The 144,179-nt window shown below is 44.2% G+C and overlaps 1 protein-coding gene across 1 annotated transcript; it reads left to right on the top strand.

The window, feature by feature from the left end:
- Positions 1-5,476: 5,476 nt before the first annotated feature.
- FZD3 (frizzled class receptor 3) lies at positions 5,477-89,546 on the top strand. Its single transcript, XM_065400621.1, has 7 exons — positions 5,477-5,512; positions 11,557-12,082; positions 46,880-47,076; positions 50,783-51,800; positions 86,222-86,370; positions 88,298-88,531; positions 89,333-89,546. The coding sequence occupies exons 2-7, from the start codon at positions 11,894-11,896 to the stop codon at positions 89,544-89,546; spliced, it is 2,001 nt and encodes a 666-aa protein (XP_065256693.1). The 5' UTR covers positions 5,477-5,512; positions 11,557-11,893.
- The last annotated feature ends 54,633 nt before the right edge of the window (positions 89,547-144,179 follow it).

The following is a 144,179-nucleotide window of genomic DNA, read 5'->3' on the forward strand; positions in this document are numbered from 1 at the left end:
ATGGTTATTGGGTGCCTGTTCTGTAAATACTTCAGTATGTTTATTTTAAAGCTTTCATGATGGCAGGATGATTTAGGACTTCTGGAACAAAAGAAAAGCTAACTCTGATACAGTATCAGCAAACACCTTTGTATAACACTTTGCCAATACAAACACACTCTAATGATCACAAGAAAAACCTTACGGAAAATCCAATCCTGCAGTGTATCCAGTCAAGATTCCCTTCTTTGCTTCTGAAAATGCGACAGGATCAGCCCCAGCAGATCACCCTTTCCTTGTATTTTTCTATTTCTTTACAAATATGATGGAAGCAGAGGAGTGAAGAGAACCGGTAAAACATACACACTTCCTGTCCTCGCTATCTTTTGCTGCAATATGGTTTAATAGCTAGATCAGGAGACTCTCTGACAGGACACCTAGTTAGGGTGACCAGATGTCCCGATTTTATAGGGACAGTCCTGATATTTGGGGCTTTGTCTTATATAGGCGCCTATTATCCCCCACCGCCTGTCCCGATTTTTCACACTTGCTGTCTGGTCACCCTACTCCTAGTTCCTGGTTTCTTTTTAGTGGGGAGTTTCTTAAAGCAGTTATTGTAACTAGATGACAGGTTGCAAAGTCAAGCACTCCAAAGTTAAGAAATGCCAGAATTAAGGTTGTCTGTGTAACCTTAATTTGGCTTCCTTGTGCATTGCACTGATATAGTTTTAACCTACATGATAACATCATATTTTTTCTACAGCAACCTGGCCTCATCCAGTGCATGGGAAGGACAGTGCTTACAATAACACTGCAGGCTGGTGAAGCAGTTCAGTACAAAACAAAAAACAAACAAAAAAACAGGGTCAGGCAGTCATGTTCCTGTTCTGAGAGAGAAGTTAGTATCAAAGCATCAAAACAAAAACAAAAATAATCCCAACCTTGGTTTCACAGATGACAGCCTTCTTCCTACACAGGCTCTTCTTTCATAGAATCATAGAATATTAGGGTTGGAAGAGACCTCAGGAGATCATCTAGTCGAATCCCCTGCTCAAAGCAGTACCAACACCAACTAAATCATCCGAGCCAGGGCTTTGTCAAGCCGGGCCTTAAAAACCTCTAAAGATGGAGATTCCACCATCTCCCTAGGTAACCCATTCCAGTGCTTCAGCACCCTCCTAGTGAAACAGTGTTTCCTAATATCCAATCTAGACCTCCCCCACTGCAACTTGAGACCATTGCTTCTTGTTCTGTCATCTGCCACCACTGAGAACAGTCTAACTCCATCCTCTTTGGAACCCCCCTTCAGGTAGTTGAAAGCTGCTATCAAATCTTCCCCCACTCTTCTCTTCTGTAGACAAAATAACCCCAGTTCCCTCAGCCTCTCCTCATAAGTCATGTGACCCAGCCCCCTAATCATTTTCATTGCCCTCCGCTAGACTCTTTCCAATCTGTCCACATCCCTTCTGTAGTGGGGGGGACCAACTGTGGCCTCACCAGTGCCGAATAGAGGGAAATAATCACTTCCCTCGATCTGCTGGCAATGCTCCTACTAATACAGCCCAATATACCGTTGGCCTTCTTGGCAACAAGGGCACACTGCTGATTCATATCCAGCTTCTCGTCCACTGTAATCCCCAGGTCCTTTTCTGTAGAACTGCCGCTTAGCCAGTTGGTCCTCAGCCTGTAGTGGTGCATGGGATTCTTCCTTCCTAAGTGCAGGACTCTGCACTTGTCCTTGTTGAACCTCATCAGATTTCTTTTGGCCCAATCCTCCAATTTGTCTGGGTCACTCTGGACCCTATCCCTACCCTCCAGCATATCTACTTCTCCCCCCAGTTTAGTGTCATCTGCGAACTTGCTGAGGGTGCAATTCATCCCATCATCCAGATCATTAATAAAGACGTTAAACAAAACCGACCCCAGGACCAACCCCTGGGGCACTCCGCTTGATACTGGCTGCCAACTAGACATCGAGCAGTTGATCACTACCTGTTCAGCCTGACAATCTAGCCAGCTTTCTATCCACCTTATAGTCCATTCATCCAATCCATACTTCTTTAACTTGCCAGCAAGAATACTGTGGGAAACCGTATTAAAAGCTTTGCTAAAGTCAAGATATATTACATCCACTGCTTTCCCCATATCCACAAAGCCAGTTATCTCATCATAGAAGGCAATCAGGTTGGTCATGCATGACTTGCCCTTGGTGAATCCATGTTGACTGTTCCTGATCACCTTCCTCTTCTCCAAGTGCTTCAAAATGGATTCCTTGAGGACCTGCTCCATGATTTTGCTGGGGACTGAAGTGAGGCTGACCGGTCTGTAGTTCCCCAGGTTCTCTTTCTTCCCTTTTTAAAATATGGGCACTATATTTGCCTTTTTCCAATCGTCCGGGACTTCCCCCGATCGCCATGAATTTTCAAAGATGATGGCCAATGGCTCTGCAATCACATCAGCCAACTCCCTAAGCACCCTTTTTGGTTCCTTAAACAGCTGCTTTTATGATCCCTCCCTTAAGTACCTGTGTAAACCTCAGTTGGGAATGCCTCATCACACAGGGAGAAGGTAGTATTAATTGAAAGCAAACAGAGCCCTGCAAAGCAACAGATAATTATCTTAAACCTCCATAGTGCATCATCTGCACCAACCACAATCACCTCCTAGCATTACAAGCACTGCACTTTCATTCCCCCGATCCAATTCCCATTAAAGATAACAAAGACTTTCTTTTATTTCAATAGGAGCTGGGTCAAACCCTTTGTTTTAAAAAATAATTTGATTGCATTTAAGAAAGATTAATGCTATGTATGATCAGATCATATTAACTAAGGCATTAAACTCATTTCCTTTAGCTATGTTAATCTAGGCTTAACCCTCTGGAATACCATTCCCGGGCCTTCGCCTTCTGCAAATCATAGTCAGAGTAAGTCTTGCAAAGGCACTGTTTTATTAAGCCTTCCTGGCTCATCAGAGACTCATGTACCCAGAGGTTTAAAAACACATGTTACATAGAAATAATCTAACGACCATAATCCACGTGATGGTATAAGTGTGACTTTTACCTGGAATGAACTAACCAAACTCTAAGGCTTAGAAAAAAAGAGAGGACTGCTTGTAAATGATCATCCTGGGAGTCAACAGTAGTTAATTCACATATACTGTCCTCTGTGGATTTCAAGTGTTGCAAACCATAGTAATAGAAAGGTGAGCCACAGAGATTAGAGTATATAGACCAAAAAGAACAAAGTATATGAGAAAAGCAACAAAGAGTCCTATGGCACCTTATAGACTAACTAAGTATATGAGATTCAACATGAGAAACTGCAAGAGGATTGATCTGGGGAAAAATCATTTGAAACAGAGAGAGAAACCTAGAAAGCAGTTGAGTGGATGGGCAGCAAAATAAGTACAAGTTCGGTCTTCTTGCTGCTGCATCTCATTGCAAGGTGCTGTGTCCCACTAAGTGACCCCTCTGCCAACAACTACCCTATGGCATTGACACCCTTCAGTACTCCAGAGTTGACACCCTCACATCCCCAGTGGTCTCAATACCTGTGAGAGCCCCATGCCCAATATTATCAATACCCCCTTCCACTCCAGGCACTGATACCCTCCTCAGGGCACTGATATTCCCAGTTCTACTCCCCACAGCATTGATCATCTTCGTGCTTCCTGGTTGAAATGATCCCCCCAGGGCCTCCATGACATCAGTCCCTCCCACATCCTCTACCTGTGACCCACAGCTTTAATGCCCCCAAACAGGGTACACTGATATCTCCTGAGCCTCCACAGCAGTGATACCCCCCACCCCGTGCTCCCTGCACTGTGGGGCTTTGATACCTCCAGGGCTCCCTGCACCCTGTGGCATTAATAGCCCTGCAGCCCTCTTCCCTCCCCCCTGCATAACCTTTGGCAGTGAAACTCCCCTGTTGCCCCCTGTGCTCTGCAGCATCAGTAGTCCCGCATACAGCCCCATAGAGTCGATACTCCCTACTGCCCTGCAGTATCTATATCCCCTTTGCTTCCCACAGCATTGATAGCCCCTAGTGCCGCCCTCGGCATCAATTCCTCCCAAGTCTCCTGCTGTGGCCTGTGCCATGGATACCCCAGTGCTCCCCACACCCCATGAAACCAATACTCCCTATTATTCCTGCAGTATCAATACCCCTCAGTGCCCCTGGTACCCTATAGCATTGATACCCCCTGTGCCCTTCACAGTCTCTAACTCCCACAGCTCCCCATTGCCTTGGGGTATCTATAACCCCCACCAATGCCCCATGGCACTGATCCTCTCCAGGGTCCATCTTGGGCCTTGCAGCACTGAAAGCCCTATGCTCTTCATGGCATCAAAACCATCAGCTCTCCTGCATTCTGCCAGCCTCCAGTGCCCCTGTGCTTTATGACATCAATTCCCTCCAGTACTCCCCCTTTCACCCTGCAGCACTGATATCCCCCTCCCCCATGCACCCACAGCATTGCCCATTCCCAGTGCTCCTTGGACCCTGACATCCCCCAGTACCCCTGCACTGTATATTTCCAGTTCTCGCCCTGCACCCCATGGAACTGATATGCCCCCCAATGGCCCCTGTGGTTCTATACATTCCCAGAGTTCCCCTGCAACTAATATCCCCCTGAAGCACTGATATCCCCCAGTGCTCCCCCTGCCCCCCTCTGGCACCAGTATCCCCACAGCATCCTGCAGCAGTGATATCCCCCAATACGCGCCCCCAGCATTGCCCATACCTAGTGCCCCCCTCTGCCCTGTGGTACCAATATCTCCCAATGCCCTCCATCCATAACTCCCTGTGCCCCCATGTCCGGCATCATGAAGAATTCCCAGTGTCCCCTGCACCCCTGGTGCGCCCCATGCCCTGCGATAGCCATCCCCCACCCCCAGCTGGTAATCCAAGGGCTGCCCTATGGCATCAGTCCTCGCCCTCCCCAGAAACCCCGCCCCCCGTGTCTCGGGAATCGATACCCCAGTGCCCCTGACCGCCATGGAGGCGATACCCCGAGCGCCCCCGCCCGTGATATCGATACCCCCTATCGCCTCCCGTCGCCACGATGCCCCTGACGGGGATACGCCCCTCCCCCACGCTCTCACCTGGCCTCCTGTGCTCCGGAGCCTCGCCCCCCTCTACGGCCCCCCCGTCTCCTCTTCTCCCGGCAAGTTTATTCCCTTTGCCATGGAAACAGTTTCTAGCGCCCCGGGAGTAGCAGCCAATCAGGGCCGAGCCGCGGCGTGCCGGCTTTTCTACCTAGCAACCAGCTGGCTGGTTCTGATTCGCTGCTCTCCGGGGCGGTCCGAAGGGGCGGGGCAGGGAGTGACGGAGCGAGAGGCGGAGCCCGCGTGCTACAGGGGGCGGGGCTGGCAGGAGGCCCCGGGGGGGGGGGGGGGAGGTGCTGGGGCTGGCGCTGCCGTGGGGGTCTGGGAGGCGCGGCCGTTACCTTCCTCACCTCCTCGCGCTGCGCCGCCGCCAGCTCGGGGGGGCGGGAGAAGCGAGGCCGGAGAGGCAGGGCGGGTGCTGAGGTAAGTGCGGTAGCCTGGGCCTCGGTGTGGGGGTGGGTGGGCGACCCTCTCTCTTTCCGTTGGAGCTGCCGCCTCAGGGTGGAGGGGATCCGCCGAGGTGAGAGCTCACAAACTACCCCCATGCAGAGAGGACGGGGGGAGGGGAGGAAACCCCTATAGAGGGGAGGGAGGGACAGCACCCCAATGTAGGAGGGCGCTGGGGGGGGAGACCCCAGTGCAGGAGAGGGCTGAGCTGAGAAATGACTGGGTCAGAAGCTCCCCCCACCCCCAAAATCCCGTGGGAGTGACGGAAAAGAAGAGGGCGAACCCCTCTTTCTGCAGGCTGCATGCGTGTGATGGAGAGGTGCTCCCCTTCCCCCCACTCCCCACCTGGACCTGCAATGGAGGGCGGTGGGAAGACTATGCGGGGGGGGGGGTATTGTGTGGCTCCCCCCTCCCTTAATCTGTGCTTGAAATGGAGTGTGTGGGGAAAATATAGTTTTGTCCCCCCCTCCTTCCTCCCCCCTCTCTGTCTGCCACGAGACTTGAGGGGAAGAATTGGGGGGGGGGGAGAGAATACTGTACAGTGTGGTTCTCCTCTCCCCCTCTGTCTGTAACTACAGTGGGGAAAGATGCGTCTCCCCAGTGTAATTGAAATGGGGGGAGATGTGGTGTGGTTTCCCCCTTAATCTGTAACTGAAATGGAGTGGGAGAAAACTGCAGTGTGGTTTCTTGCCCTCTGACTGTAATTGAAGTGGAATGTGGGGAGTGTCCCCTGCCCCATTCCCCCTGTATCTGGAATTGGGGGGGGGGCTGAAGTTGCTGTCTTGTTCCCCAACATCTATACTTGAAATGGTGTGTGTGTGAGGGGGTGGGGGGAATACAGTTTGTCCTCTATCAGTAATCAGAATGGAGTGAGGAGTACTTTGTGTTTCTCCTCCTGTAATTGGAGTGGTGGGGATAAGTCACATACTGAAAATATCACCCTTGCACCCCTCTTTGGGATTGCTCTCCATGAGCGCATCCATCTGTGTGATCTTCCCATTCCTATGTTTGCTTTTCATCTATTTTAGTATTAATTGTGAAACTTATTTGCTAATAAGACTTTTACGCTTAAGAGTTGGTACCTGCCCTGTAGGATTTGCCATTTACGATGTATAATACTGTAACTAAGCCTTTTTGTATGTGCTTATAATTAGTATGTGCTTATAATTAGTCTTCTAAAGTCCATAACTAACTGGCTGACTAGTTACTTCCTGATCCTCTTGCTTGCAGTTTGTCTTTAGTGTCCCAAGGTAGGTGGGTTGGTGTCTCCTGATGTGATCACTAAAATAGTTCAGTGTGTGTGCATATATATTGTGTGTGTTTTATAGGCCTGATAAAGAACCAAAAAAGGTAGTGAGGTCAGAAATATTGCCACCAGGAAATTAAAAATTGTACATTATGGCATGTTCCTGTCTACACCAAAGAATATATCAACTGTATTTCTAACTCTTGATTCTAGTTTAAAAATGGTTAGCATTCATAGTTGGAATACAGTCACATACTTGGCTTTTCATATTGCAGTTCTCCTATTCTCTGCATTTTAGTTTTACTTAGGCATTTTCCTTGTAAAGGGTATGGATGGTTCAGGTTATAGGCTACAAAACCTATTACCTATCTTCTCTAGCTTTTGCTTCAGATTCAACCTACGGTTCTGGCCTTGCAAATAGTTTCTCTGAGTTTTGTATTACTGTCTAGCACCATAGGATCTGTGGGAGTTCTTCATAAAACAAATAGCAATAACAAAATCCCTAAAGGATTTAATGCAATTGTAACACCAACAGACCCCGGTCATGGGCAGGCAGGATCGAACCTGGGACCTCTGGAGCTTAGTGCATGAGCCTCTACTGCATGAGCTAAAAGCCATGTTACTAGTGCTTGGGTTGCTACTTTCTCATTCATTTCGCCCACGAGTGAGAGGTTGGAGAGTTCTTCAGGGTCAAGTGATGTTTTTTTGAGGACTGAGCTGACTATTGCATTTTTCAGAAAGTTTGGTAGGTGTGCAACTGTTGAAGGCATTAACAATTTCTATTAGTAGAGGGAATGGTTTTCAGCAATCATGAGAGGTATAGATCCATTTCACTGGTGTGGCAGTGGCTCTCTATTTTCAGGGCTTTTTCATACCATCACATTTGCTGGAGCTCCTCAAAGTCAGTGTGGCTGGGTGGGTAATACGATCTGGTCAAAGGTCTAGAATCGTGAATGGTGTGGAAAAAATGAATAGAAAGAAGTGTTATTTACCCTTTCCCACAATACAAAAATCAGCAGTCACCAGATGAATTTGATAGGCAGCAGGTTTACTAAAAACAAGACATGCATCTGACGAAGTGGGTATTCACCCACGAAAGCTCATGCTCCAATACATCTGTTAGTCTATAAGGTGCCACAGGACTCTTTGTTGCTTTTTACAAACAAGAAGTACTCTTTCATATAATAAGAACATAAGAACGGCCATATTGGTCAGACCAAAGGTCCATCTAGCCCAGTATCCTGTCTTCTGACAGTGGCCAATGCCAGATGCCCCAGAAGGAATGAACAGGACAAGTAATCGTCAAGTGAATCACCCCCTGTTGCCCAATGCTCAATTAACCCGTGGAACTTATTGCCATGGGATGTTTTGATGGCCAAAAGTACAACTGGTCTAAAAAAAGAATTAGATAAATTCATGGAGGAGAGGCCCATCAATGGCTGTTAGTCAAGATTGGGAGGGATGTTACCCCATGTTCAGGGTGATCCTAAACCTCTGATTGCCAGCAGCTGAGAGGGGAAGACAACAGTGAATCTCTCCAAAATTGCCCTGTTCTATACACTCCCCCTGAAATTCTGGTACTGACCATGGTTGGAGACAGGATGCTGGGCAAGATGTACCATTGGTCTGACCCAGTATGGCAGTTCATATGTTATAAAACTTTCTTTCTGTTTATTCCATGTGTATTTAATCATATCAGCATAATACTCTGACCGCTCTTCACAGCAGTCCATGTCTGGTTCTGAGGTCTGGGTTATTTTCACTATGCAGAATAGCTTTGTGGTCCATGATTCTGTTACTTAAACTGTGGGGGTGTAGAAGGCTCTTTAGGCTTCCTTTACTGTGACAGTGTAGTTCTGTTAGAATTGTTGGTGGACAGATGTGGAATATTTCTTGTGCCATTGAAATTCAGAGTCTTTACCTGTGTGCTTCATCTGCTCTAGTTAATCTTCAAAACACAGTATTCTTTTCAGTCAGTGTGGGAGGAATGGGCAGGGTGAGGACAAGGTCAGTTATTTTAAAATGATATTTTTACTATTACCATCTTGTCTTTTTTCCTGTTTGCATTTTTGTAGTTTCAATTGCCACAGTCTCAAACAGTTAGAGGTAAAACTACTGCCTTCTTCATCTTAAAGCTTGAAATACACTCTCTACCCCGATATAACGCAACCCGATATAACACAAATTTGGATATAACGTGGTAAAGCAGTGCTCCGGGGGGGCAGGGCAGCGCGTTCCAGCGGATCAAAGCAAGTTTGATATAACGCAGTTTCACCTAGAACGCGGTAAGATTCTTTGTCTCCCGAGGACAGCGTTATATCGGGGTAGAGGTGTACATACATTTACTTGATATTTATTTTTTCTCACTTGTAAAATGAGCATATTGGAAGCTTTTAAGCGCGTGTACACAAATCCATAGCTTTAAATTTAACTATATTCATATAATGTCAATCAAATACCTCCACATCCCCAGCACTCACCCACTTTCTAATATCTTTAGGTGAAAGACTAAGAGACTTAATTTTTGCCTTTCTAATGCTCTTACACTCCACCCAAACAAAAATTAATGTAAACCCCCTCTTGGTTGCAAACCTGTTATGTTTGTCAGTTCTTCTGTTCTTCTCTGAAATATTAATGTGGCACTTGAGGTTCTATTGGAAGTCTTGTTTGAACCAACAGTTATCTGGGTGATGGCCTACATTGAATCTTTTGTAAATAACAATTTGGTTAGAGGTTTGAGTTCTGTGCTTTAGGTTTCCATTTCTAACACTCTTCCAGAATAAAGTGGTAGTGAGAACAGGGGCCCTCTAGACCTGTCTTGTAGTCCTGTAGTTCTCCTACTTCATTTTTTTTTTCCACTTTGGCCCCCATTCTCAAGGCTCAAACCATATTGGATCAGACTTCTCCACTTCTGACCCTTTTACATTGTGAAGGGAGAGAAATAGCCCCGGGGAATAACGGCTGCATAAAGGGGTTCCCCAGCCAGTGTAAAACTGCCAGAACATCCATACACTATTTCTTTCACAGCTCTCAGCCTCAAGATATTTTGGGGACAGGGATGGGTGGAGTATGTTGTGCTCTGACTTATTTTCAGCTGTTGCAGTGGTTCCTAGAGAGTAAGCAACATGGTGCACTCAAAGCAAAAAGGAGATGTGGAAGGACCTGGGTACCATTGCAGAGCAGGGCCTGATTGGGAGAAGCCTGAGCTCTCTGGGTAGCCTGAGGTATATAGGAGCTCGCTCTTTATGCTGAGGTACTCAGTTAACCAAGGAAGCAGCACTGGGAGAACCCTTTAAAGTGCTGATATTTCAAGGCAGAAGCTTTTGACTCCCTGCTCATGCCTCCCTAGTCAAACACACACTAGTCCCAGTCACATATATCACCGTGTCGTCTTTTCTGCTCCCACACTTTGGTGGAGGTGAGGTAGGGTGAGTGGGGCTATAGGCTTTTCAAGAGACTAGTTAGGATGTGGTAACTATGTAAGAGAATGAAGTCATGTTGGGAGGCCCTGGCTGGGGGGAATCCAGTGCCTCTGTGCCTAGGCATCAGTGCTTGAAGTAGTTCCCTGATGCTGCTGCCTTGGTTCCCAGGCCTATTGAGGCAGCAGCACTATTGTGTCATTTGATATGCTGATGCCTCAGAGCAGAGGCTCTTGCCTAGTTTGACGCTGCCTAATGTGCTGGTTAGCAGAGGCAGTGGTGCTAGGGGAGCTGTTCAAGTGCCAATACTCCTCTACTTTCTCATCTACTTGTTCTCTTCTAAAGCTCCTGTCTCTTCCAGGACCCTTTCACTAGGTCTGTTTTTTATATTCCAGCTCATCTGCCCAGCCTGCCTAAAGGTTTACCAAGAGAATAGGCAGAGCACAACTGATGCGTCAGAGACAGGCCAGTATAATCTGAAAACAAAAGTAGCTGATTTGAGCAATCCTGCAACAGCTAATTTTGGCATAGTTCAATTAGAATTATTCAAGATAATCTCTCCCCCTCCCTCCCCCCCAAAAAAAATTAGCCTGTTTATCACTGTATATGTTTGTGAATTGTTTAGAGAAACAAAAAAGCAAAACTTCAGAATTAAAAACTTTAAATGTTCAATCTGTGAACATGTGTAAATATTCCACTAAATATAATTGCACAGAAAACTTAGTTGTAATTCTTCAAAGGGCAGTTCCAAATGTGGAGGCTAAGTTCAGTTGCAGGTGGGAGCTCCGCCTCTGAGCAACAGTAGCAAGGTCAGTGGAGATATTCTTCCATAGCCCTAGCTGCGGCTACGTTGGAGGTTAGGTTAGCATAGCTGCGTTCTCAGGGGTGTGGATTTTTCACATGCCTGCGTGCTGTAGCTGTGTGGATGCAAGTTTTAAGTATAGACCAGGCCTTAATGTGTCTTTGGAAATATTTAGGATTCATCACATAGAAACACTGTCGCTTCCATTTTCCCTCCTTCCCTATAGGAAGAGAGAGCTATTTTTGGAGCATGCATCTGATGAAGTGGGTTCTAGCCCATGAAAGCTTATGCCCAAATAAATTCGTTAGTCTCTAAGGTGCCACAAGGACTCCTCGTTGTTTTAGCCCTTTCTGCTCAGAGAGAGACTGAAAAATCAGAACTGAAAATTGATTCTGGGTCTCTTGATTTAATTACTTGGCTTCAACACTTACAAATAAATTACCTTAAATATTTATTGTGCTAATATTGTTCTATATTAATTAACTACATTTTAAATTTTGAAGTTAACTATAGTGGTTTTACTGGGTTTTTTTGTTTGTTTGTTTTGTTTTAGGCTGCTTAATAAAAGAAGAACATAGCTCAGCTGCTGTTTCAACAGGATGGGTTCTATCGTGTGGGAATGTGGTTAATCAACTTGACACATTAACCTAATACAGCCTACATAATGTGAAAAGAAAAGACAAGATGTCCCATCTGTCTCAAGTCTTCTGTCAGACTGAGTGCATAAGACTGTATCAGCACAAATAGTATTTCAGTTTTTGAAGAATCTTAACAAACAAGCAGCAAAAATACTGGCATTAAAGCCAAACCTTCAGTACATGTATATCTGAAAGTGTACATTGAATAATCTGACAGGCCTCCGTGACTGGCTCCCATTCATATGTGGAAGGATGGCTACTTGCTTGATGTTCTGCTGTCTTTTGTTCTTGGAAGTTTTGGTGGGGCATACAAGTGGACACAGTTTATTTTCTTGTGAGCCCATCATCTTGAGGATGTGCCAAGACCTGCCTTACAATACCACCTTTATGCCTAATCTTCTGAATCATTATGACCAGCAAACTGCAGCATTAGCAATGGAGGTAAGAATTAATCTGCTTTCTTTCAAAAGTATGTATTTGGTAGGCCTTTAATTGACCATGGGATTATTTTTGGCAGTTGGGAATTAAGGAGAAGGATGGTTATATAAAGGATATTTATAATAAAGTTTCAGTATTTTGCCTATTGTCTTATTGTTTGAAAAGTGTAAGGCGCCCAGATGCTATTTGCCTTACAAATCATTCCATAAAATATACCGTTAAGAATTACTACAAATGTGTAACCACATTGTTCATATATACATGAACAATAAGTACAACTGTTTGTGTTCAAAAGTACTCAAGGGTTCAAGCTTTAAATATTTTTGGCTGATGGAGAATGCATATTTGGAATAATATGTCAGCAAAAGTTAGCTTAAAGCACTTTTCAAGAAACTAATTTATACAGTAATGCTAAACAACCAATGGAGGACTTAGTTCTAAAAAATATGTCCTTCTGATGTTTTGTGGTTGGATGGAAGAATATTTTTGCCTCCTTAGTTCTTACAGATTGTATTGTCTTTGTGTCCCACTAGTCTGATGGAAAAATATATGCATGTGCTTTCCCAGGTTACAAGAATATCTGCTGGCAAACCATTCCTTTAAGCTGCTTCTGTTCAGGCAGGGAATTGGTGAACTTAAACTTTCTTTGTTATTGTAATGGTACCTTACTACTCTTTTTATCTATAGAATAAATCCAGATAAGACTAGTTCAGTTATCCTTGATTTCCGTTTTCCCACCACCACATTTTGTTGGACTACTGTACACCATTCACTTTATTCATTTATAGTATAATAATTCCCAATAATATGTCTGAACTGTTCTTGAATATCTCTTGCAATGGTGCTTCAGTCACCTACTTGGGAGTCTTTTCCACTGGCCTCTTGTTTGTATACTAGGAATCTTTGTCCTTCCATTTACAGTGTCTGAGTAATTCCTTTTTGTAGAGCTTGGCTGTGATTTGATTAAAGCAGTGGGAGTTTGAATGCTCAGCAGCTCTCAAGATTTGGCTTTCCAATGCTACTGTGAAGGAATTGCGCACACCAGGGGTTCTCAACCCTTTTCTTTCTGGGACCCCTCAACATGCTATAAAAACTCCAGGGCCTGGTGGGGAGGGGGGACTTGGGGCTCTGGGCCAGGGGTGGGACCCTTGGACACAGGTGTAGTTTGATTTCTATATGGGAAGGGGGGGGGGCGCAGGGTCGGCAGGGCTCAGGCTAGCTGTGCACAGCAGGGTCCAGGGAGGGAGCACTGCCACCACCCCCTGACTCACCTCAGCGGGCCACCCACCTGCCTCGGGCTGTGTGCTGGTAGCTGCTTTCTGAGGGCTCTACTGGAGCCAGGTCCCCACCTGGGTAGCTCTGACCTGCTACGTGAGCAGTCAAAGGGGGCTGGGAGCTGAGGAGCAGCTGCAACCCCAGGCACCAGCAGCAGATGGGAATGCCATGGCTGCCCAGTCCGTGGCACCACCAGCCAGAGGAGCAGCCGCTCCACACTGCCTGGCTCCGGTTTCCTGCCTAGGATCTGGCCAGAGGGTGGGGCCTGAGGGGAGCTGAGGGAGAAGAGGTGGGGGGCTGTGGAGCTGCCCCCAGGACTGCCCCACTCTGGAGAAGGCACTTCAGTTTTGGGGGGCAACACCCTCATGCCCCCTCAACTCTGCTCATGGGCTTAGGGCTTCTGCCCACATTGGGGCTTCAGCCCCGCTGCTTGCAGCTTCGGGGGGGAGAGGGAGAAGGAGCTCGGGATTTCATCTCCCTGCTGCCCCGACTTGAGGGGGGAGAGGGAAGCTCAGGGTTTCAGCCCCATGAGTGAGGGGTGCCAGGGCTCGGGGTTTCAGTGGTGGGGTCCCACGGACCGCCGGTTGAGAACTGCTTGCGCACATGATCATGTGTCTTCTTCCTATATCCTAGAAATATAGTTTCCATGTTCTTGTATAGTTTTTGTTCCCTTTCTTTTCATATCTCTAGCTCTCCTATGTCCTTTCTAAATGATGGGATCATGAGTTCTGTGTGTGATGGACACAGGTAATGTTAATGCTTTAATCTGTAACATGGAATTTTATTCCATATTTTTGCCTCTATAAATGTACAGTTGTATGACTGTAGTATGGGCACTGTGGATAAGGGTTTGTTTGTCCCTTATGCATTCTCCCCATTTCTCCCATGAGATAACATCAATACCAGATTGTCGCTTTGCCCAGTTACCAGCTGTTCAAACAACAAACTATATTGATGCTGACTAAGATTAGGCTACTGTTTTGTCTTCATAGCTGGTGATATGTTAAGGAAACATGTTTAGTAACATGGGTTTCCTTAAAGAAATCACATGTTTGGCAATGAGTTGAGGTGTTGATGACATATGACAAGACAGTTGCACGTATAATATAGCATAGTACTTGATAAAGAATACTAAAGGTGGTTGAGAGGTGTTTGAAATGAAATAATTACTAATTGCCCATCTTTGCTCAATGTGATAACCTTGCAAATGAAAATAGGTTGAATTAAAATAGCATTTTCATTTCCAAAATGTTTTTAAAATTTATATTATGTACTGTAAAACAAATACAATAAAGAAAAAAAAACTCCTCGAAAAGGATACTCAGAAAGCGATAATACCAACACAAATCTCTATTGTAGAGTAAAAAATAGAGAACATTAAGCTGAATGCAGCTTTTCCATCATTCTACTCCACAAAACTACCAGTACCAACTTCTTACCTTCTGATCAAATTCTGAGCCAATAAATAAGGAATTTCAGTCTTTGAGGTCAAAATCTTACATAAGGCTTTAGAATATTTTAGGTCTTTCTTCCTCTTTTTGTGAAGGTGTGGATGAGGATCTGGCTTGGGTGGTTTAGTTATCCGGACGATTTGAAATGGAGTATACTTTATTTACCTAATTAAACAGGGTACTTAACTTGTGTGGCATTAGGTAGGAAACAAAACTGAGTCTCTGAGGGAGAGATTCTCTTTCTCTTGAAGAGGAAAAAATCCCTACTTAGACAAAAACAACAAGGAGTCTGGTGGCACCTTAAAGACTAACAGATTTTGATCTTTAAGGTGCCACCAGACTCCTTGTTGTTTTTGTAGATACAGACTAACACTGCTACCCCCTGATACTTGACCCTACTTAGACAGTTGTTGTTCCAACAGATTCCTTTTAGAAATTGTGTACACAAAAGGGTTCTATCTAGTACATAGGGCCAAGTTCTGCTCTGTTACACAGTGAAACTCCAGAGTGACTCCACAGAAGTCAGTGGAGTTATATTAGTGCAAATCAAGAGTAAATGAGAGCAGAATTTACTTGTAGTCTGAAATCTCTTAAAAATTATTTTCAGATTTAGGCTCATTAGAAAAACTTGTTTTGTAAACTGGCCAGAGTAGAGACTTTTCCACAAAGAGTTTAGACCAAGGATTTCCTCATTTTGGTTTAGCTGAAGAGTTTTTATTTCAGATCCAGGAAGCTGAACAGTCTGAACTTGAACATTGTCTACATTTGAAAAACTGCACTAGTCTATCAACATCAGTGCAGTTACAGTGATGTAAATTTCTTTTAGCAGTTGTCTGTCACAAAAGTTACAGGGATTAATTTAAAAGTTGAAACAGTTTAGCTAAATCAATTTGTGTGAACTCTTATATTAATTTTAAACTGGCTATTTGAAGTGCAAGCTAAACTGATATAGGCAGGCTTAAACTTTATATAAGTGTTGTACACAAGTTATACTGGTTTTAACTAAATGGGTATAAAATGACACTTTTAATTGGGACAACTTTATGGGGAGAGCAGATCTTATGTAAACAGGGCTTTGGAGTTTCTGGTGATAAATACAGCCTTCTGGTAGGGCTAAAGCAGTTTCTCAGAGCCTCCTTGCTCCATACCTCTTTGTACTTGGAAGCAGATACAAGAAAACACTTCATCCTTCACTCTGAGCCTCCTAAGCTGATTTCCCTTCCTGTTCATATAGCAGCTTTTGAGCCCAGGTGGGAATCCTGTCTTCTGACCCAGCAGACTGAATACCATCTTCAGAGTGGGACAGCCCCTGTCTGGTTCCCTTTTGAAGAGAGTTAATGCATTCCCTGTCTGTTCTGCTGTGATGTATGTATACCTAATCAGTGCTCTCATCCAATTTTTAAAAAAAGTCGTCCATTTAAGTAGTGATCTTATTGAAAGCACACTATGCCTCTGTTCCATGATCCGCACTGGTTACCACAGTGGCAGCCACATGGAACAAAGTGAAAAAGTGGGTCAGTCTCCCATGCTGGCTCTTCTGTGGAACTCCAACGTAGTACTCTTTCTTGCCTAGTAGACTTAGTCTGTAGAATAGTAGGAGTTGTGTATGTTTTATTTATTCCCTATTAAACCTAGCAGAAATTTAACATCTGCACTTAGCAAGAAGGAATTACTTGCTTTTTGTATTTAGCCTTAAAAAAAATTACAGGAACGATATTCTAGTAAAAATATGAGGATATTCCAATATTTGAATTAATAGTTTTCAACCAAATAAGAGTATCTGCAGCAGGTATTTATAGATCTCTCCTTTCTTGAAAACTTCTTCACCTCTGACTGATTTTGCGGCTCTGTTCAGTGTTCTGCAGTGCTGTAACTGATCTTATGTATTTTTATGGAGGAGTTTTCCATAGGATCTTCTTTAACACCTCTACATCTGATCTTCCTAGCATGTGAAAATCTCAGGATGCCCCAAACAAAATGAAAACTCAAATCTTGGAATCTGGCAGTCACTACAACTGCCAGATATACAATTTTGGAAACTATTAGTGAGACTTTGTAGGATTCTATGAATTACAAAGGGAAAGGAGAAATGTAGGGCTGGAAGGGCCCTTGAAAGGTCAACTTTTCCAGCTCCTGTGCTGAGGCAGGACCAAGTATACCTAGATCATCCCTGACACAGATGTCTGTCTAACCTTTTTAAAAACTCCCATGATCAGGATTCCACAACTTCCCTTGGTAGCCGATTCCAGTGCTTAACTGTCCTTCGTTAGAAAGGTTTTCCTAATGTCTAATCTAAATCTCCCTGGCTGCAGACTAAGCCCATTATTACTACTTCTCCATGTTCACTGAATGTAGGACAATTGACCAATCCTCTTTTTATAACAGCCCTTAATATGTTTGAAGGCTATTGTCATGTCCTGCCCTTAGACTTCTTTTCTCAAGGCTTATCATAGGTTTCTTTAACCTTTCATCAAAGGTCAGGTTTTCTAAACCTGTTATCATTTTTGTAGCTCTCCTCTCTACTCAGTTTAGCCACATCTTTCTTAAAGTGTTGTGCCGAGAATTGAACACAGTACTCTAGATGAAATCTCACCAGTGTCAAGTAGAGCAGGACAGTTAATGTCTGTGTCTTTTGTTCAATCCTCTTATTAATACATCTGAGAATATTAGCCTTTTTTTTGGTTTGTTTGTTTTTTTTGCAACTGCATCATATTGTTGATTTGTTCAATTGGTGATCCACTATAACTCCCAGGTCCTTCTTAGGCAGTACTACCACCTAGTCAGTTATTTCCCATTTTGTACTTGCGCATTTGATATTCATGTTTTTGTTTCCTATGTGTAATACTCTGCACATGTCTTTACTGAATTTCATCTTGGTGACTTCAGACTAATTCTCTAATGTGTCAAGGTTACTTTGACTTCTAATCCTGTCCTCCCCAAGTGCTTGCAACCCCTTCCAGCTTGGTGTCACCTGCAAATTTTATATGCACACTTTGCACTCCATTATCCAAATAATTAATTAAAACATTGTATGGTATCAGACCCAGGACAGGCCCCTGTGGGATCCCACTGGATACATCTCTCTTCCCCCTACCCCCAGGTTTGACAACAAAGTATTGATGATTACTTTGTGTACAGTCTTTCAATCAGTTTTGCACCAACTGTGATGCTTCCTGGAGTACCCAGGTTTGAGGCACCTTGCTACCACCTGCCCTTAGTGGGAGGAAGTCTGTGCCTGCCAAGAGTCAGTTCCCTGACTCCACCAGCTACAAGCAACACAAGTACTCCCTCTCAGCCCATACAGGCTCCGTTGTCCGTCTGCAGGTAAGAAATAGGCACACTCCAACCCCTAAGCACTCCAGTCGTCCCCCTGGAGTGTCCAGCCCTTGTTCTACTGGACACACAGAATTCACAGATCTGCTGCTCCTAAAGGAACAGTATGCCAGCTTAGCAGTTTCACCTCCACATCACTGCTCCACTCAATTCGTAGTGCTTAGATTTGTGTATAATGAAAATAAGTGTTTAATAAAGAACAGAAATTCAAGAAGAAACCAGTAGAATTAATGGAAACGGTTACATATAAAATCATAACACTTTCTAGATCCTGAACTTAACTAACTAGACTTCTCCAGTTTCATAAAGGATAACTTGCCCAGAGTTGTTTTTTCTACCAGCATTAAACAGCCAGACCAGCTGCAATCCTCTGTTCATAAAACAATCTAGTTGGCAGATTGCAGGTACAGAGCTACACCTAGGTGACAGATATAGTTCAAACTATCCATTGTCTTCACTTGTAAACAGGGTATCCCTTGCTGTTTGTCTTTTCCTGGATGGAATCTCCCCTGAGCAGTCACTTGATTAGCATTTTGTTCAGACTGTAAATAGGCATTCATTGTGAAGTATTCAATACTCAGTATACATATAACCAGATGAGCAAATAAAGAAATTTCTTTCAGGCAGGAGATGATTCTCCTCTTCTGATGACCAGAATCAACTTAAACATTAAAAGCATAACTTCTCTGTGTATACTTACACATTTTGCAGTGACGATCGGTGTGACACAAGCTTTCTGTAGCAATCTTCCATGGCACCCTTTAACAAACTATGGAAACCAGATCCAAAGGATCTTGTGCCATTTGCCGGTGGGCACCAAGTGGTCCCTGAGTCACATCCACCTTCAAGTAATTTCCTCTAGACTACATTTCCCTGGCTTGCTTATGAGAATGTCATGTGGGACTATGTCAAAAGCCTTACTAAGATTAGGGGTATACCATGTCTACAACTTCCCCTCCTATCCACTAGGCAAGTAACCCTGTCAAAGAAGGAAATTAGGCTGGTTTGGCATGATTCATTCTTGATGAATCCATGTTAGCTATCACCTATCCTCTAATGCTTACAAATTGATTGTTTAATAATTTGTTCCAGTGTCTTTGCAGGCGTCAAAGTTAGGCTGACTAGTCATAGATTCTTCAGGTCCAATTTGTTCCTCTTTTTAAAAGATGGGTACTGTGTTTGCCCTTCTCTTGTCTTGTACTAAATTGTAAACTTTTAAGCAAAAGAAAATAGAAACAGCTGTCATTTCATTTGTTAAAAATACACTGTGCTCTCCTTTTCATATACTGTACTGCATATGCTTGATTTAAATTAAATTAAAATAAAAAATGTTAAGTTCTTCCAATGAAGTTTCCTTATTTATATGCTTTGTAACTCAAAGTATTAACTACTGTCATTTCAGTTCCATTCCTTTAGTAGCCTTTTTCATAACCATAAAGTGAAGATAATCCACGTTTTCATGATGGGTGCCGTCTCTCTATTTGCATCATCAAATCACCTTGACTCAACAAAGAAAAATGGAAATATTACACATAGGATACTGAATGAAAGCTTAAGAATGGGAACTGTAATCGGATCCACCCCCCTTATTTACTCTCGGGAAAGATAAAGCTTTAGGCTTCCTACTGTGCTCCCTCAATAAGGCCTGTTCAATCTGGAAGGCAGTGGGGGGAGGATTTCATTCATTCAAGGGGTTAGAAGGTCATTGGGTCCTTGAGGATCTCTTAGCTGAATTGGTTCTTTTGACTGCTGACAAATGCCAGTTATTCCAGTAAAATGTCAGCCCAAATCCACTGTTAAATATTTGACCATGCTGAAAGATGTTACATCTCTTCTCTCTTAAATGGAGCAATGGGAGATTGAATAGAATTTTCTAAATTTGTATACAGTGAATAGTTTAATAATTTGCAATATTAAGAAAAATCATTCTATTTGTGGGGCACTGGATTATGCACCTAAATGGCAAACACTTTTCAAAGCACATTTAAACTAATAATAATGAATAATAACCCTCTGATGTGCTGCTCTGGATTAAATCATATTGGTCACATTGAGCTGTCCAAATTGTTGAGTGTAGCTACTAGGAGCTGTCCAGCACTGATCAGTACTAATTATTCATGCACAAATTTATAAATAAGTGTGTGCCATTTTAGGAGGGTTAATATTTTTTATATATTTAAGGCTTTTTGCGTGTGTTAATGCAGAAAAGGTGTCTCTGTACACAATCTGTAGATCTTTTTCTCATTTGTAGCAGTTTCTGTAAGTGAAATTCTGGCAACGGATCCATGTTTTAAGGCAGGTGTTGTAAAACTTTTTCCTAATGTGGCTCAGACTAGCATAATATATCCTGGATAATCACCATACGTGATAACATGGACCATCTCATTCTCATTTGGAAAGGTGTTATCTTACGGCAATTACAGCAGGTGCTCACACATAAAAGTGACTGTAGCAAAATATTTACTATAATTTAGCTATCTTTTAATGCAATTTAGTATCTGTAGACAAGGATAGTCAAATCCATGCAACCTGCCTGTGTTCTGTGAACTACCAGTGATCCATTCATCCTCACTGGTCTCCATCCTTATCCCTGAATCTATCAAGCTGAATCTACACGGGTCGGCAACCTTTCAGAAGTGCTGTGCCGAGTCTTCATTTATTCACTCTAATTTAAGGTTTCGTGTAACAGTAATACATTTTAACGTTTTTAGAAGGTCTCTATAAGTCTATAATGTATAACTAAACCATTGTTTTTATGTAAAGTAAATAAGGTTTTTAAAATGTTTAAGAAGCTTCATTTACAATTAAATTAAAATGCAGAACCCCCCCGGACCGGTGGCCAGGACCCAGGCAGTGTGAGTGCCACTGAAAATCAGCTCTCGTGCCGCCTTTGGCACGTGTGCCATAGGTTGCCTACCCCTGATCTACAACCTTCAGTTCACATATTACACCATCTGTAATATGACATGTACACATATATATTTAATTAAATTTAGGGGCATTTAATCTAAAGTTGCCCACAGGTTTCTAGTGCCATTCCAGAATGTGCAGAATGGCTAGCCTTAAAACTCTGAAAACCAGGATATACAAAGTTAAGGTACAGCCCATCCTTCCAGCACAACCTTAACTCAGCTCTCATTTGAGCAATGCCCCCAACATACCGGTAACACATTAGCACTCTACCTTCACAGATGCACAGAGCACATAAGTACTGTAGGACAAAGTCTAACATCTTTTCTTTGCTAAGACAAAACTTGAATGTAAGGCATAGCAAACAGGAGCCAGGCATGCTCAAACACTAAGTCTACTCCACACAAATCATCCCAGATGTGCTAAATATGATCACCCCTCTGAGGATTCTTTCTGAGATGCTGCCTTCACTTATTCCCCACTAAGCCCTGGAGACTACTGTCATATGGCAGCAGAGTTCTGACAGTCTCCTTGGCAAGAAGACACCCTCCTCCACCTCTGGCAACCTACAATGTTCAGTGCTGAAATGAGCTCAAATCTACATCAGGGTATACATGCACCTATTTATATTGCAGTCATAGCTCTACCAAGCTATTGTACTAATCTTGCTACCTTTCAATACAATGACACCTAACAGTGCACGCAGAAAAATGCTAACATTCAAATGTGTGGAGTGGAACACAACACAATGTTATGTTCTTAGTCCTTCCTCAATCTACTTATTGTAGATTCATACCCTTTTTTATAGGGACCATTAAATCGTCTTGTCTGACCTCCTGCCTAATGTAGGCCTGAGAATTTCATCCAGTTACTTCTGGATTGACCCTGGTAAATTCTGATTGACTAAAGCAACTTCCCATAAGACATCCATTTTTGATGTGAAGACAAGAGATGAAGAACCTCTTCTCTTGTTAGTTTTGTTAACCTGTGCCACCACTATTACTGAACCATTTCTAGTGGCTATTGCCACACCTGCAATGCAACCTGAATTCTGCCCTGCTTGGAGCTGGCATGTACCTTAACTTTGCATTTATTGTTTTTCAGACGTTAAAGTTTAGCTGCTGTCTGCATTCTGGATGGGCAAGAGTGGAAAACCGTAGTTCTGTATTAATGAAGCTTTTGGGTACTTAACTTCCTTGGTATTATTAAAAGTAATCTCTCAGCATCTCCAGGTACCACATCCCAGCTCTCCCCTCCACTGCCTCTGATTCCTGGGCAAGAATTACCCCAGCCACAGCATGAACTGGCTGTATATTTATGCCTTCGCTGTGCCTGCATCATCTCCTGGCTCCCTGCTCTCCCTGGTTCTGGGGGTCAATTCTGCCCTTTCCCTTCTTCCTTTTGTGTGATGCCCATCCTCCACCGTGTTATAACCCTGAGATATGGGGCTGTGAACAGGAAGGATCTTCCCCTACCCCCCTCTACCCTTCCCTCGGCCAGGACAAGGGGGGGGGGGGGACATGGGGCTGACAGGCTCCCATCCTTATTCCCATTAATTTCTCTCCACCTCATAATTCCCACTCCTCTGTTCCCGAGTTCCCCCCCATCCCTAGACCCCCCCAGCACTGCTCCATCACTTCTTTCCATGTTTCCCCTCACCACTTTGACTTCCATATTTCCTGCTCTTCACCAGAAAAGTTTTAAGACTCTGAAAATGTTATGAGCATCTATTCCATATTGGGGAAGCTGTGTATAAGAAACTCCTTGACCTGATGACTGAGCGACTTGCTTGCCTTTGATCACACTCAGTTCCATTGTTCTGGAAACATGATACATTATCTTTCCTGTGTACTAGTCTTCCCTCTGTTAATCAATGCAACTTTCCTTGACAATACTTTTAAAGTAAAATCTGAGTTTACATATGGTGTTTTGAGCACTTCAAAATATCGCTCTTAAACCAGGTATTTTGGTCTCCGGGCAAAACTTCCAAAAGGAGCCCCTGCACAATGGCATCAGAAAGCAAGGAATGTGTACAAGGCACATTATCTGGAAACTATCAAGGGTAGGGCTTGAACCTACAGTGCAGTGTAGAACTCAAGTTCAATGACCACACTCTGACAATAGCCTGCCTGGGAACCTTCTTGCTTCAACAGAGCCACTCTTGAGTCAGCATGTGGATTATAGAACATCTAGAATAGGTTTTTGTTGTGTTTTTTAAAACAGTTAGCAACACTCATCCTATTTTAAGTTTAAAGATCAAGACAGAAAATACAAAATGAAAACCCAGTTATGTGGCTGGATTCCTAAATAAGGAGCAAAGAGGAAAGAGGTGGACTGTTGCAACTGAAAAGCTTCTGTAGGTTGTGGTAGGCCACAAACAGAGTAAAATCCAGGCATAGATTTAAACTGTAATATGTGGGCAAAAGGCAGCTATTATGCTGCTGCATGCTATCTTTTGCCTGTTTGAGAGAGGGGTTTGTAATTCAGGCAGACTGGTAAATAGCGATACATAGAAGAAGATGGAAGCAGTGAAGGACAAGAGGTTATTACTGAGGTGGTGACATAGGAGCCTACCCAGAACTGAAATACTAAACCTGATGGAACTAGAGCACTCTATAATTCAAGGAGGACTTAACGTGAAATTCTATGGCTAGAGTGGTTTAACAACCACAGGAAAAGTGGAGGTTACCTTGCATTGTGAGATGGATGGAATCTCAATTTAATACGAGCAGTTACAGTAAGTTACATAGAGAGCCATGATCTGAGGATACCGGTATAATTCAGGGAAACGGGGGTATCTAAAGCCAGAATTTTCAGGGCTGCAAGGTGGGGAGGAGCAATCCTCTGTCTTGTAGGTTATCACAGCACCTAACAATCTGAAAATGTAAATGACAAATCTTTAGTTTGTCTCCAACTACAAAACCGGGCAGGTATTTGTTAAATGGCCTTGGTTTCCTTCTCCTGACCAATCAGCATTCTTCATCCCACTGAAATGCAATAGATAGTCTTTTTCTTAAAAACGTATTGTGTTCTGGTCTCTTGGACCCTCAAGTTGGGAGGGTAAAGTTCTGCATAAATTCTTCTTGCACAACTGTGATACAAAATCTTCAAAATACACACAATAAGAGGCATTGTAGAAAAGTTCATTTTTTTTTTTTTTAAATAACTGCACTATTGTCTACAAATGAAGGAAGAATGGAAAACATACTCCTTCTGGCATGTTTGTGCCTTCCCATATACAAAGAAGGGGACAGAATTCTGCATTAAGATTTAACTGGAAATATGGAAACAGAATTTGGGTCTTAATGGATATAAGATCTTTTGGACTACAATTTACTATAAGCACATGAAGATCATTGGTTTTATTTAAGAATGCAATTTAAAATAGATCTGCATCTTAATCAACCTCTATTCACAATAGGCTTATTTTCAGGGTCATGGATGGAAGCAGATGGGTCGGCACTGAGGCTAATTCTGCAGCATCTGGCAGAGGCTTAAAGAAAGAGAAATTATTGGGAAAGGTGGAACACATACACTAACTTATTACAAATAGTCAGATGACCGCTTAACATAAAATATAGTCAAATTGTGCCAGTCATGGCCTATCTACCAACTGGTATCTCTGAAGCAATAAAAAAAAAATCATGATGTCTTATATGTCTTGCAATGTTCCCAATGCCATAAAGGATGGTGATCCTACCATACTTAGTCTTATTTCCCCGGTCCCTCCCCACACTACACTCACAGCTTTTCCCTATCAGGAGAGAAATCTTTATTTTAGTTGAGAGTAATATCAAAGTCAACAGTTTGAATCTGTCTTTAAAAAAAATCAAATTGCTTTCACTTCTAGAGAGTGCAGGGGGATAACTCGGTGGGTTGCAGTCTCCCTTCCTGAACACTTGTGGAAAAACCTTGCTTTGGTGAGTTTGTAAATTTTTTTTTGTCTTGCAGCATCAGCTACACATACATGATGTTGTCTTTAGATTGTTGGTATGCTAAGAGCAATAGTAAAATTTAAAGCTGCTATGAAGACTGGAAGTCTCCCAATGGTCTTAGAGAAAAATCTCTAGCTCACTTAAAAATGTGGATGAATATCTGAGAGATTGCATTCTCTCATTCAATAAAAGGCCTGCATGGGGCAATAGTATAGAATTCGTTTTACAAGTTTCTTGATGCTGCAGTTAGTATTGTAACTGCCCGGTCTTTCCTACTTTGTTAACGAGATGATCAGTACGTTCCAGACTTACTCCAAAGATTATATTTTTTACTAAACTTTTTTTTAGTAACACAAAATGGAATGTTCTGCAGTGCTTCAGATTTTATTTTCTAGATGAAAAATAAACTTGGCTATTTCCCTTTTTTGTCTGAAGAGAATTTAGACCTTGAGATTAGAGAAATTCCAGTTTCTCCAACAAGAGGACTTGTACATATGTTTTTTCATAGTTTACTAGAATTGAGGAGGACTGTTTTAAAACAAAACCCAGAAGCTATCAATATAAATAATACAGAACTTGTTTGTGTTTAGGTTATTTTAAAACCTTATTTAGAGGGATTTTTGTCATTAATAGAAAAGTTTTCTTTGCTCAGTTTTTGACTCTTTTTTTAGTTTACAAATTCCACTAATTACCGTACTAGACATTTTTCATGACAGCCGCCCCAAGAAAATGTGCATAAATTGACCTACCTAACCGACTCCTGAGTATTCTCCCATTTTGCATTATAATCCACTGCAGGTTACAGTCATTATGCTGACTAGACAATCTGTGTCTTATCTCTAACAATATGTGGAATTTAGATGGGATTTTTATCAAGTTTTTCACACTAGATTAGAACTGGATTTCTTATGTTTTGGTTCCCCCCCTTTACTCTTATGATGTCCAAGTATCAGATTCTGTCCACCCTTCTTTCCCGTCAAGTCCCAGCTATTTTTAGTCCCAGCTACTGTAAGACCTTGCCCTTTTCCGTACATATCCTCCTGGCAATTGAGATTATCTAGAGTTCTCAGGTTTATTCTGTCAGCAGGTCATTTGTAGTGGAGGATCTCTGACTCCTGAAACTCTCTTCACTTGGTATTTTACTGGAGCCTGAATTGGTTGTCCTTCAAGGTATTGTGTAAAGTCCATGTTTACCTAGGCCTTTCCCTGGATGTGGCTTGGCTATGCAATTATGATTTGCTTGCTTCTAAATACTTTTTATAGTTTCAGAACTTTTTCCTGTTCAGTGAGAGAATTTCATAGATTCTTAAAGTGCAGGTGAGAGATCTCTTAGGTTGTCATTGTTGTTAGCACAATGATGCTTCTAGGTGCGACCACAACATAATGACTAAGTGCTGTACAAACAGAAAATGACAGATCCTGCCCCAAAGAGCTTATGGTCTAAAACGGATTCTCAAACTTCATTGCACCATGACCCCTCTTCTGACAACAAAAATTACTACATGACCCCAGGAGGGGGGATCGAAACCTGAGCCCTGCTGCCCTGGAGAGGGGTGGGGGGGGAAGCAAAGCCAAAACCCGAGTCCTGCTCTCTGGGTGGGTGGGAGGGGCAAAGCCCATGGGCTTCAGCCCCATGCAGGGGGCCTGTAACCTGAGCCCTGCCATCCAGAGCTGAACTCTCCGGCTTCAGCTTTGGCCCCGGGTGGCAGGGCTCAGGCTTCGGCCCTGGACCCCAGCAAGTCTAACGCCAGCACTGGCGACTCAATTAAAAAGGGGTCGCGATCCACTTTGAGGTCCCGACCCACAGTTTGAGAACTGCTGGTCTAACATGATCCACAACTGGTGAATGATAAAGAAATAGCTTGGATGAAGGAGACAGGGTTACAAATAAGAATTGCCTTCATCTTAGCCAGTCAGAAGTAATTACAACTTGCCATCTATCTTGCCATTGTCAGGTTGTAGTTTACTGTATGCACCATCAAAGAGGCGAGTTTTGATGGACTTTAAGGCAGACAAGATGGTCTGCTGGTGGCTTTATGGATTTTGGTTTTGAACAAATTTTGTGAGTGCTCTTGTGTGGCTGCAAAATTACTCTAATCTATGGCAGCATCAGGAAAATGGTTTTGAGACAGGAGTGCATAGTTAAGTACCTTATTAAAATGCTGAGGATCATGCTCAAGTTCTTGTCTCAGACACGCTTATTCTTCACCTATGCATCCCCTCAAATCCCACCCTCACAGCTCCTCTTTTGTACCCTGCCCACTTTCAAGAAAGGAAATGAGTGTGTAGGGGACTTGTAACTCTACTCATTGAGGAGACTATGCCTAACTCCTATCTTCCTTGCAAACCAAATATAGCACCTACATGCATGGGCATGCAGCCTCCTATTTGGGGGATCCTGTGTGACACCTGTGCTAGATTCTTTGAGGTACTGAATACCCTCTACTCAGCCACTGAAAATGAAAGAACTCTGAGCAGTGCGCAATCCTTTGCAGGGTTGAACCCTTAGCCTCTTGGAATGCCACACTTTCTATCTATAAAATAAGTTATTGTTATTTATCTATTAAAAAGTGAATTTTAACAACTACATAAGACGTGAACTTGGGAGGGGTTGGGCAAATGTTTCACCAAAACAAGTTACAAGAAAGATGTGATATAATTAAGTGTTTTTATATAGAAGATCTACATGATCATTACACTGATCACATTTTAACATACCATATATGAACCCAGCCAGCCAAATTACTCCAAGAGCAGCAGCAATAAGGATAAAAGAAAAAACTGGACCCTTGATCTTATGTTCCAAATTAGTTGTTCAGACTCAATCTTTATTTTAATAGGATTCTCCTTAAGGCAGTCTATTCCTATGTATGGCCCAATTCTGCAATGTTCTGAGCTCCTCTTGAGATACTAAACACCCTCGGCTCCCACTGAAGTCAATGGAAGCAGAGTGCTGAGCATAACACAGGCCCATAGGATACTGAGATTTGTTGGGTCTTATTCTCCACTCTTACACCAGTTTCGTATTGGTATAACTGTAGTTAACACCTTAAAAATATGTTGACATAAAACTGATATAGTAAAGTGTATATTCGGGCCGATAAGGTTTTTAAATCGTGTTCAAAAACATTATTAAAAAAAAATTCCCAGAGTGAAGCTTGAAGTAAATGTGTGTGTTTTAATGTTTGTGTATTTAATAGCACCTTCCACATCTTGTTTCCCATAATGAGAATTTGGCCATGATACTCCTACCACTTTCTCTGTTCTGCAGAGCTCAGTTCCTATGGTTACCCAGCCCTTTGTGGTGTGACAAAGGTTGGCATTCTGATTCTCATGAGCCAAATTCTGCCCTTTGACTCTCCCCTTTTCACACCCCTTGCTAAGCTTGGCCTGTTGCTAGGCTTGAAGGCCTGACCGCAAGGGGGTTCCCATGGTAACAGGAATGAATCTAAAAGGAAGGAAAGAGTGAATAGAGGCACAAAGGCCTGGTTAATTTGAATTTGAACAAGGAAGGAAGGCTTCTTGTAGTTCATCTTTGTGTATTGAAAGAACCTGAAATTTATCTTTTTTAAAAGTTGCTTTTCAATTTGTAAACTTGTTTATATTCCCTGTTATTTGATTTATAGAACAAAAGTTGTCATGTGTGAGGCATTGAGCAACAAAAAAACATCTTTCTCTTTAAATTCAAGGACAGGATTCTGATCAAGTACGTTTTCTTTTTTCCCCATAGACCCAAAACAAGATTTGATTTGTATCATCTTTCTGCACCATTATATGCATATATGGCTTTTGATTCAATATTAGTTTACATTTGTTTTTGTTTGAGATGCTTTCAATATAAATTTTTGTGCAGCCTTTTTCTTAAAAAAAAAAAAAAAAAAAAAAAAAGTCTGCTTTTGTTGTTTTTATGAAGTGGTACACATCAATAGTTCAGAATCTGTAGAAACTTACAAGTAAGGTCCCATGTAGTTGGATCCCTTCTGGTGCAGAATCATTTCCTGCTGTACATGTAGTGTTTTTTGTCTAATCTAGACATGTGTAACTCTGTAATATAATTGCATGGAAAAAAGGCAACAACTGGATTTTGGTCTCAAGCTTCTGAGGGTTTATTGTAAACAATTATGAAAAATATGTTTTTAAAAATTATGAAATATCAATTGCCTTTGAGACTTATTAGCTGCATATGTTATGGAGATGTAGGTTAACTATTCAATAGTTAAAGTTTTTGTTGAGATTTGTATTTAAAGCAGGACTAAAATCTGGTATGTTCTGAGCATGTTTTTAACCATGTTGCAAAACTAGTTGGTGATAGACTTTTTTTTTTTTTAGTCTAAAGAAAACAAGCATTATTTAATCTAAAAGTGTGTAAACCAGAATAGCCTTTGGCCTTAAGACTTTTCTCTTTGAATAGCAGCCACTTTTTTCAGTTTATATATTTGTTTAGTACACTGAAGACCTTCTCAGTCTTAACATTTCTGCTGTATCTCTACTTGCTGAGGCAAAGAGGCCTATTATAGGGAATGGCTTCTCTAATTGTTCAGTAATTAAATACTTTAAACAGAATTAAAATTTTTATTAAAGTTAATGTTACTAAACTTGATCTTAGCGCTGAGGAATGTGTATCCTGGTGGATTCCATTTCTTTTAGAAGTAGAAAGTAACCATTTCAATTAAATGGGCTCCGTTTTCAGCTAGGACATTTAGGCTGACTTGCAGGGAGTAACAGTCTGCAAAATTCCTTCTGACTAGAGACTAAGGATTAAAATGTTCAAAACTGCCATCTCTTAGGCATTCCTGAAAATTTCATCCAGTGTCCTTGCCTGTACAGCACCTGTCACACAATAGGCATTACTTACATAATAGCAAGATTTGAAATGTTGATCCACAGATTCAGATTGCCAGATCAGTTGTCTTTATTTTGGATTCCATGCTTATGGAAGCAACCAGTCATATTGTATTCTACTATTGTAAGTAGTGATTCTGTGCCAGCTACGCTACTCAGCATAACCTCTGTTATTACATGCTCGGCACATATGGACGTGCAATGTTTTGTTGGAACATAAGCCCTTTGGGACAGGACTGGGCCATCTTATGAGTTCTGTTCAGGGAACAGCATATTGCCAACACTCAATACAATAGTGACAATGACTTGTACTCCCTTGTTTTTTGCTATTGATATAATTCTCCTTCGTCTTTCACCTGAAGCTGCAAGCTTTAATTTGAGCAACAATAGTAAAACAGTTTTTGTCCTTTTGAGGCTTTTATGTCCGAAAACTGCGAGGAAAACCTTTATATTTAATCACTGTTAAAATAGCAGGGGCATTTAAAATAATGTGATGATAACGGCCAGTCAGTCTTGTTTAGCCTACTGGAGGATAGTATACTGTGTATGGAGTCCCTTAGTGGACATTGGAGGAATCCGTTCATTATATAGTTTCCCAACCTTTCAAGGTAAATGTACTAGTTTACTTGAGTACCAGTATGTGCCCACTTCCTCCCTTGTGTGTGTTTTTTCTCTTTTTCACCAACAGAAGTTGGTTGAATAAAAGATATTACCTCATGTAACGACGCTGCCTTTGGTGGGACACAACTGAGAGTACCAATTCAGGACAAATTGCTTAGAGCAGGACAGTCACAGCCCAAGGCTGGGGTCCTTTGCACACATGGCCGGCTCCAGGCACCAGCCCACCAAGCACATGCTTGGGGCGGCACCTTGGGGCGGGGCAGCGCTCGGATTCTTATTTATTTATTTATTTATTTATTTTGGTTTGTAGGGGCAGCGCTGGAGGGTTTTTTTGCTTGCGCGGCGTTCGGGGGGGTGGGGCTTCGGGTGGCGCAGCGCTCGGATGGGGGGGCGGGGGCTTGGCGCGGCGCTCGGAGGGGGGCGGGGGCTGGCTTCGGGCAGCGTGGCGTTTGGAGGGGGCGGGGCTTCGGCCGGCGCTGGAGGGGCGGGGGCTTCCATGGCGCTCGGGGGCAGGGCTTTGGGCGTGTGGTGCTGGGGGGGGCGGCGATTTCGGCTGCGTGGCGCTGGGGGGGGGGGTTCAGCGGCACGGCGCTCATGGGGGGGGTACAGCGGGACGGCGCTCTTCTTTTTTGCCTGGGGCGGCAAAAAAGTTAGAGCTGGCCCTGTTTGCACACCAAACCAGTCAAACAGAGAGGACTTCGGTCTCACCCCACTGGCTAACCATAAGTCATACAAGCAATTCCCTTAGACACTCCAGTTTCCCAGTATCACCACCAATGCCACTCATTATGGGGACGAATGGTTATGAAAACCAATACCCCAGTAAAAGAAAAAAGGTTCTCCCGATCCCAAAGGACCAAGCCCCGGACCCAGGTCAATATACCAGTCAGATCTTACCCACAAATCACGCTGTTGCCAATCCTTTAGAATCTAAAATATAAAGGTTTATTCATAAAAGAAAGAAATATAGATGAGAGCTAAAAATGGTTAAATGGAATCAATTACATACAATAATGGCAAAGTTCTTGGTTCAGGCTTGTAGCAGTGATGGAATAAACTGAAGGATTGAAGACAAGATGGAGGAGATGCAGCAGCCTTTTATAATCTCTTGCCATGTGGCCTCTGCTTTCTTTGTTCCAGATACAAGCTATCCAGCACAAGGCATGGAAAAACCTTAGAGTTCTGTCCATAGGCATGTCCCTGCATGCCTTGCTGAGTCACAAAGTGTATCTGCCTTCTCTCAATGGGGCAGTTGTATAGCTGATGGTCCTTAATGGGCCATCAAGCAGGCTAGACAGTGCTGATGCCAAATTGTCTGGGGTGTCACCCAGAAACATAGCACAAGTTTGAAATAGAGACCGTATAGAGCCAATACTTTAAATACAAAAATGATATATGCATACAGATAGTATAATCATAACCAGCAAATCATAACCTTGTCATAGACACCTCACATGACAACCTTTGTACAATATTTGCTGCAAATATATAACAGTGGTTGCAACAACGATCTATACGGTCACAGTTTGTCAATAACGTCATACCTCACCCACTGTCTCTCTAATATCCTGGGACCGACACAGCTACAATACCGTGCATACAAAAATGAGCTAAGCTACTTACAGAAATAAATATAGTCCTTGTACCAAAGTCCTTACAATCTAAATTTAATATGACACAAATGGTCATAGTTAGTAATATTACTGAGCTACTCAATAAGGCTTGTACACATATTGTTTCATGAAGCATGCATGGGCTGCTTGCAAAGCTAGGATTAGGGGATGCGCTGGTTCCATTGTGAATTAGATCATAGCAGACAGCAATGGTGCACTGGACTCAGGCCAAGGGTTATTTTGAAGGACCAGTTCATCTCTTGTTAGTTAATAGACTCCCATTTTTCTTTAGTGGCAATGGAATTATTCCCTAAAGTAGGGTGGGAGAGCCCAGCGCAGGCATTTGTAAAAGCCTGAAGTACCAGTAGTACTCGATGGTTCCAGTACTCAAAAGTTTGCTCTTTAAAGGGTCTCTGGTGGAAAAGTGGTGTTGGAAGTTGAGTAGAATTTAGTGGATTTAAAGATTCTCAATTGCAAAGGATGAATATAGTTATAGCCTAAAGATTCAGTGAATGACCACTTGATTTTAAAATATTTGCTCAAAATGGAAAATTAATTGCTACCAGTAGCATTCCAGTTGTAGAAAACAAAGTTGCTGACTCTTGTGATATTTGTTGTTTTAAAGCCCCAGCCCCTGCAGTCAGATTGATTAGGTTGCTTAATTTTAATGTTGTCAACTGGACAGTATAAAGGTCACCAAAAGCATTGTGCCTCCATGATGTTCTGTCCTGAACCAAATTTGGTGCATTATGGGGTAGGATGCTTGTGAGGGACAGATGTCTGGAAGGTGGCAGACATCGGGTTTTAGGTCTTCCCACGGGTGCCAGGGGAACATGGGTTTCTTCCATCCTGTTTTCATTGGGTCAATGAGTTACAGTCTATGGTTTCAAAGGATGAAAGAGTTGTGGTAATCTGTCAGCGCTGAATGCCTTTTAGGGCTAACCCACGTTGACCCTTGGGGTCTCTGCATCTGTTTTGTAGCTCTGGGCCTGAGAGAGTCCAAACAGCAAAAAAGAGAGAGATTTTTCTTGTCATCTATCCTTATTTCCTTCCAGAATTCAAGCTGATGGGACAAGCCCTTTTTGTATGTAGCTTGTTCATGGGTGTGCTGGGGCAAGTAGCAAAGTCTTTGTATTGTGATGTCCCACAATGTCCGATTTAGTTTTGATAGTTCTTCCTGATGGGCGAGAGGTAATTCCTTTAATAGGAATTTAGCATTTTGCACTAGTAAAGTTTTTTTTATCTTGTTTTGAGTTGTAGTTCAGAACAAACATTTTAAAGTATTACCTTATAGCATGGGATACAGACATAAGCAGGGTTAATACATGCAGCAACTTACAAGCACTTCATAAAGTCTGAACACGTTGTTATAAGTCCAATACCCATCTTAACTATACTAACACACAGGTGAGCTGGACTGGTTTCCAGCAATGAATTTCAGTGCTCAGCTAAGGCCTAAAGTTTGGCCTGGTTTGCCAGGACTACTCACCTTAAATGTCTAAGTTCACAACTGATCCATCTACTTTCACCCTTGTATTAATTGTTCCTTAATTATGTGCATTGAGACTGCTGCAAATCATAACTTTGAATTCATTAGGCCAAATTCACCACTGACTTAAGTAGGAATAAAAGTGTTGAAGTCAATAAATTTAGCCCTTTAATTTCTGTGTGTTTATATATATGTTAACCATAAAGTAGCTATTTGAAAACTCCTTATGTTCTAAACTGTGGTGATTCATACTTTTTGTATACAGCTTGAAATATTGCATATTAGGCAATTTGAATTTGAAATACAGTATACTAGTGTGTTAGCCTTCAAGGTGAATCACTTCTTGTGTGATTGGTACTGCGTAAATCATCTTTATCCTGTCACTAATAAAAATGAAAAGCTTTGGAAATCAAATATTTTCAAGTTTATTTCTTCCCTAACAACTTAACCAGGGGCTTGAAAAATTTACCTAACAGCATCTAGCTCGTTTTTTCTCTTGGTTGCCAAACTGAAATACATTGATTCCCCCTTCTGGCCCATCTCCTGCTTTCTAGGCATTCCTTGGTCCTGAAGACTTTGTCCTGTTGGCTGAACTGTGCCCCAGTTTAATGCCAGCCTCCCCCTTCCTCACCACACTTCTCCCTCCCACGCAAATGCCAAATAAGCCATGCTTCTTCCTTCCTCAACGTAGAATTTATTTATTTTATTTATTACTGGGCATCCTCCAAAAATAAACCAGCTTATGCTACTCACCCCTCTCTTCCCTCAAGTCCATAAAATCCTCTGCTGGGTGGCAAAAGTGGAGTACATGCTCTCTTCTGTGGTGGGTAGTGTTGGTGGATGGCTGTGATATGCAGAACTGTGTGCTGGGTGGTTTCAGAGGTGATACCACCTCTTCCTCCAGGGATTGAGGATAACCGCCTTTGCTCCAATCGCCCCAGTACTCAACTTCTGTAGCAGATCCCATCTCCCAACCAACAGTCACTGCATGCTAATTTGATATTAATTGGATGCATTTTTTTTTTCCTCTTCTCCCTCTGGTACTTGAGGAATTCTCATGAGCCCATTACAGCATGGGTGTAGAGTGAGAAGAGGAGTCTCAGCTGGCTGATCAGAACTCTAACATTTATCTTAGCAAATGAAAATCGTTACCATGACAACACATTGGCATTCATCAGCTCCTAAAACATAAAGACCCTATTTAGTAGAAGTGCAAATTTAAAAGATGAACCACTACCCTTTTCAGTACCTCTAATCAGGACTGAAGAATTAAAAATTAAGTGAGAAAGCCGTTCTGTTGTGAACAGATGGCTTTTCTTTATAGTCCTATAGGCACAAATTAAACATACATTTGCTGCCTTTTGACCACTTTGATCTTTACACTTTCTTTTCAAAACTAAGAAATTGTGCTGTACACAACTGTCTGCAAAAATTCCCCATATGTTAGAGCACCCGTTTATTCTGAGGCTGCTGCCATGTATTGTGAGGTGCCATCACTCCTCTCAGGAAATTGTGGGAGTTTGGGGGCAAATTCCCATAAATCCCTTTGTTCCATCCCATAATCTACTTCTTTTTGCACCATTTTTCTTTCTCGCTGTCATCTCACTACCAGCTACATGGATGCCATACTAATTAGCAGAGCTGTCCTGTCTGTTTTAAATACAGGGCAGGGCACTTTTTGGTGTTTGCGCAACCAAAGTGGTAGTACTGAGTATGACTGCAAGAGAGAGACTCCAGCTGATAGGGTTAGAAGCAGCCGAAGCAGGGACTGGTGCACTGGTGGGAGGGAGTAAAATAGTGCCCAGCTGGGCTCACCCATTCTGGACCCAGAACTGTGCAGGGAAGACGCTCACTCAGGGGGCACTTGGATCCAGATGGTGCCTCCCCCTCTCCCACCCTGTGGACTTGAGAGAAAACTGCAGAGTGGAGCCATCCAGACCCTCCAGCTGGTAGTGGCAGAAGCAGACAAAACGGGCCTTTTGGCCCTTTGGATATTCAGAGAACTTTCTACAGTTTTGACTGGACCATTTCTGCCCTGTTGCTCGTTGGCTGTTTGCTCCCCCTCTTCTTCCCTCATAGTCTCTTCACCTCACTTTTACTCCATACCTGCCCCTGTTATCCTCTTCTACTCTGTCCTGTCGTCCTCATCACCTTTCCCTCCCTTAGGTAACCCCTTCTCCCCTCCCCCCCCAAAATTGTGGAACTAACATGACATTTTCTGTCATCACGTGGTTCGCTGTGCTTTTATGTTGTACTCTTTCCCCACCCTGTGTCTGTCTGGTCTATCATCGACTGTAAGCTTTCTGAGGCACGGACTGTCTACTACTGTTTATATAGTGCCTTGCACAATGGGGCGCCATTTTTGGTTAGCCCTTAGGCACTACCATAATAAATAAGAGAATGAACAACCAGAATACCTGAGGTATTTGTTGACCAACTGTACAGGGTGGAGCAGTGGTTTGGGGCCCATTCTACGAGCATCAAGTGATAGGTCTGGATTGTGATGCAGGTCTGGGAAAACCAACAGCACCTCCAGAGCTTTTGGATGCAAAAGGACACTTTCCTGGAATTGTGTGATGAGCTCACCCCAGCACTGTAGTGCACAGATAACAAAGTGAGAGCTGCTCTTACAGTGGAAAACTGGTAGCAATCACTGTCTGGAAATTTGCAACTCTAGATTACCTCCAATCAGGGGCAATCAGTTGGGGGCTGGAAAATCGCTACCATGGAGGCAGTCATCATCCAGGTGTGCACGGCAATTAAGCATGTTCTGCTCCTCAGGGTTGTCATGAAAAATGACAACTAGGAAATAATAGATGGATTTGATGCAATGGGCTTCCCTAACTGTGGTGAGGTGATAGAGGAGATGCATATTCCAATATTGGTCCCCCTGATCTTTCCTCTGAGTATGTAAACAGAAAGGGGTGGTTATGCAAGTGTTGGTGGATTACTGTATATGATTTACTGACATCAGTGAAAGTCCACGGTACTCACATTTTTAGGAATACAGGACTTTTTGGAAAGTTGAAAGAAGGGACATACTTCCCAGACTATCCTATTGACATTAATGGGATTGCAATGCCAATTGTGATTCTCAAGAGTCCTTTGTTTCCCAGGCTCATGAAGCCGTATACTGAGCATCTGGACAGAAGTAAGGACAGATTTAACTATTGTCTGAGCTGGTGCAGGATGGTTGGGAAGTGTGCTTCTGGAAGATGGAAGGAGATATCTCAGGATGAGTGTAGACCTCAGTGAGGAAAATATTCCGTTTATTGATGCATATTGTCTATTGCATAACATCTGCAAGGCCGGGGGGAGGGGGCATGCTTTTGCCAGAATGGAGGGATGAGGTGGACAAGCTGTCTGCTGACTTTGAGCAGCCTGACACAAGATCAATTACTAGTGCCACCACGGGTGCTGTGTGATTGAGGGGAACTTTAGAAGCACACTTTGGCAGGATGCACTAGCCACACAGTTGTTACTTTTGTGTTGGTGCATATACAGTCATTGGTTTATCGATGAGGTTTTTTATCAGTGTGGACATTGCTTTGGGGGATTTTCATATCTGTTGGGAGGCAAAGAAAATCTGGGGTTTCACGAAGCAACTTTTTTAAAGCATCATTTACAATTTTTTTTTTTAAAAGAAGTGCAAGGTGAGGTCATACAGCTGCATCACAATGAGCAGCAGGGGTGTGTGTGTGTGTGTGTGTGTGTATATATATATATATATATAGTGGTTTTCATCATTGTTCCATGGTGTAGAATGCCAGGGATACTGCTCTTGGGAGGATTGGAGTTCTGGGGCCCTTGGGGCAGGGGGAAGTCAAGGGGTGAATGGCACCAGCCAAAAGGAATTGTTCTCCAGGATGTGTAGTGGCTGCTGGGTTGCTGACCGTGTAGGTGTTTTGATCAACTAGGGGCTCTAGCATCTGGGTCTGTTTCAAGAGCATCCTGATGTCTTTGGACACTCATTGGTCCTTCTGTGGTTTGAAGCAAGGAAATTTCTGGTGTTATGTTTGGTTGGTTGGTTGTTGTTGTTGTTTTTGGGGGGGGGGGGGGAGGACTGTTGCCTAGTACTGCCATTTCATGCTCTTGAAATAAAGCTGCCAGTTCAAAACATTGCCTGTGGCCATGTGTGGCTGCCATTTTGAGAGGGGGAGTTGGGGGAATGGAAAGGAGGGAAGCCCTTTTTCAGGGGCAAACTATGGCTAGCACTACTGGGGCAGTCCTACTAAATTACACCTACCTGAGACCCTTTTAGCAGTGTTTACTTGGCTTTATGGGTCCTGCTGTGTCTGAAAGAGCACCTGGTTCTTCATCACAGCAGCATCTGCATCCCTGTTCTAAGCAATATCTTTGGTTGCCAGTTCCGGATTGCCCTCCAACACAAGATGTCTGCATGCTTTGGCAGGAAAGTGGTGGGGTCCTGACTAATTATGGTATTCAGCTGTTCATAATAGGTATATTTCTTGGGGACAACAGACTAGAGATTATACTCCTTTGTTTTCTGGAAAGCCAGCTGCAGCCTGACACTGTCCATGCTGTACCCATGGGCCTCTATGCCCTTTAAAATTTCTTGGTATATATCTTCATTCCTGCAGGAATACTGCAGCTGTGCTTGCACACCTTTCTCCCTCATACAGGTCAAGGAAATCAAGAACCTATCTCTTAGACCATGTAGCAGCACGAGGGTGAGCTCAAGCCATACTGGGTAGGTGAGCATGCAAGATGGGCTAGCAGGAAAACAGGCATTGCCAAAACACACTGGGGATTTTAAATGGGGAGGGCAAAGGAGGGGCTTTTGTTCGCTGTGGCTATGTGTAGGCTGTTGTATGTTTACATTAGAATGCTACAGAAGTGAAAGGGACTCTTTCATCACTAGAGTAAACCCACCTCTCTGAGAGGTGGTAGCTAGGTTGACAGAAGTGGTGTCTACACTGGGGTTCAAAAAAAAACTAGATAAATTCATGTTGGATAGGTCCATCAATGGCAATTAACCAGAATGGGTAGGGATGGAGTCCCTAGCCTCTGTTTGCCAGAAACTGGGAATGAGCGTCAGGGGATGGATCACTTGATCATTACCCGTTCTGTTCTGTTCATTCCCTCTGGGGAACCTGGTATTGGCCACTGTTGGAAGACAGGATATTGAGCTAGATGGACCTTTGGTCTGATCCAGTACGGCGGTTCTTATGTTCTTATGTTCAGGTCAGCTTAATTACATTACACAGGGCTTGAATTTTTTCACCGACCTAACTTTGTGGTGTAGACAAGACGGCACATTTTTAAAAACCCCTGGCAGAGAGTCTGAGTCTGGATCTCTAGACTCAGGCTTGTGCTACCATGTTAAAAGTAGCGGTGTAGACATTACCACAAAGGATGGAGTCTGGGGAGAGGGGTGGGCTTCACCAACCAAGCTCCAGCCCAAGTCGCAGTGTCTACACTGCTGCTTTTAGCACCATAGTGTGAGTCTGTAGACCCAGCCTCTGAAGGCTTCACTGGCAATAAATGAGGGTTTTGTCAGAAGGATTCAAACCTGAGAGTGGAGGCTTGCAAGGCCGTGTTAGGTGTTTCGTTTCAGCACGACTACTACACCCTTGCTTCCTCTGAGCTGTGACTTGGATTACAAACAAATGGAGAAGAGGAGGGCTGCCAAAATGTCATTCCTCTTGTCTGTCTAATTTGGAGGAGGCACAGGAGGTTACATTCACATACCAGTTTTTCTTGCTGTAGTAGTAACATACTGACATAATTAGACTTGCTGTAATTCTTCTTTGAGTGATGGCACATGTCCATTCCACTTCAGATGTGTGCCCCCACAGCACCAGAGTCAGATTTTTTCCCCCCCTTGGCGGTACCTGTCAGGTGGTAAATGCACCTTCTGTTGCCTCCTGCTGCTCCATGATGGTATAAGGGGCGGAGTTGCCACAGATCCCTCTGTTCCTTTTTACTACCTATGTCCATAGTTGGAGAGCTTTACCTTGCTTCTGCAAGTTTCTCCCCTTATAGGTGTTAGGGACTGAGACATGGGTAGTCAGGCTTAGTGGCTGGAGCAGGAGACAGAAGCTGGGAATTGGAGCCAAGGTCAGAGCCAGAGTCTGAAGCTGAATGCCAGGGTTGAGAGTCAGAGGTAGAATCAAATTCAGAGATTTGAGTCAAGTATCAGAGCTGGCATCTGAGTCAGAGAACAGGTGCAGGGATCAGGATCATGGCTGGAAAGCAGGGCTCAGGAGTCAGGCAAGAAAGCAGGGTCCTATGTAGCAGGACCAGTTGCATGGACAACTTCCTATGCCCCCTTTCTAGCTCAAATAGAACAGCCAGATTGATGGATGGGGCCAGGCGCTCCTCCAATCAGGGCTGCTATGGGTAGTGCCTCTCTTAGGGTTAGGGTTCCATTATCCACTGAGCCTGCCAGTCCCTGGCAACTCACTGGATGGCATCGGGGATACAGTGATTGCCTGGAGACCCCAGGACCTGGGTTCAGGACCCATGGATCCTCTCACTAGGGCATTTATCTTCTCTTTCTGTAAATAATTTGTGGTATTTGTTAGTTAGATTAGTATAGGTTTCCTTTATTTCTTGAAGTGTTGGTTCCCTCTTATTTACAGGTGCTGACACCTGATACTGAGTTATGCCTTATCTCAGTGTTTAAGCCTTGTGCCAGCTGCAAGAAATCTATGCCGGTGAGTGACACTCATTCCGCCTTCTTTAAGTGCCTTGGAGAGGGTCACATTAGAGATTACTGCCAGATTTGCAAGGATTCCAAGCCCCAGACAAAAAAGTACAGAGAGATGGCACAACACCAACATGAACATAAGAATGGCCATACTGGGTCAGATCAGTATCCTGTTTTCCAATAGTGCTTGGTGCCAGATGCTACAGAGGGAGCGAACAGAGCAGGGCGATTTATCGAGTGATCTATCCCCTGTTGTCCAGTCCCAATTTATAGCATGTTTCTAACATGGTCAGGTGACTCATGGTCATCCTCGGAGCCTGAGGTAGGCTCATATGCCCCTCCTGAGACACATAACAGCACTCTCATTCTCCTTCAAGGAAATTTGGTTATTGGTACCCACCAGATGGACAGAGATAAGGACCCTTGGAGCAGTCATGGCCAGAGTCCTATGCTGTACCCGTGGCCTTACTGGAACCCATGGGACATGCCTCCTATTTCCAGATCCTCCCTGGTTCCTAAGACTTCTAGATCTTTGGACAGGATGTATGAGTTCACATGAGGTGATCGAGGAGGTTGTCTTCACTTCAGTACCAGTGTCAGTATCAAACAAACCTCCAACAATTGCAAGTTTAGAAACCTCCACCCACTAGACTGCAGGAGGATCAGCTTCCATCTCCTTTGCATTCTTCCTCATTATCACCTGATGGGACTGTAGCTCCTTGGGATACTTCATCTGCCCAAGATGACTACAGGGCTTACTAAGATCTTTTAAAGAGAATAGCTGCATCTCACAATATCCCTGGTGAGGTGTTCCAGGAGAGTTCTCAAACTTGTGGACATTCTGGATTTAGCAGCACCTCCTAGATTGGCTCTGCCGATCAGTGATGCCATACTAGAGCCTACCAAATCCTTGTGACAAAAGCTGTCCTTTCTGTTTATAACAGCTAAGAGAACTGAGAGGGTATCAGTCCCTTCTCAAGGCTATGAACATTTTTATACCCGTTCTTCACAAAGTTACTTAGTTGTCTTGACAGTCAATGAAAGAGCATGTCAGGGTTGCCCCCCTTTTACTCTCAAAGGACAAGGATGCAAAAAAAGTACATATTTGGTAGAAAAATCTATTCCACATCTGGTCTACAATTTTGCATTGCTAACCAACAAGCATTATTGGCCAGATACAATTTCTCCTTCTGGGATAATGTGCTGAAATTCTTAGACAAGTTGCCAGAGGATGCCAGATAGGAATTCCAGGTTCTGTTAAATGAGGGCAAGCTCATGACTCTCACCTTTCTGCAAGCATCCTTAGATGGGCAGTTTGGTGGCTAGAGCCATGGCATCTGCGATACCTATGTGCAGATGTTCATGGCTTCAATCCTTGGGTCTTCCACAGAAGGTCCAGCAGACAATCCCTATGTTCTTCTTATATCAGACGGATGAGATACTCCATGCCTTTCCATAAAACACAGCAATTCCTCCCTCAGTTTCTGCAGATACTTGCCTTTCCTACTGAGACAGCCTGACCAATCTACGAGATGAGGCAAAAATCACCTCCTCCTTAGTTTTCTTCTTTGGTGGGTTCCTCCAGACAATCATGAAATCCCACGCAGTCTGTTTGACTACCTTGTTGAGGACAGAGTACCAGATCATGATGATCCAGTTTTTGCATCCCCAATTATATCTCACTTTCTATGTGCTTGGTTCCATATTACCACAGATCAGTGGGTCCTAAGTACTGTGGAACAGGAATGTACCTTGCAATTTATTTCCATTCCTCCTCCCAACCCCCTTCCCTGTCCCTCTTCAGGGACCACTCTCCTGAGGATGTCCTCTTCTGAGAAGTATAGATTCTTCTCCATTTGGGCACTATAGAAGAAGTTCCCTCCTCTTCAGTGAGGGAAGGTTTTCTATTCACACTACTTCCAGTTTCCAAAGGCAAAAGGAAGTCTCAGATTCATCCTGGACTTGCACAATTTGAGCAAATATATAAGAAAATACAGTTTCACATAGTCACCCTAGCCTCCATTATCCCCTCCTTTGATCCCAGCAACTGGTACACTGCCCTTGACTTGAATTATGCGTATTTCCATGTGGCAATCCATCAAAGCCATAAGAGATTCCTAAGATTTCTGGTGAACGACATCCTTTGTCAGTTTACAGTCCAACCCTTCAGCCTGTCTCCTGTCCTGTGGGTTTTTGTAAAATGCATGGAAGTGATAGCTGCATTCCTAAGGAAAGCAGGGGTATAAGTATTTCCTTACTCGGACACCTGTCTGATACAAGGTCAATCCAAGCTCCAAATAGAAGTCAGTTTATCCAGGATCTGAGCCCTCTTCAGTGTGATAGGTCTGTTGATTAATGAGAACAAGTCAATCTTCTCCCCTGTTCAGAGAACAGAATTGGTGGGGGTGATTCTGAATTCTACCACAGCCAGAGCATTCCTACCTTGAGTCAGATTCCAGACAATGTTTAACATTTCCACATATCTTAAAGCCCATCTGCTTATAACATTAAGAAGCTGCCTCACACTACTGGGGCACATGGCCTCCCACATGTATAAGGTTTGGCATGACAGATCTCATTTGAGGATGTTACAGGGTTGGTTAAAGTCCGCACTCACCCTGGTTTGTCACTCATTTGACATGCTGATTCCAGTTCCTGCAGGAGTACTAGCCTCACTGGACTGGTTGATGGATCCGGCCAACTTATATATGGTAGTTGCATTCGACCCACTCTTACCCAGTTGACTCTGGTTATGGACGTGTCTTTTCTAAGTTAGGGAGCTCATCTAGGAAATCTACCAACTCTGTCTGTGGCCTCATCAAGATTTGGCTCTCCACATAAATGTGTGAGAGTTGTATGTCATTCATCTGTCCTGTTGGGCTTTTCTCCCTCACGTCATGGGAGAAACTCTGCGAGACCTCAGACAACACTAGGGCAATGTTCTGTGTGAATAGGTGGGGAGGGGCCAGATCAGACCATCTCTGCCAAGAGGCAGAACATCTTTGGGAGTTTTGTATCACCAATGTAATTCATTTAAAAGCCTCCCACCTTTCTGGTATTCAGAACAGCTGGGAGATTGCCTGAGCAGATCGTTGAGCCGGGATCATGAATGGTCTCTCAGGTGGGATATCATGAGATTCATTTTTCAAAGCTAGGGGCGTCCCTCATATAGACTTGTTTGCTACTTGTTTCAACAGAAAATGCCAACTTTCTTATTCCAGGGCAAGTCTCAATCAGGAATCTGACGGACGCTTACCTACTGTCTGGGAAAGACAGACTGCTGTATCCCTACCCTCCCATTCCACTCCTTGTCGGTGTTGTTCAAAATCACGCAAGATCACGTTTGCATGACTCTCATAGCACCCCCAGTGGCCTTGCCAACATTGGTTCTCCAGTTTGCTGAGCTTATCAGCTAGGGCTTCTTTGATACTACCTTCAGAACCTGATCTGATCTCCCAGGACCACAGCTGTCTGCTACATCCCACAACTCTCCATTTTACGGATTGGTTTACATCATGGTTAATGCCTCAGGAGATGGAGTTTTAGGGAAATATACAAAACATACTTCTGAATAGTAGAAAGCCATCTACGAGATACACTTACCTGTTAAAATGGAAACGATTCTCCTTAGTCAAAGCCAAAGGTTGTTCCATCAATCCTGACCTCTATCCAACAAGTTTGGGATTGTTTGTTCCATCTGAAACAACAAGGACTATTGATTACTTCCATCAGCATTTTCCGGGCAGCTATCTTTGCTTTTTACCCACCAATTGTGAGCCATTCAGTGTTTTCTAATCTTATATCTGTCAGATTTCTTAAGGGTCTGTTATTGGTTATATCCCCGTATCATGGTTCCCATTTCTCCCTGGAACTTTAAATCTGGTGCTAACTAAGTTAATGGGTCCACCTTTTGAACCAATGGCTGCTTGCTCTTTGCTGTATCTCTCTATGATAGTAGTGTTTTTGGTAGCTATTACCTCCTTGAGAAGGGTGGCGGAGTTATGAGCGTTGGTAGTTGATCCTTATTACAGTTTTTTATAAAGAAAAAGTATACTTACATCTGCATCTGAAATTTCCGACTAAAGTAGTATCAGAGTTCCACCTCAATTAAGCCATATACTTGCCAACTTTTTCCTAAGCCCAATTCTCATAAGGATGAGGAGAGACTACATACCTTGGATATTAGGAGGGCATTGGCTTTTTACTGTGACAGAACTAGGTCTTTTAGATTGTCATCACAGCTGTTTGTGTCAGCTGTAGACAGGATGAAAAGCCTTCTAGTCTCGACACAGAGGATTTCATCCTACATTTCATTCTGCATACATCGGTGCTATGACATTGCCAATGTATGATCTCCAAGATCTTAAGCAGTTTTTGCAGCTTTTTTTGGCTCAAGTACCTATATCAGACATTTGTAGAGCTGAAACTTGGTCATTGGTGCATATCTCACTATTGCAGAGATGATGCCAAGTTTGGACAAGTGATTCTTCAGTTATTGTTGAGGTAGATTCCAAAACCCACCTCCTGATTGAACTGCTTGTTAGGCACCTGAAGGGAAATGGACATGTGCAATTAGTCAAAGGAAAAAAAAGGTTGTTAAGCTGTTTTGTAAATTTTGTTCTTCAAGATACGTTGCATATGTCCATGCCATGACCCACCCTTTTCCCCCTCTATCGGAGTTGGTCTGGTAAGAAAGAACTGAGGTGGGTCTGGGGCAGCTGTGCCTTTCATACCATCATGCATGAGAACAAGGCAACTGGGCGCATGCAATGCCATGATGGAGATTTTTTCCTAGTGGTACCCAACTCTAGTGCACTCGGTATGCACACACTTGAATGGATGTGTGCAAAACATCTTGAAGAACAATAGTCACAGTACAGGTTAGTAGCAGTGTCCAAAGGTCCTATCGGTCCACATAGTGCTAGGTGCTGTACAAACATAATTAGATATGGTCTCTGTCCTGAAGAGCTCGGCATCTAATTAAAGACCAGCCATAAGTGAGCCTAAAAACAGCTGAAAAAAATGAAGATGGAAGTAATTAAATCATATAGTAACACAGGTTAATAACATTTGCAGCTTTGGTTCTGAATCCATTTAAAGTCTTTTAATAAGCCATAACCCCCTAGTTTCCCATAGTTATTTCTGTTCCTTCCAGCTTCCCAGGAGAAAAAGATGTGAGGTCCACTGCCTGTTATTTTTGTAGCCAAGAAAGCAAATAACTTGTCAGGTTTTCAACTTTTCACCTCTGAAATCCACTTTGACAGCCTTGTGTTGGGTTAATTGTGATAGATTTCCTTTCAGTGCTGTAGTTAAGCATTGCTGTCAGTCAGTATTACTTGTGCCTGTCATGAGGTGATACATGAAATGAAACATTGTTGGTTTTGCCCCCTACTTTGTCTTATTTTTACCCTCGAGCTCTGATTTCATGGCCTTACCACTTATTAATGCTTTCTCTCCCAAAGAAACTCAAATACTTGGCTGGTCAGTAATTGTGACACATCTAACATGGCTTCACAATAACTAGATTTACTTTTTGCAGGTTAAAGGAAGTTAGCCTTTCGTATCCACTGGTGAATTTATAGGAATGACCGTGACTTCAAGTCATGTTCAGCCCAGTTCCCATCTAGGGATACAGTTGTGATGACAGCTGAAATTTCAGCTGCCTGGCCTGGAGTGTGCATAGTTGGTTGGGTAAGATGAATGGGAAAAATAGAATACAAAGTATCCTACCTGTGTACTTTGCAAAAGCAATAAAAATGCAGAGTCCAGCTCTGCTAAACAAAGACTAAGGGAAGGAAGTGAGGACATGAGGATGATTATATCCGAGATCATCAGCTTTTGACTAGGAAGAATGTCTTTAAAATCACAGTATAAAACCATGTAATGTTTCCTTACCCCAAAAGGCAACCTGCATTGTTCAGCACTCTTGAAGGTGGGTGGGACATTACTAGTAGAATTTAACCTGGGGGATCCTAGTAAGTAGGCAGCTGTGGTGGATCTGTACTTTATAGACAAGCAAAAAAAGAAAGCAGGGTGGTTTTTTTTGTGTTTTGTTTTAGTTTTTTGTTTTTGGAGGGGAGGAATGTTAATTTCTTAGGCTAGGTACACACTACCCGCCCGATTCGGTGGGTAGAGATCGATCTTCTGGGATCGATTTATCGCATCTCATCTGGACGCGATAAATCGATCCCAGAAGCGCTCCCCCGTCGACTGCGGAACTCCTGCTCGCCGAGAGGAGGAAGCTTGCCTGCGCCGCGTGGACCCGCAGTAAGTAAACTTAGTTCGATCTAGGAAACGTCAACTTCAGCTACGTTATTCTCGTAGCTGAAGTTGCGTTTCCTAGATCGATCCCCCGCCCCAGTGTGGACCAGGCCTTAGAAGAGCAGTGGTAGACACTTAGATACTGTTGTGTGGCATGGGGTCTCTTTCTCTTTTTCTTTCTTTCTTTCTTTTTTTTTTTAAATACTTATATTTGCGTTAAGTGAAGCATGGCATATGAGCATTGTTATGATGTTCCCAACTTCTTCCATAAGGCAGCTCTTGGTTGGGAGAATGATGGAAAAGGCTGGAATGATTCATAAGACAAAGTATGGCTTACTGCTGATGTTTTTCACAAAAGTGCAGTCTGCCGCTATTTAATTATTCTTTTCTTTTCTAGCCGTTTCATCCTATGGTTAATCTGGAATGCTCCAGGGATTTTCGACCATTTCTATGTGCCCTATATGCTCCAGTCTGTATGGAGTATGGACGTGTCACTCTCCCATGTCGCAGGCTTTGTCAACGTGCATACAGCGAATGTTCCAAACTCATGGAGATGTTTGGCGTCTCTTGGCCAGAGGATATGGAATGCAGCAGGTTAGCAAATCTGTTTTTTCAGAACCACCATCTAAAAAAATTTAAAGTGTTCCAGGATGTTTTAAAATGTCTCTATTCCAGTCCAGCAACATGTTTTCCACTGCAAACAATAACCCTATTTTTCCTTCCTTTGTTTAGTGTATCAGCTTGTTTCCTGGGAAGGAAACTACTTTAATATTTCTCTCATTTCCCCACACACGCCCACATGCCGAAAATATCTATATGTGATTAGGGTAAATTAAGTGTGATATTTTAAAAGGAATTGGTATGCCAGTTCCATTTTATTTTCTTCCCCCACACTGTTTTGACCAGTGCACCAGTCTGGTTAAAGCTGTACTAGATAGCCATAGCTGACATTTTATACCTTTTAAACCAGTCTTGTAAAATTGTACTCAACTGAAGTGAGTACATTTTAGTCTTTTGTGTTTAACGGGAGAGGTAAAATGTCACTTAAAAAAATACTTATTTCAAAAACCAAGCACCCCCGGAGAGAATGCAAACAAAACATTTCTGTTTTACTTTAAGGAGGTAGCTTTGTGGCACATTGAGCAGATGATGATCACAGTCTGGTTCAGAGCATATGCATGCTGTGTGTAGTTTAGGATTACCATACGTCTGGATTTCCTCGGACATGTCTGGCTTTTTGGTCCTCAAATCCCCGACCGGGGGGAATTTCCAAAAAGCCGATCATGTCCGGGAAAATAGGGAGGCATAAGCCAGGGTCCGCCCGGCCCTAGCACGACCCGCCGGGTCCGCAGCGCAGCCCAGCCGCCCTGGCTACATTGTAGCGAGCTCAGGCAGGGGGAGGGGGGGCGCAGCCGCAGAAGGCGGCGGAGGGGCCGCTGCTGCCCCCGCAGCCGGGCGGACCGCGCGTCCCAGCCGAGCCTGCAGGACCACAGGGAGGCCGGGCCCAGCCAGCTCGGAACCCGGCGCCGCGGGAGCTGTTTCCAGCGGGGACAGACAGGCCGGGGAACGTGCTTGGCGGCAGCAGGAAGGAGGCTGCGGGGCAGGGAGTGCGGCGTGTGCCAGGGCTGCAGGGACCTGCGCCGCCCCGGTCGCCGCTGAGCGTCCGAAGCCCCCGCCAGGCAGAGGCTGCCGGGGGAGCAGGGCAGGTGGGGGGCGCAGAGGCTGCAGGGGCAGGGCAGGCGGGGGGCGCAGAGGCTGCAGGGGCGGGGGGGGGTGCAGGGGCTGCAGGGTGAGTGGGGAGCAGGGGTCACAGAGGCTGCAGGGCAAGGGGGGATGCAGAGGCTGCAGGGCGAGTGGGGAGCGGGGGTCACAGAGGCTGCAGGGGCGGGGGAGTGCAGAGGCTGCAGGGCAAGTGGGGAACAGGGAAGCACTTAGCAACCCCCAACCAAGATCAGAGCGGGAGGGAGGAGGGGGAATGCGGGTTGCTCAGAGGAGGGGGCAGAGTTGGCGCAGGGACTTTGGGGAAGGGGTTGGAATGGGGGCGGGGTTGGGGCGGGGCCAGGGGTGGGGAAGGGGCAGAGTTGGGGCAGGGCCAGGGCCCCCGTGGAGTGTCCTCATTTTTCAGTGTTGAAATATGGTAACCCTAGTGTAGCTGAAACTTGCCTCCTTCCTGATTTTTTATTTTTATTGGTCACTCCAGTGACTATAATGAAACATGGGCACAGATAAGAGGAAATGGTCCCTGAATGGAGTGGAAAGGGAGCCGACCTTAGAGATCTGTAGATCTGTGTTGAGGTTAAAATTAAGGCAGACTAGAGTTTGCTTTTTTTGCCAAAGCATTGGTACTGTACTGTAAGGGCTCCCTTGTGCTGATGAGAATCCAGGGGAGACTTTGAGAACCTAATGGCAAAGACTGCCCCAATTCCAGACTCTGGAGAGGGTTCTAGTTCCTCCAAGTCATCCTATTCCTCAGGTCCCCATCCCAAGAATATGGGCATCCATTCCCTATCTGCTGTGTCCAGTAAGTCCCACGCACTCCGTCTGCTTTCACTTATGGCATTAGGGAAGAGAGCTCAGTGTCAACATTCCAGAAATCCAATGGCAACTCTTGTTCGAACTACTTTTTAACAGCATGTAACCTTTTTCTCTGTAATTCCTCTATCCTTTAGTTTGTTTAAAAGTGGTATTGGTCTAAGATGGAGTCCTACTGAGCATTCTTTGCCAGTTTCAAGTATATGTAAAAGTTGGGGGGGAAGGGGGATTTGTGGGGAGGGAGACTTTTTTTGTTAGTGACTCATTCCTAATTTTCCAAAAGACTGTTTTTTAAACTTAGATCTTGCCTAATCTAACTTTCCCATTATCCCTACTACTATTACAACTGCAATAGTACTGTAGACAGTGTTGTCAGTGCCAAGCATTCAAAAGTCATGAATCAGACCCTCAAACTGTGAGGTTTTTTTAATTGTTGTCTTCCAGTTTTTGAACCAACCCACAATGTGTGTCTCTCTCTCTCTCAGGTTCAAAATGGAACCTTAAGCACATAAAAATTGGACCTCCTTGCTGGCTGCTCAAAGGAGGACTCCACTTACTCTCTCCTAGCCTCTGGGGTTGGAAGCTGCTATTCTATTAGCCTTCCCTCTTCCTTTTGAGCTCTCCTCAGCCCCCACCCTCATTCTCCTCTTGTACCTCTTCAGTGTCCCTCCTGCTTTTCATGTTCTTGTGTTCTACCCTGTTTTTCCCCTGAACCCCCTCAACCTTTTTCCCTACACATCAATATTTCCATTGCACTATGCATTACCCTGACCTATCCCACGCTCTCCTGTGCCTGGCTCTTCACATTCCAGTATCTCCACTCAGTCTCTTCTTGCTAACCATGTTTGCCTTCTGCCTCTCTTTGGCTTTTCTACTGCTCCTGGCAATTCCTTGTCTCCTCAGTGTCTGTCTAGATACCTAACCATAGTGGCTTTAGTCTTATTGAAAATGGTGAGAGTTGGTGACCATATTACTAGACAGCCTTACTCCCAGAGAGTCTACCGTTTACTTGCAGAGAGACTCATCAAATGGCAACTGTCTTGCCTGGTATCCACCTCATTGAAAGAAATGGAAGGTGTACACCTTGGATAAGGGAACTTTCATGAGAGAAGGCAAGAATGGGGCAATCAAGTGACAGATTTAAAGAGTTACAAGACTTGCAATAAAATTGACTTGCAACACTGGGTAGAGAAAAGAATATACTTTTTGTTTTTAAGAAAGGTGTATAGCTGCCAGTAGTACTTAGCTGCTACCAGATGCAAAACTAAAGCTCTGCCTTAACTACGGTGCTGCAGGCACACTACCATACTACTTTGCTTGGCAACTTTTTTAAAATTTAAAACATGAAATGTATAATCTTGTTTTATGGCAAATTAAAGCAGTCATTTTTACGAACACTGTAAACTGTTCATGATGAGAGACTTGGCATTTTGTGTGTCTACAGCACTAAGCACCCTGACAGAGCTTAAGTCCCAATTCAGCAAAGCATTTATGTACATGCTAAGCATGTGAGTAGCCCTGTTGAGTCACCTCTGTGAGACTACTCAGGCTGAAATTTAAGCATCTACTTAAATGCTGTGCTGAATCAGGCTGTACCCAGTAATAGAGAGGGAGAATCAAATTATGTCCATATGATTACCTTTTTTGTGTAGATTTTTAGTTTTCCATCCAGTTGTTTTCTAAAGCTAGAGACATAAAGCAGAACAGGATATCTAGAGTATGGGTAAATATACATATATAATTCCCATAATTTTTTTTTTTTTTTTAGATTCCCGGACTGTGATGAGCCTTACCCTCGTCTCGTAGACCTCAATTTAGCTGGAGAGCCCACAGAAGAGGCCCCAATGGCAGTGCAGAGGGACTATGGCTTTTGGTGTCCCCGGGAGTTGAAAATAGACCCTGATCTGGGTTATTCTTTCCTGAGGGTACGAGACTGTTCCCCTCCTTGTCCAAATATGTACTTTAGGCGTGAAGAGCTCTCCTTTGCCCGATATTTCATCGGAGTGATTTCCATCGTCTGCCTTTCTGCTACCTTGTTTACTTTTTTAACTTTTCTGATTGATGTCACAAGATTCCGCTATCCAGAAAGACCCATTATATTTTATGCTGTCTGTTACATGATGGTGTCATTAATTTTCTTCATTGGCTTTTTGCTTGAGGACCGAGTAGCGTGCAATGCATCTAGCCCTGCACAGTACAAGGCTTCCACAGTGACACAGGGCTCGCATAACAAAGCTTGCACCATGCTTTTCATGGTGCTGTATTTCTTTACCATGGCTGGCAGTGTTTGGTGGGTCATTCTTACCATCACATGGTTCTTGGCAGCTGTGCCAAAGTGGGGCAGTGAAGCAATTGAGAAGAAAGCATTGCTCTTCCATGCCAGTGCATGGGGCATTCCAGGAACTCTAACCATCATCCTTTTAGCAATGAATAAAATTGAAGGTGACAATATTAGTGGCGTGTGTTTTGTTGGCCTCTATGATGTGGATGCATTACGATATTTTGTTCTTGCCCCCCTCTGCCTGTATGTTGTGGTTGGAGTTTCTCTGCTGCTAGCTGGCATTATCTCCCTCAATCGGGTTCGCATTGAAATCCCATTAGAAAAAGAGAACCAGGACAAGCTGGTGAAGTTCATGATCCGGATTGGCGTGTTCAGTGTTCTGTACCTCGTTCCACTCTTGGTTGTAATTGGCTGCTATTTCTATGAGCAGGCTTTCCGAGGTGTGTGGGAGACAACATGGATACAAGAACGCTGCAGAGAATATCACATCCCATGCCCATATCAGGTGAGGAAATTGATACGCGATATTCAGGAATGCAAAGAAATGAGAAGGGAGGGGATTCTGTAGGTATTTAACTATCTATTGCTGAAAAGCAGCTGCTGCTCCTGGTGGGGAGGGTTTTTGCCATTATTTATGTTCTGTTAATCAATGCATTTGATTAATCTTCAAAAAGGCTGTTACAGGACAATTCTGTGGATGCAGCAAATGTGCAGTGCACCTTTTTGACAGAGCCTTGAAGAATTCTGACCTTTTTGTTATAGTCAATGGGATTTATAATGCTTTTCTCTTAGTTTCTTGGTTTTTTTGTTTGTTTTTATTTATGGCACCCACAAGAGGACAAAGGAAGGAGCCCTTTTATACCAATTCCAAGAGCGGGGTCATGGGGCTTGTCTTTTGAAGGGGGAATTAAGTGTTTGTTTCAAGCCTTGCCCTAAAGGGAGGTCTAATGTGCAACTGAATTTCATCAATGGTCTGCTTGTTAACAATTTCTAAGGGTTTTGTGGTCTTCTGTAGCTGTACCTAATGAAGTGATTCTCAAGTGGGGTACGCGTATCCCTGGGGGTATGCAGGGGGTCTTCCAGGGGGTACGTTAACTCATCTAGATATTTGCCTAGTTTCACAATGGGCTACATAAAAAGCACTAGCAAAGTCCGTACAAACTAAAATTTCATACAGACAATGATTTGTTTATACTGCTCTAAATATTATACACAGAAATGTAAGTGCAATATGTATATTCCAATTGATTTATAATTATATGATAAAGAGAAAGTAAGCAACTTTTCAGTAATAGTGTGCTGTAACACTTTTTTGTATTTTTATATCCGATTTTGTAAGCCAGTAGCTTTTAACTGAGGTGAAACTTGGGGGTACGCAAGACAAATCAGACTCCTGAAAGAGGTACAGTAGTCTGGAAAGGTTGAGAGCCACTGTTTTAGACCACAGATTTCCATGTCACTTTCAGGAAACCCATATATGTTTCAAAAACAATTGTGTAAAATCTTATCTGAAATAACTGTACAGAAAGTCAGAGTTTGTAGTTCATCAGGTTTATTTTTAAAGAACAGGTTTGGCTTGTCATTGTTTGATACAGTTACCATGAAAGCAAATACCATAGAGAATACTAGATGCCAGACTGTCCACTGTTACACCAGTTTGGTGGTGGTCTAATTAGATTTAGAAAGAAGAGGAAAATCGGGCACTGAGAGAGTAGTTGATCAGATGAAGCCTAGTTTCTTTTATTGTGCTAAAGTGGTTGTGGCAAAACATTGAGTTTCTAAAGCATTCATAATGTTAGTTGCTAGAGCATGATCTCTATTTTGCATCTCAATGGAAAGCATTTCACAATACTTTATTTGAAGGGGGTTATATAACAACATGAGATCCATTAGGTGTCTGTACTTACACTAGTATAAATACCATGTCAGTGTTCAGCTCCAAAGCAGTTGAAAAAACCATCTGGGTCATCAAAGTTCATGTTTTAGTGCCATAAAAATATCACTTAAAGGTTTGGAATACTTTGTATGGCTTGGTGATATTCCTTTATTACCTGTAACCCTTTATTGTTTTCTCTTACATACTCAAAAAGTAATAGCAAAAAAAAAAAAAAATCAGTACATCAGAAGCAGGAAGCCTACTAAAAAAAACAGTGGGGCCACTGGACGATTGAGATGCTAAGGGAGCACTCAAGCGAGATAAAGCCATTGGAAGGGCCCTTGATAGATCATCTAGTCCAACCCCCTGTGTTGAGGCAGGACCAAGTATACCAAGACTCTCTCTTGCAGGTGTTTGACTAAACTGTTGTTAAACCTCCAATGACCGGGATTCCACAACCTCCCTTGAAAACATATATCAGTGCTTAACTGTCATTATAGTTCAAAAGGTTTTCCTAATATATAACCTAAATCTCCCTTGCTGCAGATTAAGCCCATTACTTCTTGTCCTACCTTCAATGAACACGGAGAACAATTGATCCCTGTCCTCTTTATAACCGTGCTTAACATATTTGAAGACTGATATCCAGTCTCCCCTCAGGCTTCTTTTCTCAAGGCTCAACATGCCCAATTTCTTTAACCTTTCCTCATAGGTCAGGTTTTCTAAACTTTTAATCATTACTGTTGCTCTCCTCTGGACTTTCTCCATTTGATCCACGTTTTTCCTAAATTGTGGCACCCCCAGTTTGGACACAGTACTCCAGCTGAGGTCTCCCTAGTGCTGAGTAGAGTGAGACAATTACCTCCTGTGTCTTGCATAGGACATTCCTGTTAATACATCTCAGGGCTTGTCTTCACTACCCGCCTGGATTGGCGGGTAGAAATCGATCTCTCGGGGATCGAATTATCGCGTCTCGTCGGGACGCGACAATTGATCCCCGAATCGACGCGCGTACTCCACCAGCGCAGGTAGGAGTAAGCGCCGTCGACGGGGGAGCCGCGGCAGTCAATTTGCCGCCGTCCTCACAGCAGGGTAAGTCGGCTCGGATACGTCGAATTCAGCTATGCTATTCGCATAGCTGAATTTGCGTATCTTAAATCGATTCCCCCCCCCCCCCCCCCAGTGTAGACCTAGCCTCAGAATACTAGCCTTTTTTGCAACTGCATCACATTGACTCATACTCTGTCTGTGATCCACTGTAATTCCCAGACCCTCTTCGGCAGTACTAGCACAATTACAAAATGGGGGGAAACTGGCTATCTGGAATTGATTTTTTTTTTTTTTTTCCCTTTAAGTGAAGTATTGAAGGACATAAATCCACACCATGTAGAGGTCAAAGCATAGGGGTTTATTACACACAGCGCTGGCGGAGTGTCACCTGGCTTATTAGGCTCAGAGACACTGTCAATCAATTGATTACAATGAAATATATAGATTTTCCATGGGCGGGGGAAAGTGACGGGGTAGGCAGTTCCACACCCCGGGATAGGTTTTGCAGCAAGACAAGATAGCACATTAGCCAATGGTTAAAAGGTTACATAATGTCTCCGCCCATGGTCTCAAGTTAGCAAGTTAACATTTAATTAATACTTTGATAAAATGTTATTAGTATAAAATATATATGTTGAATTCTGATTTGGGGTCCATAGGAATGGAGCAGCTCCTTTGATTGTCCAACAGGTACATTCCTAGGGGTTATAGCAAAGAAACAATGAAAGGATATGATAATACAGATTGTCTCCTTTATGTCTTAAGGCAGGGCATTGGTCCCTGGGAAGGGAGGTGGAAGGATGCCATATCTTATACTGACGTGCCAATTTTCATAAACTCAAGGTTGGATCTGTGGGAAGAACGTTCCCTACAGAAGAGACTGACACAATAGGAACAGGGATCCTTTGTTCAATCTGAAACATTGGGTGAAACATAATTATTCAGTTATTGCTTCAACATCTGGCATTTCTACTGACCAAGCATATCTTAGCAAAGGCAATGTTATCTTGTTTACCCCAGCTTTCTCTTAGCTAATCACTATTTGCTAGGCCTCTAGTCTCCAGACCAAACTCTGGACTTTGGGTCTGGAAAAGAGCTGGCACAATCCATATACCAGGTTGTTATATAAAATGCGCATGGATTTTAACCCTTCAAGTATTTTGCACTTGTCTATTGAATTTCATCTTGTTGACTTCAGACCAATTCTCCAATTTGTCAACATTGTTTTGAATTCTAATCCTATCCTCCAAAGTGCTTACAGTCCCTCCCAGCTTATCTGCAAATTTGATAAGCATGCTCTCTGCTCCATTGTCCAGCTCATTAATGAAAACATTGAATAGTACTGGACTCAGGACAGACCCTTGCGGTACCCCACTAGATGAGACCTCGCAGTTTGATGATAAACCATTGATAACTACTCTTTACAGTACAGTCTTTCAGCCTTTTGTGCACTGACTTTATAGTCCTATTCTAGACCACATTTCCCTAGTTTGCATGTTTCTATGTTAGTCCTTCTCCAGTCCTCTGGGACCTCACCCGTCCATGAATTCTCAAAGATAATTGCTAACTGTTCTGAGATTGCTTCATCTAGTTCCTTAAGTATCCTCGGGTGAATTTCATCAGGCCCTGCTGAACTGAATATATCTAACTTATCTAAATATTCTTGAAGCTGTTCTTTCCCCATTTTGGCTCTGTAATGTATAACATTGGATGGGATATTGCTTACTCGGAATTCATGGAGTATTTTAAAAATGGAAATGTGTAGCATCTTAATGAGAAATCCTGGTTAGTGGAATAATGTCAGCATGTGGTAAAAATGCTACTCAAATCTCCAGCAAACCGTTAACATTATAATAGCTCAGCAGGAGTTGTTATATTGTCAATGGAAGAACAATAATGGTTTTATTAACCTCAAATTGGGTCGAAGGACCTGTAGACCCTGTGGAATATTAGAAGGGTTTTTCTTTTAACCCTTGAAACTTTTTCTTAAGCTAAACATGCTTCCCCACTTAAGCTATCCAGGCCCCTAATTAGAACAGATTTACAAAATAGCAATCAATTGATTTATCCTTGGATGGTCAAAGCTATTGAGAAACAGAATAAGGTTTGGGGCCAATTTTAAGATTTTTAGTATGTTTTGATAGTCTTACATATCTCTCTTTAAATAATCTTTAAAATGTTTGAATTGTAGAGGCTCTATTTTGTGGGGGAGGGAGGAATTTCCTGAGCCAAATCCTGAGGTCCTCACTCAGTCCTTACTCAGGCAACACTGAATGATTTCAGTTATTTATGCCTAAATAAGGACTTCAGGGTTTTGTCCCATTAAGAGTAAACTGTGTTACAGTTAAGAGAGTAGCACTTAAGCCCATGGCATAATGGCTTGCTAAAATGTTGACAAGGTTTCTATAGAATTACATTATTTTATTCCAACTAAAGAATAGGAATAAGAGATGTAGGAGATGTGGCTGGGGTATTCCTGTCTGCCGCAACAGCCTATAAGGGCCATCACAGCCAGGATTCTAATAAAGGCAAGCCCTCAGGGTGCTCTAACCTACATGAGGGGCTGACCAAGCCTGGCAAGCCCCAGGTCAGAGACACAATCACCTTTATGCTGTCACTTTGAACCTTGCATTGAGTGTAGTTCAGGCTCTGGAATGAATTGGTTCATATAATCTTTATAATCAGTGCTTGTTTTTGAGAGCAGCAGTACATTTTCCTGAGGAATGTGAGCATGTGTAGTAATCTGTTACGTTCTTTTGTGAATTGTTTGGTTCTATCCTTTGTCCTCCCAGGTATTAGTATAAAAGTATTTTAGGTCACATTGTGCTGTTTCAGCCTGTCTGAATTGCAATTAAGAACCCACATACGAACACACTTCAGAGGAGATTTGCTGGAAGTTGGATGGAGGGCAACATTTCAGATTGTGAATTCTCACTATGGAAACAAAAAATAATAATTTCAATCTATGGCTTGTTAGCAACAGAGACAATCTCTAATGTAATTGAAGAGGATTTACTTGCATTTTACTTATGTGACAACTTTTTTTTTTAAAGTGGTATGGAGAAAGGATTCAGATTGTTACTTAGATAGGTTTTAAATATCCTTAAAGCATATTTTTTTGGGAAATATATTAAATTCATGGGTTTTACATTAAATGGATGGGGTAGGAGTGAATTATTCCTACCAACTTTTACAATCCCCCTTTAATATACAGTTAGAAAATCTCAAGATCCCTGAGTACAGCATATATTTTTAAATGTGAGGTGGGAAAAAATAATTGATCTGTTACAAGAAATTATTAGTTTAGTGGCCTCTCATATTTAGGATTCTAGTCACAATAATTTGATCCGATCTAGTAATTCTGCTTCCAGTCAATAGCATTTCTCTATGAATTGTAATCTAAAATTGCTTTAAACTAAAGTTACTTTTATTAACCTTTCCCGTCTACATCTACAGGTATTTTTAGACTTAAGGATATATCAGTGTTTTTGTTTACCTAAATTTCAGACGTCTCTTATTTTCAATATATTAATGCAATTTTTAAAAAAAAATACCCTTATTTAGCTGTCTTTAAACTACAAAATTCTAGTTGAGCCAAAAACCTCAACTGTGTATTGTTTTTTTGTAAGGCGGTCTCCCCATCTATCATGGAGGGAGGCCACGCCCCCTCGCTACGATGCCTCTGGAGTGACTCAGTTCAGGGGGGAATGAGCCAACAGTTAGTAGGTCCAAGGCTGCAGTCCAGGCAGAGCAGCAATGAGTCTATCGGCCCGGCCCTCGAGCACGGTGGGACACCAACAGTGAAGGGGCTCTGGCCTTCAGTCAGGGCAGAGCAACACAACAGCTAGGGTGATCGGTTCTCTGGCAGGGCAGACAGCAAAACCATCCGGCGTCCTAGCTCTGGTGGACCACAGACCAACGCAGGCCTCTTGGCCTAAAGGTGGGAGGCTGCCATGTACCAGGGGTAGGGTGGCAGGGGGTAGGGCAATACAGGCCCACCTGACTTCACTGCATCCCAGCCCAGAGCCGTAACAGTGGCGGAGTGTTCCACCACTAGGTCAACGAGGAATCAAGCCGCAACATGCTGGCCAGCTGGCAATCAGTAATGCAGCCGAACCCTATTCGGCTTCCCTGGTCTCCTTCCTACACTCCCGTTCAGGAGGTACCTGGGTTCCGGGTTTGTCGTTTGTCTTGCCGGGGTACATGGCTAATGGTAGCCCCAACAGCTCCTCGGTGTCTCCAGGGCCTGGCAGCTATCTGGGGGGAGGCCACGCTCCCTCGCTACAGTTTGACAGTTTTGGCTCATCAATAGCTAATGCCTGGCTTTGTACATTTTGTTTTAAAAGGTTTATTCATAAAAGATGATAATTTCAAAAGCAGGGAGGGGCTGGGTAAGGGTGATTAGTGCTTCATTTCCCACCTCCAGTCTCATGATGATTGTTTTCCTTAAAGCCCCAGCTCCTGGAGTCAAGTGGATGTGATAATTTCAGCCTTCATTCTTAAAGAAAAAGTACGTTTCTAGCCCTCATGGCTATGGAGAAAGCTTCAAAATGTGATCTCAGTGTACCGTAAAGGCTCAAAAACCAGAAGGCAAATAAAAACCACCAAATCTATTATTTTTACATAAACTCGTGATTTTAAAGCCAATCTCATGATTTTTGGTGAGCCTGACTCATGATTTTTGAGGGTTGGGAAAACTGCATCTCCTCCTGCTTTCCTGAGCAAACAGAAGGAAGTTAACACAGAAGGTATACAAATATTCCCCTAGAGTCCCTTCAACACTGGGGATCCCTCTTGAAGAGGGAATCCGATGAGCAGGTGACAGGGTAGAACAGGGGTGGATAAACTACGGCCCACTGGCCATGGCGGGCCCATCAGAACTTTTAATCTGGCCCTCGAGCTCCCGCTGGGGAGTGGGGTGCGGGGTTTGCCCCACTCCAGCGGGGGGGGGGGGAGACCCTCAGGGGTGCAGGTGTAAGCCACACACCACCTGGATGTGGTCTTCTGTCCCATCTAGTGGCACTGAGACCACTTAGAGTTAAATGAGTCTGCTCTACAGCCTTAGCTAACAGCCTGTTGGCTTTTAGCTCACGCGGTAGATGCTCATGCACTAAGCTCCAGAGGCCCCAGGTTCGATCTCGCCCACCGACGACCGGGGTCTGTCGGTGTTATAGAGGTTCCGGGCGGCGCTTACCTCAAGCAGCTCCCGGAAGCAGCGGCATGTCCTCCCTCCAGCTCCTAAGCGTAGGGGCAGCCATGGGGCTCTGCACGCTGCCCCTGCCCCAAGCACCGCCCCTGCATCTCCTATTGGCCTGGAACTGTGGCCAATGGGAGCTGCCGGGGTGGCGCCTGCAGACGGGACAGTGCACAGAGCCACCAGGCTGGTGCCACGCCTCTGCATAGTTGCTGTAGGGGAGGACACGCCACTGCTTCCAGGAGCTGCTTGAGGTAAGTGCTGCCTGGAGCCTGCACCCTTGAGCCCTGGTGCCCAAACCCTCTGCCTCAGCCGTGATCCCCCTCCGAACCCCTCAGTCCCAGCTCAGAGCACCATCCTGCACCCCAAACCGCTCATCCCCAGCCCTGCCTCAGAGCATGCTCTCCCAGCCGGATCCCTGACCCCAACCTCCAATTTCATGAGCATTCATGGCCCACCATACAATTTCTCTACCAGATGTGGCCCTCAGGCCAAAAAGTTTTCCCACCCCTGTGGTAGAGTAATGGGGCCCAGAGCCAGGAATAACACCAAGGAGTCCTGAATCCATCATCTGCTGTACCCATTAGAACTGTATATGACACATCCCATGCTGCATTGATGCTAATGGGAGTTTTGCCTAAGTTTAAGGGTAACGGCTACAAGATTTAGCTCTAATTCTGCAAGTATGTTTTTTTTTGTTTTTTTTTGTTTTGGTTTTTTTTTTTGCCATAGAAAATTAACAGGTAAAGGTGAATTATTCCTTGGAAATCGCAGGCTATAAAAGCAAATACAAATATTGTATATGAGTGTTACCCTTGATTTTTTTTTTTTTTTTTTTTTAACTTTCAGGTGGAAGTTTGAATTGAAATGCAATTTTTAATTTGTAACAATGTAGTTGAATCACCCTAAGAAATAGTTTTGCAACAGACTTTCTCTTCCCGTGGCTGCAGTGAAGTGTAACCCCACTTGACACTACTTTATTTTCATGCACAAGTGCTTTAGAACAATTGCACTTGCAGACCAAAGAGGAGAAGAAAACAGGAGGCATGTAAACATCTTGCCGAAACCAGTGACAAGAAGTAATTGTTTGAATGTTGAATCCTCTGCCTTGTGGGATGCAGAATAAGTTGGGATGGTGTTTTCACCTTGTTTCTTTGAAGAAATATACAATATTTGCAGAGTGTTCCATAAATCACAGGAGTTGCCAATATTTTTTTTTAAAAATACAGTTGTTTTGACTATCTGTGTTACCATAGCTTTTTAAAGAACGGGGGGAAGGGAGTTAACTTGAATACAGAAAAGAAGCTTTGTTAAGAAATGTAGCATCAGGTTGATTTCTAAAACATTTAATGTCATTGGTGTATGGAACAGCGATTGTATAAATGTATAAATCTAGGTTTTCCTTTTAAAAAACAAGGTATTATTTAGAACTCCTCACAGTAGAGGTAATGGATTTGCTTAAATCTGCCCTAAGAAGCTGATGCTTGTTAAATGTAATTATCCTATTCTCAAAGAAGGCTCCATTTAAAAGGGAAAACCACAATCTAAGGCTTTGTCTACACTGGACTTCTGTCGGTAAAACTTCTGTCGTTCGGGGATGTGGAAAAAAAACCACACACTCAAAGTTTTACCGATGACGAGCGCCGGTGTGAACAGCACTTTGTCAGTGGGAGAGCTCTCCTGTCGACAAAGCTACTGCCTCTCGTTCGGGGGGGGGGGGGGTTTGTCGGCGCAGCTGTGTCGCTAAAAGGTGGCAGTATAGACATAGCCTGAGTCTTTCTGGAGCTCAGTTTACTCAGAGGTCGTTCAGCAAGTCTGAATATCAAAATAGACTTCTTTTGTACCCCTCATCAACTAAGTTAATCAAAATGAAGTCAACACAGAAGATATTGCACCACTTCATAGAGGTGAATCAATTCATTTCTCGTATCTACTTCAGATTTTAAGAAAAGCAGTTCATTCAAACTAATTGCCCAGATAGCTCACTTGTAGCTCCAACAATATCAGTTATCCTGTCTCTATGTTGCACTTCTAAGGGGTATTCTACACTAGAAGTGCTACCGTGGCGCAGCTGCACTACGTCTGGTGAAGACTATGCCAACAGGAGAGAGCTCTCCTGTCAGCATAATAAGTCGACCTCCACAAGAGGTCTCCCACCTACATAGTGCTGTCCACACCGGTGCTTAGGTCGGTGTAACTTATGTTGTTCGGGGGTGGCTTAGTCACACTTCTGAGTGACATAAGTAGTAGTGTACACCAAGCCCTAGTCACTCTTGGGATATAAATGAAGAGGACACTACATGTTCTCACATCACCTCCGCATGCAGATGTCTTGCAGTATATTAAGAATACAGACGGAAGGCAGTCATTCATGCAGTCTGACAAATTTGTGGCAGAGAATTTTTGAAGATCTATAAGAGGTCCTTTTTCTTCCACTATAGTATCCAGACTATTTGATCTGTATATGTGTAATTTTTCCAAATATTTTCCTACCTTCTCTTGTTAATTATTTTAACAGGGTTATCTTTCCTTCTTATTTGTTGAATGTTTTGTACACTAGTTCTTGTCAAAGAAAGACTATAAAAGGAACTCGGTATCTCACCTATTTTAAGTCTCAATTTCATCTCCTTCCTCATTTATTAATATGCCTACTCTCTCCCTGAACTACTACTACTTACGCTGATATATTTTTATGGAAGCTCTTTATTCCCACTCACCACTTCAGCTATCATTAACGAATTCTTCTTTCCTCCATTATTTGAAGCTCAGATTCATAGACTTTAAGGTCAGAAGGGAACCATCATGATCATCTCATCTGACCTCTCCTGCACATTGCAGGCCACAGAACCTCATTCCCCCACTCCTGAAATAGGCCCCTAACCACTAGCTGAGTTACTGAAGTCCTCAAATCATTATTTAAAGACTTCAAGTTACAGAGAATTCACCATTTATACTAATTTAAACCTGCAAGTGACCCATGCCCCATGCTGCAGAGGAAGGCAAAAAAACCTCAGCGTGTCTGCCAATCTGATCTGGGGGGAAATTCCTTCCTGACCCCAAATATGGCTGTGGGCGTGGTAAATGTTTAGCAGCTGCTGTGCTGCTGCCACTGTATGGCTCAAGTAGCAGGCCGCAGGAGACACAATTGTTTGGAGAAGGCTTATTGGGTCCAGCTGAGCTTGCTGGGTTGCTTAATGACCTCGCTGGGAGCCAGGTGTGGTCCTAACAGTTGGAACATAAGGTGACACAGGACTTAAGTCCTCCTGCAAGATTGGTCCAAGTTTTTAGCAGACATATTCTGGATTTGCCACCGTCTTGGTAAACTTCCAGTTCCCAATCTGGGAATGGCAGAGGTATATGGATAATAATGCTTCAGATATCAGAGGGGTAGCTGTGTTAGTCTGGATCTGTAAAAAGCAGAGAGTCCTGTGGCACCTTTAAGACTAACAGATGTATTGGAGCATAAGCTTTCGTGGGTGAAAGCTTATGCTCCAATACATCTGTTAATGCTTCAGATGCTTGTTCTGTCCAAAGTCCGCTTTGCTGATAGCTTAGTTACAGCAGCAGAGTGCTCCACATTCTGACACAGATCCCTCCAGTTTGATTTAACAGGGCTTGGGCAGTCATGCTTAGTGGTCAGTGCAGTGGTGATCAGAGGCCAGGAACAGCACTGAAGGTCAGAGACAGAGTTGGAAATCAGAAGACAGAGCTGAGATCATGAGTCAGAGAGTGAGAAGAACATAAGAATGGCCCTACTGGGTCAGACCAAAGGTCTATCTTGCCCAGTATCCCATCTTCCAACAGTGGCCAATGGTGCTTTAGACGGAATGGACAGAACAGATAATTGAGTGATCCATCCCTTGTCACCCACTCCCAGTTTCTGGCAAACAGAGGTTAGGGACACCATCCCTGCCCATCCTGGCTAATAGCCATTGATGGATCTATCCTCTATGTACTTATCTAGTTCTTGTTTGTACCCTGTTATAGTCTTGGCCTTCACAAAATCCTCTGGCAAAGAGTTCCACATGTCGGCTGTGCATTGTGCAAAAAAAACCTTCCTTTTGTTTGTTTTAAATCTACTGCCTATTAATTTCATTTGGTGCCCCTAGTTCTTGTGTTTATGAGAAGGAGAAAATAACACTTCCTTTATTACTTTCTCCACACCAGTCATGATTTTATAGACCTCTATCATATCCCCCCTTAGTAATCTCTTTTCTAAGCTGAAAAGTCCCAGTCTTATTAATCTCTCCTGTTCCATACCCCTAATCATTTTTTTGCCCTTTTCTGAACCTTTTCTAATTCTAATATATCTTTTTTGAGATGGGGTGACCCCATCTGCACGCAGTATTCAAAATGTGGGTGTACCGTGGGTTTATATAGAGGCAATATATTTTCTGTCTTATTATCTATCCCTTTCTTAATGATTCCCAACATTGTTAGCTTTTTTTGACTGCCGCTGCACATTGAGTGGATGTTTTCAGAGAATTATCCACAATGACTCCAAGATCTTTCTTGAGTGGTAACAGCTAATTTAGACCCCATCATTTTATATATATAGTTAGGATTATGTTTTCCAATGTGCTTACTTTGCATTTATCAACATGGAATTTCATCTGCCATTTTGTTGTCCAGTCACCCAGTTTTGTGAGATCCCTTTGTAACTCTTTTCAGTCCGCTTTGGACTTAACTATCTTGAGTAGTTTTGTCATCTGCAAATTTTGCCACCTCACTGTTTACCCCTTTTTCCAGATAAATTTCTGAATATGTTGAATAGTATTGGTCCCATACTGACCCCTGGGCAACACCACTACTTACCTCTCTCCATTCTGAAAACTGACCATTTATTCCTACCTTTTGTTTCCTATCTTTTAACTAACAAACCAGCAGAGAGGCAGGTTTGTTGCCATCGCTGGCGGGGGAGTTCACCTGGTTGCAGCCACTTCCCGAATTCCTCCTCAGTTTAACGAGGGTGCCTGGACCAATCAAGGGACACAAAGGAAGCTGTCAGTCCAGCCTTCTGAGGAGGTACTTACTGTGGTATCGCCACAGGGTCTATTGATGATGCGTACAACCCTATCACGGCTGCTGGGTAGTGGAGATGTCCGCCATCCCACAGACCTGGGTTCTAGTCCCTGCAGAACCTCACACAGTTCTCCACCCTTGATTTGAGGTGATTGTTTTGTGGAAGGCAAGACCCAACATAGGAAAGAGGTACGCTGTCTTTTTTCCAGAACAAAAGTACTGTTTTGCCATATGAGTTAAATACACCTAATAAGCAAAGATCAATTGTAGCTGCAAGGTGTAACTAGGGCGCATAAAAATGATGGTTTAAAATATATATAATGTTGATTTGTTTAGTTTAAATAAGAAATTTTATTTACGTGTTGCTAATTCTTTACCTTCTTCCCATTTGACAGTTTTAAAATGCTAATGGGTGTTTTGTACTTGCTTGTTGAGTTTCCTTATTGTTAAAGAATTTCAGATTTTATATGGAGATTTTTTTTCTAACAACTCTTATTGTTAAAATGCTCATCTGTGCTGAAAGAGGCATGTCCTGGGCCTCTTTAACCTCTTTACTGTGAAATAACACAAACTCAAACACAAAACTGATAAGCAAGTAGCTTGTGCTATATTTGCAATGAATATCACTTCCACAAATCAAGAAAGCTAACCAGGCAATATTCCTCCATCAGGGTTTGCAGTTCAAAGTCACTGTCTATCATAGTTGAATAAAAAATAATTAGTTCATTATAAAATTTAATCTAAAGTTGCAATAGGGTTAGCACAATTTTTAAATGAAGCTTTGTAAAACTAAACTTGATTTAAATCTGAGATTTAAATCAATGATTTGTCACTCCAGCCTGGCTATATCTGAAAGAATATCTTTAGACCTGCAGTTCTCTTATATACAGTGTTGCCAGCTGTGGAGAATGATGGGAAAATATTTTTTATAAATATGTGCACCTCAGTTCACCTATGGATTTTATCCTGCTGTGGCAGCATAAAGTTAAATCAAAGGAGGAAACCAATAGGAAATGAAACAATGGTAAATATAAATGATCAGAGTCCTATTATAGGGTCCTTGGGGAAACAATCGGAAAGCTGCTAATTGGGAAATACCCCGAGCTTGGCTCCAAGTAGACTGGCAAAGTTTACTCTTCACAGGCCAAAGCTAGGATCAAAGGGGATGCGAGAACCTTAAAGATGCTAGGAAGCAGTTGTCAGCACTGGCTGGAAGTTAGTCTCTTACAGAGCGGCAGAGCGAGCTGCACCAGTGCTGTCTGCTTCTCCCATCCCAGAAATAGAAGTAACTGAGCTGAATGAAACTTACTGAAGCTTGCAAGGAAAGATTAAGGTTTACATAAGGGGAAATAGGCATATAGACCTTTATTGTTTTTACCCTTTACTCTGCCCGCTGCATACTTTTTGGGTGAACAAATAATGTTTTGATTTGAAGCTGGTTTTGAGTCACTTTAATCAGCTTGCTGATTACAGTCCCCAAAGAAAAAGGGCTTATAGGTACCAAACAATTGGGACTATAGTGTTAATGTGGTTGGGAAATGGGGGCTGCCCCCCAGAAATCCAGTCCAAGATGGGCTGTACTGCAGGGTTCCTCCCTTTGAAGGAGGTGCAGGAAATTACAACTGTCCACAAAGGCATGGACTTGAGCAGGACTAAAAGGGGTGTAAAGTGCATCTTGTCCTGTAACCATTACACCAACTCACCAATTTTATCACAAGTCTCACAATATTTGGTGTTTTCCATAAAATCCCATCTCTCAGTCACGTGTCTGTGAGAATCTTACTTTCATTTTTTAAGCGTATAGTCCTCATGGTGATGGAGCAAAGCTTGAAAACATGACCTGAGTGCATTTTAAAGGCTCAGAAGCCAGAAGGCAAAGAAAAAGAACCTAAAATGTATTTTAATATAATTTTTGAACACTTGAAGTTGACTGTGTACAGCTGAAAAGAAACTTGGAAGGCAAAGGACTACATGGTATGAACATGCAATAGGCTGCTCCCTCTTCATACAAACATTATAGCTCTAGCTCTTTTCCCCAGATAGATGGCCAAGGAGGTAAATACATTTATTTGAATAGCGAGGGAAAGTTTAACCTATCCCAGGAAAAAGCATTTTTCTCTGGGGGCCAATTAGTAGAGGTGGGGCCAGCTTGAGCTGCATAAGTAGGGCCACAAGAAAAGGCAGGTCCAAACTCTCAACTAGGATATTCAAAGTCAAATTATTTTTCTGTTAGTTAATGGTTGACTTTCATCTAAAGGAACCAGTTGACACTAGCGCCTGATGTGTGGCAGAATCCTAGCATGATGTCTCTAGTTACAAACAGTGGCTAGCACAGGAAAAATGGGTTGCCCTGATTGAATGTCGTCTTCTGTTCCAAGCTGTTTCCATGAACTAAAATATTTCCTTATAACCAAGTTGGGTTGTGAGACGACAATTCCATTGATGAGCATTATGTTCTTTTAGAAAGTCTTTGCTGCAGTGAAAAGCGCTTTCCTGAATCCTCAGAATAAATATTCCTTATGTCCAGTGATCAGCTCTAGCAGAGCTGAAAGACTTTCACTGAAGGCTTGGTCTTCGCATTCTCATCCCAGGACTACAACAGAAGTTAGCATCGGAATTCCTGATAACTGCTATTCACTGACACCTATGACAAACTACAGGGCTCGAAGGGTAAAAGCATTAGAGAGCTAGTTATTAGACTCTCTGGTCATCAGTTATGACCTTTATAACACTCCCTTGAGACACCTTTTCAAGAGAAAGATCTATGGAGACCTAGAAAACTGGGGGGGGGGGGGAGACAATAAGCTTGCTCCATATGGTACAGTACAGACCCGTTTACGCGTGAATCCACTTAATGCGCAGTAGCGCTATGCCTCCCAGTGCTACCTATTTAACACGCGAGACTCGTTAACACGTGGTACAGGAACTTGCTATGTAACGCTACAGATTTGCTCACTAACTCACTGACATAGAAATCGACAGGAAGTGCGGAGCGGAAATGTGTTGTACGTCTTTACCGCTGACGAGAGGCGGGGAAGGGGCAGCAACATTAAAGCGCTGCCGCGGCAAAGGACCCTGCAGTGCTTTAAGGGCCCTGCCCCTTTTTCCCCCCCGCCCCCCTGGCCGCTGACGGGGCAAAGGGAGCACCTGCCCCGGGGCCAGCGATTTAAAAGGGCCCAGGGCTCGGGATGCCGCTACCACAGCAGCGGCGTCCGGAGCCCCGGGCCCTTTAAATCACCACAGGAACCCTGGGTGGCGCGGACCAGGTGGCCTGGAAGGGCTGGCTGGGAGATGCTGACCCCTAGCCCTACCCCTTCCACCCGAGGCCCCGCCCCTTCCAGGGGCCAGAGCCGCCCCTGCCCCATACCGGTAAGTGTCCTGAGTTACTTTCACCCCTGTGTAGTAGTAGTAATGTTTTTAATAGATTACACATTTGAATTTATATTCTTGTAAAGCACCATTAACAGATAGGCCTGCAGTATTTGGGACGCTGTGAATATGTATGTAATCCTAGATAATTATACGCGTGTGTGTGTGTGTGTGTGTGTGTGTGTGTATATAGATAGATATCTTAAGATATTTCAGCATGGCCCTCTTAACCCGCAGTCCGTTAACACGCGGTCATGACGGCTTGACTCCTGACATCCGTGCGTAAACAGGTCTGTACTGTAACTTGGAAGCAGAAAAGTTTGCTTTTAAGTCCCTTTTTGGGAGGGGGGTCTCCTGGTTCTGTATATATTATAACCATTTCACAGAGTTTGTACATGATCCTGCACCCACTGAAGTCAATAGTGGTTTTACTATTCAGTGAGAGCAAGATCAAAGCTCCATTTTTAGGAATTTTCTTTTTGTACTATTTAGTTTATATTTTAGCTTTCCAGGTAACCGCCAAGCTTGTGCTTCTTAGTAGACAGAAGTGTTGCCTGTTTTCATGTCAGTCCAATTTGAAACAGAAAGGTAGTCATGTGACCTGATACCTACCTTTCAAAGGTTTACTGATAGAACAAGATAACACCATGTTACAGTCAGAAATTATCTTGCCCAAACACTATTTAATTGGGAAAATAGCAGCACATGACTGTAGTGTGAACAGCTCAAAAGTAATGACAGTGACTGAGGTTGTATGAGAATGGTGATACTGTTAGAACAGATTCTCGTCAATCCCTTCCCCTTCACTCGTCTTTAAGAAAAGCCTGGCTTGATTTGAATTTCATTGCCTTTTGTCCTTAGGGAAATCTCAGATCCTCAGCATAGTTGTGGAATTGTGCCCCAAAGGAGGGGGACAGGTGTTGGGCACTCAGTAGTGGGTTTGAGCTTTAACTTCACATTTGCAGCAAGCTCATTAATTTGCTATTTGATGCTAAAGCAGCCATGATTGATAGTTGGGCAGAAGGGAAAAATATTCAGAGATGAGTGAACATCCTAAATTAACAGTGTGTCTGGGTTGCAGAACAGTTTTTCCCTGGAGGAATGCTGAAATTAATGGTTTTTTTAACCTCTGTATTGAACACCTGCCACTGTGTGTTTGAACCTTTTGTTACCCCTCTTAAAATAATGTCCTTGTTTACTTTCAAAATGATTTAGATATCATGGAAAATACATTTTTCTTTTTGATTTATCCCAGTCCAGATGCTTATAGTTCCTTACAGCCAGCAGATGGAGACAGAATTAAGTCTTTTGATTACAAAATCTCACCCATACATATACTGTCCTTACCAGTTGACAACTCAGTTGTTGGTCTCTGGCAGGTGGAATGTTAAAACTCTTGCTTGCTGAGGGAGAGACCCGCAAAAAGAAGCGAATGGAGAAGATCTCTGCAGCCTACCAATCTTTCTAGCTACACCCTGGCATGTGGCTGCCACTGCAGCGCCATATCATGAAGCATTGATTGCCTCCAGGCTCTTAGTGCCATGGGCAATGAACAACCTCTCAGTGGAGTACCCCATGGCTGACTCTTACAGGAGCTCCAGATTCAGGAAGTGCCTCCGCTGCCAGATAGTGCAGGCTGCTTCTGGCTTAATTGTTAGAGAAGCACAAATTCGGTCTTTATGAGAAAAGGAGCAGGTGTGAAGGATAAGGAAGGGTCACCAATCTTGGACCCTGCCCTAGTTGGCAAGACTTCCTTTCAGGGCTCAGCATTTTGGTACCACGGGTCTTCAGACTTTTGGAGAGGCAGCACGTACAATATGGCATGCAGGGGCTGGCCACCAGGGTTGATTAGATAAGGTATTATCGCTAATGAACAGGATCAGCAAATGGGAGTTCTGCAAAGGAGTACTCCAGGTGGAGGAGTGACTACATGACCCTTAGGGTGAGTGCGTTGTGTGTACTTGCCTGCCTTGTGCCTGCTTAATTGAAGTTTATAGTGTGTTCTGTTTTGGGGGGCTGTGTGCTGAGCCCAGTGGCCTGCTAGGCAAGGCTGAGAGCTTCTTAACAAGGCTCTAACCTGCCATCTTTTGAACCCTAATCCCTTAGGATCTCTTGATAAGGGGGTGGGACTACTCAGGGAGAACGGGTTAAAAAAGCCAGCTCATAGGTGACCAGAGGAGCTAGCAAATGGGAGTTTCCAAGGGAGTTTAGAGAGGGAGTGTGAGCCAGATAAATAATAATAAACCTAAATAAATAAATAAAACCTAATAAACTTTCTCTAAATTTAGGCTAATACCACCACCCCACCCCTCAAAAAATAAACACACACCAAACAAACAAAATTTCCTGCAAGAGAGAAAATAATGCAGGCAGAAGTCCAGCAGCAGAGTGGGGCTATCCAGTTTATTGCCCTGTATGTAGCATCTATGATTTCTAGCCTTGTGGGCAGGTGGCATGTGTGTGCATTTGGTGCCAGCAGCTAATGGCTCTCAGAGACTGCGTATGGGCTCTTGAGACTAAAGTGGCTGAACAGAAGCCAAGGGAGACAGAAGTACATAGACAAGACTTTCTGGGAAACAGTAGAATGGTCCCACCCTCACTCTGATGGCTTCTGTGCTGTTGAGGATGAAAGTCTGAAGGAAAGAACACCAAGCTCGAATGGAGGGAATCAGTCCCATGGCTGGGACCCTCCTTCCAGATGTCATGGTATCATCTCACACTGAAGATACCTCTCCAGGGCAGGGGACCCCTATTATTAGGAAGACAGGTAAAAGTAATGGGGAATTCAATTATTAGAAATGTAGATAGTTGGATCTGTGATGACCGAAAGGACTGCATGGTGAATTGACTGCTGGGTGCAAAGGTTGCAGACCTCACGAAACATCTAGTCAGACCTATGTGCAGTGCTGGGGAGGAGACAGTGATCCATGGTACAGGCAGTTACCAGTGATATAGGGAGAGGTAGCCGGGGTCCTGGAGGCCAAATTTAGGCTGCTAGGTAAGAGGTACAAGTCCAGTACCTCTATGGTCGCATTCTCTGAAATGCTTCCAGTTCCACACACAGGGCCAGTTAGACAGGCAGAACTGCAGTGTCTACCATGTGTGGAGGAGATGTTGGTGTTCAGAGAAGGGATTTAGGTTTACTAGGTACTTTTGGAAAAGGAGGAATCTATACAGGAAGGATGGGCTCCACCTAAATCAAAATGGAACCAGACTGCTGCCACGTAAAAGTAAAAAGGTCGTAGAGGAGTTTTTAAACTAAGGGCTGGGGAAAGCCGACAGGTGTGGAGGAGCACATAGATTGGACAGACACATTCCTTAGGGCAGGATTTATTAAAGGGGATACTCTATATCCTAGTAAAGAGGTGAAGTGGAAGTTGATGAAGTACAGGTAGGAACTGAAGAGAAACAGTCAGTCTCATTCAATTGCATCACATGATGGCAGACAACTAAATACTGATAAGTTTTGTAAGTGCTTGTATGCAAATACAAGAAGTCTAAATACTAAGATGGGTGAACTGGATTGTCTGGTATTAAATGAGGATATTGATATAAAAAGCATCACAGAAACTTGGTGGAGCGATGATAATCAATGGAACACTGTAGTATCAGGATACAAAATATATAGGAATGACTGAGTAGGTCACACTGATGGGGGGAGTGGCAGTATATGTGAAAGAAAGCTCAGTCAAATATAGTAAAAATCTTTAATGAATCAGACAGTATGATGGAATCACTACTGGATAGAAATTCAATGCTTGAATAATGAGAGTATAGCAGTAGGACTGTACTACCAACCACCTGACTCATATGGTGGCTGTGAAATGCTCAGGGAGATTAGAGAGCCTACAAAAACAGAAAACCCAATAATGGGAGATTTCAACTATCCCCACATTGACTGGGAAGATGTCACCTCAGGATAGGATGCAGAGATAAAATTTCTGGACACCATTAATGGCTGCTTCTCAGAGCAGCTAGTCCTGGTACCCACAAGAGGAGAGGCAGTTCTTGATTTAATACCAAGTGGAGCATAGCATCTGGTCCAAGAGGTGAATATAGCTGAACCATTCGGGTAATAGTGACCATAATCTAATTAAATTTAACATCGTTGTAGGGCGGAAAATACCAAAGAAACCTGTCACAGTAGTATTTAACATCAAGAAGGGGAACTACACCAAAATGAGGAGCCTAGATAAATGGAAATTAAAAGGAAAAGTGAAATGTCTGCAAGCTGCATGGAAACTTTTAAAAAACACCATAATGGAGGCTCAAACTATAAATATACCCCAAATAAAACGGTAAGATGACAGAAAGCCACCATGGCTAAACAGAGTAAAAGAGGTGATTTAGCAACAAAAAGACATCTTTTAAAAATTAGAAGTCAAATCCTCCTGAGGAAAATAGAAAGGAGCATAACTCTGGCAGGTCAAGTGTAAAAGTGTAATAATTAGGCAGGCCAAAAAAGAATTTGAAAAGCAACTAGCAAAAGACACACAAAAAATTAAGTACCTCAGAAGCAGGAAACCTGCCAAACAATCAGCTGGGCCACTGGAGGATCAAGATGCTAAAGAAGCACTCAGAGAAGACAAGGCCATTGCAGAGAAGCTAAATGAATTCTTTGCATTGGTCTTCTCTGCAGAGGATATGAGGGAGATTCCTACACCTGAGCCCTTCTTTTTAGGTGACAAATCTGAGGAAGTGTCCCAGAGGGAGAAGTTAATAGATGAGGTTTTGGAACAAATTGATAAACAATAAAAAGTCACCAGACCCAGAGAGTATTCACCCAAGAGTTCTGAAGGAGTGCCCATATAAAATTGCAGAACTAACAACTGTGGTGTATGACCTATTGCTTAAATCAGCCTCTGTACCAGATGACTGGCAATAGCTAATGTAATGCTGATGTTTAAAAAAGGCTCCAGAGGCGATCTTGGCAATTATAGACTAGTAAGCCTATCTTCAGAACCAGGCAAATTAGTTGAAACTATCGTAAAGACCAGAATTATCAGATGCGTAGATGAACATGATGTGTTAAGGAAAAGTCAACACTGTTTTTGTAAAGAGAAGTCATACCTCACCAATCTTTTAGGTGTCCCTAAATCTCTGACTGCCAGAAGCTGAGACTGGGCAACAGGGGATTGATCACTCGAAATTGCCCTGTTCTGTTCATTTCCCTCTGAAGCATCTGGCACTGGCCACTGACAGAAGATGGGGTACTGAGCTAGATGGACCACTGGTCTGACCCAGTATGGCCATTCTTATGTTCTTATATTCAGTTCTGTTAGGCCTATAAGAGAGACTTGATTTGTCAATATTTTTAGGTCACTGAAAGCCCTTGACAGCCTGATAAGGAGAAAGTACCCTTATGTTTGCTTATCATATTATACCTTTGTTACAATGTATGAGGATGCCTTCGCATCTGCAAAGCTGACAAATAGGAAACTAAAGAAATAGAAGATCTTAATTATTTGCTTGAAGTTCCCCAATAACATTAAGATTGATAGAGAAGTGTGAGTGGCAGGCCAGCACTTGTAATGATAAATAGAAGTCTGAGACTCGAGCTCATGCTACAGCACTAAAAAATAGCTGTGTAGATTTTTCCGGCTGGGGCTCTGAAGGCTAGGAAGGGGAGTGGGGGCACCAGCTTCAGAACCAGAGTTCTAGCCAGCGCCTGAATGTTTACACAGCTATTTTTTTAGTGCTGTAGCATGAGCCCCCACAAGCCCGAGTCTGTAAGCCTAGGCTCTGAGACTCACTACCTCTGGATCCTACTTGCTGTGTAAATGTACCCTGTGTCTAAATCATTTGTGTGGGCGTGCGGATGTCATAGAATCATAGACGATTAAGGTTAGAAGAGACCTCAGGAGGTCATCTAGTCCAACCCCCTGCTCAAAGCAGGACCAACACCAGGGGGAGGGATAGCTCAGGGGTTTGAGCATTGGCCTGCTAAACCCAGGGTTGTGAGTTCAATCCTTGAGGGGGCCACTTAGGGATGTGGGGCAAAAATCAGTACTTGGTACTGCTAGTGAAGGCAGGGGGCTGGACTCGATGACCTTTCAAGGTCCCTTCCAGCTGTAGGAGATAGGATATCTCCACTAATTTTTTTTTTTTTTTAAATCATCCCAACCAGGGCTTTATCAAGCCGGGCATTAAAAACCTCTAAGGATGGAGATTATACTACCTCCCTAGGTAGCCCATTCCAGTGCTTCACCACCCTCCTAGTGAAATAGTGTTTCCTAATATCCAACCTAGACCTCCCCCACTGCAACTTGAGACCATTGCTCCTTGTTCTGTCATCTGCCACCACTGAGAACAGCCGAGCTCCATCCTCTTTGGAACCCCCCTTCAGGTAGTTGAAGGCTGCTATCAAATCCCCCCTCACTCTTCTCTTCTGCAGACTGAATAACCCCAGTTCCCTCAGCCTCTCCTCATAAGTCATGTGCCCCAGCCCCCTAAGCATTTTTGTTGCCCTCCACTGGACTCTTTCCAATTTGTCCACATCTTTTCTGTAGTGGGGGGCCCAAAACAGGACGCAGTACTCCAGATTTGGCTTCACCAGTGCCGAATAAAGGGGAATAATCACTTCCCTCGATCTGCTGGCAATGCTCCTACTAATGCAGCCCAATATGCTGTTAGCCTTCTTGGCAACAAGGGCACACTGCTGACTCATATCCAGCTTCTCGTCCACTGTAATCCCCAGGTCCTTTTCTGCAGAACTGCCGCTTAGCCAGCTGGTCCCCAGCCTGTAGCAGTGCATGGGATTCTTCCGTCCTAAGTGCCGGACTCTGCACTTGTCCTTGTTGAAGGAGATGTCATGCCATGTAAGTTGCTACAGTATGTGTCATGAACCAGAGCCTAAAAGGTGATATGAAACAGGAACGCCTTGGACATAGTTCACTAAAACGTCTTTGAAGTCTATTCATTGTCGTTGGCAGATTATCTCCATACTGTTGTGTTTTTTTACTTAACCTTCGATTTTCTTTGTTGCACTTGTTTGTTTTTTTAAAGTGAGAAGTACCATAAATGCAGTTTCATTCTTTGAAGAGGATACCGATATCTTAACCCATGAAAGATTTTGTGCAATAGTTTAAATAACTACAATTGAACTTGACTTTAAATTCTCTGTGAAGTCTTCACTTTGGGATTTGGATTGGTGAAGTCAAACGTCACAAAAAGCCTGTGCTTATTCTAACATTTTCATGTTCCTATTTTTGATCGGACAATCTAGTTGTCATGCTGTCTGGAGTGGCTCATAACCGTGAGTGCCGACCTCAGGGCAGACTGTCAACAAGGCAGGGCAGAGACCCCAAATGGGTTATATGTTCTATAATTAGATTTCACCAACCCAATAACACATGTGAACTCCTGGAGCCCTATAACAGTCTTGTCATAGAGTCACAGAAAATCCCTTTGGGCATTCCAGACTATCCTGCCACCCCGGCAAGCTGGTGTCAAGGCTGTATCCCTACTTTGAACTTTAGGGTACAAATGTAGGGGCCTGCATGAAAACTGCTAAGCTTATCTACCAGCTTAGCTCTGGTCCCGCTGCCACCATTCTCGATGGATTCCCTCCCTGGGAAGCCTTGAGAAACCTTTCACCAATTCCCTGGTGAATACAGATCCAAACTGCTTGGATCTTAAACAAGGACAGATTTACCCTTCCCCCCTCCTTCCTTTCACCAACTCCTGGTGAATACAGATCCAAACCCCCTTTGGATCTTAAAACAAGGAGAAATCAATCAGGTTCTTAAAAAGAAGGCTTTTAATTAAAGCAAAAGGTAAAAATCATCTCTGCAAAATCAGTATGGAAAATAACTTTACAGGGTAATCAAACTTAAAGAGCTCAGAGGAATCCCCTCTGTCTTAGGTTCACAGTATAGCAAACAAGATAAGCACTCTGGTAAAAGGTACATTTACAAGTTGAGAAAACAAAGTAAATCTAAGACGCCTTGCCTGGCTTTTACTTACAATTTTGAAATAAGAGAGACTTGTTTAGAAAGATGGGGAGAACCTGGATTGATGTCTGGTCCCTCTCAGTCCCAAGAGCGAACAACCCCTTAAACAAAGGACACACACAAAAAACTTTCCCCCCCCAAGATTTGAAAGTATCTTGTCCCCTTATTGGTCCTCTGGGTCAGGTGTCAGCCAGGTTACCCGAGCTTCTTAACCCTTTACAGGTAAAAGGATTTTAGAGTCTCTGACCAGGAGGGACTTTAGTACTGTACACAGTATGGCTGTCACCCTTCCCTTTATAGTTATGACACGCCCCCCAAATCACAGATAGTGTTGGACGTTCGGTTCCACACTGGCTGTGATTTCTTCCTGGAGTTCTAGGAGAAAACAGAGTTAACAAGACACATGTACCTTTAGACATACTACTGATTATATAAAAACTAACAATATGTTTCATTACAAGAACAATTGTTAACCAGTTAACTCTGGGAAACTTTCCCGGGAGAGTGCATCAGCCACTTTGTTAGAAGCTCCCGAAATGTGTTGTATTTCAAAATCAAAATCTTGGAGAGCTAAACTCCACCGAAGAAGTTTTTTGTTATTCCCCTTGGCGGTATGAAGGCACTGTAGCGCAGCATGGTCTGTTTGTAGTTGGAAGCGCCGTCCCCAAACATATGGGCGTAGCTTTTCCAGCGCGTACACAATGGCGTAGCATTCCTTTTCGCTGATTGACCAGTGGCTTTCCCTCTTAGACAGTTTCTTGCTGAGAAACACGACAGGATGGAATTCTTGATCTGGTCCTTCCTGCATTAAAACTGCTCCCACGCCTCGCTCGGAAGCATCTGTGGTTACTAGGAACGGTTTGTCAAAGTCTGGGGCCCTTAGCACAGGGTCAGACATGAGTGTTGCCTTAAGCTGGTTAAAGGCCTTTTGACACTTATCAGTCCACTGAACTGCATTTGGCTGTTTCTTTCTGGTTAGGTCTGTCAGCAGGGCGGCGATTTGGCTGTAGTGTGGTACAAATCGCCTATAATATCCGGCCAAGCCTAAGAAGGATTGTACCTGTTTCTTTGACTTTGGAACCGGCCACTTTTGGATAGCATCCACTTTGGCCTGTAGGGGATTTATAGTTCCTTGACCCACCTGGTGCCCCAGGTACGTCACTCTGTTTTGGCCTATTTGACACTTTTTAGCCTTAACAGTTAGTCCTGCCTGCCGGATGCGCTCGAAGACTTTTTTCAGGTGCTCCAGGTGTTCTGTCCATGAATCAGAAAAAATGGCCACATCATCGAGGTAGGCAACTGCAGATTCTCCCAATCCTGCTAGGAGACCATCTACAAGTCTTTGGAAGGTGGCGGGTGCATTTCGCAACCCGAAAGGGAGTACATTGAATTCATACACCCCTGCCTGGGTGACGAAGGCTGACCTTTCCTTAGCGGGTTCATCTAGTGGTACTTGCCAGTACCCTTTGGTTAAGTCTAAAGTAGAGATGAATTGGGCATGTCCCAATTTTTCCAATAGCTCATCTGTGCGTGGCATTGGATAGTTGTCAGGACGAGTTACAGCATTTAGCTTACGGTAGTCCACACAAAAGCGTATTTCCCCATCTGGTTTGGGAACTAGAACCACTGGAGATGCCCATGCACTGGTAGAGGGGCGGATTATACCCATCTGTAGCATGTCCTGGATCTCCCTTTGTATAGCCGCTTGGGCATGAGGTGACTCCCGGTAGGGTGGGGTTCTAATTGGGTGAGCATTACCTGTGTCAATGGAGTGGTATGCCCGTTCGGTCCGTCCTGGAGTGGCTGAGAAAATCGGTGCAAAGCTTGTGCACAGCTCCTTTATCTGCTGTCGCTGCAGACGTCCCAGGGTCGTGGAGAGGTTCACCTCTTCCACGCCACCATTCCTTTTTCCTTCATAGTAGACAACTGCAGGCCACTCCGCGTCATCAGTTTCCTGGGCTGTAAACTGGCAAACGTTTAATTCTCTAGAATAAAAGGGCTTAAGAGAATTAACATGGTATACCTTAGGCTTTATGTTGGAGGTGGGGGAGGCTATGAGATAGTTAACAGCTCCTAGGCGCTCCTGGACCGTGAATGGTCCTTCCCACGACGCTTCCATTTGATGGGCCTGGAGCGCCTTTAAGACCATGACTTGGTCTCCTACTTTGAAGGACCGTTCTCTGGAATGTTTATCATACCAGGCCTTTTGCTCTTCCTGAGAATCCTTTAGGTTTTCTTTAGCAAGGGCTAAAGAGTGTCGGAGGGTGTTTTGTAGGTTGCTTACAAAGTCTAGAATGTTAGTTCCTGGAGAAGGCGTAAACCCCTCCCATTGCTGCTTCACCAACTGTAATGGCCCCTTAACCTCGCGGCCATACACAAGTTCAAATGGTGAAAACCCTAAACATACACAAGTTCAAATGGTGAAAACCCTAAACTGGGATGTGGTACAGCCCTGTAGGCAAAAAGCAACTGCTGCAACACTAGGTCCCAATCATTGGAGTGTTCATTTACGAATTTACGTATCATGGCCCCCAAAGTTCCATTAAACCTCTCCACCAGACCATTGGTTTGATGGTGATGAGGGGTGGCAACCAAGTGATTCACCCCATGAGCTTTCCACAGGTTTTTCATGTTCCCTGCCAGGAAATTAGTTCCCGAATCTGTAAGTATATCGGAGGGCCACCCTACCCTGGCAAAAATGTCTGCTAATGCCTGGCACACACTTTTAGCCTTGGTGTTGCTTAAGGGTACAGCTTCCGGCCATCGGGTAGCAAAATCCATGAAAGTCAGTACGTACTGCTTTCCTCTGGGTGTCTTCTTTGGGAAAGGACCCAGAATATCCACAGCTACTCGCTGAAATGGGACCTCAATTATGGGTAGTGGCTGGAGAGGGGCTTTAACCTGGTCTTGGGGCTTTCCCACTCGTTGGCACACCTCACAAGACCGGACATAATTAGCAACGTCCTTGCCCATTCCCTCCCAGTGGAAGGACTTCCCCAACCGGTCTTTGGTTCTGTTCACCCCAGAATGGCCACTGGGATGATCAAGGGCTAAGCTCAAGAGTTTTACCCGATACTTAGTGGGAACTACCAGCTGTCTTTGAGGATGCCAGTCTTCTTGGTGCCCACCAGAAAGAGTCTCCTTGTATAAAAGTCCTTTTTCTACAACAAACCGGGATCGGTTAGAAGAGCTGAGAGGCGGTGGGGTGCTCCGTGCCGCTGCCCAAGCTTTTTGAAGGCTGTCATCTGCTTCCTGCTCGGCCTGGAACTGTTCCCTTGATGCTGGAGACATCAGTTCCTCCTTGGACTGTGGACTGGGGCTTGGTCCCTCTGGAAGCGATGCAGGTGCTGGGGCTTTTTCCATTGACTGTGAACCGCTGTCCGCTGGTGCACTATGTGGTATTTCAGGCTCTGGCTGAGCCTCTTGGGTAGGGTTATCTGCTGCTTCCGCCAGTTTAGGCTCGCTGGTGCCCTCTGGCATTGGAGTTGTAGACGGGGTTGCAAGCGCTGGACTCAGTGCTGGCAATGGTTCTGGTGCTGGTTGCGTTGCCAGTTCCGGTTCTGGGACTGGCTTTGGCTGGGTCTCTGGGATTGGATCCACTACGGCTGTTGCAGTCGTTGGCAGGGGATCCGGTTCCACCACCTGGTTTTGGGTCTCCGGTAACACAGACGGGGCCCTGGTGAACGGCTCAGGAACAGGGATGGGGGTGAAAGCTTGCTTAGCCTGGCTGCGGGTGACTATTCCCACCCTCTTGCCTAGCTTCACATGGTTGGCCAAGTCTTCCCCCAGCAGCATGGGAATGGGATAATTGTCATAGACTGCAAAAGTCCACATTCCTGACCAGCCCTTGTACTGGACATGCAACTGGGCTGTAGGCAAGGTTACAGACTGTGACACGAAGGGTTGAATTGTCACTGTAGCCTCAGGGTTGATGAGTTTGGGGTCCACTAGGGATTGGTGGATAGTTGACACTTATGCCCCAGTGTCCCTCCAAGCGATAACCTTCTTTCCGCCCACTCTCAAGGTTTCCCTTCGCTCCGAGGGTATGAGAGAGGCATCTGGGTCTGGGGTTCTTTGGTGTGATTGGGGTGTAATGAACTGTAATCGGTTGGGGTTCTTGGGGCAGTGAGCCTTTATGTGCCCCAGTTCATTACATTTAAAACATCGCCCTGCTAAGGTATCACCGGGGCGATGTTGGTTGCTGGAGACTGGTGTGGTGGGGTGAGAAGGCGTCTGGGGTTTCCCTTGGGATGTGGGTGGGGTCTTGGGTTGTCCCCGGTGATAAGGTTTTGTTTCGGCTTGCCCCTTCTGATATTCGCTCCAACTGCTACTAGCTTTTTTCTTTTCTGTCACCTCCACCCATTTGGCTCCAATCTCCCCCGCCTCGGTTACAGTTTTGGGCTTCCCATCTAGGATGTACCTTTCTATTTCCTCAGGAACACCCTCTAAAAACTGCTCCATTTGCAATAGGAAGGGCAACTCTTCCGTAGATTTAACATTTGCTCCTGATATCCAGGCATCCCAATTTTTCCCAATGTGGTAGGCATGTCGGGTAAATGACACATCAGGTTTCCACCTTAGGGCTCTGAACCGCCGACGGGCATGCTCAGGTGTTAGCCCCATTCTGATTCTGGCCTTGTTTTTAAAAAGTTCATAACTGTTCATGTGTTCCTTAGGCATTTCAGCCGCCACCTCTGCTAAGGGTCCACTGAGCTGCGGCCTCAGCTCTACCATGTACTGGGTTGGAGGGATGTCGTATCCAAGGCAAGCCCTTTCAAAATTTTCTAAGAAGGCCTCAGTATCATCGCCTGCCTTGTAGGTGGGGAATTTCCTGGGATGGGAAGTGGTACCTGGAGAGGAGTTGTTAGGATGGTCTGATGCACCCTGCCTAGTCCTTGCTGCTTCCAGTTCCATCTCTCTTTTATGGGTCTCCTGTTTGGCTTTTTCTTCTCTTTCATGGGCCTCCTGTTTGGCTTTCTCTTCTCTTTCATGGGCCTCCTGTTTGGCTTTCTCTTCTCTGTCATGTTTGGCTTTTTCCAGCTCCATCTCTCTCTTGTGGGCCTCCTCTTTGGCTTCTTTCTCGAGTTTTTTAATTTGAAGTAGTCTCTGATGTTTTTTCTCATTTTCTTCTGCTTCTAGTCTGGCCAGTTCTAGTTTGCTAGCTGCTTCACTGGTAGTCATTTTCCTGCTTTCCTGTGCTGGGCCACACCCCTCTGCAGTTGACTGAAACTGGGATGTATTTAGCTCAGGCTCCTGCTGAGTGCTGCTGAGTTAACAGAGACTTTCTAACAAGCTACTCCCGAGGATGTAAAAAGAAAAAAAACACAATTCAGATTGTAAATTACCTTTACCAGATCAAAGTTTGCTCACTTATTGAACCGTTCTCTTAACAAAGGACCTTGTTAAAAAAAACTTAACACCTCTGCCTTCAGGCAAGGAGAGATAAGATATGCATCTACCTTCAGCTCTGCTTTCCAAGCAGCTAGAAGGAAAAAAAAATCTTACTGGCTTTTGGGTTTAAAACGATCCCACCGCTGCCACCATGTCAAGGCTGTATCCCTACTTTGAACTTTAGGGTACAAATGTAGGGGCCTGCATGAAAACTGCTAAGCTTATCTACCAGCTTAGCTCTGGTCCCGCTGCCACCATTCTCGATGGATTCCCTCCCTGGGAAGCCTTGAGAAACCTTTCACCAATTCCCTGGTGAATACAGATCCAAACTGCTTGGATCTTAAACAAGGAGAGATTGACCCTTCCCCCCTCCTTCCTTTCACCAACTCCTGGTGAATACAGATCCAAACCCCCTTTGGATCTTAAAACAAGGAGAAATCAATCAGGTTCTTAAAAAGAAGGCTTTTAATTAAAGCAAAAGGTAAAAATCATCTCTGCAAAATCAGTATGGAAAATAACTTTACAGGGTAATCAAACTTAAAGAGCTCAGAGGAATCCCCTCTGTCTTAGGTTCACAGTATAGCAAACAAGATAAGCACTCTGGTAAAAGGTACATTTACAAGTTGAGAAAACAAAGTAAATCTAAGACGCCTTGCCTGGCTTTTACTTACAATTTTGAAATAAGAGAGACTTGTTTAGAAAGATGGGGAGAACCTGGATTGATGTCTGGTCCCTCTCAGTCCCAAGAGCGAACAACCCCTTAAACAAAGGACACACACAAAAAACTTTCCCACCCCAAGATTTGAAAGTATCTTGTCCCCTTATTGGTCCTCTGGGTCAGGTGTCAGCCAGGTTACCCGAGCTTCTTAACCCTTTACAGGTAAAAGGATTTTAGAGTCTCTGACCAGGAGGGACTTTAGTACTGTACACAGTATGGCTGTCACCCTTCCCTTTATAGTTATGACAGCTGGACTTAGTGATGGGTGCTAAGCATCAAAGATCATAAAAGATTCAGGTTGCTTCCAGTCCCAAGAGACCAACTTATCCCATCTTAACCATACTAACACACAGGTGAGCTGGACTGGTTTCCAGAATGAATTTGTCAGTGCTTGGCTGAGGCCTAAAGGCTTGACAAGAGCTGAAACCTGGTCTGCCAGCGTGTCACTAGTTAAAAGGGATTTTATTTTAAATGGGACCTTTCTTTGTGCCACAGAGACAAAGTGCATATATGTCAGATCGTATTTGACACTTATCTCATGAGTGAGTTACAGTACAAGTTCTTGCAGTACTGATTTAATACAGCTCTTTGTTAGTGTGGGTAAAGAAGACAAAATCCTGTGACAACACTTCATGTTATGCAATTCTTGGTGTTCCTTGTCATTGTAATACTTGTTTTGTGCAGTTTAACTAGGCCTAGATCAGCAGATGGTCAGGTCTTTTGTAGAAAAGTCAGTAGGAGAGGCACACTTTTAATCCTTTAATGGCATTTCAATTTTTCTTTTAACAATCTACATCAATAGTTCAACTTTTGGGATTTTAAAAAATAAACTTTAGTATTTGCAGCAGGTTATAACAGTAAGCCCCTGCTGACTGACATAGCTTTTATCCACTTTGCTGGTATGCTGAAAGAAGAACCAGAATACTCTTGTACGCATCTTTTTCAGCTACTTTTTATAGTAGTGATACTTCCTTACAATATGCTTTTTTTTTTTTTTTTTTTAAACCTTTCTGTGACTCTTGAGTGAGTTTGACACTTGGTATCTTCATTCTTCCCCTCCCACATTTGATTGATTTTTATACGTTGTAAAAGGCTTTGTCAAAATGTCTAGCTCCCAAATCATATTTTCAGTTGCACTTAATACAAAATAAAGGGTTGAAATTTAATACCCTATTTGTGTGTTCTTCTAGGAGTGCTTCAGCTAGGTTGCCAACCCTCCAGATTAGCCTGAAGTCTCCCAGAATCGGCATCGATCTCCCAGTGACTATTGAAAGCAAGCTGGGGGATTTTAATAGGATATTTTAAGAAAATTACATTACTTCATGTTGGGGGGGGGGGAAATCTCACGGAATAGCTTCAGTCAGAGTTGGCAACGCTAGCTTCTGCTCAGAGTGAATGTATGCTGCTGCTTTAGATGTTTCTATAAATCCTCACTCTTAAAGTAGTGTGTGGACCCAAAGGCTTTAAAAGCAATTAGTGTGTTCTGAGGTGTAAACTGCCCAATTAATGTCAATGGCTGCTAACTCAGAGGCCAATGATGATGCTTTTACTGCTCATCAAAACATGTTAGAGAAGAAGTGTAAGTGTGTGTGGTTTTTATATATATATATATATATATATATATATATATATATATATTAATTAACTTAAATTAATATATTTAATTTATATATATATATTAATTAACTTAAATTAAGTTTCACCTGGAACCCTTTGGAAATCCACCAAGCATGGATGTGCTGAACCCAAAAGTGCTGATATAATCCAGATGAATACGTTTGTATTAAAGTATTGGTTTGCACTTAATCTATGCAGTGAAGATTCACTTATTTGCAGTAGTAAACAATGGTGCCCCATTTTTGTAGGACTAGGAGATGCTGTACATTCACAAGTCTACAAGATTGTTGTTAGGGTACAGTTTATAATTGGCGTGGTTTTTAAATTTTATTCTTTTGACCATTTTTTTATCATAAGATTTTCAGATAAGGATATTTTTGGGGAAATGGATTAGGCTTCTTCACACACAGGGATGTCTAGTAGGTAACAATAGGACCAACATAAAACTCCTTGAAGTTGGAGTTAATTTTAACTCCTGATTGAAGTTAAAATGATGGTGTGCTGTGATTCAAGCACTGAATTAAGCGTGGCACTTTTCAGAGCATATCCTGTGTAACAGGCATTATAATGATCAGTAGATCACTGGGGGCTTTGGTAGCAGAGGCATAATTTCGTATTATTAATACAATGGACTAAATTCTGTGACGTTGTAAATCCAAGAAGTCATTTATAGTTATGCCAATAGAGAATTTGGTCCAGTATGCAGGGAATAGACTCTTGTATATAAAAGTCTGTCCAAATCTTTTATCTACATTAGGAAATTATGCTTCCCACCAAGTTAGTGCCCCATTTACACATTTCAAAGCTATTCAAACTGTATAAAATGTAGTTCTTGTGTAGTAATGAGGCTTTTTTTTTTTTTTTTGAAAGCTTAACTCAGGATACTTGTTTGATTTAAACAGAATGGTCCACTCAAAAGGGGGGGCAGACACCACCATAATAGGGTTGTGTACAATACCACCTAGGAAGCTTGCAGATCAGTTTTGTATGGTTAAATGGACAAAAATATGGGGAAGTCTATAGTGTTGTCAAAGGCCATCAACATCAATAGTTGCTTTGTGGCAGAAAGTGGTGGAAACTAGATTAAAAGAGATGCTGAGCAAACTAATGACAATGGGCAAATTGAGCTCACTTGAATGGGCACAGGAACTCAAAGAAGAATAGTTTCATGATAATGCTTGTGTTTGGTTTAACCATTTTTTTAAAAATCTATGTCCATGATGAAGGAATGCCATATAGTAGTTAAATTTTAGTTTGTATTCTTTTTTTGCCACAGATGTGCTGTGTGACTTTAAGAAAGTCACTTAACCTCTCTGTACCTCCATTTTTCTCATCTGTAAAATGGGGATAATTATACTTGCCAACGTCACAAGTAAATGCTACTGTTTGTAAAGGGCTTTGAGATCCTTGGTGGGGAAGACCCTATAGAGATGCAAAGTGTTATAATAATTACTATTGTATCTTCACTGGTATGTACATCTACTGACATGCACATCAGAAAATGAGATGTAATTGAGTAGACAGCAGCTGATCAGCCATTCTGTTGCTTTTATAAAGTTATCTTGATACAATAGCTACTGAACCCTGCTTGATGACACTCCAGTTGAATTTTCATCCTGTGAAAAGACAGCTTTATCGTTGTTTGTTTGCCCAATGTTAATTTAGGGCATTGTATGCATGGTATTGGATTCAGATCATCACACTGCTTTCTGATTTTGCTCTAAATAAATATTTATATTGCTAGTAAACAGGAAGTGAGTGTTTTGTGTTTAAGACTCTATTGCGTGAAGCACATCTCTGGTCGTGGTATTCTGCTCCTCAGATTATTTCCTACATCATTTAATGGCAGATTGTATACTGCCAGTGGAAGCTTTCAATGAAGGTCGACCAGAAGTTGGAGACCCTGAGATAGGAATGGCTTCCTGATCGTGGACCTCTGAGACTGAGGGTATTTTTTCAATTGTGACTGGTTTTAGTGAAAGTGTCACGTGAAAAGTTCTGGGATACTATAGCAGTGCAAAGCAGGGAATGCAGAGTGAATTAGCTCTTCTTGTAACAAGGTGGTGGGTTGGTTCAGGGAAAATTAGTTCTTTTGAACTTCAGCTTGAAATCTTGTTTGTTTTTTATGATTCGTGTCTTGTGGCTACAACTCAGGAAGTTCCCCAAATGTCCTGATCATAAATTTTGTCAAACGAATGCCCACATTGTTTGCTAATAAGGACTTCATATAAACTGTGATTGTTTCTTCATGAATCATCCAATGGGGAGTAAGAATCGTGTAGTACCACCTTGCTGACAAACCAAGACTCTAGGAAATGGAAAACAAGAATCTGATCCTCACTGGAATAAGGGACAAGGGGTTGTTGAATATGTTCCATGATGTGGAGGTGTCTGTATTATTGACTTTCCAACAGAAGTTGGAGCACATGGGTTTATGTAGTTTATCTCTATTCGCAAATTACAAAGGCTCATTTTTGAACCAATAATATTTCAAAATTGTTCGGCAAACACCACACCAGACCAGAAAGACAAGACCTCCCAGCATTAGAATCTTTTGTTTTTACACTGCATCAGCCTGCACATTATTCTGTGAAGTTCTATAGAACTGTGGAACAAAGGAACCCTGATGATATTTACTTTGGCTCAAGGCTGAGACAGTTATTTTAAATTAGTTAATAGCTGGAGTAGCAAACTATAATGGTTTGCAACATGTTCTTTTCTGTTTTCCTCTCTCTAGATCTCTCAGATGAGCCGCCCAGACCTGATTCTCTTTCTGATGAAGTATCTTATGGCTCTAGTAGTTGGGATCCCTTCTGTCTTTTGGGTTGGAAGTAAAAAGACCTGCTTTGAATGGGCCAGCTTTTTTCATGGACGCAGGAAAAAAGAGTGAGTGTTGTTATGTGAAAGACTTACCAGTGTAATATTGGCATATAAACCCTTTCTCTCCTGTAATCCTGAGAGAGCACTTTGAGTTAATCCTGTCCTAACCAGTTCCTTCTTGGAGAGTGGGATGGGAGCAGAGGCAACTTGCCTAGAAATGTCATGTATTTGCACCAGATTGTTTTCTTGATAACAGAATCAAATTAACATTCTTCATCTATTATCAAGCTATTCTGCTTCCTTGTTCTTAGAGCAAATGGGATATGCCACGATATCGTACATTTTTGTCTCTTTCTGAAGTGTGCAGTAGTATAGCTTCCTTCTCTATAAGCACCATCTCCTCAGCTAGACAACTGATCCTTTCTATTGAAATGAAGCAAACATTTTTTCCACCATGATTCTGCAGCAGTTGTGTACATTTCTTAATCCTTCTATTGTGCATTGAAGCCCCTACCAAACTGCAGTTTAATCAAATTAATTACAGTGAAATCTGTCTTAAGTGACATGGACTGACAAAATCCACTGCTTAACACTAAAGTGGTCTTCTACTAAAAATGGAGGAAAATTTCACTCAATATAGTTGGGGCAAATTTTAAGGCAAAAGGTAACCTAATAAATGTGGTCACTGCTAAAAGATTCATAGCAACTTAATATAATTAATACATCTTTTATCTACCCAAATACACCCTTTCCACTAAGGCTGTGTAGAGACTAAGGCAATATTTCCTAGCCTGGACATCGCTGGAGGTGACAGGCTAGTCTGAGTGGAGTAGGAGATAGGGCGGAGGATCTGAGCAATGGGGCAGAGAAGGCTGCATGACACCAGTTGTTCTATCCTAAACATTCTCCTTCAGTTAAAGTAGTGGGTGACTCCTTGAAGCTTCCAGGCTTATTGCCATGTTCCTGTGGTGGCCCTTACTGTTGCAGGACAGTACACGCCAGCCTTCTGCCTCAAGCTGCTCTCTTCTGTTGCTGTGGCAGTTAAATCATCAGTGAGAGGCAGAGCTGGTTTTTCTTCACGGAGCTGTCCATGGACAGCCCCATGCCAAGTAGACTGTGTAGCATTTTGATGAGTGGGAGAATGAGAAGAAGGAGCCATCAGGTGAGGGGGGAGACCCTAGGAGAAGGGACACACAAACGAGAGCTTAAAAATAGGTTTTTTTCCTTTCTACAAAATAACTAAAAAGAGATCAAATGGACAGAAAAATCACTGGCAACTCTGCCAGAGCATAGCTAGAGGTTACTAAAAGTGCACCCGTCCACCAATCCCACAGAAGGGCTCCAAAAAACCAGGCTGGGAACCACAATCATTGAGATAAGGCAAAGACAGATTCTGTATATTTTGTACTTTACAAAATATGCTGCTCTTACGGACATTTATAATTCAGTTTTAAAAATACCATTTTGGGGAAGGTAGTGACTTCCTGTTTATGTAGATGACTGCTTCTGCAGGAATCTGGGCAATATCTCTGAACTCTCCAGAGGTAACGCCATAAGGGAATTCCAGGTTTAAAAGAAAATTACACTGCTTCTAGTTCTTGCATGATCCATAGGATTCATGAAGCTGCTGGAGTCATGTGAGGTAATGGCAAACCTTTTATTTACACTGCAATTATGCTACCATATGCTCCACATGCCTATACTAGAAGAGCAATTACAGGTTACAGGGCGATTCTCTAAGCATTGGCCAAAATGTTCAAATCGGGGTGCTTAAAATTAGGCAACTCAATCCATATGTAGGCAACTAAATAAGTGGCCTGATTGTTCTGCCTCACTGCTCTTTAGGTACCAAGTTGTAACATTTTGACCGTAATGTGTGGATTAAAGCTATCTGTTTATTGAGAGCATAGGCCAGTTTGGAAGAGCTGTTGTGATCGCTTTGCTGTATTTTTTTATTTTAACATTAATTATTCCAATTCCATGGTTTGACTAGAGCTGTAAATGAGAACCGCCAGGTGCTGCAGGAACCCGATTTTGCTCAGTCACTTCTGAGGGATCCTAATACCCCCATTATCCGAAAGTCCAGGGGCACTTCCACTCAGGGGACTTCCACTCATGCCTCATCTACTCATCTGGCTATGATGGATGACCAGAGGAGCAAAGCAGGCAGTGTCCACAGCAAAGTAAGCAGCTACCATGGCAGCCTGCATAGGTCCCGTGATGGCAGGTGAGTTCCATGCATAGTTTAAAATTCTAATGTAAATGGAGTTGAGCCTCTATATTCAGGGGGAATCCTGGTCACTACCTGCACTTTTTCATTTGGCTACGCTTTGGCCACCATGAGGTTGGCTTCTGAACCTCTGCTAATATTCACCTTCCCAAACTAGTGATTATATCCTCTCCATTTGGTCCTTAAAGAACTTTAACATCTGGGTTGGAAAGAGGAAATGTACCGTAACTTCTTTCAGTAGTTACGAGTGTATGGATTAGTCAGAGTATGAATGCAGCCAATAGCTCTGTCTCTACTGAGACAGAATGTGCCGTGTGTGTGTAGTATCTACTGCATGGGAAATGAAATCTGTTCCAAGTTCAGTGTAGTGTTTGAGCACGGCTGCTCTGTACACTTCTGTGAGTTTGGCTAACTGAAGAACGTGCCAGATCCTCAGCTGGAGTAAATTGTTGTAGTTCTACTGAAATTTAAAAAAAAAAATGTAGCTTAGTTGAAGTGACCATTAGGTAACTTGTATTTACTCACCAAATTATTATTCTCAATGTGTGTATGGTGCTATGGTGAGTATCCTTATCCTCATTTTATAGATGGGCGGGGGGGGGAACATAGAAAGGTAAAGCAACTTGCCAGAGGTCACACGTGAGTTCAGTGGCAGAGCCAAGTAGAATGAGTCCTCCTGTTTTTCATAAAAACATAGTACTATATATAATCAAGAGTTATTTATTTACATACTTACACACACTCTCCATCTCTCTCGCCTGAAGTAGTAATGAAATTGGCCTTGTTTTTATAAATTAGGTACACCCCCTGCAGCTACAGAGGCATAGAAGACAGACTACCTCATGGCAGCATGTCACGACTGACTGATCACTCCAGGCATAGCAGTTCACATCGGCTCAATGAACAGTCACGTCACAGCAGCATCAGGGATCTCAGCAACAACCCAATGACCCACATCACACATGGTACCAGCATGAACCGGGTTATTGAAGAGGATGGAACCAGTGCTTGATTTGCTTTCAACATAAAGGAGAACCTCCTGCAACAGTGTTACTTGGAGTCCATTTCTCAGTGATGCGATAATACTCAGTATTATCGTGCTTCCCATTGGTGCTGATTTTTTGTATCAGGAAGCTGAAGTTTGGCTTTGCCTTTTTAAAGCCAGCTGTCGTTGTGCTTACATCAGTGCTAGGATGCTCAGTGATCAGCAATCTGGAAATTAACAAAAGTAAAAGCTAGTGGTAGCTTCATTTTGAACCTACCAGTAAATAATTATTAATAATTTATTTGATAACTTGTTATTTTCCCATCATACATCATAGCTGGATTTCTTATTAGAAAAATCCCTAAATACTTTGAATTTCAGTAATTGTTACCTTTGAAGACTCACTGGTGAGGTCATGTTAAGAGTTCCAATAAGCAGAAGGAAACTCTTGAATATTTGAAGGAGTTCTTCCATGAAACCCTTTTGTCTCTGATTAGATAATAAAGTGGTACTTGTTGTCATCAAGCACAGAGGGAGGGCTGCATATTAATTACTGTACAAAGGGCACCTGTGAGAAATCAGGCATTTTTAAACAGTTATGCTGGAAATAAAACAAAAGAATGAGCATTCTGTAGGAAGAATGGAAACTCCAGTGAAGATGGTCAGTTCTTACAGAATTGTTCAGGCTCAATTGTTGGGCTGTGGGGCAGGGAAGGCATGATTTTTTTAAATTGGTATTGTCCTTGCCTTTTTACCAAATACTATTTAAATTTTCTACTTGTTTACAATTTTTCTGTGGGGAGAGGTGGAAAACTCAATTTGAAGCCAGTTACCTAGATAATATTCAGCTACCCATTTTTAAATTAACATACAAAAACTGAGATTGCCTGTTCCTGACCCCTCAAACGCATGATGGGGGAACCTGGATTTTCCATTTAAACTAGAATGTTCAACCTCTCTCCTTATGGACCTATAAGAACAAATCCTGATCCCAACCCCTGCAGCTTGGGTTTGGAGGGGTGGGTGAAATGGATGCAGGGAGTTTATGTGGGAACCCACCAGGAGACCACAAAAATGTGCTCTGTGAAGGCTCCCTTTATACTGAGTATGTTGTGGAGTGGGAGGTTTAGAGGTAGGTGGGAGAGTATCAAGGAAGGAGTGCAGCAGTGGATCCATGAGTGCATAGATCCACCAGCCAGATTACACTGCTGTGGAAAGGAGGTGAAGGGGTGGTCAGGGTTAGGAACTGCTGCCACTCTGTAGTCTTGGAGGTGGAGCAGGTTTTCACATTCCCCCTCAGTAGGCCCCCAGCCCATTTAGGTGGGGTGTGCACTGGAGAGAGTATTTGGCTTATATTATGGGTCTCTTCTATCCAGCTCTCCACTATCGTTCGGAACAGAGAATTCTCGGATTTTTGTGGAAACATGAATAATTTTGCTCTTCTTTTGCCTTTAGGGTATACCATGTCTTTGTGGACATTGTAGGCAAAGTCAAGTCATGTTTTAAATGGTACAGTAGATCTGAAGCAGCTATTGTAAGGGTATGTCTACACTACCTGCCGGATTGGGGGTTAGACTAGACGCGATAAATCGATCCCCGAGCGCTCTCCCGTCGACTCCTGTACTCCTCCGCCGCGAGGGGCACAGGCGGAGTTGACGGGGGAGCGGCAGCAGTCGACTCACCGCAGTGAAGACACCACAGTGAGTAGGTCTAAGTACGTCGACTTCAGCTACGTTATTCACATAGCTGAAGTTGCGTAACTTAGATCGATCTCCCCCACCCCCCAGTGTAGACCAGGCCTAAGTTTCAGGTATCATTCACCTTGAAGAAACAGTGGTTACATTTGAACCTACCTCAGTCATTACTGTAGAATACTGCTGGGAAATGTACACTTTTTCATTGTCCTAATATTCATTCCCTTTTTGACCTGCTTGAGGCATGTTGAAAAGGCTTTGTACGTGCTTGGATGGCATAACCTCGGGGGCAAAAAAAAAAGGGCAAAAACCCAGGATATGTACTTCAGAGGCTTTTTGGAGCAACAAGACTTAGGCTGTGCAACCATTATTCATTTTAATTATTCCCCAATGACATGACAGCAAATCACTTAGCCATTTTACTCTTTAAAATCAAAGGTTGCTCTTGAAGTCACCATGCCTTTAAAAATCTGTTTACTATAAATTGCTTTTCCCAGCCTGACCAGGCTTTGCTCCAAAAGAGAGGCATGAACCAAAACCAACTTCAAATAAAAAATTTTGGAAGCTTACTCTATACTCTCCCCTCTATGTAAATCCATTAATAGTGATAAAAGTTACTGTGCACACATGCTTGGAGGGCAGAATAGACCCTATAATTTCTGTTGGATTGGCTGTATGTATAGCTAACTGCCACAGTCGTGTATTAGGTTAAGTCTCTGATTATTCTATATCATCTCTTTTAAAGCAGGTGGGTATGAGATGTGTTTAAGAGTGGCTTTTAGGTTGACAAAATTCCAATTCCATATTGCCAACAATGGTGAAACATGTTCTTGTTTTAAAATTTAGCTTAAACTGAGCAACTTTGTTTTTGCAAAGGGATGCTATGTTGTAGGAATTTGGATTTAAAAAGGGAGTCAATTATCTTCAACTTTTTAATTGTTGTAACTGAAAGTAAAGTTTTTACATTGATCTTTATTGCTCTGTTTGCAATAGTGTTCTGGTTTTGACAATGGTTTTGCATTATGTTGTGACTTGTTTAACTGTGGGAGAGGGATTTGGAATGGTTGAGGTTAGATCCATGGTCTGTTTGGGGTTATTTTGTTTTAAATCTCTATTAATTTGGGAGGGGGGGTAATCGTGTTTGTGGTTCCAAATGTGAGAGTTTAGACTTTCTCATTTACCTATTCTGTACATAGAATGCACAGCCTAAGTAGTGATTCAAATATAACATTCTGGTCCCAGTTGCTGATTTCCCCACCAGCCTCTTGTAGTCCTAACCCCACATCCTATTAGCTTCAAAACTGAACTAATATAATACTACATTATATTTTAAAGCACCTGCCTTCTTACCATTTCAGATTCCTTTAAAAATGATGAATTAAGCATCACAGTACTTGTGTAAAGTTAGTACACCTCTACCCTGATATAACGCTGTCCTCAGGAGCCAAAAAATCTTACCACATTATAGGTGAAAATGCGTTATATCAAACTTGCTTTGATCCGCCAGAGTGCGCAGCCTCGCCCCCCTGGAGCACTGCTTTACCGCATTATATCCAAATTCGTGTTATATCGGGTTGCGTTATATCGGGGTAGAGGTGTATTAGCATTATCCCCATTTTACATTTGGGATAACTGAGGCACGGAGAGTTTGTGTCACCTAAGGTTACAAGGAAGGCTGTAGCAGTGCTGAAAATAAAATCAAGATCTCCTGATTCCCAGTTTTAGGCCTTAGCCATAAGACTATCTATATTTGTATTGCTTTAGTTACAGTGAACATCTTGGATCTTTCTCCTACATGCTGGCCCAACATGCTTTCCTCTGAAACCTCATGCCAGCATACTTTTGTTCAGGGCCAACTCTACCCTACATAGTGAATAGGTGATTGCTGGCGACATTGAAATGTTCAGTAACCACTTGAGTTGTATCTCTGACTGCAGGCTGGGAAAGTCAGGCATTTGCCAGATTGCCTATGGCAATAGCATCCCTAGCGCTGGCAATGTTCATCATCTCTTATTCCATTGGCTACTATGTCTTCAACGTGCTTCGCCCTAACGTCTATGGTTTTAATGAAGTTTTGCATAATGAAGACAGAATAATGATGTCACATGTACAAGTTTGTCTGAGAGTGCAATATTTCTCAAGGACAGTGTTTTGCCTATTGAATCACAACCTGTTTGGGGTTTGTTTGGGAAATGGTTTGGAAAACTTTAAAAAAAAAAAAAAAAGGCCGCAAATTTGGTTGTAAAGCAGCTTGCCTGCTCTCAAATGCTGTACATTGGTATTTTCTTAGTTTTAGTTTTTTAAATGTAAGTTTTGCTACAGAGGCTTTAGTTCTGAGCTGTATATAGCATATATTTGAAATATGGATGATCAGAGATTGATTACAGGATACAGTTTACCTATAGACTACTTGTTTGGAAGCATCTCAGGTTAGTAGTAATGTAAGGTCTGCTGCTGAAATCAGTCTGTGGTCTCAGTCCAGGTCCTAAGGGGCAGGCATCCATGTCAGAACCCACCACCACAATTTGGTACCCTTACAGATTTTTAGCAGAGAGGCTGAAGATAACATGGGTATAGAGACTGCATTACTATCCTCTTCAGAACTGGTCCTGCTGAATTAACAGTTGAGGTACAAAGATGAAGGGTGAGAAAAGCTTGTATTGTACTGTATTGTATTGTTCTAGAGACCGACTAGAAGATTGAAGTCTCTACTGCTGTCAATCTTGGTATCTTTTACAAGCACTAAAATTATTTAAGGTCCGAGCCACATACTCACTCACTCACGCACTCAATCTCCTATATGTTTCAATGGAAGAGCCGTCTGAGGATGCCTTGCAGGACTGCACCATTAAAGCAGGAGGAACGTTGCTGGCAAATTAATATCATATGCAGATTGATCATTGCTACCAGAGGTCCAACTTGAGCTGTGGAATGTTAAAATTCATATCAGATTACACTTTTGTGCTGATGTACCTATCTTATGACTGTGTTACGTTGATTGCTGATGAACAATGACTCTGAGATGGGTTATCTTTGAAGTTTTCAACTGTAATGAACTGTTCTAGGTTCTCATGATGATGACCAGTGCATTTAATGGCATTCTCATCTCTTCAAATGTTTCTGTTGAGATGCTCATGTATGTATTGTAATGTCATCCGTTTCTGAATGAGGGGGAAAGCTTTAGTGTTTGTGAGATTTTGTATGTAGTGGTTGCACTTTGTTATTAGCATGATATCGTACCTAAAGTTAGCTGGTTTTACTTACTTGGCTCTTGGTAGACTTGTTTACAGTAGGCCAGTATCAGTTTTGTAACATTTGATTTTTAGCACTTTAACCGTGAGTGTACAAACGGATTACCATATAGTAGATGTACATTTTGATTTTAGACCTTTTAAAATTTTTAATAAAATGACATAAAAATAGTTGTTGGTCTCTTTTAATAGGCTTTGATTTTATTTTTTTCAAAATTCATATAATTGTATATTTCTTTAAAAACACATTTTGGAGCCAGCTCTTGCTTAGCTGTTGCTTGCTGGATTTACATACTGCTTTTTACCATAGCTACCAGTAGCCTGATCTAAAAAACTCTAAACCCCGATCCTGAAGTCACACCCATGCTAGAGGACCCTGTACCCATGCAGTATTCCAGTGCAGTCAGTGGGAGTTTGCAGATGGCACTGCAGAATTGTGCTGTAGTTTGTTCCACCCTTTTATAAGAATCGACTATTCACTAGATCGTATTTATGTACATGGACTTCTGTACTGCTCTGCCTCTTAAAGATAAAGCTAATCACCAGCTGGGGTCAGGAAGATGTAATGTTGATGGTTAGGTGCATCGTCGGGAGCATTACGTCTTTTTGTGGTATTGGCCAGTATCCAAGGCAAGGTAACACACACACTAAATGGTCTGTTGGAATAGGGCAGGACCTATATTTGTGAAAGATGCAGTCAAATTCTCTTCTTACAGGTTCTCTGTACTCATGAGTTTATAAAACAGCTGCTTCTCTCATCCATGTGGTGTTTGATAATTGTACTGATAAGAATAGCCATCCACAGGGGGACGGAAAATGGCCTTTTCCACACTGGGGTTTTCTGAGAGTAACATTTATTTCCAGAAGGGGCTTCAGAGTAAACACTACTATCCCCCTTCTAAGAAGAAAAACGTTAGCTTCTACAAGTGACACACTGTAGGATCCATACATTTCCTTAATCTTAACTATTAGTCCCTTTCATCCACCATCTTCTCCCTGGAGAGTTCACTGGGAGTTGGAGAAATTCTAGGGACGAGTCCACGAGAGAGAGAGAGAAGTCTGGGTTTCATAGGAACCACCCTACCTGGAACCCCCCATGTGCCCACCACCATAAGCCATAGCTGGTATGGGTAGGAGCCGACTGAGTCTCCAGTTCATTCTCACTGCCTCATGGTCTGGGTCAGAACTTCAGTGTCCTCTTGCATTCGACACACTTAAAAATATACAGTTGTACATGGTTAGTTTTACAGTTTTTACTGTTTTATTGTTTTATAGTAGTTTTTAAGTATCAGGGGGTAGCCGTATTAGTCTGTATCTACAAAAACAACAAGGAGTCTGGTGGCACCTTAAAGACTAACAGATTTATTTGGGCATAAGCTTTCGTGGGTAAAAACATCAATTCTTCGGATGCATAGCTACCCACGAAAGCTTATGCCCAAATAAATCTGTTAGTCTTTAAGGTGCCACCAGACTCCTTGTTGTTATAGTAGTTTTTAGTAATTTGATAGTCTTTAGGAGTAGGATTGGGGTTCCTTTTTGGGGAGTTTTTTGTTCCCTGTGAACACCCAGCCCCATACCCACGTGCAGGTACTGGACTATGCTGAAAACCCCAGGCTTTAAAATCCATGTCTCCTTCCTGTATTCCTCCTTGATCAGCAACAAACATCACTGCCTCTAGTGCTTGGGAGAAACCCACATTTCATCCAGGCGCAGAATCTGCTAGTCTTCCCAAGCCATACCCAAGAAGGCTTGGCTCTCTGCCTCCATAAGCACCTCATGGAAGTCGCCATGAGACCTCATTTGGACCTGTACACCATCCAGAGGCTGCCAGGAGTGTGCCTCCAATTATGGATTCCGAGGCTGGCACTGCAGTACCACCACTATGGACCCTGCACCGAGACCTAGTCCGGAGGTAAGAAAGCATGCACATAAGCATGGCAGGAAGTCTTCCTCTAAGCCTAAGAAGGGAAGGCTCCTTCCACAAGGAGGAAGCCTTCCCTGGGGATGGAGCGTGCCCTAAAGCACACGAAGAGAATCTGCATAAATTGATGGATCTGCCAGTACCAAATGCGGACCCGCACAAAGTCAACATTGGCATCCGTCAGAATCAGAGCGCCATCTGCTCCGGGAAAGACCATTGCTCCCTTTCCAGTTCCAGGGACTCAGTGTCCTTGAATCCGTGGAGGTTGGGAAAAGCGCCAGAGCCCTGGGAAGTGTTTGCCTTGGTAGAGCCAAGGTTCCCATGCCTTCTGGGGCCCTCCCTCTACTTCCAGGGAGCCATTATCTCCAGCACCAGACATGCCACACCTGAGGCACTCCTCACCTTCCCCCCTCCACCCCCCTGCGGTGTACACGCTTCTGCTGGCTCCAATGGTACTGCCAATGGAACCAGTCTCTTGAGTTTTCATCTTCCGAGGACTCAGATGAGAGTCAGGGATTGTCCATTCATTCCTGCATTATGGGTACCAACGGAGACTCTCTACATTGTGGCAGTATCTTCCACTCCAACTGCTGCGAAGCCACTGGTTTCCTGTGCCATGGGGCCCTCCTCAGCACCTTCCGGATCAGTCCTGCTGGCCCCCATACCCTCCCTCGGAACCCATCCATTCCGTCAAGGAGGCTTCACCTATTTCACTGTCTCGGGTGCCTTCAAGTAGCTGGCCGAACTGGTAATGGAAGATGAGACGCTCAGTCTGGCTCCAATGGAGCCGCTAGAGCAGGAGAAATTCTGGTTGTTCTCTCCTGGTGCGGCAGTGGCTTTGACATCCTCTCCCCCCCATCTCCTGATGACTACTGCCAATTCCAGTATCTCCTGCGTAAAGTGACTGGAGAGCTTCACATTCCCTTGGAAGAGATCCAAGACACTCAGCATAAGCTGCTAGATATACTTCACTCATTGGGGCCAAGCAGAGGTGCTCTGCCAATCAACGATGTCATCCTTAAACCAACTTGCACGGTTTGGCATACACTGGCCACATACTTAACCCAAAGGGGGCAGAAAAAAGATACCGTGTACCAGCCAAGGGGTCTGAGTTTCTGTTCCCACACCCACCTCCCAATTCACTTGTGGCCCAGGCAGTGACAGAATAGACTAGGCAACAGCATCCATCCACCCCATCCAACAGGGAGGGCAAACAACTGGACCTTTTAGGCTGCAAAGTCTTCTCTTCAGCCAGCCTTCAATTCAGGATTTTGAGTTATCGGGCATTTCTTGTCCAATACAATTTCCTGAATTACAGCAAATTGGAGAACTTTGTAAAGAAGCGGCCACAACAAGACCAGACCTGCTTCCAGGCGATGATTAAGGAGGGGAAGCTTGTAGTGAGGACCTTGCTCCAATCAGGTAGATGAGGCAGATACCTCATTACGCTCAATGGCCATGGGCATCATCATGAGGAGGGAGTCAAGGTTCCATTCCTCTGGTTTTCCCAGGGAGGTACAAAATACCATCAAAGACCTCCCTTTAGATGAATCCTGTCTTTTCAACCAGAAAATAGACTATTCCTTCCACACCCTCAAGGATTTGAGAGCTACACTCCATTCCTTGAGTATTTATACACCAGCACCAAAACGTAAGTTTTACTGCCCTGAGCCCACACAGCATTACAGAACCTCCCAATTTTTCCATCAACGGCCTTACGAACCACTTAGGAAGCATCAAAAGACTCAAAGATCTCATCCTCCAGGATCACCCTTGCAGTCTTCCTCCTCCCAGATGCAACCTCCACAGAAGAGGTATTTCTGAGGAACTCTAGAGAGCCGTCAACCACCTTGTCTGCTGCCATACAACCACCCCACCCCCTTTGGGGGTCATCTAGCACTGTTTTTACCAGCTTAGAGTGCAATAACCATCGACAAGTTGTTGCTAAGTGTCATCCACTATGGCTATACAATCAAATTCATCACTACCTCATCCACTGCCCCCTCCCCAATCCCTCCTTAGTGACCACTCTCACTACAGCATCCTCACTCTGGAGGTGGACTACTTACTACAAAGAGGAGTGATGGAGTGGGTTCCTCTGGACTATTAAGGGATGGGGTTCTATTCAACTTACTTCCTGATACCCAGAAAGAAGGATGGGTGGAGACCTATCCTGGATTTTCATAGTCTCAATCGCTTCATCCGCAAACTCAAGTTTCATATGGTCACCTTAGGAGCCATCATCCCGTTGTTAGAAGAAGGCATGTGGTTTATGGCTCTCAATATGCAGGATGCTTATTTTCACATAGACATTCATCAGGCCCACAGACTGTTCCTGAGGTTTACGGTAGGGCCTCAGCACTTTCAATACAAGGTCCAGCTATTTGGACTCCCCACTGCTCGTAGGATCTTCAACAAAGTTTTCTCCGTCGTGGTGTCCTACCTCCGGCATTAGGGAAATACAAGGACCCCATATCTCAGTGACTGGCTCCTAGCAGCCCAGTCCAAAGATGAAGCCCAGATTTCAACCTCCATGTTGCTCAGCCTCCTTTCATCCCTTGGGGTCAGTATCAACGTTGAAAAATCAACTCTGGACCTCAAGCGGTCCTTAGACTTCATAGGGGCCTCCATCAACTTAGTCATTGCAGGAGTGTACCAAGGGACAGATTCCATTCTCTGAAGGAACTTGTAGCCCAAGTAGTTAAGTCCTTCTGTCCCGGACAGGACTTGCCTATCCCTCCTTGGCCACATGGCCTTCTGCACATACTTCACTGCCTTCGCTCGCCTCCACTTTTGTTGCTTCAAGATGTGGCTCCAGAGAGTTCACTCATCTGTGTGCCATGTCATGGACATGATGCTGACAGTTTCCCTCGGGGTACTCTCTTCCCTCCAGTGGTGGATAGACCACGGCAGGTCTGTGCGGGGGTCCCTTTCTCCCATCTTCCTCAGACAAGATGATCATCACTGATGCATCCCTCATAAGGTGGGGAACGTGCATGGGAGACCACATGAGACAGGGACCATGGACTCCTCAGGAATCCAGGATGCACATCAACATTCTGGAACTCAGAGCATTTCTCCCATCCATTTGCTCCCATTGTGTTCTTAAATTGGACAGCACCACTGTTTTCTATATCAACAAACAAGAGGGCACAAAGTCAAACACTCTGTGTGGAGGCTGTCAATCTATGGAATTGGTGCATCGCCCACAAGATCCTGTTATTTGCAGCTTATCTTCCGGAGACTCAGAACATGACTGGGGACTCTCTCAGCATGAGATTCATGACCAATCACGAATGGGAACTCTACAAATCATAGTTAGTGATATCTTCAACCAATGGGGGACTCTGACCAGGGACCTCTTCGCCTCCCCTGCCAACAACAAGTGCGGCACATGCTGCTTCGGGAGAGATATTGGTCCCCACTCAAGGTGATGTGCTCATTCTCTGGTCAGACCATATCAACTACACCTTCCTCCGCTCTACCACTCCTACCACAAGCACACCATAATGTGAGGCAGGAGAGAGCAATGGTCATCCTGATCGCCCCATTCTGGCCTAGACATCTCTGGTTTCCCAAGCTTCTCTGCATGTCCACTCACCCTCCACTTTCCCTCATCACTTTCCCTGAGCTACTAATGCAACACAATGGCAAGATCAGACACCCTGATCCACAGACACTTCACCTCAGAGCATTCTTTTGGATGGGCATCTTGTCTAGAATGGACGTTGTGATGGGTTCAGTCACAGAGACCCCCTTGGGACTGTCAACTGATGTGCTGAATTTACCTCTGAGCCTATTTTCCCTGCCAGCTGGGGACTCCAGAACCTGGGCCTTGTTGAGCCTGCTGCAACACAGACCCAGGTCTGGTCCACGCCCCCAAAGATGCAGACTTTAACCAAAAACTGCTCAACAGGTCACCTATCTCCAGCACCCAGACACCCAGTTCCCAATGGGATCCAAACCCCCAAATAAATCTGTTTTACTCTGTATAACGCTTATACAAGGTAAACTCCTAAATTGTCTGCCCTCTGTAACATTGATAGAGGGAGATGTACAGCTGTTTGCTCCCCCAGGTATTAATCGCTTACTCTGGGTTTATCAATAAACAAAAGTCATTTTATTAAGTATAAAAAGTAGGATTTAAGTGGTTCCAAGTAATAACAGACAGAACAAAGTAAGTTACCAAGCAAAATAAAACAAAACATGCAAGTCTAAGTCTAATACATTAAGAAACTGATTACAGATATCTCACCCTCAGAGATGTTTCAATAAGCTTCTTTCACAGACTAGACTCCTTCCTAGTCTGGGCCCAATCCTTTCCCCTGGTACAGTCCTTGTTAGCTCCAGCAGACATCTTAGGTGGAAACAAGGGTTTTTCTCATGACTGGAAACTCCTTTGTTCTGTTACACCCCCTTTTATATCTTTGGCACAAGGCAGGAATCTTTTGTCTCTCTGGGTTCCCACCCCTCCCACCAGGTTTAAGATGGATTCCAGTTCAGGTGACATGATCACATGTCACTGTAAAACCTCATTCTCCATTCTTCCAGGGTTGGCCTGCCCATACCCAGGAAGGTTTGCAAGTAAACAGAGCCATTTACAGGTCATTGATTCTGAAGCACCTTTACTGGCTTCCACTTAGTATGTTTGCATCAGTAATACAAGTTTATAACTTATTCTCCTAACTCCAGACATAGAAATAATACATGCAAACAAATGGGATGAACACACTCAGTAGATCATAAGCTTTGTAATGATACCTTATAAGAGACCTTTTGCATAAAGCATATTCCAGTTACATTATATTTACACTCATAAGCATATTTCCAAAAAACATTATGGAGTGCAACATCACAGGCGTGTTCATCAGAAGTGCAAGATATCTTTTCGAGCAGCGGGAAGGAGTCCACTAGGCATTCCTACTGAGCCAGATGGAACCACTTTGCCTCCTGGCTTTTCCCAGAAGAAGTGGCGATTCCCCTTCTTTTAGACTATCTCCTGTCCTCTGAAGACGTGTGATCTCATCCTCAACTCTCTCTCAAGGTTCAAGTAGTGGCAATTAAAGCCTTCCACGCTCCCCTCCCACCCCCCAGGGAAGGACATTCCATATTTACACACCCATTGACTGCTAGGTTTTTGAAGGGCCTCATCAGAGCCTTCCCATCCGTACAACTTAACTTCTCCCTCCCCTCCCCCCTGGGAGCTTAACCTAGCTCTATTGGCACGAAATAGCCCTTTGAGATGCTAGCTTCCTGCTTTCCATGAAAGTTGCCTTCCTTGTTGTTATCACTTCAGCAAGAAGGGTAGGTGAACTTGGAGTCGTGATGGCGGACCTTCCTTTCACCACTTTTCATAAGTCTCCCTGTGCCTACAGCCAAAGTTTTTGCCAAAGATCACATCCTAGTGTCATCTCAACCAACCCATCCACTTACCTGCTTTCTTTCCGAAGCTTCATGCCTTGGAAAAGGAACAACGACTTCACTCCCTTGACGTCTACTGGGCCTTGCCTCTACATGCAGAGGACAAGACCAATCAGGTAATCTCCTAGATTGTTTATCACAGTAGCTGAAAGGGTTAAGGGGCAGGCGATCTCCACACAGAGAATCTCCAAGTGCATTACACTGTGCTACCAGTTGTTGGGAATGCCTCCACTCCCTCAGGTGACGGCCCATTCCACAAAAGCCCATGCTTTGACCATGGCCTCCCTCCACGATGTTCCACTTCGGGACATATGTAGAGTGGCCATGTGGAGTTCACTATTTACATTTGCTGCGCATTATGCATTAGTGCAGGACTCTGCGACGGATGCCTCATTCGGTGCAGCTGTCTTCCACTCAACCCTTCTATCCTCATCCTCAAACCCCACTCTGACTCAGATACTGCTTATTAATTACCCACAGTGGAATGCTATAGGGACCATCACTCGAAGAAGAGGAGGAGGATACTGTAACTGGAGGTTCTTCGGGGTGTATTTCCTATCTGTATTCCACTTCCCGCACTCCTTCCCCTTTGCTGAAGATCTCTTGGATTCGCGGTGGAGAAAGAACTGGAGATGCCATCAGTCCATCCACCCTTTATCACCTCAGTCAAAACCATGATGGAGGCCAAGGGCACATATATGGACCAATGGACACTACTACTTGAAAAATCTCTGGCTCTGGATGCATGCGTAAACCCTTAGTGGAATACAGATAGGGACCACACATCTCCAAGAACCTCCAGTTACAGTTAACTAACCTCCTCTTCATCCACAGTTACTTGATGCAGGAGGAAGAGAGTGAGGAAGAACATCAGCTACCAGGAAAGGAGCATCCAATCCCGGCTGCATCTTCTGTTCCTCCCCTGACAAGGCTGTGAATCCACCCATATTGGCCTCAACTGGTGAGCTTAAGGTATTCTGGTACCTGATGAAACACGTAACAGAAATCTTAGACATACCCCTGGAAGTAGTTCAAGAGAAGCAGCTCAAGCTATTGGACTTTCTCCATCTTTCAACACCAGAGACCATGCCCTGTAAAGGTCTACTGGAGCCCGCAAGAACTACTTGTCATACATCTGCATCCATCCAACCTCCTGTTTGAGGGCAGTGAACTGTTCAACAACAGATCAAATGAAACCTTCCACACTCTAAAATACTTGAGGATGACTACACACTCTGATATTCTATCTTGACACCAAGGAGGAAGCAGCCACACCAATAATCATCCTTTAGACAGCACTCTATCCAATTTTACAGTCAGCCACAGAGGACTGGAGAGAGAGAGAACACCAGACACAGCCCTCTGCCCTCCTGGGGCTTCCACCAGGGCAGCCCGTTTGATTCCAATGTCCTATCAGTCCAAAGGATCTTTTTTTATTCTATACTCCACTTTGACAACTGCCTTTGGCAACTGTCTTTTTTTATGTTCAAGTTGCTCGGGCTGGGATTACTAAGGTCCAGCAGGTCCTGGAGATGGGAAGCACTAGGTATCCCATTCAGTTTCAATCCCTTCCCACCCCCTTTCTCCCTTTTCTGGGACCCTTCTCACAAGAGTTTACTACAACTGGGAGCAGTGGAGGAGGTACCTGTAGAGTTCAGGAACAGGAGTCCCATTTTCTGATCCCAAAGAAGAAAGAGTTGGTGGCCTACCCTGGACCTTTGATGTCTCAACACCTTCGTCCACCATTTCAAATTCAAGAAGATGACTCGAGTCTTATATCCTCAGGACTGATTCATGGCTCTTTAACCTGAAAGACTACATGTGGCCTTTGCTGATAGAGTTAAGTGTCATAGAGGTTATCCAAGTGGGTCTCCAGCTATAAAAGGACATGTTATGAGTTAGCCAGGATAGAGACACCTAACCATATTAGAGCCCAGTCCACTAGATCTCAAGCAGCCTTTGCTGAATGGTTGGGGACTATCCCTACAGCTGAAGTGTGTAGAGTTGCTATGTGGAGTTTATCAGCATATTTACAAGACACTAATCCTTACTTAGAGGCTTCCAGATCGGAAACAGATTTGTCCTGCTATGATTATTTAAGCAGGACTCCTGTTACCCACCTCCAAACAACTAGACAACTACTTGTTACTCCCCAGTCTGTGCAGACAAGCACTCGAAGAAGAAGGAATGGTTACTTACCCCGCAGTAACTGTGGTTCTTCAAGATGTGTTGTCTACACAAATTTCATGTCCCGTCCTCCTTCCCCACTATTGCAGAGTCCTACTCCTAGGGAAATCTGTACTGGCAATGGAACTGAGACCATGTTGGGCTCACTCCACCCTTTATGCCTTCAGGTGAAGGGGGGCAGGGGGCCGGGCACTTGGGGTGTAGGCACAGTCCCAATGGGCACTGCTGCTCAAAAGTCTCTGATCTTGTGTGCATGGGGCATGTGCGCATTAAGAGTGGAATCTGTGTAGCCAGCACCTTGGAAGAACCACAGTTACTGTAGGGTAAGTAACCGTTCTTGTCTGTTGCTTGTTACTTTCCTGTTCGTCTTCTATTATAGCATTTGATTTATGGTTAAGACTGATCTTAATGCAGTTTCTGTGTCTGTGTATACTTGCTAGCTGTTCCATATACCCACATCCCACTAGCAAAGCCCTGACAGTCATGTTTTTATTCTCAAACACTGGCCTACACCCCTCCGTTATGGAATGCAATCTTCATGTTCTGCTCATCAAAGAGAAGCTGGTATCTCCCCTCCCACAGTTTTGCTTTGCAGTCTGCACTTTCTACCAGGGCCTTTCCTTCACACTCCCCGGTTATTGAATCTCGTTCATCACTTTTCCTAAAACCATCTGGTGCATTTAAAAGCATCCCCACTGTTTCAGTGAAGCTAGTTAATTGGTTGGCTTGTACATCTGTGAGCATGGTGGGAGTCTGGACAGCTGGATAGAGTCAGACCTAGAAAAGGTGAAGAGATCATAATGGTCTAAGATTGAGGTTTTTAGAATGCCAAATGGGCTGACATTTTCTTCCCAACATACTATGACACTATGGCCTATTTTTGTGTTTTTTGAAAAGAGCAATGTTCTATATTAAGAGATTTTTCCCTTCCAAGTACTGCTTTGATCAGAAAAGTGATTATGTAAAAATGGTGCCACCTTTCTCAACAGCTGACCTTCAGAGTCCAATCTATTGGCATACGTGTAAAAAGTAGCCATTTGATACTTTTGACTTGTGTTAGCTCTCCTGAGCCAGGGCAGCTACAGAAGAGTGATCTGGAGTCTATCCTGTCTCACGCAACGACAGTATTATTCAGTAGGTTCTGATTTCAGGCCTAAATTCTATCCACAGTTACACCTGTGTAACCTCAATAAAGACAAAGGGGTTTAGTGGTGTAAGCGGTTGTGATTTTATTGCATGGCTTGCAATAGTTGGTGTTTTTCTTATAGCCACGGCTCCTGGAGCCATGTACTTGCCTGAGAATCTCAGCTTTCATTAAAATGAAAAAAATAAGTAGCCCTTATGGTTGCAGAGAAGATGGAAAAATGAGACCCAAGTGTACAGTAAAAGCTCTAAAAACCAGAACACAAATAGAAAGACCACAAAACTTTTTTTTTTTTTTTTTTAATCTCCTGATTTTTAAGCCAATCTCATGGTTTTTGGCTGCCTGACTCTTGATTTTCCTAATGCTTGGGGTTAGCAATACTGGGGGTTACACAGGTGTTACTGAGCACAGAAATTGAGCTGAAGTGGTCTTTATTCTTGGAGAAGGATTATGACCCCGAAATGATCCAGTTTGACTTTCAGATCCAAGAGAGGTGGTGGCAGCTAGAAAAAAAAGTCTTTGCATGTAATCTGAGTAAATTTGAGCTGGAATCAGAGAAAAATGAATATGGAACCCCACTGTGCTATTTTATTTTGGGGGGAGAATCACTCTTCAGAGTAAATTCTTAGCTCTTTGGTGCTTAGAATCTTAACTATTTTGAAGTGTTTTGTCTTGGAATACAAAAAGCATTCTTTGTTTTCCCTGTGGTGGGCTTTTTAAGCTATTTTGTTTGACACAATTGTATTATTCGCTCTCTCTCCCAATCGCATTGGCACACTCGTACTGCAATCAGCTTCTGTCTTTTCAAAAGAGTGCTTAAAAATCCCTTAAGGCCCTGAATTGCAAAATAATGCCGATAGAGATCCCACCTGGAAGCTATCAGAAATAACGAGCCCTGACATAACTTTAAAAAATTCTTCCAATGCTTTCAGAATCCTCAAATCTGGTCTTTAGAAACACGGCAATCAGATAGAGCTCGTTCTGCCAAAATACGTAAAACATCCGCCTGGTTTACAGAAAATGGGATTAGACAAAAATAACTTGGCTTCCTATTTCTTTTGAAAGCATCTGAAAATGCAGCTGTCATGTCACACTGTTCTTGCTTTCATAACTTCTTCATTTGTGAATAGGGTGATGAAAGAGAACGTAAGAACTGCCTTGCTGGGTCACACCAATAGTCCATCTAGCCAGCAGCCTGTCTCTGACAGTGGCCAGTAACAGAGCTTGGGGGGGAGGGGTGTACAGAACAGGGCAGTTAGTGATCTACTCAGCACAGGTGCTTTTATTTTTCCCTGTGGGTGCTCCTCCCCCGAGACCCCATCCTCACTCTGCCTCTTCCCACTCCTGCTCTGTCCCCTCCCTCAAGGCCCCTGCCCACCCACCACTTGCTGCTCTCCGCCCTCCCCTGAGTACCTCCAGCCAAACAGCTGATCAGCAGCCTTGCCAAACAGCTGTGGCTGGTGGGTGCTCAGCACCCACATTTTTTTTTTCCCATGGGTGCCTAAGCCCTGGAGCACACATGGAGTCGACGCCTATGCTACCCAGTCTTCCCCACCCAGCTTCTGGCAGTCAGAGGTTCAGGGTGGCCCCAAGCCATAGGGTTGCAGTGCTGATTATCTTAGCTAATGGCACTATCCTCCATTAACTTATTTAGTTCTTTTCTTGAACCCTGTTATACTTTTGGCCATTGCAACATCCCATGGCAACAAGTTTCACAGGTTAATTGTGCACTGTGTGAAAAAGTACTTCATCTTGTTTGTATTAAACCTGCTGCGTATTAATTCCATTGGGTGACTCCTGGGTTTTATATTTTGGGAAAGGGTAAATGACACTTCCCCCCCCACCACACACACACACAAGTCATGATTTTATAGACCTCTATCAACCGCACCTCAGTCATCTCTTTTCTAATCTGAACAGTCCCGGTCTTTTTAATCTCTCCTCGTATGGAAGCTGTTTTATACTCTTGATCATCTTTGTTGCCATTCTTTGAACCTTTTCCACTCCACCATAACCTTTTTGAGATGGGGCAACAAGAACTGGACACAGTATTCAAGGTCTGGGGACACCACAGTTTCATATAGTGGCATTGTGATATCTACTGTTATTATCTATCCCTTTCCTAATAGTTCCTAACATTCATAGAATATCAGGGTTGGAAGGGACCTCAGGAGGTCATCTAGTCCAACCCCCTGCTCAAAGCAGGACCAATCCCCAGACAGATTTTTGCTCCAGATCCCTAAGTGGCCCCCTCAAGGATTGAGCTCACAACCCTGGGTTTAGCAGGCCAATGCTCAAACCACTGAGCTATCCCTCCCCCCGTTAGAGCTTTGTATGAGAGGGGTAGCCGTGTTAGTCTGGATCTGTAAAAAGCAACAGAGAGTCCTGTGGCACCTTTAAGACTAACAGATGTATTGGAGCATAAGCTTTCGTGGGTGAATACCCACTTCGTCAGATACATGTGTGAGAGCTTTGTGTTTTGTCATTCACATGCCATCTATTATTTTAACAAGAGAAACAAGTGGACTGGCTGTTTCATGAGATATAGAGCCTTTTCCCTTCTTAGGCCATGTGCAATGAGTTTGGTGGGTTCACTACTGTTTTTAAAGAGAGGATCTGTCCCATTTGGAGGTGGGATCTACAGCAAGCCAGCCCAACCCCTTAATGGGACAATATGGGAAAGATTTACTTTTCCAGTCTCATTTTGCAGGAGCTATCACAGAGTATGAGACACTTCCATAAACACCTAAAAGAATTAGGATAGTAGACATTAGCGATGGGAAGTGACCTGTTCCAATACACCAAAGTCAGGGCCGGCGCAACCCATTAGGCGACCTAGGTAGTCGCCTAGGGTATTACAATTTGGGGGGCGGCGACCGCGGCGGTATTTCGGCGGCGGGACCTTCCGCCGCCTCTGTGGGGGGCAGCATTTGGGGGCGGGACCTTCCACCGCCTAGGGCGGCAGAAAAGCTGGCGGTGCTCCTGACCACAGTCCACATACCTGTGATTGAATAATATGCTCCGGGACTGGCAATTTACACTGACTGTAGCTGAGACAAAACAATATTATTTTTAATCTCATTTTATCTAGACAGTGCCCTTTTAAATACATCTTCAAAGAGCCCCCTCTCCAGAAAGGACATTCAAGCTCTCCTAGGGGCATCTGATCTGCTGGACAGCCCAACAAAACACCCCTCACAACTGTTAAACTCCAGCAGCAAGCAGCCTCGTGTGATTGACTGGATGTGGCTTGGTGAACGAAGAGTTAAGGTTTGTCTTAGGTCTCCTTTAATTGTAGAGCAAAATTAATTAATCCTGCCAAACTCTATTAGTGTATGAGCCGGGTGAAGCGAAACAACAGTAATTGAAGTGACATTTTTGCTAAGGCAGCCTGTTGAACTGTGATAGATTAGCAATAAAGAAACCAGGAGGTGATGAGATTTCAGTGATTAACAGGTGTCGCATTAGCACTGATTCTGTCCTGGGAGTATTCACTGGTCAGCCATGCACACATAAAACACATGCAGAAAAAACATTAGACACAAACCAGAAGGTCACATTTGCTTTTCAAGCATGTGACTATCTCTCATCAGCTGCTGTGAGCGTTCCCGGATAAATAATATCTTGCTCTGTTCCAGGAGACGTCTGCATGACCCATGGTGCCCTTTACGATGTGTCACTCTGGAAATGGTTAAAATGGACATTCATGCAACAGTAGGGCCGAGGAAATAAGCATTCTGAAGTAAGTAAATTCCGATGTTACAATTTCTACAGAAACATTTACCCAGCTACGTGGCACATCCTGTGTGTGTTGTGGTAGAAGCAGACTTGATAACACTAACTTCAATCCTGCAAACGGACCCCACCACTCCTGGAGCCTCAGTGGGGCCGCTAGAGTGGTTCTGATTGCAGGCTCCTGGCCTCAGTTAGGATAACAGGAATAGAAAGGAAAATGCTACATCGGTGCACTGCATCTGAGTTAACCATTGGAACGCAAGCTTCTTGACTCTTTTTTGTATTAACTTAGGTTGTTTGTATTTAATTTGCCCTCATCACCCTCCAAGAAAGGAAATAAAAAGGGAGAAGGCATGACATGAGCAGGACGAATTGCTTTTGTGATACATTTCAGAGTAGCAGCCATGTTAGTCTGTATCCGCAAAAAGAACAAGAGTACTTGTGGCACCTTAGAGACTAACAAATTTATTTGAGCATAAGCTTTCGTGGGCTACAGCCCACTTCTTCAGATGCATAGCTGTGCTCAAATAAATTTGTTAGTCTCTAAGGTGCCACAAGTACTCCTGTTCTTTTTGTGATACAAACTCTCTCTATTTGCCTCCTTCAAGCACTGGGCAGTGCTAGTTAGTAAGTTACATTTTAACAATGCGCTCCATTTGAGAATCTCAAAGGCTTTTGTAAGCACAAATTAAATTAAGCAAACACACAACACCAAGTAGGGAAGGCATCAAACCCTTCAGGACAAGAACCATGTTGTCATGTGTGTTTGTACAGCACCTAGCACCATGGGACCCTGATCCTAACTGAGGTCTCCAGGCACTACTTTAATATAAATATAAATTATCCCTATTCTGTATATGAGGAAACAAAGCGCCAAGGTGGTGTCAGAGCTGGGAATAGAATCCACGTATCCTGACTTCCTGTCCTGTGCTTCAGCCACAAAAACATCCTTCCTCCCAGGTAGGTAGCAATATGTCCCTTCTATTCCACTCTACTTGGCTCCTCACGAGTGCTGGGTCACTTTGATATTACTGTATAATGGTCTGATCAGCATTTGTGATAGTAGAGGACATGAGCAGATAGGAACATGGTTTTTAAGATCTCCTTTGAGAGACCCCACAATGCTAAACTGCACAGAACTTTGCTGTGAGGAAGATGAAAGGCTGAGTCGACCCTGCCCAGACTCAAAGCCATCGTTCCAGGGAGTCTACCCACAGGCATTTCATTCTAAAGCTTAGGCCAGGGGTCAGCAACCTTTCAGAAGTGGTGTGCCGAGTCTTCATTTATTCACTCTAATTTAAGGTTTCGCGTGCCAGTAATATATTTTAACGTTTTTAGAATGTCTCTTTTTATAAGTCTATAATATATAACAAAACTATTGTTGTATGTAAAGTAAATAAGGTTTTTAAAATGTTTAAAAGCTTCATTTAAAATTAAATTAAAATGCAGAGCCCCCCTGACCGGTGGCCAGGACCCAGGCAGTGTGAGTGCCACTGAAAATCAGCTTGCGTGCCATAGGTTGCCTACTCCTGGCTTAGGCCATCTCCTCGGGCTCTGAGCAGCGGTCTGAAGCTCAGAGGCATGGACTAATCCAAGATTAAGAAACGCAACCAAAGATTTCATGACTACAGCATCAGGGTTGGGGGGAGGGAGGGAGGACTGAAAGCTTGTTCTTTAAATAAAACAGACTAATTTTAACATGACTCAAAGCCTTGCATCCTAATCTTCCATCCTATCAACCCCACTGTATCCATTATGGATAAGGCAAAAGGGACTGGTGTTAAACCAGTTCTACTGTATGTAACCCTTTTGTCAGCGTGAGCGCTTACCCAGCATTTCTGGGATCACTAAATACCTTCCCTGGATGCCATGAATGGACAATGCTTCCCCACTTGCAAGCACTGAGTCTCTATGAAACAAGGACAACTATTAGGAGAAAAGAACCCGGCGTCAATTTGGGCAGATGCCGCAATGCAATCTATATGAATGATAAACAGAACACTCCCCTGCGGTAACTTTGGCCATTGTCCATTAACTCAGTTCTCTAGCTGCCAGATCTCCCTTCCCCACATCACTTTCCCCTTCCCCATCTACTAACCCCACTCATGGTTTGATGTAATTGGGTAGCATGATCCCAGAGTCCGGAGGTGCACTCAGGCAGAGCTGGCTCCAGTCCCTTCGAAATGCTGCCTGGTCCTGTTCTGAGACTTCACCACCTAACCCAGCTATAGTGATTCCAAAAGGGGCCTCACCAGAGTTCACTCAAGTGTGCTGCAGCAAACAACCGTCTGTGTTGCATCCTGTTGAGAAATTATCCTCTGCATCCCCATCAAAGCATCCTCCCAATAGCACAGGGTCCTCAGTAACAGTACCTATCTTTTACATATTTCAGAGTAGCAGCCGTGTTAGTCTGTATCCGCAAAAATAACAGGAGTACTTGTGGCACCTTAGAGACTATCTTTTACATAGTGCTTTTCTTCAGCAGATTTCAGAGTGTTTTACAAGAGGTGAGTGTGACGCTGTATGGAATATGTGAGACATTTTATTATATTGATACCAATATCCTAAAATTGCAATAAATCTTGCCAGATATGCCATGTAAGGTATCAGTGAAAAAAGTTATAATTCGCTAAATATGATCACATTTATATGTATGTATCCTCTTTGTATTGTGAGTTATAAATATGTGTGGTATATTTGTATATCAAACTTGTCCTGTGTTTCTGGGTGACACCCCCAGACAAATTGTCATCAGTACTATCCAGCTTGCCTGATGGCCTATCAAAAGCAATCAGCTATACAATGAACCCATTGAGAGAAGGCAGGGGTTATACCTATGAGTCAGCAGGACATGCAGGGACATGCCTGTGGACAGGGGAGTCTGCTTTTCCATGCCCATGTGCTGAGAGTTTGTATTTAGGACAAAGGAAGTACAAGCCACATGGCACAGGATAGAAAAAGGCAGCTGCATCTTACCTCTGGAGCAACTTGTCTACAAACGAAAGTACTGAACAAAGGACTGAATGACCCATCTAAGCTTTGGATATGTTCCAGAGGGACTTTCAAGCCAGCAAACTCACCAGTGCTGCTAAGAACTTGATATATGGACTCTGAAGTCTTATGTATGTATCTGACAGCTTTGATCAGTTCACAATTCTTGTCCTTTCCTTTTTTTTTTTTCTTTTCAATAAACCTTTAGTTTTAGATACCACGCTGCCAGCCAGTCCTTTGTTATTTGGGGTAAGATCCAAACTAATATTGACCTGGTAACGTGGCTGACCCTTTGGGGTCAGAAGAACATTTTACATAGTGAGCAGAGTTGTTAATAGCTTCTCACTTTACTGGACCTGTGTACTGATTGGGAGCCAGAGAACTGGAATGCAATAAAGGGGGCTGTGTGATTCCTTTTATCAGCTTCTTGATAACCAGTGTGGGGGATCAGGAGCACAGTTTGTGACTGGTGAATCTAACTACAGTGTTAACCTCCAGTTTGGGAGAATCTGCTCTCCTCTTTCCAGCCTGCCCTGACTTTTGCATTTCCAGTGAGGGCTACCCTAGGCATCCCATGTCACAGTAAGCATCATTATTCCCATTTTACAGATGGGGAAACTGAGGCACGGAGCAAGTAAGTGACTTCCTCAAGGTCACTGAGCTGGCAAGTGGGCAAACTGGGAATAAAACCAGAGCTCCTGAATCTCAGTCCAGGGTTCTATCCACTACACCACACTGCTCCCCAAACCAGGGCAAAGTCTGAACACATTCCCCCATTACCACAAATTATGCAGTTAAGTTTACTGTATTTGCGGAAATTGCAGGGGTCAGCACAGCTGGTGTGCAATGGATGAGCCTCACCCAGAAAAACCCACTTTGCCAATAACCATAACACGACCCTTGAACAGAATGTTTGCCACCAGAGAGGTGCCCTTTTCTTCTCCTGGTTCACTTCCACCACCCAACCGATTCTGAGTTAGTTTGGAGTTATAGTGACTCCCAGAATGTCACCGCAGGAATTCTGGGCACAAACCTTATGTATGTGAAGCAGTTCTGTGGCCGTTCTTCCCACATTTACCAACAGATGAGGACAGAAAGCTCTAGAGCTTCAACCCACAGGACTTACACGTATACCCTGTCTCAGTCCTTTCTCCTTGGTCAACTTCAAAGGTCCCATTAACTTGAATGGCAGCTAGATCAGGCCCTGCAACTTCGGGCATGTTTGTGTCTGATTTTAAAATGTCATTTCTTAGAGCAGTCTTCTGCTGACAGATGGGAATTCCCCTGGCAGAGCTGTTTTAAATTCCTTTACGAAAGGAAATGGATTATTACAGACTTCTGCTTTTTTGTTTTGTTTTTTTCAAGTCAAAACTGCCTTCTGGATCATCTCACAACAGTGTCTGGTGAATGTGCTTCTACTTTCAAGCTCGATTGACCAGGGAGTTGCACTGCGGAGAGAGGGAGTGCTGCCTAATGGCTAAGGTAGGGACCTGAGAATTGGGATTCCCCAGTTCTGTTTGCCAGCCTGGTGCTGTATCATTGCATGGTCTTGTGCAGATCTCTGTGCCTGTATCCCCCTCTATACAAGGGGGCTGGATGATACTTCCCTACCTCCCAGGGGCATTGAAAGCATTAATTCCTTGTTTGGAAAGCACTTTGAGAGGCACTATAGGAGTGCAAAGTATCTGTTTTAATGGGCCCTCTGGAATATGCCCATATTTCCATGCTCTTGACTACAGTTAACACTGCGACATGGCAGCCCTGTCCCTGGACAGAGTACTTGAGATCGAGTACCCCCCACATCCCTCCCCCAGTCTGTAAAAGAGAGGCTCCACCAGTTGTCCAAAAGACATTACTCAGAAGCAATACAAAGCTCTCCCATCCCCCAGGGGCTGAGCAAACTGGGGTGGGCTAGGGCAGGATCTAGGCCTTGGGCTGGGATGGGGAGCCACAAAATCTTAGATTCATTCATAGACTTGAAGAGTGGAAGGAACCATTAGGGAGGGATAGCTCAGTGGTTTGAGCATTGGCCTGCTAAACCCAGGGTTGTGAGTTCAATCCTTGAGGGGGCCCCTTAGGGATCTGGGGCAAAATCAGTATGTCCTGCTAGTGAAGGCAGGGGGCTGGACTTGATGACCTTTCAAGGTCCCTTCCAGTTCTAGGAGATAGGATAGCTCCATTAATTTATTTATTTTTATTATTTAGTCTGAAACTCCTGCATAACACAGGCCACAGGACTGCTCTGAATTCATTCCCGCTTCCAGTCCAAGAGCTGTGGTTGAACTAGAGCGTATCTTTCAGAAAAACATCTGGTCTCCGTTAAAAACATTTCCAGCAATGGAGAATCTGCCACCAACCTTGGTAGTTTCTTCCAATCGTTAAATTATCCTCACTGTTGACAATTTGCACCTTGCTTCTAGTCTGAATCTGTCTAGCTTCAACTTCCAGCCTTTGGATCCTGTTATACCTTTGTTTGCTAGTTTGTCAGCCCTCTATTATCAAATTTCTGTTTCCATGCAGGTACTTACAAACTGTGATCAAGTCACCCCTTACCCTTCTCTTTGATAAGCTACATAGACTGAGCTCCTGGAGTCTCGCACTATAAGGCATGTTTTAGCTTAATGGAGAGAGGCCCTGCCCCCAGAGAGTGCTGGGATGGAGAATGGGGGTCTGGAGGGACGAGGCAGGGCAGGGAGACAGGAGTGTTATGACCACTTTTGTAGGGGGATGTGGGGCTTTGGTTGGATTGGATCCAAGTCCCACTGCATTTGAATCCACCACTGTGCGTGTGCTACTCCCTAGGAATGGAGGGACTGTCCCATTTGGGCCTGACTGATGGTCCCTCACAGCCAGCCAAGTATTTGGGAAATGTGTATTTCAGCCACATCAGACCAACTTCCTCCCTGGGCCTATATGCCTGCAGGCTGCCAGACCAGGCTGCCCTGTTACAGGACAATTCAATGAATCCTCTAATAGATAAGGTGCCGGTGGATGGTGCTGAAGAACATGCAAAGTAATCCCTGGGTTTGGCAGGACTAACAAGGATGCCTCTGCGTAGCGAGTCTCAGAGCCCGGCTCAACACTCACTATGGTGCTAAACACAGCGGTGTAGATGTTGGGGCTCAGGCTCTGAAGCCTTGGGAGGCAGGTGGGCATCCAAGGCCAAACTTCAGCTCAAGCCCACGTGTTTACACAGAGATTTTTAGCGCTGTAGCACAAGCCTGAGTCTGTCAGCCCAGACTCGCTGCCATGGGCCACGTAGTGTCCCTAACAGGTCTTGTTGCGCATTGTAAATGGCTTCTTGGGTGCTCTCTGACTCTTCAGCCAGGGCAGGGGCTTTTCCTCGCCTCCATGCACAAGCCGTGGAGGGGTTGAGCGAGCTGCCGGGGCAGTTTTCTGTTCCCTTTCCCCACATGGGACCGGGAGGCTGGTTGCATGCAGGGATCTTGGAGGACAAGGGAGAGCGCTGCTCCCGTGTGTTTCTAGACCAGCTGCTGTCACCCACAGACTAAAAAGAACTAGGTAAGTTCATGGAGGATAGGTCCATCAATGGCTATTAGCCAGGATGAGCAGGGATGGTGTCCCGAGCCTCTGTTTGCCAGAAGCTGGGAATAGGCGACAGGGGAATCATCAAGTGATCCATCCCTGTTCTGTTCATTCCCTCTGGGGCACCTGGCATTGGCCACTGTCGGAAGACAGGATACTGGGCTAGATGGACCTTTGGTCTGACTCAGTAGGGCCATTCTTATGTTCTTAGACTAAGAGAGGGCAGAACAAATATCTGGAAGCTGGATATTTTTGTACTAATATCTGAGAATATATTATTGGGCCGATATGGCTGATATTGCATTGCCCCATCCCTAAAGCCTGCACTCTGCATCTCCCCGGTCTGCCAGACTGGCCTGATGATTCTCACCATTGCTGCTTTCCCCTGGTCGTGCCTTTCGTGGATGGAGAGAGGGCTGTGGTCTAAATGGGGCTGGAAGCCAGAAAATTCCCATGTACAATCCCAACACTAAACTAGGAGGCATGGTAGATACACTAGAGGGTAGGGATCGGATACAGAGGGACCTAGACAAATTAGAGGATTGGGCCAAAAGAAACCTGATGAGGTTCAACAAGGACAAGTGCAGAGTCCTGCACTTAGGACGGAAGAATCCCATGCACAGCTACAGACTAGGGACCGAATGGCTAGGTAGCAGTTCTGCAGAAAAGGACCTAGGGGTCACAGTGGACGAGAAGCTGGATATGAGTCAACAGTGTGCTCTTGTTGCCAAGAAGGCTAACGGCATTTTGGGCTGTATAAGTAGGGGCATTGCCAGCAGATCGAGGGACGTGATCATTCCCCTTTATTGGACATTGGTGAGGCCTCATCTGGAGTACTGTGTCCAGTTTTGGGCCCCACACTACAAGAAGGATGTGGAAAAATTGGAAAGAGTCCAGCGGAGGGCAACAAAAATGATTAGGGGTCTGGAGCGCATGACTTATGAGGAGAGGCTGAGGGAACTGGGATTGTTTAGTCTCCAGAAGAGAAGAATGAGGGGGGATTTGATAGCAGCCTTCAACTACCTGAAGGGGGGTTCCAAAGAGGATGGAACTCGGCTGTTCTCAATGGTGGCAGATGACAGAACAAGGAGCAATGGTCTCAAGTTGCAGTGGGGGAGGTCTAGGTTGGATATTAGGAAACACTATTTCACTAGGAGGGTGGTGAAGCACTGGAATGCGTTACCTAGGGAGGTGGTGGAGTCTCCTTCCTTGGAGGTTTTTAAGGCCCGGCTTGGCAAAGCCCTGGCTGGGATGATTTAGTTGGGAATTGGTCCTGCTTTGAGCAGGGGGTTGGACTAGATGACCTCCTGAGGTCCCTTCCAACCCTGATATTCTATGATTCTATGAACTCACTGCACAGCCTTGGGTAAATCATTCCAGCCAGAGGTTTCCAAAGTGACTAATGATTTTGGGTGTCCAATTTGAGATCCCTTAGAGTCCTCATTTTTACAAGGTATGTGCTCAGCAATGACCGAAAATCAAGCCCCTGTATTTGTCTCAAGTCAGGGAGCGAAAAATTGAGGCATTAAAAAAAAAAAAAGTCAGACTCAATCTGAAACTTTTTGCCTTCATATCTCTCTTCCTCAGTTTCCCTATCTTTAAAACAGGGATGGGAATCCTGACCTACCTCACTGGGGTGTAGTGAGGATTAATTAGTTAGAGTTTGTAAGGCTCTTTGAAGATGTAAATTGCTGTGTAAGTACTGAGCATTACTAACCACAAGTAACCACTCCCCTACAAATTATGCTGAGAAGCAGCTGCTACTAATCTTTAATAATGAACCTTGTCTATCCAGGAGAGCAATCAGATTTAAGGCATTCTGCCTGTCGCAGCAAAATCTTGGAATGATAATTTTTCAGATTTTCTTTCAAGAAAAAAAAAAAAGTGAAATAACAGGAAACAGCTGCTCCCTTTTGTATGAAAGCATCAATGACAAGACAATGCTGGCCTACAGCATTGCCTACAGAATTTGGATCCGGTTAATAAGGAGAGACAGCCTGACCCAGTGGCACTGCTGGCTCCCAGTCGAGGGGTCCCCCTTAAACTGAAGGGAGTTGTGTTCATGTAGAGGGGAGCACACAGGACTTTACAGATGTTGATCACTGAGTATTTATTATTTGGATACTTTGTTAAAGGAAAAAACCCAGCCCAAAATTCAAACACCCTCAGCTGGTTGGTGAGAGCTTAAATTGCAGCCCTATGTTATTAACATTAATTCCCAAGGGATAAAATCCCCATCATCACACTGCAAACAGGAAGCAACTCCTGCTAATGTTTGACACAGATAAATGGCAGAGGTGGGTTTCATGTCTGATTCGAGATACATAGGCCCTAATTGAGCGAAGCATTTAGGTCTATTTTTCATTTTAAGCACAGGCATGAAGTCAGTGGGATTTAAGCATGTGTTTAAGTACTGTGCTGCATCAGAAATCAACATGCCACAAGGAGTTCTAGAGAGATGAGGCAGGTAAGGGAATACTTTTTATTAGACCAACTTCGGTTGGTGAGAAAGACCAACTTTGGAGCTTACACAGCGTGCTTGTTTTCTTAAAGAGAATTTACAGCACAATAGCACCATCTAGTGCATTTTGAAAGTGATGTTCCCTTTTCAATGTCAGTAACTTGCTTAGACAAAGTGGGCAAAGTAGTAGACGGCTACCTCGATATAATGCGACCCGATATAACACGAATTCAGATATAACGTGGTAAAGCAGTGCTCCGGGGGGGAAGGGGCGGGGCTGCGCACTCCGGTGGATCAAAGCAAGTTCAATATAACGCAGTTTCACCTATAACGTGGTAAGATTTTTTGGCTCCCGAGGACAGCCTTATATCGAAGTAGAGGTGTATCTTTTACCTAGACCAACATCTGTCTCTCTCACCAACAGAAGTTGGCCCAATGACAAATATTACTTCACTTCTCTCTAATATCCTGGGACTGACATGGGTACAACAACAGTAACTTTCTTGGCATGACAAACTTTAGAACGGTTTTGAAATACGTCATGAATTGGTGCGAAGGGCAGATCTCAAGGGTTGTATATAATAGTTGATGTACTTATCAGACATCCGATCTTAGAAAGTACATTCCAGAGGGTACGGCGATTCACTGAATCAAAGGCTTTAGTTAGATCAATAAAAGCCATGTACAGTGGTCGGTTTTGCTCCCGATACTTTTCTTGCAGCTGCCGTACTGTGAAGATCACATCTGCAGTTCCACAACATAGTCGGAAACCACTCTGTGACTCCGGTAAAATTTCTTCTGACAGGGGCAGAAGGCGGGTTGCAAGGATCCATGCCAGAACTTTGCCTGCAATGGCTAGGAGGGAGATACCGCGATAATTTCCACAGTCCACTTTATCCCCTTTGGGAGGGTCTCTGAGCTCATCCCTAAATGGTTGTTGAGGGATTTGCTCAAGGACTTCATCTGCAACCACAGAATTACGGTTAAAGAGATCTTCAAAATCTCCCAAAACAGGTCCTGTTCTCTCAGCTGAAAGAAGGGTACCGTAACATGGGTGGACAACAGAAGCGTTATAAGGACTTGCTGAAGGACAACCTAAAAAAGTGTAATATTGACAATGACACTTGGGAGACACTTGCCCAGGATCGCTTAAAATGGAGCGAAGTCCTACGTGATGGTCCCCTGCATTTTGAACTTGCTCCCCGACAAGCTGAAGAGGACAAGAGGCGCAGAAGGAAGGAGAGACTGGTTTCCAGTGATGGTCAACAGCCTCCTGCTGAGCCTGAAAACATCTGCCCTCATTGCAACAGAACTTGTGGTTCAAGGATTGGCCTTATTAGCCACCTAAGGGACCCATAATTCCCATGGAAGATGATCATACTCGGTAACGAGTGATCGCCCATCATCATATAACAGTGTTACTGTCCCTTCCTGATCCGTTTCAGGCTGCTCCCTGCTGTGAGGATGATTTTGCCATCTTTGTTGTACAAAGTTTTCCTTCCTTACTTTTCAGTGGGCTTGTTGTTGTTTTTGTTTTGTTTTGTTTATTTGTAGTATCATAGCTCCAAGAAGCCTCAGTCAGGGGCCTGGACCCCACTGTGCTAGGTGCTGCACAGAACAAAGAGATGGTCCCTGCCCCCAAAGAACTTACACTATTAAGTATAAGATCAGGGGAAACCGATGGATGCAGACCCCCAGGGGCACTCAGGGGAACAATGAGATAAGATTGATCAGCATGAAAGGCAGTGGTCTCAGCACACCAGCAACCTAGCCATTGTCAAGTTTTTTTGTGGGCATCATGGCAAGGTAGGGTTTTAAGGAGGGTAATGAGGATAATGAGAGCTTTGCAGATGTCTCTGGGGAGTTCCTCCCAAGAGTAAGGGGCAGCCTGGTCAGGGGCACCGGAACAGGGGGGATAAGGGATCATGGCCCTCCCACTTTTGAAAGTGGACAGGCCCGGCCCCTCCATTTCTTGCCACAGGCCCGGCCCCCTGCCCCTCCTCTTCCACCCCGAGGCCCTGCCCCCTGACCAGGCCGGAAGCCAAAGCCAGGTCAGGAGCCGCAGACCCTCCACCTGCCCTGGGCAGGGGATCCGGGGGGCAGGGACGCGGGCTGGGGGCTGCTCTTGGGTGGAGGGGCCCAGGATCCCCGGCCTGGCTCCAGCTTCCAGCTTGCATGGGGGCAGGGCCTCGTGGGAAGAAGAGGGGTGGGGCCATAGAGGGGGCGGGGCCTTAGGGCCTCCTCACTTTTAGGAAGAATCCATTGTTCCTGAGCCGGGGAGAAAGCGTGAAGGTCGTTGTTTGAAAATTTAAGCAAGTGAGCGAACAGTGAAGGCTTGTGTCACAGGCTGATTGGTGGTGGGGGGAGCCGACAGCTTGATAGTGAATCAGAGATGTTGCCTGGGCAGCGTCAGCGTGCGTTCATGAGTTCAATTGCGCTCAGAGAAATCATCAAACCAAGGGTGCCAAACCAGAGTGGTGCTGCATCCCCATGTGCCAGGCCACCATGCCTGGAGGGGGAGCTGGCCAGCCCTGTGGGACAGGAGCCACCGCTGTGGTACAGGCTCGCTCTCCAGCTTCCCCTGCCCCACCCCGCCCCTCGGGGCCTCCCCTCCACACTGGGTCAGGATTAGGGTGGTAATGCTGAGGCAGAGGGTACTGCTGTGGATGGTCGGTGCCCCTCTTGTCTACGCTGCAAAGTCATGTCCGAGAAGAGTTTAGTATAGCGCACCCACCGAATCCAAAGGCTACATCTGCCCCTAGATGATAGGTAGAGCAGAGGCAGACAGTGAATGGCCTTGAAGGTGAAGACAAATAGCTTATACTTGAGGTGATGGAGTAGAAAGAACCAGTGGAGGGATGCAAAGGGAGGGGTACCGTGGTCAAAGCGAAGGGCGAAGAGAAGGATCAATGCAGCAGCATTCTGAATGGATCTGAGTGGGGCAAGACTGCATTTGTCAAGGCCAGAGAAAAGGATGTTGCAGTAACTGAGACGCGAGATGAGAACCTGGGTGAGAATTCTAGCTGTGTGGGTGGATAGGACAGGCCGTAGCTTAGAGATGTTGCGCAGAAAGAATCTGCAAGCTTTAGAAATAGCTTGGATGGGAGGCTCTAGAAGACGGCCAAGTCGGAGATGACGCCTAAGTCATGGGCCCGAGTGACAGATGGTGGTGGTGTCCAGAGGGACTGAGAAAGGAGGTTGCAGGGGAGGGCTTTGGGTGGGAGATTAACAGCTCTGCTTCAGCCAGATTGAGCTTGAGCTGGTGGCTAGACATCCACGGGGAGGTGTCAGAGACACAGGCTGAGATTTTTAGTTTGCACAGAAGGTGACAAGTCTGAACTGGAGTTGTGCCATGTGGGTTTTTTTTTCATTTTCCTCTCAGCAGCCCAGGTACCCAGTTCTTGGAGTGTCTAGCAAGTGACTGTTGCAGGGAGAACATAATACTGATGGGTTAAAATAGGCAGCCGTAACTGCAGTGAACAAGATAATGTGTGACGGCAGTGTAAAAAATAAATAAATCTGAAAGCACTTTGTGATACAAGGAACTCAGTGACCTCTCTGTCACATGGAGCAACAACCCCCAAATCACAAGACCAGGGTCTGGGTCACCAGATCCTTGCCGTGCTCTCACGTAGCACGGTTAGTAGTTGGCTTTTCCACAGGAAAAGGTTGTGTTGTTTCTGTTCGTCGACAAGCTAGTTGACTTGTATAGGAAAAAGAAACCCCTATGCATCATTCTTTCCCCTAATCTGTGTTTATCTGTCTGTCCCTTCGGTCTATGAGCTCCTCAAGGCTGGGACTGGGCTGTCCCTTCCCGAATAGCTGGAAAGCCGCTAGCACGTGGTGAGTGCTGTCAGGAACAAACAGACCTACAGGTTTCAGAGTAGCAGCCGTGTTAGTCTGTATCCGCAAAAATAACAGGAGTACTTGTGGCACCTTAGAGACTAACAAATTTATTAGAGCATAAGCTTTCGTGGGCTACAACCCACTTCTTCGGATGCATATAGAGTGAACCATATATTGAGGAGATATATATACACACACATACAGAGAGCATGAACAGGTGGGAGTTGTCTTACCAACTCTGAGAGGCCAATTAAGTAAGAGAAAAAAATCTTTTGAAGTGATAATCAAGATGGCTCAGTACAGACAGTTTGATAAGAAGCAAGTGTGAAAATACTTACAAGGGGAGATAGATTCAATGTTTGTAATGGCTCAGCCACTCCCAATCCCTATTTAGCCCTGAGTTGATTGTGTCTAGTTTGCATATCAATTCCAGCTCAGCAGTCTCTCGTTGGAGTCTGTTTTTGAAGTTTTTGCTTTAGCAAATACTCACCAGCAACCACACATCACTGAACAAAAACACTGACCCAGGAACCTATCCTTGTAACAAAGCCCGATGCCAACTCTGTCCACATATCTATTCAAGTGACACCATCATAGGGCCTAATCACATCAGCTATACCATCAGGGGCTCGTTCACCTGCACATCTACCAATGTGATATATGCCATCATGTGCCAGCAATGCCCCTCTGCCATGTACATTGGCCAAACCGGACAGTCTCTACGCAAAAGAATTAATGGACACAAATCTGACATCAGGAATCATAATACTCAAAAACCAGTGGGAGAACACTTTAACCTGTCTGGCCATTCTTTGACAGACCTGCGGGTGGCTATCTTAAAACAGAAAAACTTCAAAAACAGACTCCAACGAGAGACTGCTGAGCTGGAATTGATATGCAAACTAGACACAATCAACTCAGGGCTAAATAGGGATTGGGAGTGGCTGAGCCATTACAAACATTGAATCTATCTCCCCTTGTAAGTATTTTCACACTTGCTTCTTATCAAACTGTCTGTACTGAGCCATCTTGATTATCACTTCAAAAGATTTTTTTCTCTTACTTAATTGGCCTCTCAGAGTTGGTAAGACAACTCCCACCTGTTCATGCTCTCTGTATGTGTGTGTATATATATCTCCTCAATATATGGTTCACTCTATATGCATCCGAAGAAGTGGGTTGTAGCCCACGAAAGCTTATGCTCTAATAAATTTGTTAGTCTCTAAGGTGCCACAAGTACTCCTGTTATTTAAACAGACCTACAGTTTCAAAAGTGATCAGTGATTTTGGGTGCCTCCATTTTGGGGGGCCCAACCTGAGACACCTTCAAGGGCACCTGCCCTCTGAAAATCAGGCCTCTTTAAGGTGGCTCAAATTGGGCTCCCATAAACTGAAGCCCCCAGCAGCACTCTGAAAACGACTAGGCCTTAAACAAGCATCAGGTTGAACTGTTCTCAGTCACCAATGTGTGGCCATTTCCAAGTCAGTCCTGCATATGTTATTACTCCCTGGGCCTCATTTCTTATCACACCTCCTGCCCCATTATTATGATTACAATAGAGCCCAGGGACAAAATGAGAAGGAGGGAGACTATGCCAGGCTTTGTACAAAGAGAGCAATCGACGTTCCCTGCCCCAGAGAGCTTCCAGTCTATCGAGGCAAGATGGACGAAGGGTAGGGGAAGGAGATAGAACACAGCATGTCCGCGCCACTTCTTTGTTGGCGGGGGTTGGTTAGTTGAATCTTTTGGTGGGTTTTGAGAGGAGGGAAACTAGATAAATGGACATTCAAAGGCAGGGAGGGGCACAGGGCAGGGAAGAAAGGAGGAAGGAGAGTATGAAGGGCAGGCAAAGCAATGCCAAATCAACTCCCCCTTTGTTTCTTTCTCATACCCCCCTCTCATCCCTTACCTCTCTCGCCATGTGTGAAATGAGCACCCAGATCCAGCTCATCAGCCCCCCTTCACCATCCTTTGGGTCCCCCACTCCGGGGCTTACCTTGGTCCATCTTTTAGACTGTACGCAATCTGGGGGAAGGACTGTCTTTATCTGTGTCTTGTACAGCATCAAGCGCATGTCTTAACAACAGTATTACAAATCAATAGGATAGCGATTTACTATGTAGCGCAATACCTTGGCAGGGAGCAGATAAGACATTGTCCTGGTCCCGAAGGGAAGTTTGCATTGTGAGTACGATAGAGATGAAAAATACACAATCGAAAACCTACAGTGAGTGTGTGAGAGAGAGAGGGGAAGAGGAGGGGGGGAGGGCAGGAGGGACCAGCACAGCCAGCAGTGGGCAAGTCAGGCTAATTGCTGGTTTAGAAGCCACCCTGGAATAAATGGAGCAATGTGAAATGAATACCTTTGGTGGATTAGCTTCATGTGAGTCTTAAGGAGGAATTTGGCAGTCCGATAAAGGAGCAGTGTTGTTGGGCGCTGGAAGTCATCTGGGCCAATCCTCCTTGGCTGTATGGTGGCCCTGTGCAAATCCTCCCATGTGTTGGGGAGGAGGTATGAGAGGTATTAAATGGTCAGGGACTCGACTCCATGCTCTGGGTGTCCCTACACCTCTGACTGCCAGAAGCTGGGACTGGATGACAGGGGATGGATCACTCAATAATTGCTCTGTTCTGTACGTTCCCTCTGAAGCATCTGGCACCAGCCACTGTGGGAAGGCAGGCTACTGGGCTAGGTGGGCCATTGGTCTGACCCAGTCTGGCCATTCTTATGTTCTTATCCTAGGGGCTCCAACGAGGATGCAGAGAACCCCTCTGAGGATAAAGAAAACGCATCCGCTCCTATCATTTCCATCTATTGGGACATCAGCTCCAGGGTGATACCTCTGAGCCTGTTTACTCCTGATGAGCCCTCCCTGAGCCAGAGCGGGAGGTAAGTCCTCAGAGGCAGTCACCTGCAGGTAAAGCGGTAGGCTACGTGCCATTCAGCCCGGGTTCAGCCCGACCACAGGCGAGGACCCACCCGGGTGATCTCAAAGCAGGTATATAGGCTCCTAAGGGAAGCAGGCTGCTCAGCGTCACTACCTGGCCGGGAGCTTTCCCCTTGCCACTAGTTTCAACAGACTGCTCTTGGTCCTACTCCAGTTGCCATGACTCCTGCCCTCCACCCCCGCTATAGCCTACGCCTGTTCCATGCTAACCAGCCCCTGCTCCAGCCTGCATCTGCTCTTGCCTTAGGCATCTACCCGGCAACTCTGACATCCAGCCTCTGCTCTGCCAATAATACCAGCCTTCAGTGCCAACTTGTTAAATGCTCAAACAAGCACCTCTGTGCTTCCTCCCAGGCTGTCCTCCCTCCATAGGAGCTCCCCATAAACACCCACAAGGCAACCCCATTGTTCTCCTTCACAGCCCTGCTTAAAAGGCCATGTTGCCTACAAAAAACTCGACCACAGCAAGTCAGCTGGTGTGCTGAGACCACCGCCCCTCCCGCTGACTGTCGCAGTCCCAGTGTTTCCTTCGGCACTCCCAGCTGTCTCTTGTCTGATATGTAGACTGTAAGCTCTTAAGGGCAGGGACCGTGTGTGTGTGTGTGTGTGTAAACTCCACAATGTGCCTGATCTTTACTGTCTAAAGTATTACAACTGGGTGAAATTCTGTTCTCACTTCCACTCCTCCTGGGCCTGTCCTGTGCCATATGGGAAAGGCAGAAATAGGGCTGGAGAGGGGGCATCACTCATTTACTTGCGTGACCCCTTCTCTGAAGATCTCTCTCAAGCCCCCGGGACATTTCCCCCGTTCACATTTTGCCTTAAAACTCCTCCTCTTTATTCTGGTTCTCTTGAAACAATAGTAAAACGCCCTGGTGACCCAGGGGGACTAGGCTCAACTGCCCTGTGCCTGAAGGATGCTGCATAGAGCTGTGCTGGAATAGACGGGGTTGGCAGGTAGTTCCAGAATGATTAGAGCAATGCAAGCAGCAGGGATGAATTCTTTGACTTCCCATTCTGCAGGCACGGGAGGCTTTACTGATAAAGAGGCAGGAACAACCCATACTCCTCTCAGAGAGACAGCCTATTGATTTTTAAATTTCTTCTATTAATGTTTAATGCTCTTCATTGTCCGGCCCTCCTTATCTCATCGGGTTGTTTGCCTATTGCATTCCCAGCTTTGCCTGCGCAACTTCCTGCTACCTGCAGGGCCAGCTCCTGTTACAGCTCTGGGGGAAGGAAGGGCTATGTTCTTCTACTGCCACTTCCCACAGAGAGCAGGCACGGAAGGGAGCTGTGTTGCTTAATGGGCCAGACTGTCCTTGTTCCTAGTGTAATCCCCTGGGGAGTGTGTATTACAGGTCTCCCACTGTGCCTGATCTGCAGAGGGTGAGTCAGTTACAGCTCTACTTAGCAAGCCTGCCTCTTTAGCTCAAGTTGGAGCGGTTCGGGCCTTTAGCACTAGGGATCCCCAGTTCACTCCCTGGTGTGTTGGCCAAGATGGCCAAGTCCTGCTGCTCCAGTGCCATGCTGGGGCTTTAATTCTGTACTGACAAGAACACCCAGTCTAGATATTCCATGAAGGTCTCCCATCCAACCACCTCCCTGAGCTTGTGAGATCAGGTGGCGTCACAGCATAAGACAGTATGGCTACACATTGATCACCAAGCAGTCATCTTGCCTGCCCCTCACCAGTATATTCCCATGTGGTTTGTCTTTTCCAATTCCAAATGTTTCCACCACTTCCTTTGGGAGACCATTCCGGAGTCGAATCAACCTTATGGTTAACAAATTTATTTGAGCATAAGCTTTCTTGGGCTACAGCCCACTTCATCGGATGCATCCGATGAAGTGGGCTGTAGCCCAAGAAAGCTTATGCTCAAATAAATTTGTTAGTCTCTAAGGTGCCACAAGTACTCCTGTTCTTTTTGCAGATACAGACTAACACGGCTGCTACTCTGAAACCTTATGGTTGAATCTCATCTGTCTGTTTAACTAGCCGATGATAACCCATCCATCACTGTCTAAACACCACTTAGGATGCCTTGGCACCACTGCTGTTGTAAAATAAGAAACAAATGCTTAACTAGCAACGGAAATTAATTAATTGCGACTGCGGTGAGGGGGTTCAGTTAAATGAAGAACCCACACCCAGCATCACCTAGATCTCAAACTGAACTTGGACTGACCCCTTTTGGGCGGTGAGTATGTGTGTTATGGTAGCACGGAGAGGCTCCAAATGAGATCAGTGTTTCATTGCGCTAGGCGCTGTACAAACACGTATTAGGCTCTTCGCACCCAGAACTGTCTTTCAACCCATCTTAATGTAAGGAACACAGACTTGGCCAGCCACAAGAAAGGAAATCAATATGCCCTCCACCACAGAAATGAAGATGTTGAGTGTCATGCTGCCTGGTATGGGACCCACCTAAGAGCGCCACTCTCAGGTCAGCCTGCCAGAATAGAGGGCACATATGCCAGGGTGACGGTGTATTCTATCTTAAGACTTCACCAAGCCAGTAACAAATGTGTGCTTCCAAAATATTGTACTAGTTATTATGGAGCCACAGACAGTCCCTTTCCGGCTCACTAGCCCCTCATGCACCACCCAGGCAAACCAGACTTCTGTGATAAATGATTATTAAAACCAGAAATTGCATATATTAGGTTCTTAAAGTTCCAAAGAACCAGACACCCGGCCCAGGTCAATATATACTTCAGGGTCTTACCAAATAAAAAAGAAGAAAAGGAGAGAGTTATAAATGGTTAAAGTGAATCATATACGTTACAGTTGATTTCAGAGTTTGTACAGCAAGATAATAGCAATGATGTTAAACCTGCCAGTTTGTAGTAAGTCTCTCTGGATCACCCAAAAGATCGGAGGTCCAGTCCATTGTTCAAAGCTTAGAAACCAAAGTCTGGAGATGTGGAACAGGAAAGAGGCCAAGGGATGATCTCATAGTCTCCATTTATATCCTCAGCCCATGTGCATGGAATATAACTGTCTCACACAAGGAGTCAGGGATCACTTGTTCTATGTGCCCTGATGAGTCACTGGGCCTCCATTGTCCATATGCTCTCTGAGGCATCCTCGGGAGGGGCCCATTGGAAGAGTTGATTCTCCGTAACAGCCCAGCAACCATGGCTGGCTGGTCTTGGGGTAAATCTGTCTTGTGGGTGTTACCCAGGAACACAACATGTTTGAGGTACAAACAAACAGCAAAGATTCATAACTTCATATACAATGATAAACCATGCTTCTGAACAAGATAACATTGCTCAACCGGTTACAACTTCTCCAACGAGACCTTGCAAGAGATCCTTTGTATAAGATTTATCACAGTTGTGCAACGGTGGTGATACATCAGTGGTTGCAACAGTGTTGATACCTCAGTGGTGATACCTTCGTGGAAACATGGTCATCTTTCTTTTTATACAGCATCACACTGAGATGGTCAAATTGTTGGATGCTTTGTGACAGGAAACAAAAAGAGGTTGGTAGGAGCCTAATGCAGGTTGCCCCCAATTGAAGACAAGTTGAGGGGGACTAGGCTACTTTGGTATGGGCATATCCAGCATAGACCGGACACCTGTAACAGTAGGATGGCTCTTGCAATGATTGTAGATGGAAGACGACCTGGGGGAGACCAAAGACTCAGTACATGGACTGGATATCGATGGACCTCAGAGAGACCAATCTGCATGACAGCCCCGCACATGATCATGAGTTTTGGAAGAAGGCTGTAAAAGTTGCTGACCCCAAATAGGGAAGTGGCAAGGAAGATGAGGACAATGCCGAGAACTGTTTATTATGATTTAAATAGACAAGGGAGGGGCAAGAGGTGAAATGATTTGCCCAAGGTTACTGGTAGAGGAGAGAGTCCCCTCACTATCACATCAGCACCTTAGCCACAAGGCCATGATGCCGTTCATAATAATTAATAATAATAGTTGGCTGCTAGACTAACGATGTCCTGCCTGCGCTGCTAATAATACTAATACCTAGTTCTTATGTAGTGCTTTTTATCATTGGATCTGAAAGTGCTTAGTGAAAGAGCATTGCAAGAAACATGCTTGGAACAACTTCACCCTGCAAAACCGGTACAGCACCTTGCATCCAAATAGAACAGCCGTGCAAAGAGTTTGGCAAGCTGGTTGCAACTCTGGGGTCAAGGTCTTTAGTTCAGGCCTGGGTGAACGGATGCAGTTTACGATAGCCTACTGACACTGGGAATAGGCAGATGCAAGCTGCACTGCTTCACAGTTAGATATAACCCAAAAGCCTGTTCTCCCAGCCACACTGCTGATCACTATGGGGGTAGTCCATACCCCATGTCATGCAATTGCTTCCTGCCTTGGAGCAGACTGAGACCAGCTGAATGATCAGCAGCAGAGACATTCCTAACAAGAAAGCGTTTGGGTTGAAGAGGGAACAGAGGTGAGTGACTGTGTAAGAAGAGAGTTAAAAGCAATGCAGCAAGCAATCAAACAGCAGCCGTGAGGAAGCAGCAAGCAGGGCAGGGACGCCTGAAGCATGGCAGAACCAGGTGAGCGATTCAGTGATGACAGAAATGCTGGGTGCTATTAGAGCTCGGGATTATTTCAGAGGCTTTGAGTCTGCTGCTGCTTCCATTGAAATCATTGGCCCAACTCCACTGCGTTCAACTGGAGCGGGGTTGGCCTCGATGTTGTTTCGCCCCCAGGGGAGAGGATGAAAGAACAAACAACACATGACAGATTTGCAGTCACGTTGCTTAGCACACCACTGGAAAGCGCTCAGCTACTACGATAAGTGCAGTCTGAGCCCCGAAACAGAATAAAATAGCGTGGCAAGTTTGTAGAGTTCTTCAAGTGGATCTGCATGTTCCCAGTAATGGAGACTGCCCCACCTGGTGGTGCTTTATGGTAGAACCTTCTCCAAGCAGATGGAAGTGAACCACTCCTTTGGATCTGGGTTTTCTCCATTAAAAGTGACTTCTTAGACTCATAGTTATTGTTTATAATTAGGGCTGTCAAGCAAATTAAAACATTTATCGCGATTAATCGCACTGTTAAACAATAATAGAATACCATTTATTTAAATATTTTTGGAGGTTTTCTACATTTTCAAATATATTGATTTCAAGTAGAACACAGAATACAATGTGTACAGTGCTCATTTTATATTTATTTTTTATTACAACCTAATACAAGTAAAGTAGTGCAATCTCTTTATAATGAAAGTTGAACTTACAAGTGTCGAATTATGTACAAAAAATAACTGCATTCAAAAATAAAACAATGTAAAACTTTAGAACCTATACGTCCACTCAGTCCTACTTCAGCCAATTGCTCAGACAAACAAGTTTGTTTACATTTGCAGGAGATAATGCTGCCCACGTCTTGTTTACAATGTCACCTGAAAGTGAGAACAGGCATTCTCATGGCACTGTTGTAGACAGCATCGCAAGATATTTACATGCCAGATGCGCTAAAGATTCATATGTCCCTTCATGCTTCAACCACCATTCCAGAAGACGTGTCCATGCTGACGACGGGTTCTGCTCAATAACTATCCAAAGCAGAGCAGACCGATGCATGTTCATTTTCATCATCTGAGTCAGATGCCACCAGCAGAAGGTTATAATAATAATAATAATAATAGAGAGATCCTATCTCCTAGAACTGGAAGGGACCTTGAAAGGTCATTGAGTCCAGCCCCCTGCCTTCACTAGCAGGACCAAGTACTGATTTTGCCCCAGATCCCTAAGTGGCCCCCTCAAGGATTGAACTCACAACCCTGGGTTTAGCAGGCCAATGCTCAAACCACTGAGCTATCCCTCCCCCCCAAAGGTTGATTTTCTTTTTTGATGGTTTGGGTTCTATAATTTCCGCATCAGCATGTTGCTCTTTTAAGACATCTGAAAACATTCTCCACACCTCGTCCCTCTCAGATTTTGGGTGGCACTTCAGATACTTAAACCTTGGGTTGAGTGCTATATCTATGCTTAGAAATCTCACATTGGTACCTTCTTTGCTTTTTGTCAAATCTGCTGTGAAAGTGTTCTTAAAAGGAACATGTGCTGGGTCATCATCCGAGACTCCTATAACATGAAATACATGGCAGAATGTGGGTAAAACAGAACAGGAGACATACAATTCTCCCCCATGGAGTTCAGTCACAAATTTAATTAACACATTATTTTTTTAACGAGCATCATCAGCATGGAAGCATGTCCTCTGGAATGGTGGCCGAAGAATGAAGGGGCATATGAATGTTTAGCATATCTGGCACGTAAATACCTTGCAACACTGGCTACAAAACAGGTGAACACCTGTTCTCACTGTCAGGTGACATTGTAAATAAGAAGCAGTCAGCAATATCTCCCATCAATGTAAACAAATTTGTTTGTCTTCGCGATTGGCTGAACAAGAAGTAGAACTGAGTGGACTTGTAGGCTCTAAAGTTTTACATTGTTTTGCTTTTGAGTGCAGTTATGTAACCAGAAAAAATTTACATTTGTAAGTTACACTTTCACGATAAAGAGATTGCACTACAGTACTTGTATGAGGTGAATTGAAAAATACTATTTCTTTTATCATTTTTACAGTGCAAATATTTGTAATCAAAAATAATAATATAAAGTGAGCACTGTACACTTTGTATTCTGTGTTGTAATAGAAATCAATATATTTGAAAATGTAGAAAAACATCCAAAAATATTTAATAAATTTCAATTGGTATCTTATTGATTCAATTGGTATCCAATGTGATTAATCGCGATTAAATTTTTTTATCACAGTAAATTTTTTTGAGTTAATCACGTGAGTTAACTGCGATTAATCGACAGCCCTATATAATTATACTTGTTATTAGTATAATTCATATAAGATAGTGTTATAGTACAGATAATCTATATAGTTATTAAGGTTGGTGTGACGTTGTGCAGTCTATATGGTTTTATAAAAACATGATAATAAGTTAATATAATGTAACTGGGATAGTTTTAGAAAAATATGGTAAAAAGTGAATATAACGTAACTGGGATATGCTTCATGCAAAAGGTCTCTTGTAAGGTATCATTACAAAGCTTATAATCTACTGAGTGTGATCATCTGATTTGTATAAATGTACCACTCTTGTATCTAAAACTAGAAATATAAAATATAACTCTGAGGGCCTATTGAAATTATGTAAAGTGTGGGCCATTAATGATGGTTTGGAATCTTGATGACTCCCATTGTCTGCAGATGGCTGTGTTTACCTGTGAGTCTTCCTGTATATGTGTGTGCTGGCAAGTGAGTAATGAAGTCTTGCAGTGACATGTGATCATGTCACCTGAACTGGAATCCAGCTTTAACCTGGTGCTTTTCCAGTGAGTGGGGGTGGAAACCCAGAGGGACAAAGGGTTCCCGCCTTATGCAAAAGATATATAAAGGGGTGGAAGAGAACAAATGGGGGAGAAGAGCCATCATGAAGAATCCCCTAGCTATCACCTGAGCTGCAACAAGAGCTGTACCAGGGGAAAGAATTGTGCCCAGGCCTGGAAGGTGTCCAGTCTGAGAAAAAACTTACTGAAGCATCTCTGAGGGTGAGATTATCTGTATTCAGTTTGATTAGGCATAGATTTGCGCATTTTATTTTATTTTGCTTGGTGACTTACTTTGTTCTGTCTGTTACTACTTGGAACCACTTAAATACTACTGTCTGTATTTAATAAAATCACTTTTTATTTCGTAATTTACTCAGAGTATGTATTAATACCTGGGGGAGCAAACAACTGTGCATATCTTTCTATCAGTGTTATAGAGGGCGAACAATTTATGAGTTTGCCCTGCATAAGCTTTATGCAGGGTAAAACGGATTTATTTGGGTTTAGACCCCATTGGGAGTTGGGCATCTGAGTGCTAAAGACAAGCACACTTCTGTGAGCTGTTTTCAGGTAAATGTGCAGCTTTGGGACAAGTGATTCAGACCCTGGGCCTGTGCTGGAGCAGACGGGAGTGTCTGGCTCAGCAAGACAGGGTGCTGGAGTCCTGAGCTGGCAGGGAAAACAGGAGCAGGGGTAGTCTTTGCACATCGGGTGGCAGTTCCCAAGGGGGTTTCTGTGATCCAACCCGTCACAGTTGGGTCCATTGTTGTATGGTGGAACCGCAGAAGAAAAAGAAGCCGGGCTTTAAGTTGTGCGCTTTGTGTCGCGCAGTTTTCCCGGTGTTGGACAGGCACGTGACATGTCTTAATAGGGTTGCAGGGTGTCCGGTTTTTGACCAGAACACCCGGTTGAAAAGGGACCCTAGCAGCTCCGGTCAGCACCGTTAAAAGTCCAGTTGGCATTGGACTGGCTGGCTCTCTACTTGGCTCCACGCGGCTTCTGGGAAGCAGCCAGCATATCCCTCCGGTTCCTAGGTGTAGGGGGTGGCCACGGGGGCTCTGCACATTACCCCTTCCCCAAGTGCCGGCTCCGCAGCTCCCATTGGCTGGAGCCCCCTTCTGCAAGCCCCTCATCCCTGGCCCCAGCCCGGTGAAAATGAATGAATGAGTGAGGGTGGGGGAGAGCAAGCAACGAAGGGAGGGGGAGCAACGTAGGAGCAAGGGTGTTCGGTTTTCTGCAGTTAAGACAGAGGGTTGCCAATGTTCTAAGTGTCTGAGTGAAGGACTCTTGTCCTTGGGTTGCTTCTTTGCTGCACTTTCACAGCCTGAGTTCATAAAGGTAGGTGGACCAGACTTCAGGTACTGTTGTTTTAAGGAACCTCTTGCTGCTAAACCCTCCAGTGGCCTCTTGGTTTAGTTGGGGATTGGTCCTGCTTTGAGCAGGGGGTTGGACTAGATGACCTCCTGAGGTCCCTTCCAACTCTGATATTCTATGATTCTATGATTCTTTGACTAAGAAGAGCTTGAAGTCATCCGGATCATTATTGGAGCCAGATTCTGATCCTTTGACAAAAGTTATCAAGGCCCCCGAGGCACCAGGGATAGAGAAACACCCTTGAGCTGTCAGGTGCATCAATGCCAAAGAAGAATCTGCAGAAGACAGCCACTCTGAGCTGTGCCAGATCCCGCTCATCAGACTTATCAGATCCATCCAATACAGACGGGCATTGGTGGAACTTGGCCTTTCCAATCTCTGTTCCTACGTTTGTATGAAATACATATAGTCTGTGGGGAAGACGGAATCTGTTCACTGGTCCCATTAATGTGAATGGGGGGGAAGGGATGTATGCTATGTGACCATGGAAGAATTTGATGGTCTATCTCCTGTAAATTAAGGGAGTAGCTAGTGCCCCTTCCCAGTGTTGTACAAATTAGGAGCACAAAATGGTCTCTTGGCAGTAAAAGTCTTGATGAAGAAAGTGAACTGCTTCATCCCTATGGCCAACCCAGAGTTTGCTATGACTGTAAGGTGTATGGGGTTGTGCAAGTTGATCCGAGTTTATTTTACACAGCTCTCAAGCAGGGAAAGCAGAATCGTGCATGAGCAGAGACTGGATTGTGCTGCCTGCAATCTCTCTGAATGCTAGAGGTGCCCTCAAGAGAAAGGCAGTTTGTGCAAATGGCATGGAGCTCTCCTGCTCCAGATACGTCTGTGACAGGGAGAAATGGGGACAGCGGGCATTGGGTGCACAGTGCGAGGCCCTGCTGAAGATCTCGTGTAAAAATGTAGCACGCAGAAAAGATACAAAGAGACCGAACCCATCTGGGAAATGGAAATCACCTTCACTACCTGCCCTGATCTCCTGTGCAGTGTGTATCTCCAGCAAGCAACCCCCTCTCTCTGATGAATAATTCCCTCTGCATCAGGAATCACTGGGTGCGGTTCTCTGGCCTAAAGGAAGTCAGATTTAGAGCATCATAACAGTCCCTTCTTGCCTTAATCTATGAGACTATTCTCGAGGTTTCCAGGACCATTTTGTTCAACCTTGACTAAAACCACCTCCTCTGCAACCATTTTTATCTGGTCCTGGGCTGTTTGCTTAATAATAGTTACTGATGCAAATAATACACGGCCCTTCGCCAACATTAGCTGTGTCTCACAACACCCTTGTCAAGGGAATGAGTAATGCTAGCTCTGTTGAATGGATGGGGAGTCTGAGACCCACCGAAGGGTTAAGTGCATCAGATTCACGGAGCCCAAAGCCATTCTCACCCCCTCATACACGCACACACTCAAAGTACGCTATGCAGTATATGTTTGCCAGCGCCTAGCTCTATTTCAGGGCTGGGGGGTGCAGTATTAGAGGGAACCAACCCTAAATAAAAAATTCACTAGATGTTTAACCCTTTTTCACGGAGTACGGCAGGATCGATTAACGATTAAAACACTTGTTGAGTGATTTGCTGGCCATTAGGGTGGAGAAGAATAGCAGAAGCTCAGACTTGGGGATGAGAGGCCACGTTTCTCACACCTGGCAGGGAGAGCAAGTGGGTTGGGCTCAGCTTGATGTTCTGATGATGGCTCTTCTCTGCGTTTGTGTGAAACTCTCATGAGGGATACAGCTGAGGATGCTTGAGGTCACATGGGCTTGGTGCATAGGTACTGGTATTTGGACAGAACATAGTTTGCCACTAGCAGATTAACCCTCCTCTCTTCAGGCTTTACGCCTGCCTTTAAGGAAATTTCCATGGCGGCAGGTGACCTCAGAACTGCAGAGTTTCTTGCCCCTTTCTCTGAAGCAGCTGGTGCTGGCTACTGCCAGGGACAGGATATGGACTTACGCAGACCTGGGTCTGATCCAGTCTGGCAATTCCTATCTTCCTAAAATATTCTAGTGCAAAATGCTAGGCAAGTACCTGACCCTTCAAAATTTTCTGGTGGGGAAGGGAGGTTCAATCTCTGACCTTTCATTTGTATTTATAGCAGCACCTAGAAGCCCTAATTGAGATTAGGACCATACTGTGCTAGGCACTTTACATACATCATTAGAAACCATCCCTGCCCCCAGAAGCTTACAGTCTAGAGAGACAAGACAATGGGTGGCGGGAGAGAGGATGCGACCTGCCCAAGGTCACCACCAGAGTTGAGCCTAGAACTCAAGTCTCCTGGCTTCCAGCTTGGCACCCTATCTATAGGGCCATTGGCTGCTCACATGTCTGCTGAGAGTCCTAGTCATAGAAACAGATCAGCTCTAGCTCAACCAGAAGTTATGAGTTTGATGCAGAAATTACTGGGTGAAGTTTTTTGGCCCGTTTTATGCAGGAGATCAGACAAGCAGATCATAATGTTCCCTTATGGCCTTAAAAATCTACCAACGTCAGCCTGGCCAGCAAACAGACCATCAGTCGGTGAGGCTGGTGGTGACATACTTTGGTATGAAACTCAGCTGCTAGGGGTCCAAGAAATTAGAGGAAGTCCAATGCCGCTGACTTGGCCCACCCCCCCCCCCCCCTTCACACTAAGGAAAGGAGTTATGAGATCCCATCCAACGAACGCTTCATCACATGAATAACTTTACTCACCTACTTATGTGTTTGCAGCATCAGACCCACCATCTGCCACAAGCCTACTGAAACATGGTTGGTTTTTTTGTGAAACAGACAGGGCTTTGCTTTACATGGCATCTGGCCCAGCTCTTACTGAAGTCAATGGTAAATCTTTTCCATGGTGCTCAGCTTCACTTCACTAAGATATAAAACATCATGTATACAAAATATGATGCCTCCAATGTCATTGTACAGGGGATTGTTTGTTTTAATCAATCTGCTGATTACTTCTAAATTGGAAGTTGGAGATCTGACCAACTTTCTTGTTGGGTCAATGATACCAAATGACTAAAGATAATACCCTCGAATGAATAATGAACGTGATGAATTATGGATTTCATTCCCCCCATCAGTTCATTATTCACAGTGGCTCTTGCAAGTATCCTTTGTATTTCTGTAAGTTAAAGCTTCTCTAATTGTGTTTATAATGATAACAAATGACTTTGGAAGCTGTAGGTAAGTCCGGTGCGTCTTCAAAATGCACTGATGTCTTAAATTAAATCGGTATAATGAGCCTTTTTGAATGCTGCCATGTTTGGCATGCATTCCTGGGAATATTTAAATATCCCCATCTGTTACCATGTGAAGTAAGGACTTGATTCACTGAGGTTTTAATACAGCATTGAGACACAATGGGGTGATCCGTTAATACACGTCTTGAGAGTATTGTGCAGTCCTGAGAATTTAACCAGCTGAGACATACCTAAAGGCATATCTGAAAACTTTCCTTTGAGTAACCTTGGAGCTACTCTGATAACCAATGCCTGTTACCACATGTAGTGAGGGCTTTAGACTGTTCCTTTCTTAGAGCAGTGACAGTATCTTGCACACCTCTGGCACCATAATGTTAAAGAGCAAAGCTGTAATAGTGGTTGTTAGGTGTCAATCTAAAAGGTGGGCTGTTTTCGTTTGTTCTATGGGACAAGTCTCTGGGGGGGAAAATAAGGAGGAAATATCAAGAAAGGGCAAACTTGTTGTAAGCACTCTTTCTCTGCTGTTCTGAATACATTTCTTTTAAAATAACTTTTCTCTGTCTTTTTACTTTTAGATTCTTCGTAGAATTATAGGGACCTCGAGAGGTCATCTAGTCCAGTCTCCTGCAGAGAGGCAGGACTAAGTGTTATCTAGAGCATCCCTGACAGATGTTTGTCTAATCTGTCCTTAAAAGCCTCCAATGACAGAGATTCCACAACTTTCCTAGGTAATTTGTTCCAGTGCTTAACTACCCTGACAGGAAATTTTTCCTAATGTCTAACTTAAATCTCCCTTGTTGCCATTTAAGCCCATTGCTTCTTGTCCTGTCCTCAGTGGATAAAAAGAACAATTTATCACCCTTCTCTTTATAAAGTCTTTTACGTACAGGAAGACCGTTATCATGTTCCCTGCCCCCCCTCAGCCTTCTCTTCTCCAGACTAAACAAATACCAGTTTTTTCCATCTTTCCTCATAGGTTATGTTTTCTAGACTTTTAATCATTTTTGTTGCTCTCCTCTGGACTTTCTCCAATTTGTCCACCTCTTTCCCAAAATCTGGTGAGGCCTTGTTAGTGCTGAGGAGAGTGGAAAAATTACTTCTTGTGTCTTACTTACAACACTCCTGATAATACATCCCCGAATGACGTTTGCTTTTTTTTTTTTTTTACAACAGTGTTACATTGTTGATTCCTGTTTAGTTTGTGATCCACTAACCCCAGATCCATTTCTACAATACTCCTTCCTCAGAGTGTTGCAGAAAAGTGCTTTATAAACCTTTAATCAGGAGTCTTTAGTCAAACATCTAGTACTTTATAAACATTTAGTCATGACTCTTCCCAACACCTCTGCGAGAGGAAAGCATAGTAAGGTATCTAGAATTCTCATCTTACAGATGAGGAAACTGAGGCACAGAGAGTTTGTGTCTAGCCCAAGGTCACCCAGTGACTCGGTCACAAAGCCTGGGTTAGAAATTGAGTTCCTGACTCACATTGTCAATGCTCAGTCCACTAGATCATCCTGCTTTTGACAGTAGACTTATTAAAGAGGAAGTGTAAGGGATGGGACAGAACTATGCAGGAGGAGAGGAACAGAAGCAAGAGGAACGTTCAGATCAATTCGTAACATATTGTGTGTTTAAATTAAGTCTGTCCTGCACTCTCGCCGAAAGCTGGGGTGAGAGAATATAGATACCAGGCACCTCACTGCAACACTCAGAAGAGGTGTATTTACAAATCCCAGCACTGCGATCAATTAACAATTGGAGTGCCTGGAAGCAAGCTTGCCTCTCAATCCATCCAGTTCTTGCCCATGGAAATTAAAATAGCCTTCAATAAAGTTCTCAGGGTACCGTGAGTTTTAGTAACACAGGCCTCTAGACCCTGTTCTTGGCTACACCAATGAAAATCCAGAGTAGCTCCATTGAAGGTAGGAGTCAAGGGTCCCAGGTCCCATGTTAGAACAAGCATCTCAGCCTCAGGGGCTTAGCTCATCAGTTCTCCAATACGGCAGTGATGGGAGCCATATAAGTAACCAGGAAATGGATGGGCTCTTTGTGGCAATCCAGAGGGTTCTGTCTTGCTGTACTGGTGTCCTGCCTTCCTGGGAACACTGGTATTGATGTTCCCAAAATATCTCACTCCAGAGGGGTCTCCATGGCTGTCAAACTCCAATCGGGTCCCATTCCGGGGGAGGCACAAACAGACATTCAGGGTTGTCTCCCCGGCTTCCTCTTAACGCTCTGGCCCGTTTGAACTGCTCTGATGGGATGACAGCCTTGGCTACTGGTTGGATTTATTTATTTATTGTAATTTAGTTTGTGTGTCCCGTAATATGGTTCAGGGGAAAGCAATTATTTTGTACACTTATAGAGTAATCAGTTTAACACAGCAGCAATACATCAAGCCGTCCTGTTGACTGCAAGTAGCTATGGCAACTGTAGAGGCAAAGTGAGATGGATGACTCTGTAGTGTTAATTACATCATAGAAGGCCCTTCTACATCAATAGCTCTAATCATCACACACAGACCCCAGCACGGAGAGCATTCTTACACACTGACGTAGCTACGCCCGGAGGGGGAAAAGACAGCAAGATGGAAATCTAGGAACCATAATAACCCCATTGATTCATGCCCTGGCATACTACTTCTGTTAGGGAATAGCCGCTTTGTGGGTTAGTGGGCATTATGGATGTGGGCTCTTTGTTGGAGGACATGATTATGAGTCGGGACTCCTGGGTTCTATTCCTACCTCTTGCACTGGGGCACTGTGTTGCCTGGGGTAAGTCCCATGAATTCTTTGCCTCAGTTTGCCCATCTGTAGAACCAGGGTAATATTTACACCCAGGGTTATTTAGTCAATGGTTGTAAAGCACTTTGAAATCCGTGGATGAAAGAGTCTGTTGTTATTTACCACTTGTATTGCAGAATCACCTAGGAGTCCCAGCCAAGCTCAGCGCCCCATCGTGCTGGGCACTGGAAAGACACAGCCCCTGCCCCAGAGTCCTCACAATCTTATCAGACAAGACAGGCAAAGGGTGAAGATTAAACAGAGGCACAGAGAGGAGAAGGGATTTGCACATGGTCACACAGCAGATCTGTCGTAGTTCCAGGCATAGTACTCAAGTCTTCCCTCTCCCAGTCCAGTTGCTCTAGCTAAGCCCAAGCCGTTTCTAATATAAAGCTCTCTAGAAGCACAAATCTGAGGTTTTAAGGTGGAATCACATTGTCATCATTATGCTGTAAATAGAGGTCAGACTACTGTAGGCCATTAACTCTGTATACATCTTTCATCTGTTTCAGTGTATTTATCTACAGTTTCCTTGCATAACCCGTGAAGCATGTTAGCCAGTGAGGTTAGCAAACACGGACCCACCTCTCTCCCCGAATGTCCATAATTATGGATCCACTGTTTTCCTTTTGCAGAGTGCCATCAAACAACTGTGTATTGCACATCCAAAGATCTCACTTGGATTTCCTTAGCAAAATGCTTATCCTATCCTATCTCCTAGAACTGGAAGGGACCTTGAAAGGTCATCAAGTCCAACCCCCTGCCTGCACTAGCAGGACCAAGTACTGATTTTTGCCCCAGATCCCTAAGTGGCCCCCTCAAGGATTGAGCTCACAACCCTAGGTTAGTAGGCTAAGGCTCAAACCACTGAGCTATGTTGTTGAAGCAGAAAAGACTCCAAGGAATTTGAAGGTTGAGCTGTCTGGAAGCTGGTAAGAGAACAGCCTTTGGAACCTGATTAGATCAGCAGGCTTGAGGGTTGTTTTTATTTTTTTTTAAACTAATTAATCAAAAACACAGGTGCAAACTAGAACAATTGTCACACCGAAGTATCTCACCTCTTAAACGTAAGAGCCCTGTAGCTCCAGTGGATTCTGGCATAGCTCCTGGACATCCAATGTGAAAAGATTAACCCTTTAGTTATTGGGCTGAAAGAGAGAACAGTGACAGAAATGATACAGGGAATATGGCAAAGCATGGTCTAGTGGTTAAGTTACCTGCTATTAATGCTCAGGACTTGGAGTTAGATATTGATTCTATTCCCGCCTCTGTCACAGACTCGATATGTGGACCCAAGCAAGTCATTCTAAGTCACCTTTTCCATAACTGTACAATGGGGATAATAATTACTCAGCTCAGAAGAGGGGCAGGCTGTTATTCACTAAGGTGTCCCTATACAAAGGACCAGCACAATATCTATGCACCGCTTAAGTCCCACCTAATTCATCCCTGAGGGCTTACGCGGTGTCTCGCCTCATGCTGGCCCCTCTGTAGAGGGTGAATTTCACCCTGATGTTCGCCAAGCGCTTTGGGATCCTCTGATGGGAAGTGTTCTACGAGGGAGATAGAATCTATCGATCTGGCTACAGTGCCTCCCTTACCCATCACCTTCGTTCCCCTGAATGGCTGTTGAAGGCACAAATCAGAAACTGCTGAGGGAAAAAAAAGCTCGGCGGTAACTGCAGGATGATCTCTCTCACTTCGCAGTGCGTGCGGCAATACACAGCTGCTAAGGCTGATTAGATGCGGAAGTGAAGCTGAGGAGTGTAATGAATCTGAAAAGCTCTTTTCGCAAGGGCCGTGGACTACAGCAGGCGTTCGCAACCTTTTTCTTTCTGAGCCCCTGCCCCAACATGCTAGAAAAGCTCCACGGCCCCGCTGAGCCACAACAACCGTTTTTCGGCATAGAAAAGCCAGGACCGGCATTAAAGGGCAAGCACGGCAATTGCCTGGGGCCTCACACCACAGGAGGCACCGTGAAGCTAAGTTGCTCAAACTTGGGCTTCAGTCCTGGATGATGGGGCTTGGGACCCCAGGTTGCAGTCCTGCGCGGCGGGGCTTTGGCTTTCTGCCCTGGGCCCTAGCGAGTCTAATGCCGGCCATGCTTGGCGGACCTCCTGAAACCTGCCCGCGGCCCCACAGGGGGCCCCAGACCCCTAGTTGAGAACCACTGTACTACAGAACCCCAGGGAACCAACCAGGATGTTAATCAGAAGCCAATCTCTGCTCCTTCCCTGGGTGAGCATTTGAATGCTCATGCTGCCTCTTTCATGGGCTTCCTGGGAGCAGGGCTGGGATTAGGATCTGAGCATGAAGTGGGGGTGGGGTTAAATGCTGATCAGCTGATCAAGGGCCGGTCTGGGTGGGAGCAAAAATTGTTCCTGGGCACAGCTGCAAGACGAACAAATTCTAGTTGGCTGACTGGTCTAGTGCCAACACGAGGGACTTAGGTTTGTACGCCCTGCTCCTGAGCCATTGGGGCTGGGAGAGCCGTAGAGGCAGCGTGGGAAGGAGCATCTTGCATTGCTTAGTGGATCCCCCCAGGTCTGCCCAAGACGCATTTTGGTAGAACTGAGTGAAAAGCTGAACTGAGACTAAAAGTTGAAATGTCAACCTTTTATTTTTTTTTGCAGAATGAAGAGTTCCACAAAATTTCAATTCAGAAATATTAGAGCATTTCACTTGGATATTTTCAACTGAAATGAATCTTTGACATTCCTGAATCAGCGGTTCATTTTGGTGTGTTGAACCAAATCTAAATGTTTCATTTTGAGTCAATTTGACATTAAACTGCATCTGCCTAGGATGCTACCGTGTCTCATAGGTGTTGTCGTTTGGATACTTCATGCCCTTATTCTTCACCATGGGTTGGGCTCCTTGGCCAGACTACATTTCCCATTATGCAGTGCAGTCATGTGACTCCCATGATGCACCACGCAGCTCATTTAGAGGGGAGACCATGAGGCATCATTTACGGAGCCATGGTACCTCATGGGAGGAGAGCCTTGTCCACCTGATGCAAAGTCACCTCTCTCAGTGCTTTTCTGCTTTAAAAGTGAGGTAGAAGACATGGCCCCTTTCTCCACAGCTCTGCCCTCCTATGTGTAACAAAGTCAGAGCCACTGACTTTAGTGACCAACGTATGTTTTTACTGCTTTCACTCCTGTTAACTTGGCAGAGCCAACCCAGCTAAAGGAGAGGGAGCTGGGGGCTATGTCTCATTGTGCATCATCAATGGAAACATTTACTAAGTCCTAATTAGTGATGCCTCGTGATACTTTGGAGTTCCACCCAGACCAGTAAAGGGTTTCGTCACCGCCTGCCAGTAACCCTGGCTGCTCCTGTGCTGTGCAACGTTGGCTCAGGGCCCTGACACCAGCAGCCTGATCATGGCACAGTGGGCTCATCCTGGCTTCCGCCAGCGTGATTTACTCCTGGCAGGTTGACACCACTGGCCTTTCTGGTCCTGAGTCTCCACAAAACCGTCTTCCTCTGTAGTGTCCAGCGGAAGTTAAGTTTGCTGCCTCCAGAGAGAGAGAGCACACACCACCCTGTTGGTTCAGCTGAGGACTTCACCCTTCAGGTTAATTCATAGCACGGAGATGGTTTTGTCATAAAACGAGAATAAGCTTATTAACAAAGAACAGCTAATTAAGTGATAATAAGTAAGAACAGAAGACACCGATATAGTTACAAGTAAATCAAAACACAACATGCTTTCTATAGACTAAAACTTAATTTCAACAAGTTACAATCTTTATCTACGTAGGTTTCCCACCTGCAGTCAGTTTCCCACCTACAGTACAGTCAGTACTCTTAGCTTCCAGGCCAAGCAGATCTCCTTTTCATGAGCTCAAAGGGTACTGCTCCCTCTTTGTCCCCATAGGGGATGGGTATCAAAATGGCTTTCTGTTTCTGATTATACTTCCCAAAGTCTATTGGTTCTGTTTCAAGAGCCAGAAAGACTTCCTGGGGGGTGCAGGCTCTATCTCCCATCACGATCATTAAGCGCTCTTCCACCCCATTCATTTAGCTTGATGGCTTTGTTTACCTTCTATATGGATGTACTTTTCATTGTCCTCTGAGTTGTTACCTGGCTCAATTTACATTGGAGACACAGGAAAACAGGAGGAACAACTTTCCTTTGTCTAGGACAGGTTGGGCGTATGCCCTGCTTGCAAAACACCTTTTAAAAGCATATTTCCAGCCCACATCTATAATTCTTTATACACTGCCAATACATACATCACAGAATAACATTAATGACCTGCATGTTACCGGTTTGCATATGATACCTGACACAACATCTTTTAGATACAGATTATGACTGAAAAGGCTGAAGGAACTGGGTATGTTTAATTTGGAAAAGAGGAGATTAAGGGGGATATGATAGTGATCTTCAAATACTTGAAAGGCTGCCATAGAAAAGATGGAGAAAAGCTGTTCTCTCTTGCCACAGAGGCCAGGACAAGAGGCAATGGGGTCAAACTCCAGCAGAGCAGATTTAGATTAAATCTCAGGAAAAATTTCCTAACTGTAAGAACAGTAGGATGATGGAACAGACGCCTGGGGAGGTTGTGGAATCTCCTTCACTGGAGGTTTTCAAAAGGAGGCTGGATAGCATCTGTCTTGGATGGTTTAGACACAACAAATCCTGCATCTTGGCAGGGGTTAGACTAGAGGGCCCTTGCGGTCCCTTCTAACCCTATGGTTCTATGACAACAATATGTTGGGGCAATGAGTGTGTCAGGCCTGATGGGCAGAACGGTCTAGTGTGCCCTCTGCCAGTTTGCACTG

The sequence above is a fragment of the Emys orbicularis genome, chromosome 3 (assembly GCF_028017835.1).
Source record: "Emys orbicularis isolate rEmyOrb1 chromosome 3, rEmyOrb1.hap1, whole genome shotgun sequence".
Classification (NCBI taxonomy): domain Eukaryota; kingdom Metazoa; phylum Chordata; order Testudines; family Emydidae; genus Emys; species Emys orbicularis.

What these genes read in the sequence shown, in the direction of transcription:
- FZD3 (XM_065400621.1), top strand. Translation starts at nt 11,894, where the DNA reads ATGGCTACTTGCTTGATGTTCTGCTGTCTTTTGTTCTTGGAAGTTTTG. An exon ending in GAGGATATGGAATGCAGCAG is followed by an intron (nt 47,077 to 50,782) that starts GTTAGCAAATCT and finishes TTTTTTTTTTAG; the next exon opens with ATTCCCGGACTGTGATGAGC. An exon ending in CATAGGTCCCGTGATGGCAG is followed by an intron (nt 88,532 to 89,332) that starts GTGAGTTCCATG and finishes TTTATAAATTAG; the next exon opens with GTACACCCCCTGCAGCTACA.